We start from the raw sequence: 117,152 nt of genomic DNA, 5'->3' as shown, positions 1-117,152 counted from the left end.
AAGGCTGAGGAGGAGGGGGCTGGGACGCGTGCCCAGCCGCCTCCTCCTCTTCCCGGCTTGGCTTCGCTCGCCGGGAAAGGGCTCAGAGGAGCCCTTTCGCAGCGAATGAAGGAAAGGCGAGGGCCCTTTTGCCAGCCTCTGACGGCCCCAGGAGGGACCCTCAGGGGCCAGAAAAGGCTGGGGGAGGAGCTAGAGGTTCCCTCCCTCTGAAACGGGGGCAGAAGCCCCACCCCCTGGAGGGCGGAAGCCCTGCCCCGGCACCCAGCCCTCATCCTGGGGGTAGAAGCCCCGCCCCCGGCACGCGACTTTAAAAAGGTTCGTCATCACTGCTATATACCCACACTATATATCCTGACTCTTCTATCCAGGAGGAATTCCAAAATATCTTTCTGAGCATGACTAAGAAGCACATTGAGTAACTTGTCATTTGCTGTTCCCCTTCAAGAAATGTCTACTTGGCAGCCTGTCCTCACTGCAAATAGGAGGATAGGATGGGTCCTTCTAAAGCAGGGGTAGGCAACCTGCGGCCCGGCAAGGTCTTGGGACCGGCCCCAGCCCGGTCCTGCCGCTGATTGCCGCCGGGGCCTTTGGCATCTCACGCGAAGGGCATGGTGGGGCAATTGTCTATAGAAGCCTCAGAAACATGCATTTATCTTAACATTTTTTAAAAATCAGCAAATTTTTTCACGTGTCTTCCATTTTTTATTTAAAAAGTGGCCTCCATTTGAAAATTTTGTCCTACATTTCATAGAATCATAGAATCATAGAGTTGGAAGAGACCACTAGGGCCATCCAGTCCAACCCCCTGCCATGCAGGAAATCCAAATCAAAGCATCCCTGACAGATGGCCATCCAGCCTCTGTTTAAAGACCTCCAAGGAAGGAGACTCTATCTCCCTCCGAGGGAGTCCCGGTTTATTTATTTATTTAATTTTTTAAAAATTATTTAATTATTTATTTTTTGGCTTCGGCCCCCCAGTTGTCTGAGGGACAGCAACCCGGGCCCCGGCTCAAAAGGGTTGCCTACCCCTGTTCTAAAGACTTGCTCTCTGAGCTCAGGGCATGTTTGCTTCTTGGAGGAGAAAAGGACAGCAAACATCTGAGGCAATGGGCTGCCTGAGGACACAGTGCAAATGTTGAAAGGGATTTGAGCAAAATGGACAAATAAAAAGAATGAATTAAATATATATTCAATCAATCTAGTAAAGTATAATTTTAATCATTTTTTTTTGTGCTCAGAGTTCTAGAAGTATGTTGCAAGCCAACACAGCCTTTTAACAAAGATAAGTTCATCGGAAAAATACAGTTGAGTACATAATCACTTTGAGTCTGTTTGTACCGAGGATGTGGACAGGATTCTGCAAAGTGTCAGGAAGACGACTTGCTCTCTCGATCCCTGTCCTTCATGGCTGACAGCTCAAGGGGGAACAGTTGTGACTAACATGTTACACCGTATTATTAATACATCTTTCAGGGATGGGCAATTTCCATCTACATTGAAGACGGTCATAGTAAAACCTTTATTAAAAAAGCCCTCCCTTGACCCCCTAATTCGGAATAATTATCAACCTGTCTCGCTGTTGCCATTTTAAGGGAAGGTGATCGAGAGGGCAGTCGCCTTTCAGCTTCAGGGAGTCCTGGATGAAACTGATTATCTGGACCCATTTCAAACCGGGTTCCGGGCGGGCTATGGAGTTGAGACTGCCATGGTTGCCTTAGTTGATGATCTCCGTCTGCACATGGACAGGGGAAGCGTGTCCCTGTTAGTGCTTTTGGACATCTCAGCGGCCTTTGATACCATCGACCATGGTATCCTTCTGGATCGCCTGAGGGAGTTACGTATCGGGGGCTCTGCTTTGCAGTGGTTCCGTTCCTACCTCTCAGGTAGATTCCAGATGGTGGAGCTGGGGGACTGTCATTCCGATAAGAGGGTCCTTACATCTGGGGTCCCTCAAGGAGCGATTTTGTCCCCCATGCTGTTTAACATTTACATGAAGCCGCTGGGAGAGATCATCCGGAGACATGGGGCGCGATGTTATCAGTACGCTGAATCCAGAGAAAACGGAAGTACTGGTGATAGGCTCCCCTGGCCCAGGTAAGGAAATTTTTCCACCTGTCCTGAATGGGGTCACGCTCCCTATGAAGGACTCGGTGCGCAGTTTGGGGGTGCTCCTTGACTCATCGCTTCATCTTACATCCCAGGTGGATGCGACAGTTAGGAGCACCTGTTATCAGCTTCGGATGATACGCCAACTGCGACCCCTCTTGGACCGGGGGGACCTTGAAACCGTTGTACACACTCTGTTAACCTCTCGATTAGATTTCTGTAATGCGCTTTACATGGGGCAACCCTTGTACCAAACTCGGAAGCTACAACTAGTGCAGAATATGGCAGCTAGGTTGTTCACTGGATGTTCCAGGGCCAGCCATATAACACCGGTTTTGAAAGACCTCCATTGGCTGCCTATTCGCTTCCGGGCCGAATACAAGGTGTTGGTTATTACCTATAAAGCCCTAAATGGCTTGGGCCCAGGGTACTTGGAGGACCGCCTCTCCCCATATAATCCGCCCCGCACTCTTAGGTCGGGAGAGAAACATCTCCTAACAGTTCCAGATGTTCGTTATGCTGTTGCGAGGAGGGCATATTCTGTTTCAGCCCCTCAACTCTGGAACTCTCTCCCCAATGAGCTCCACATGTCCAGTTCCCTTGATGTATTAAAGAAAAACTTGAAGACTTGTCTATTCCGCCGGGCTTTCCCCCCATGAACCTTGTTGTCATTCTTCTCCCCTGAAATTGTGATGTATTCCACCTTTTAGCCTTTTGTATAAATGTTGATGTTACGTTTTACTGTGATTGTTGTTGTACATTGTTGTTTTTAACTGGTTTTATTATTGTTGTGAACCACTATGTTCTATGGAATAGCGGTATATAAATAAATTTTATTATTATTAATATTATTATTATTATAAAATACATATGTAATATAGGTGTAAATAAACCATATTGAATGAATTAATATTTATATTAGTGTGTAGTTTTTATTTTGTTATGTTCTACATTTTTCTTGAATGTCTTACATATTGCAGTGTCTTGTCCTTCTTTGCAGTTATGACATCTGATCATCCTGGCTGCTATCCCCATATGGGAGTCAGTGAGGCATATTCATCACGGTAGCTCCACAATTTACCGGTGGTTATGAGCCATTGTTTGAAAGCTCTTCAGTGCCTAGATCTCCAGGATCACATAAGCAGTCTCCACACATCTTTCTTGGTGACAAGGTTTCGGAGAGTATGCTTATGACTGGAGACATGCACATGGTAAGCTGCTCTTGTATATTACATTCCCAGGTATTGAAACTGTTAATGAAAGGGGGGGGGGGGAATCAAGCTTTCCTTCTTTGTGGAATGAGAACCAACTGAGAGGGGATTATGAGGATATTCAGCATGAGTATTCCTGCTGCTGATGCCTGTACATTAACAGATCAGAAGCTGCAAGGAAGTTTTGCACCCAAATCCTGTGCAGAGGTAATTGTGTCTATTGATTTCAATGGCCTTGGGTTGACATATTTCTGCATAGGATCAGAGACTAAAAAGTTACCGTTTCTGGGAGCTGTAGTCCAAAAAAGCAATTTTTCAATACTCTGCATGAAGGGCCAGTGTGATGTAACAACAGAAACAACAGGCCTTTGCCTGCCAAGAAGAAGAGCCCTCCTCCCGACCACCATCTTGAGGGGAGAGAAGCAGAGTCATGATGTGTTATGTATTGTTAATCTGATATTGGAAACCGCTTTGATTGTCCACAGAAAAGCGGTATACAAATAAAGCTTATTATTATTATGTAATGGTCTCAGTATTGGATTAGCATACTGGGAGACCAGGGTTCACATCCCAGCTTGGCCATGGAAACCCACTGGGTGACGTTGGGCAAGTCACTTTCTCTCAGCCTCAGAAGAGTGTAATGGCAACCCCCCTCTGAAGAAACTTGCCAAGAAAACCCTATGATAGTTTGGCCTTAGGGTCGCCATAAATCAGAAACAACTTGAACAACATAGGAACAGTTATAGTTCTAAGATATGCAATGCATTAATGTTCCTAATATTTTTGATATAGTCACAAATAGTAAATTCACAATCCAGAAGAAGGTACAAATTAGACCATGATACATTGCTGTCAACCCTGCTGTGGTATGGAGTGATGACACACCAGCCTCCCCCGCCCTTCTCCCCTTCCTTTTTTAAAAATTATATATAATTTATTTTCTTCTGTGAGGCAAGTTTGACTTTAGACAGAACTGAAAGGAAATTCACCAGTCAAGGAGAAACGCTTTTGCACCCAAATGGGTGCAAAAGGCAGAATGCAATGCTGTGCATGGGGGGGGGGGGGGGGTTTCCCCCTACAAGGGGGGGAGTGTTGACATGGTTTGTTTACCCCTTCTGTCTGCTCTGTTTAGCTTCTCTGCTTTGATCTCACAGAAAGCCATGAAACAAAACGATGATGACGCCTTCTCTGAGCCCAGGGAGGAAGTTTTGGTCAGAAAAGGGGATTTCCAGAACACTGAGCTCTCTGATGTCTATGCAAATTATTGACACAGGTTAATCTGAGTGCAGCAGAACAGGCCATGCATAAGAATGTTCTGTGAAATGATACAAGATGGCCTAGTGTTCCCTGTGAATGACAAAAGAGGCAATGGGGAAAGACAGGTTAAGAGAAGAAGTCTAAAACAGTAGAAGAATGGGGAAGCATATATTGACAAAGAGCAGCTAAAATATTAACAGCAGCATGTGGGAATTAGACAAAAGGGCAAGATTCCATCCCTTACTCACCTTTCCTTGCTACTGAGTTAACTGAGTGCAAACTACTTTAGCACTGTCATCTCCGTTTGCAGTAAATTAAGTAATCTGAGGACAAAACGGGTAAGTGAAAGAAAGAGAGAAACTCGGACATTTAAAGCAGCTGAAAAACTGGGACAACAGAGAATTAATCAGGACTATCCCTACCAAATCAGGACAGTTGGAGAGTGCCATGTTATCTCCAGTGGCATGTCTCCCAATACTTTGTTGTTAACTGACCTATACTAATTCCTGAGAAATACAAGTGTGAAGTTGCTATGTTACTCAAGTCCTGTTGGAGACTCCTAAATTGATTAACCCATTCCTATTTGTCTAGATACTTTGTATAGCCCCTTTTGCCTCTCCATACCATATTGAAACAGTAAGATATGGCGGGGAGATGCAACATAATACTTCCCCAAACCCTTGCCTTATTGGCTGCAAAAATTAGACTTATGGATGAACTCCATTTGATATTTTAATGTTATAATTTGTGTGTGTATGCGTGATACGCGTGATATGCTAAGACAACAATAACAACCTACAGTAATTCTTATCATAAATTCTTGATTGAATTTCTCAGTTACATTTCTTGTTTAAAATGATGTAAAAAAAAACCCCAAAGTTCTTGTTGATTGAATTTCAAATGTTATTTTTTCAGAACAAGGATGGAAGTGTTGATAGATGATAGACAAGCAGGATGTGCCTTGAACTAGATGACAGACAGAGAGGATGTACTTTCAACTAAATTGTTAATGTTCTTCCATGTTTACATGGGGAAACAACTTGAAATGGATATATAAGGTGGGCTTTGAAAATGTCTGGTTGTCTTACATTGGACTTCAAAAAGGGTGGACCTATTTCTGCAGCAGAAATACCCCCCCCCAATACACACACACAACATTTTGCTTGCTTACCCTGCTAATTTGGACCAATCTGCTAGGCATAGCCTTCACTCTTTTGACACATGCATCGGTTCTCTTTTATATAATTTTTAAAAATAAAGTGAATGATAGTGAAAAACTTTCTTGACCAATAAAGTCCCCAAAACAACAATTTAACTTCATTAGCAGTGCAATTCTATACTCTCTGGGATTGTGTCCCAGAGGCCACAGGAAAGAATTCTGCTCTTGCACAAAGGGAGCCCTGATACTGCAGCCATAATAATAATAATTTATTTTTATCCCACATCTCCGGTTTGTTTATTTTAAAGGTTTTTTTCTTTCCTGTTGAAGTTGTCCAGTGTTTATGGATTTCAGTGATTTCCCTGTGCATTCTGACCTGATACCTCAGATGATTTATAATGTCTTCTGCTACTGCTGAACATGAGAGACACTGCGGAGTGTTATCTAGAAAAATCAGTAGTAGCAGAACTGTTATAAACCACCCTGGGCATAAAATGCTATTTGAAAACACTAAAATTCTAGACCAAGCCAACAACTATCAGGGATGCACAGAGAAGCCATTAAATCTATAAACACCTGGACAACTTCAACAGGAAAAAATAAACCTTAAAGTAAACAATGTTTGGCTACCAGTCCTGAAAAACACCAAAATTAAAACCAAGCCTGTGCAAATGAAACCTACCCAGGGTCAGGGAGATTTCTCAACAGACAATGGATCATTAATTAAATGGACATCCTGAGGCCTTGCCATTCAACAGATCAATACAGAGTGTATCATGTAAATTCACTTCCTCTTAACCAAGGGTCACACTGTGTGTGTGTGTGTGTGTGCGCGCACACACACACACACACTCCCATGCCAGCATTCTCTGAAGATTCCAGCCACAGATGCTTGAGAAATGTCAGGAATAAACTCTTCCAGAACATGGCCACATAGCCCCAAAACCCCACAAAAACTATGTACTTGCTATTGCTATTGCTATTGCTATGAACACCCTGTTCTTGCAGAAAGGTCCCAGATTGTGCCCTTTCCAACTTGGGGAATGGGGAAGGGGGGAGGTGTAGTGAGGGGGGATTGATCAGGGAGGCTTTCAGTCTCAAGGATCTAAAGCTTGCCGAGTCCTTCGACATGAGATGTCGAGTCCTTCAACATGAGATAAAAGTTACATTAAGGGGAGCAATGGGCAGGAGGTTGAAACAATCCTAAACACACTTACCTGGAGGCAAGGCCCACTGAACATAGTAGATTTTATTTCTGTGTATTCATGTGTTATATTATGAGATACAATCATGGAATTCTGTAGGCTTCAGATGGTTTTGGACTGCAGGTCCCAATAGCCATAGCCAGCAGCACCAGTGGTGAGTAATGCTGGGAGTAGAGTCCAACAACAGCTAGAGGGTCATATTTTTCCAACCCCTGACCTATCCCTTTTGTTAAGTTTAAGTAAATTTCTTTCAGATAAACCTGGCAACAAAAGGACACTAAGGAGACAAGAAAGAGCCTTGCGTTTCTTTTTCTGTTGTTTCAGTACTTAACAATAAGAAAATCAGTGATAATCAGAAGCCATGCATTGTTTTTTTCTTTTACACTAGATGATGATAATTCCATTATTCTAGATTATTCTGACTAGTCATTTGCAAGATTAATAATATGAGGTGGAAGCAAAAAACAGAAAGCTAATACATTATATTTGGCATAAGCTTTAGTGGACAGCAGCCCATTTTATCAGGCCGGTTTCCATAAAAGCTTAAGCCACGTAAATGGTGTTAGTCTTGAAGGTGCCACGCAAGTTTTATGTTATTTTTACAGCAACAGACAAACATGGCTACTCTTGCTGCCTGCCCCATGAAGTGGCAGCTGGTTCTTTCAAGACCTGTTTTCACGAAGACATGAACAATGGAGCCTTCTGGGCTTAGCAATTAAATTAATTGACCAGAATGCCAAAGTCGGGGTGAACAAGTTCATGGCAGAACCCTGAAGGTAGGTCATGTGCCTTGAATTCCTCTCAGATTAGACACCAGAGAGAAAACTGAAAACTTTTACCTCCAGGATGGATGGAAAACAAGTGACTAATCTAGTAAGATTCCCAAACAATTCATATTACCCAAGAGCCCTTGCCATCCCTCCCCCCAGGATTCCTTTGGTGATGTCTTCTATGTTTTTTTTCTGTGGCTGGAAAGAAGGAAAAAGAAGGAATCGACGTGTTTCAGTTGGTTCTCCAGGCACTGCTGGCTGATGCTGGGCAACTTTAGGGCATCTATTCTAGGTCTATGGTGGTCATATGGTGTTTTAATTAGGGGGTTATTCACATGTTTTGTTTTGCAACGCAACTATGTGAATAATCTCATTCATAAATTCCAGATTTGTTGATCACACTATTTTTTTCTACCTGAACTGCATCTCTGAGAGTTCTGTTGCTCATACGCATCAGCACTGTGAATAAAGATGGGGCCGATGATGCAGATGTATTTGAAACACATTCAAAACATGCAGAATTTTATCCTGGCTTATTAGCATCAGTTATTTGCACAGCCAAGAATGCAAATCTTTGAGGAGAACTCAGAAACAACGATAACAGCAACAGAATCCGAGATCAATTTTCCTGGGTTTTTAATTATCCTGGGTTTTGTGAGGGTTTTGCCAGCCTCCCCAGAACTTAATTGGATGCATTCAAAATTCATGCGAACAACACATATTCAATCCACATTCTACTGGAATTATTTACACAATCTGAATTACCCCTCAGCTTCAACTGGACAGCACTTCAAATAAAGAGTTGTTCTCTCCTTTGTAATGTAGCACACATTGCCATCCATGTCAGTCTCAGCCTGCAGCCCCATTTCACATCATGGTGACCAATTGAAACATTCCTTATCTCCTGTTCTCTCTCTTGAAGGAGTCTAACACAAATAATAGCATTCCTGTAGTGCAGGGACAGTGGGGTTACCAGAGTGAAGACTAGAGAGCTCTCCTGTACCCTTAATGGTTGTGTAGAAGAGGGTAGGTCAGCAGGTTTTGCTTTTTTTACTTGGTTGTGTTACAAGCAACACCTGCTGAAATTCTCTCTTCTGTACAACCACCATAGGTACAGGAGCCACGTCCAGTTTTCACACTGGTATTCCTAAGGAAGAGGAATGTATGATATTCCAGATATTGCCAGACTGCAACACTCATCTCTCTCTTTCTTTTGTTGGCTGAATGGCTCATGTGAAGTGCCATCTATCAACACATGGATAGCCCCATTCTGCCTATCCTGGTCACAGAGGGAAGACCTCTAATAAAGAAAGAACTTGACATAATAGCCTTTCAATTGAAAAAAAGTGAGAGTCAAAAGAATATAGTTAAACCCACTACTCTAAACCAGTGGTTCTTAGACTTTGGTCTCTAGATGTTTTGGACTTTATTTCCCCAAGTCCCTGACCATTAACCATGCTTTCTGAGGCTTCTGGGCATGGAAAGCCAAGACACCTGAAGGACCAAAGGAAATGAGAACAATTGTTATAAAGTGTAAGCAAAAATCTTCCCAGACACAAAATGTGATGGGAAATATTATCATCAGCTGACTCAGAAGGGTATGTTCCAGACATCTGGACATAATGTGCATAAGGCAAATTTCTTTTTAAAATGTTGCAACTCATGAAACAAAATTTTGCTTTTCCTGGAAGCTCGTCTAAGCTGCTCAATTTGTGACAAAATCATGCAAAGCAGCTGTACATGGCTATGGGACTGTAACCTTAGCAATGGTGGCTGTCCTTTGGGAACAATTTTCCCTCATGACTACCCTTTTCCTTGTCTTCTTCATTTTGAAAAAAAACCTGTACTCTCTCCAAATTAAGACATTATTTCTTCCTGTCTTTCCTTGAGACAACACAGCCTTCCCAAAGGCATGAGCTAAGGAAAGGGTGCGGAAGAATGTCAAGAGCCAACACAGGGAAACCAATTCCATGCTATCACAAAATATTAATCTATTTCTCTCCTCACCCCCCTTTCAAATATTCTTTTCACTTTTAAAATTATTATCTATATAAGCAACTTATTTTTACTTGACATGGGCTGCTAAGGGCTCTTTGTATGTTCCTGGATGGCACGTCCCATCAGCTATAGTCAGCATAGCCACAACATCTGGAGGACCACATGCTCCCCAGCCTTGTTGGAAAATTAAAAACTCAGCAAGCAATTCCCCACACATTCTTTTAAACCTTCAATGTGTCTTGTTTGGCCCAAAATATGTATGTAGTACATGGTGTTAGACTAGGACTACAGACCAGAGTTTAAATCCCTGCTCAGCCATGGAAATCCATCGGGTGGCCATGGGCAAGTTGCACACTCTCAGCCTCAGAGACAAGCAATAGCAAACCCCCTCTGGACAAAACCTGCTAGAAAAAACACACAATAGGGTTGCCTTGGGAGCAACGTACGTCAGAATCGACTAGAAGGCAAATGAGTTGAAGGAGCAGCAGCTAGAGGGAACTAGAGCTATTTTTAGAAATTAACCTAACTATCTATAGATGCAGAGCTTGGAGATGTTAAAGATTCTTGGGAACATAACCTTCTGTCAAATAAAGCAACCCTTCCTCATTTTCTGCTCTAACATTGAAAGTCAATTTTTATTCCATAAATCTACAAGATTATATAATAGGAGAGGGTTCTGTAAATTGCATGACATGTAGGATACGGAACTTAACCCCCTGTTGCCTTAGGGTTAGCTTGCTAGTTCCTGAACCACATTTGAGGACATGGATTGGAGTTTACAAAAGCTTACACTGAAATTGATTACTTTTAAAGGTGCCACAAGATGGTTTCAGTATGAAAACATGGCACTCTGAAAATTAAGATAAGAAATCCATTTATTTTCTTAGGGCAGTTTCATTCTGTCTTGGGTGCGTCCTGAAAGAGACGATTGTTTTGTTTTAGAAAGCTGAACTGGAACTTTGTAAGAAAAGCAGCATGGCTTGTGACTTTAGCTCCTTGATTCTAAGACAGGCATGTATGAAAAAACACACTTGACTCTGCAGAAAGAAAAAAGAAAGAAGCCTTCTAGAGCTAGGAAGTGTTTTTAAAAAAGTTTTCATCTTTTCCCTTGAAATTATTTTTAATACCCAAAATAAAACATTCACTTTTCAACTTTAGCACTGAAAGCACCTGTTCGTTTCACTAGCCTCATGCCTGATCTTCCCCAGGTAAACTGAGTCAAATGTACTTTACATGCCTTAGAATCAGCAGAGGAAGTGGCCTTCTCACCTCAAAACCCTCCACAAAGAAGCCTTTCTCCACCATACATTAACATTTATGAAGTGTCACCCTGCTGAAGTCAAAAGCAGAAATACAGGATTTCAAAATATTATGATGCCGTTTGCATTCTTGGAGGATATCTTCACATGCCAAAGCAAAGAAGATGATGTCAGCATGTCAAGTGTATATTCTTTTTGGCAGAAACTGGTAGGTTACATTTTATGTGAGCACTTAATTGGGCCTAAGGCCAGAACAAATGAAAAGCAGTCCACTTTGCCTGGCTGCTCCTAGCATTGCAAACCTCTTGTATGGTTGCCGTTTCCCTGCGTAACCGGAACATCCGTCATGCTTGCCTTACTGTTAAATAAAGAGGTGTGTTCCCGTGAGTACCTGAAGGCATGTCAACATCCCATTACTTGAATAAGCTGGGCTTACCAGGGCAAAAAGATGGCCCAGGGTGCCTTCTGCCACTGTTACTTTCATCTCACTTTTAGGGGGCCAAAAGCTAAAGAATAGTGAACTGCCAAAGCCTTTGTGGGTTCTGGAAAACTGGAACCCAGGTCTCCAAGATTCATGTGCAACATACTGCATGACTCTATTGGCCCGTTCTGGCTCTTGGGATTGCAGCTTTAATAGCTATTAACTTAAAAGGTAATGAGAAGACACATCAAACATTTCAAGAGCCAATTATAAAGACTGGGTTGAAGGAAGAACTTTGTCTCCAAATATTTATGAAGTACAGAACATTTCACATTTGTTCTCCCACTAATGGAAGGCAAGTTAAGTCAATTAATAGGAAGGACCAGTGATTCAAAAGCAACAGGATAGAATTATGTACGATTTATTTCCTTCAAAGTATGTAACAGGTAGGTGAATTTGCATCAGCCTTAGTGTAGCAATTGCAGGTCTTAAGAATTATGTAACTGTACAGCTTTTGCAAAAAAAGCACTTCTGTGTAGAACTGATTGCGCAATTTGCACCCTCTTTTGAAAGATCTTAAGTTTTGTGCAAGCCACGTTGCACATAGCATCTGAATGCCAGTGGTATAGGTGTAGGAGCAAATCCAAGCTGGTGGGCAATTACTCCATTTGTAAACTTGGACTGTATTTGATAGCCAGATGTTTCTTACATCTTAGCCCTTGTGGCTAAATGCCTGCACTGCAGCCATTCACTCACAAACCACAAGGTTGTGAGTTCAATACCAGCCAGGGGCTCAGGGTCGACTCAGCCTGGCATCCTTTCAAGGTCGCTAAAATGAGTACCCAGCTTGTTTCGGGCAATTAGCTTATATATTGTAAATCGCTTAAGGAGTGCTAGAATGTACTTGCTATTGCTTACAGTTACTACTGTCTCTGACCCTCTCTTAAAATGAGGATGCAAGAAAACAGATGGAGAAACTTTGGCCCATCTCCTGTTTTAGCCTCAGCAATAGCAGAGGGTTGTGGGATGTATAGTCCAAACTTCCTGCAAAATCAAATGTTCCTCACCTGATGCAAAAGAACAATGTGATTTTCGTGATGAGTTTCAAAGGCTAACAAAGCCACAGAGACTTTCTCATTGTTTTGGATCTCCCATAAGCTCAGACAGGGAGTAAGATGAGGAACTGTTCTTCCAAAAAGCTAGCAATGAGATTCAACTCTTCTCCCATAACACTGAGCTTTGGAGGCTCTCTAAATTAGAGATGGGATGGTTCTGATTTCAAATTCTCTTGATGTCCGGAGGAGGAAAACCAGCCCCTGTCCATTTCTTATTTACTGCTGGGGCAGACTGTTCCCAAACTGAACAATAGGTGTCTGTCTGTGAAAAACTGCATGGGAAATGTGCAGGGGTGCTTTCAATAAGACTTGTATTAAATACCTCAAGGGGTGTCAGAGACGAGGGTGCGGGCCTGTTCTCTGCTGCCTCAGACAGTAGAACTAGGTCTAACAGTTTAAGTTACAGGACAGTAGATTTCAGTTTAACATAAGAAGGAACTTCTTCACAGTAAGAGCTGTTTGGCAATGAAACCAGTTGCTTAGAGGGGTGATGGGGTCTCCTTATCTGGACATGTTCAAAAAGGAGACTGAACAGCTACCTGCTGGAGATGCTTTAGCTGGAGATCCTGCACTGAACAGGGGATTAGACTAAATAGCCCATGAGGCCTCTTCCAATTCTATGACTCAATATTTAAAATTGGATTCTTTGGTTTCCATATGTTTTTTCTTGGCAAAAAGGAAGAAAGAAAAAGTAGAAACATTCCACAGCCAGCAACATTTAACAATTTATTTCTTTGGTTTAAAATATCCATAACAGTGTTTCTTCATTGGCCGTGTGTACACAAGGCAGTGTCATATTATTTTAGACAATTCCCCCACTGATAGGACTGAGCAACCCCTGTGGTCTTTGCTGCTTTGCAGTGTTAAGCTTTTCTGTGTGATACATTTTCCCCCCAACACAAAGTGAATCTCCTTAGTGGGATCCAAAACATCCCCCAATGCTTCTAAAAGCAACAGTGACATCTAGGCTGCACAAATGTGAGTTACAATGACTTGGACAAGATGACGGGCTTCTACTGCAGTCATCGATTGCTTACTCTTCTTCTCCACAAATGGCCAGCAATGCTTTGCGGTAATCGCCTGAGGTATCCTTCTGTAAAGAGGAACAAAACAGTAAGAAGATGAACATTGGGAATGTCTTCAATTGATCAAGTCAAGCATACAAAAAACATTATTCCTGGCATCTCAGCACGTGCCTCTGGGAGCTATCTGCACCAAGAATACAGAACTCAGGCCCTTCTATATGCTGTTAGACTGCAACTCATATCATTCCTGATCACTGGCCATGCTGGCTGAGGCTGATGAGAGTAGAGTCATTTTAAGATACAGACAAGCTGGAGCAGGTCAGACAAGGGCAACAAGGATGGTAAGAAGTATGGAAAATGAAACACATGAGGAAAGGTTCAAGGAGCTAGGCATGTCCAGCTTAGCTTTTAAAATATAATTGTGTCAGGGAGTCCTTTAGATGGGGTGTGTGCTCTAGTTATGTTTTTAACTTTTGTGTAATTTATGTAATTTGGATGAAAAAGTCAGAGGGAGCTATGAATGTTTGTTAAACGACAATAAGAAGAAAACAACACAGAATGAATTTGATGTTGGTTCATGTTTTCTTTTTGACTTAGAAATTAAGAGGAGTAGCAGAAACTACAAATGTACAACTTTTTGAAAGAATCATCTTACCATTGACATCTTTTCTAGGTACTACAGAAGATATTATAGAAACTCAGATAGACTGAATGTTTAGAATCATCTCAAAAGTAGCAAAAGAAAAGAAACTACTCAGAGACATTGTTATATGCTTTCTCGGGACAAGGATGAGAGACAGTGGTACAGGAGAATTACGAGGAAAAACTAATTACAGACAAGATGATAATAGATATTTTTTAAAATGGTTGATATGTCTTTTAAATCAACCATTAAGGACTATTAAGGAAAAGACAAGAATATAAATGCCTAATTGAACTATTGAACTACAAAGGAACAATATTAACTTCAAAATTCTTAATTTACTGATAATAAGCAATGGAAAATTAAAAAAATTCATCTGGAAAGGAAACAGACTGAGAATCAAATGGGAAACAGTAAAAGATAGCTAAGAAAGAAGGGGATATGTGCTACCTGACTTGAAATTGTATGTGTGGGTTTCTAGTTTTATATAGCTACAAGACTGGAAAAAATTAGACAACAAAAACATCTTGAATCTAGAGGGTTCTGATCTAAGGTATGGCTGGAATACCTATTTATGGTACCATAAAATCTCAGTTAATAAGGATTTTTAACAACCATCCATTTAGGAAAAACTTAATGAAAATATGGCTACAGATAAAGAACAAATTTTACAATAAAACACCTGGGAGGATATCAACTCAAGAGGCTTTCTTTGGAAGACGGAGTGATGTACAAAAATAGGTAACTTACAAAGATTTAGTTAAAAAAGATGAGCAAGGAAACATAAAAATAAAACAAAGACAAGATTTAGAAAGTGAAAATAAAAATCTACATTGGTTTATTTATATAGAAATCTAAAGGAAATTTCTAAAAGACATAAGAAATGAAGCAACAGAAGTACAATGAAATGAATTAGATGAAACATTATGAAAACCAGACAAAGGTAAGATATCTACAATATATAAAATTCTCTTAGAGAGAGAAATGGAAAAGGAAACAATTAAGGTCTGGGCACAAGACATGGTCACACAATTGATTTGGAAAACTGGGGGGAAAGCATGGAAGAAAACACATACTTTCACAGCTTCAGAAGATCTTAAAGATTTATTTTTTTTGAAAATTATTAATAGATGGTACTACTCCCCTCTAAAATTGAAAAAAAATGCACAACTTAAAAGACAAATGTTGGAGAGCTACAGGTTCACTATATCATATGTTGTGGATGTGTACAAAGATAAAAAATATTAGATAAAGGTACACAAGACAATTCAAAAGATGTTCAAAATTCAGTTCCCAATGACACCCGAACTTTACTTACTTAACATGACGTCCATATTGGAAAGTGCAGGGGGAAAAAAATATTGCCATATCTTATTATACACAATTACAGTGGCAAGATTGATAATAGCTATAAACTGGAAAGGTGAAGAAACACCACCAATTGAAAAACGGGTACAAAAAATAAATGAACAGACGGACAGACAGGTTGTCCTATATGATCAGAAAGAAATCTATGACAATATTTTGTCATAGATTGGCTTCCCATTTTAGAGTATTGGAAAGAAATATGGGGGATTAAGAAGGAACTATTAAGGGATTAAAGTGAATATAAAAAGAGTTAAAGGTCTGACTAGGGAAAAGACATTCCATAGAAAACAAAACAAATGAAAGTTGCTTCAAAATTTTGTTTTGTTTTGCTTTACTTTTGCTTTTTTATGGAAACATAGGGTTAGGCTGACTGTTATATTGTCAAAATGCGGAGGGATGTTCAAAATAGACATCACTGTGTTATTTTTAGACAAATATTGAAAAGCTATTGGAAATAATCAACTATAACTTATGTTATAACCATATAGAAGGTGGTGAAAAAGGAAATGGGGGTCGTCAAATATGGAAAGAAAATTTGTGCATTGGAACTTAACATATGGAAGTGTTTAGAGAAGATTAACTCACAAGAAATTATGTTTATATTAGTAAAAACTGAGTTTTATTTTAATGAAATGTTAATTTTTTTTTTAAAAAAAGAAACTAGCATCAAACAGGATATACTTGTAATGGGAGATGCACCTTTTCTTATATCTGCTTAACATTGGCTACTAATGAGCTACTCTGCAGCCAATATTTTCACACTGAGGCCTGATTAAGGACTGCTTTAAAAGTTAGCTTAGTCTGGAAAAGAGAATGATTTGGATAACACTTAAGTGTGCAAGTAAATGGAGCATGCAACCGTGACTTATATTAAGAGTAGCCCTGGTGCTGCAGAGGTTAAATGCCGCACTGCAGCCACTCACTCACAAACCATAAGATTGTGAGTTCAATACCAGCTCAGGGTCAACTCAGCCTGGCATCCTTCTGAAGTAAAAATGCTAAAATGAGTAGCCAGCTTGTTGGGGGCAATTAGCTTACAGATTGTAAACCGCTTAGGGAGTGCTTAAATGCACTGATAAGTGGTATAGAAATGTACTTGCTATTGCTATTGCTATATGCCTGATGATTGCACCTGTGGCAAAACACCCATGCATTTCAAATATTATAGTATGCATTTGTTCATTACAAGAAAATAAAGAGGAACTTCTATGGAGGAACTCTTAATATGTGAAACAGTTTTACTATCACTTGGAGTGTTCAACATTTCTTTGGTTTATTTTTTTTTCTGGTGAGGGGAGGAATTACAGCTCCCATAATCTCTCAGCCAGTAAGGTCAGTGTCATGATGGTGGAGTGATTCTGGGAATCACAATCAAAAAAGGAAAAATCTTCCAAGCACACTGACCTTCTTTTTCAACCTATGCAAGTAGTTTATCTATGCATGATTTGAACACTCACTGCGAGATGCACAACTAGCCAACAGCTAAACAGTGAGACACGTTCTAACAGCCAGTTACTGCAGATATTTGAACACAAATCTGTGTATGCAAAAAGCCACACTCATGGTTACCTCAATCATGTGATACAGTGATTTGTCATAGAGGTCCCAAAAGTCACGCCGGATGTTGAGCAGATCAATCTCACTCCTTGAGACGATGATACGGATGAGAGTTCGGTCGTCTGTGCCAGCACCCTTGTGAGGTTGAAAAATCAATCAGAGAAACAGAGATAGAGATGCAGGAAGTTGTGGGACTTCCCCTCACATTGTTATTAGCAAAATATTATGAAGAGATGGCAACAAGCACCACAACTCAGAGGTTGGGTGCTTCTGTTTACATCAAATCATACTATAAAGATGATTACAGGAGAGCTTTAGATCCTGTTTTGATATTGAAACCTACATTCCATTCAGAGCTGGGTCCAACTCATTTTGAATTTGGGAGGCTAAACCTTTTTATGGTAAAGGTTTCCCCTTGACATGAATGTCTAGTCATAAATGCACTATAGGGGGCAGTGCTCATCTCCATTACTAAGCCGAAGAGCCAGTGTTGTCTGATTCTAGTGGTCATGTGGCCAGCATGACTGTACAGAACGCTGTTACATTCCCACCAAAGTGGCACCTATTTATCTACTTACACTTTCACATGCTTTCAGACTGCTAGATTGGCAGAAGCTGGGACTAATGTCAGGAGTTCACTCTGTCACACAGCACTTGGACCTCCAACTGCTAAACTTCTGACTTTACAATCGTCACAATTGGCATCTTGACCACTAAATCACTATGACCCATATGGTATTGACTATGATACTGATAAAGCATGCAACCCCTAAAGCTGTTTTGTGTCCCAAAGGTCCCTGCATCCAGCCATGGGAGGTAAAAAAGAAAAAGGAATTCTCTTCCCAAAGCCTCTAACTTATGCTATTGGCCACTTTTCTGTACTGAAGAGGGAATATCCTTTTCAAAGGCTAAACAGTCTCTCTTTCTGCATATAGAAAGTGACACTCTAGCTACTTCCTATTTGGTAAAAAATCTGTCTGGATCTGAAACAGAGTTGAAAAGGATTCAAAAAGGCTCCAGAATGCAGGAAAATGGCCTAGTAATTCCTCTCAGAGGCTCTGGGGATGCTACAAACCATTTTGGGGAAATAAATGTTTTTGATCTCTGTCTCCCAATTGGTGTGAGGCCATCCTGGGTGTTATGGGGCCAAGGTAGTCACCTAACACCTGGTAGCCACTCCTGATATTGATTATCCTGTTAAGTATATCTAGTTCCTTTTCCCATTAAGTACAGTATATTTAAGTTTACTGCCACACTCTTGTCTGCAATCTGTGAAATCATATTTTTTAGAGTACAAATTCTGGGGAACACTTAAGGCTGACAAAAAGGGCTGATGGGTGTACATAGCCCAGGTATGTATTTTGCCCATTCCTAATCTACTGTACACCCACACACACTCACATACACCTAGACAAATCCAATGAGCAATAAGCTGTTTTTGGCCTCTTGAAAGCAAGCATGCATGCACCTCTGGGAACCCACAACTTGGTTCATGTTTTTTTAGCTGTAAAAGGTACTTAGATAATTCCTGGGCTGATTTAAAAAAAACAGAACATCAATATATCTAAATATACACTTACCTTCATGGACTTGTACAGCTTTTCAGCAAAGAAAGCTTGCTTGTTCTTAACACTCATCACTTCAAACAAAAGACAAGAAAGAGCAAAGCATGAAAATAGTGCCAGATACAAAATACCCCATTTCAGCAATTCCTCCCACATCCCTGGAAACATTTGAAAGAAGGAACTGGATAAGATCTCCCAGACTAAAGAGATATCAGCATATACTAAAATCTAAATCATCTATGACAGTGGTCCCCAAACTTTGGTCCTATAGGTGTTTTGGACTTCAGCTCCCAGAATTCTTGATCATGGGCCAAACTGACTGGGGCTTCTTGTAACTGGAGTCCGAAACACCTGGAGGACCAAAGTTTGAGGATCACTGAACTATGCCATAGTATTTTTTTATTTCCATGTATGGGTATAAAAGCTGGACAATTAAGAAAGTTGATAGGAAGAAAATCAATGTATTTGAAATGTAGTGCTAGATGAGAGTTCTGTGGATAACCATGGACTGCTAAAAAGACAAATAAATGGATATTAAAGCAAATGGGGCCTGAATACTCACTAGAAGCCAAGACTATTACAATGAGACTGTACGCATCATGAGATGACACGGGTCAATAGAAAATATGGTATTTCTCAGTAAGGTGAAAGGCAGTAGGAAAACCACATCATAAGTCAATTGATTCAATAAAGAAAGCCATGGCCCTGTGTTTGCAACATCTGAGCAGGACGGTTGAGGGTTCTTGGCGCTCTCATTCATAGGGTCACCATAAGTCAAAGTTGCCTTGATGGCAAATAACAAGAACAGATGCCTCAGATGGCAGCACATCAGGAGCAGCAAATTGTCCTCCCCCCCAGGAGTATGGTCTTACTTTCCTCCTCTTTCCATGTTATTGCAACTGCCACTTCACCACAACTTCACAGCTAACACCACTTGCCTGTAGGTATTATTGTGGCATGCCTGCAAGTCATTTCTGACTTATGATGACCCTAAGGTGAACCTATCACAGGGTTTTCTTGGCAAGTTTCTTCAGAAGGAGTTTTCCATTGCCAGACTGAGAGAGCATGACTTGCTCAGGTCCCCCAGTAGTTTTCATGGCTGAGCGGGGATTCAAACCCAGGTCTCCACAGTTGACACTCAAACCACTGTACCTAGGTACTCCCACCTATAAAATTCTGCTCATCTACAAAGAAACACTGTATGCACAAAGCAACCAACACTTCTTGATGAAGACACAGCACCTTAAGTAAAGACGCATGAGTTGCAGCCAGAATTTCTTTGTTAGGGGAAGGGATTCAAGGATTGTAGGTTGAGTAGAGGAAGTGAGGTAGGGGAAGGCAAGGAGAGAAGGAGAGGGAGGGGAGGAAAAGTGGCAGAAAGGCAAGATAGAATGCTAACCACAGCAATGCTTCTCTCCTCACCTCAAGGAGAAGGAGGGCTCAGGCCCCACTGAAAATTAAGCATAAACATGGTCCTTGTATAGGATGATAACTTTCTGGGGCTCTTTCACACCACACAGTTATAGCACTATGATTCCACTTTAACTGCCATGGCAATATCCTATGGAATAGTGGAAATTATAGTTGGGTGTGGAAGTAAAAGGCACTAGATCTCATGTCAGCCCAGGGTCCTGGTTAATACTTGGATGGAAGACCACCAATGAATACCAGGTACTATAGGTTATATTTCAGTGGAAATGGCAAAACCACCTCTAAGTATTCCTTGCCTAAGAAAACCCTATGAAATTCACAGGGTTGCCATAGGTTGACAAGCAATTTGAAGGCAGATAAACAGAGGAGCTCACTGGCTGAGAATTCCAAATGCCCACCCCTTGACTGCAAATTCCAGAATTCCACAAGATGGAACCATGGCAGTTCAAGTGGAAACAAAGTGCTATAATTGTGTATTGTGAAAGAGCCCTAGTTCTCACAGTAGTGTAGGCAAGACCAAAAACATACATGGGATATTTAGGAAAATCTCATCTTGATTGGTAATATGGAGTATGAATAATCCTGCCTATCATCAAACCATCAACAGCAATTAGCTTCGTTCTCACTACCACATAACCTGTTGCCTACATATTTTGTCTCATGTGTGAATATAATTCTACAAAATAGCAAAATGTAATATATTCTAGGGGCTGGGGTTAGTAAATGAAATAAGGCATTCCCAAGTGAGGAGATATCCTCATTATGCTCATGCAAGCGATACTCACCAATGGCTAAAAAGGCATCCTTCACATCACCGGACATCCGTTTCCTGATGGCATGTGCTACATCATGGTTTGTCATCTTAACAAACTCCTGAAAAACTATTAGGATCAGGGGCAAAACATAAGAAATTAGACTCTCTAATGACAATCCGTTAGGACTGATTTAATTACATTCATGCCTAAAATTTCACTGGGATCCAAGCCTGGGGACGGGCAACAACAGGGCCACAGGCTGGCTAAAACCCATGCTCCACTTTTTTGTCATGTTGGGCAAAATCAGGTAAGTTCAAGATGAATTATGTGTTGCCAAAGAGAAATATCAGGACATGGTGTACAAATAGACCATTAACATTTCCAAGGAGAGGTGCAGTGGATGAAAGTAACCTCTTGGTCTTGAATTCTACGGGCCAGAGGAGCTGGTTTTCTTGAGCTAAAGGAAAATTTCCTTTTTCTTGCAGTGAGGTGGTTGCATCAGTAGCCCCTTCTCCTTGAAGGCCCTTGGGGTGGGAGGGCTGATACTAGCCAGCCCTTCCCTAAACAGCAATCTAGCGTGGCCTGAAAATATCAGGCCAATTAGTTTGTACTCTATTTCCCCGTAAATAAGATATACCGATAAAATAAGCCATAGCAAGATTTCTAAGCATTTGCACAATATAAGCCATAGCCCAAAAATAAGACATAGTGATAGGCCCGGTGTGGAACGGAAGGGGGCAGGAAGGGAGTGGAAAGATTGGGGCCAATGGTTCAAAAGGAAATGGAGTCACAAGAAATTCAGGATGGAGAGTTATGACAATGTTCCAGAAGAAGACGACTTAACTATATTTGAATAAAGGTATATTGTTGTACCATACTTAATAAAAATAAGACATCCTCTGAAAATAAGCCATAGTGTGTCTTCTTGAGGGAAAATAAAATTTTGGGGGAAGCATGGTACCTAGCTACAAGATATCTGTCTTACAGACACACACTCTCTCACACACTCACTACCTACCTCTCCTGAGTTGGGGATAACTCTGAGAGCACAAGATACTCAGGAATCGTGTTTCAAGGGATGTTGAGTCATCACTGGAAACATCAGCCAATTTCTACAAAACCAACAAAAAATCAAGGGGTGGGGGTAAAATCAAAGGAAAGAATAGCTTATAAATTCTATAAATCATTTCAATCCTATATGACTCTCAGAATATTCCCTGCATGTCCCTATTTCAATATGAATATAAGAAAGATCCATTCAAGCCTATCAACTTTGTTATAAGTACTTAGGTCCCTAGCTTATACAGCATCAGAAGCCAGACAATATTCTTTGAAGACAAAGGCAGCTTTTCTAAAACAGGCACAGGTTCTGATCTGGATTTGGGCCCTTTATGTGGGATGGTGGAAGGATGGGGGGGGGGGGAAGTGTTGTTAACCTTTCATGCCCTACTGTGGTGCCAATTACAATCAGGGCTTCTATGTCTGTAGTTTACATTGCCAAAACCTGATCCTAATGGCTAGGTATGTCTTTAGAGATGTCTTTAAGGCAGAGACTGGTGCTGGTGTTGTAAAAGGGGCTCAGCAAAGGCTGCCATGCCCACAGAGGAAATTTCTATGATGGTGGATGGTATCTTCTTCCTCAGACCACTTCTGTCATGCTCCTCTATAAGCTTTCACTACTAGTAGCCATTCTAGCAGGCTATGGTAGAGGAAGACAAGATGGGAAGTGGGTCCCCTTTTCCATTACCACCCCCCTTACCTTTTTTGTCAGATATTCTTGCATTTTTAAAAGAAGATAATTTGTGCCCTCCTATTTTTAAGTATTTACATACAGTACCTGTATACATGCTACTTTAGGAATATGTTTGGCTGAGTAGGATAAAAATGCTTTAAAAAGCCATCACCATCTCTCCATAGGAGATGAATGTGTTGCCATTCAAATGAATCGAAACTGATGATCCAATTAGGCTGTTAAAAGTACCTTTGAATACAACTGAGGGAGGAAGGGAGGTAAGGGATGGATGGATGGGCAGACCAACAGATAACCTCTCTATAACAAGAGCAGACAGGAGCCAACCCATAAGTTGTATGTCATCCTGACTGTTTTTTGAGCCCACAGAATCTTTCCTATATGCCCATTTCCTCCATTTACAATAAGAGGAGGAAAACCATGCTGCTGGAAGTTTCCTGGAAGACTGATTTTCCCTTAAAACAGGGCACTTTGATTTCAACATGGGGTCATGAGGATTTCATAACTAACCTTCACTTTAAAAGAACGTTCCCCCAAGTTATCTTACGGTGGAGATCTACAGGAACCCAGGCAGTAAGACAGCCCTACCACCCTGTGAAATTTTAGGTTAATGTTTTTTGGGGGGAAACCCTACAGTTTGGAAAACCTGTTGTGCAAGGTTGTGCGAGAGAGAGAGAGAGAGAGAATCAGCAATAGGAACTAAGGGGAATAATTCCTCCTGAGTTCAAAGAGAATCAAACCCACAAAGGATCAATAGCTCAGTTGGTAGAGCATGTAATTTACATGAATGTTTTAATTCAGGAATTGGGTTAGATTTCCAAAAAATAAGCATTTACATACATATTTAGTAAATAATTTAAAAAAATACCCACTCCTAGTTAACTCAAGCATTGTTCATTTCTGAAGAATAATAGTGCATGTAATGTGGGTGGAGAGGAGATCATTTTGTTGATGCTACTATTAAATAATTCAAAATCAGAGGGTTTGGCTAATTTATGGCAAGTCTCCCAAACACCAGATACTAGGAGATCTAGATTTACCATCTGCCTACCCTTGGAATAGACATCACTTTATGAGAGGCTCATGTGTTCAATATTACTGTCTCCCTCAATAAGCTCCCAATACTGCCTGTGTTCTCCTCAGTATGGACAATGGTTATTTGTGAAAATGACCCAATACCAACAGTGTGGGACTAGGAAACAGGACAAAGCACATCTAAAGCTCCAGGAAGAGCTGGATCCTGAGGAGGTTACATGGCATCTGGTTCCATCTTGCTGCCCAAATCCTTTCCCCAAAACAGACTGTATTCTTAAATGTCAAAGAAAGTGTCAAAGGACAAAAGAGAGCAGGCACTCACCAGAGTTTCAGCAACAACCTAACAACAGAGAGAAAGAGGGAGAGAGAGAGGAAGGCAACAGGGTCAGAGATGGTCCTATAATAGTCTTTCCCTGGATTTCACAAATAAAATGGGTGTCTTAAGCTGACATTGGCATTAGTACAGGCTATTGAATGGTGGCAGCCGGGGGGGGGGACTTAATTTTCCATTTCTGGCTGAAGAGCATGCACTTCAATTGACATTTGTATTGTTCAATTTAGTGGCTAAAGAGAAAACTTTATACTTATTTCAGGAATTATCTATTATTCAAAATCAACAATGGGGCAAGGACAAGAATTATTAAAAATATTTTATAAATGGACTGTTGGCTTTCCCCTCAAATATGTACATCAGTTTATCCATCTCAGCAATATCTGTGTTTATCCTACCCTATCCACTCCTCTTCTGCAGGAGTTATATCAAGATTTTTTGTATAAGAAATTTGAAACATTTACAATAGAGGGATTCTTGGAATAATGACCACATCATTTACTGTACACAGGTGGATGAAGTATATGGCAAATGTGTAATACAAAAAAGACTGAGGAAGAAAAAATTGATTAATGAATTCATTAATTAACGTAACTATGAAAAATATTCTTTTTTTGCTTTTGTTTAAAAAGATACATTAATGATTGATCATTCAAACAGGCTTCTTGGCATTTGGGAAGTTCTCAAAAATTTGTTGTATTATGAGATTGTTCATTTGTAGTTTTGTATTTGTATGTTAACAAATATTGTTTTTTATCTTTTTCTTTTGTGTTTTCACTTGTGTTTGTAATATAAACTATGTGTAAAACTAATTTTAAAAATTACAAAAAAGTAATCATAAAAGGAAACAACTCTGTAAAGAAACTTGACATAGTTTCCTTGAGGCATAGCTGCGATTTGTATATTGTTGATCTCTGACTATATGCATAAATATTGAGTTTTACAAGGATCCTACCACACAAGGACACTTGCTCTGCGAAGCTTCCAGCATGACAAAGAAATGAGCCAAGAATGAACTGGCAAGTGTGGGGAAAGTGTGTAATTAAACAGAGATCAGCAACAGACAAAGACAAACAAAGGTGGAAGATGGTAGAGTCTTGATTTTGTCTGTGTGGGAAAGACAAATCATACTGAATGTAAAAAATTGATGTTGGGAAGTACTTCCTGTTATCAGCCTCAGTAGCCAGATATGCTATTGCTGCTAGAATTAGATGCTGTGAACTTGACATCACATTTATTACACAGGCTAGGAAGGTGTCCAGTACACAATCTGATCAGCATTCATGGAATCAGTTTCAGTTACTGAGGCCTGATGGTGTGGACAAGATGCTTGATGCAATTCAGCCCACACATGTAATCTCAATCCTTTCCTAACTTGGCTGATAAAATATAGTAGATGTGGATTGATGGGTGGCTTGAGGGAGTAGTAAATGCCTTGTAATATCAGGGGGAGGTCTCTGCTGCCTCAGAGGAAGTGATGCTGCACCGTCTCTTAAAAAGGACCTCCTTGGTCCCAGGTATGTGAGAACTGCCACCTGATTGCAAACATCCCCTTTTGGACAGGTGCTTGGGAGTGTAGTGGCAGGGCAACTTCAGGTGTTCTTGGAGGAAATAGATTATCTGGATCCATTTCAGTCTGATTTCAGACCAGGGTATGGCACTACGCTGGCATGAATTATATTTAGAGCAATTAGTTGCTCTACTTGGCAACCTGCTGCAGGCAAAAGACAGGGGGAGTGCTACCCTGTTGACCAGAGTACCATATAATCGCAGGGGCTTTTGATTCTTAAAATAATGCACAGTGCCATTTAGTTGCCCATTTAAAAACTTGGTTGTTCATCAAAGCCTTTGGGATTCATCAACTCATCCCAAATATAGTGTACATAATTTTGTTTTATTTATTTTCGAAATCTTTAAAATCCGTTTTTAACTTATTACAGCACTTTAATACATTTTTAGTTTGTTTAATTATATTATTGTCTTAAATTGTGTAACCTGTTTTAATGCTTTTTGTAAGCCCCCCTGATATCTCTAGTATAGGCAGGGTATAATTTTTTTTTTAAATTAAAATTTAAAAATAAATACATAAAATTTAATAATACAGGTGAGGTGGATTCTGAACATACAAACAGGAGGGTGTTGGGCTTTGCTGCAATCTGCCTAAAAATCCAGTATTTAAGCCACCAGCCTCTGTATCTCTCTCTTTCTCCTGCCTAAGTAGGTGCAATAGTAATCAAGCACAGCTTGTTAAAAATAATAAATACAGCCTATACAAGCATGCAGAAACATCAGCACTCCCCCACATGGAAAGAAAACTAACTGCATCTCTCAGCATCACACAGAGAGCTTGGTGACTGGAAACATAGAAGACAAATCATGCCTTCCTCTGCTCCTCCAATACACATTTGACCCCTCTGTCTTCTTAATATGAGTGTCCCTTGTTACAAAACTGTCACCTATCAGTTATAGCTCCAGTTTTTTTCAACTCCGAATAAGATGAGCAATCTGAATTAATGAGGCTCGTTTAAATGCCCATACTCCAAATTATGGGAGAGTTGCAAGGAAGCATAATGCCCATTCCAAGCACATGCACTACAGTAGCCAGGGCAGGACTGGTCTATTATCAGACAATAAAAGAAAACAGCTGAACTGTGGTGGTAAGTTTCAACTAGGTATTCTTTTTTCCCAGTTCAAGAAAAAGCCAAATATTGTATAATGAGAACTGTTCTAAGCTCCAAACAAAATGCTCCAGAAGTTTTCTTTGTCTAAATGAAGCATATTATTACAGCCAGCCCTATGTTATACACTGGGCTAGTGAGCATACTTCTTCTCCCACAGGCCTTTCCCATTTCCACCCCTTTGCTTTTAAGCTGGGAGGAAACAGTGCTTTGAGTGCAAGACAAAGTTCCTGATGCACACTGGCTTTCTTTTTCCCTAGGTCTAGTCAGCAGGCTTTAGAGTAGGGTTTCCTGTCCTGGTGTCCACCAAACATTGTTGAGCTACAATCCCGCTAATGCCTGACTGCTTATACCTAATGTCTGGTGTTGGCTGGAGCTCATGGGAATGATAGTTGAACCAACCCAGCAGGTAACAAGTTGCCTACTCCCAATGTAGAAGTATAGTCTTATTCAGGGGTTCACGTTGTACATGCAATGAGGGTGAGTGAAGAGAAGAGTGAAAGCTCTGCCTCCACCCACACTATTTTCGCAACTTGGTGAATGACAGCACATGAAAAGGCCCCCAACTGCTGAGATCTGGCCCCAATTTATGGCGAGTGATAAGGACATGGCCAGCAAATTTGTGCCTATTCTCCCTTCTCATGTAAATAACCTGATCAGGGTCATATTGTGCCTACACAGCTTGTATTTGAGATGCAGGAATGGGTAAGAGTCCTGACCCTTTGAAGAAAGCAACTTTGGGAGAGTGAAATTTAAATAGAAGGTGTAAGGTTGTTGGGAAGGGGCTGGCTGCTTTCCCCTACCCAGCACTTCTCCACTCTCCATCAATCATGTGGCTTTCCCTCCTTTTCCTGAAGGTTAATGATTCTCTTTATGATTCTGGGCACCACATTTAGACCTTTGCTCTAGGCCAGGGGTGTGAATTGTGCAGCCCTCCAGATGTTCCCGGCATCCCTCATCATTGGCTATGCTGAATATGGCTCTTTGATTTGCAGTCCAACAATTATCTGGAAGGTCACATCATTTCTTGTTCTAGGCTGAAACACTAAGGAAGTCACTAATGTGGGGGGAAGGGTGTAAAGAATTCCTCTGAGGTGTTTTTATTTTACTTTGAGTATGGTTTTGAAACCAGAGGCATGTGACTTCATAGAGAGTGCAGGAGGATCAGCTGAAGGGAAAACCCAGCTAGTATCAGTTTCAATATTTTCAGCTCCTAGGCAAGGAAGAAAGTTTCTATCTCACCTGGGCATCCGCACGAGCTTTTGCCAAGTCTTCTCCTCCTTCATCGCGGGCTCCCTGTATTTAAATATTGAAAAAAAATCACTCAAAGAACAAAAAGGAATCTGGATCAGGCCAGGGCTCCCTCAAGACATTCTAGTGTTTGTGACAAAGGGCAAAATTTCCCCACCCCAATTCCGTGTACAGAAGAAAACTGGAATGACAGCTGATTCTTACTTCAACATTAGCAACAGAACAGCATTTCCCGTTGTCCCTGAGGGCAGTGAGCCAGTTTGGGGGGGGGGGTATAGGATAGGCCAGGTTGATTCCTACTTTGGTAGAGAGAAGACTATAAGACCCTTCCAACTCTATGGTTCTCTCATTCTATGTGGCACACACTTCTAACAGAGAGGAATAGTCAGGGAATTCAGGAAGAATGTCTGGGTAGCTGCCATGGTCCCTGCTCCTCATTTGAGGGGGCTGCCTGATTATGTAAGACTAATTCAGTATGAGCAAGCTGCAGTAATCACAACAGCAACAACTAGGCCCAGCATTAACACAGCGCAAATCCTTGCCAATACCTCTGACTTGGTCTTCATTTCTGATGTGGTCAGCCTCTATTATAATTCACCAAATGCTCTGTCATGGCTCTCGTGACTGACTGTCATGAGAGCCATGATTAATACCATCTTCCTTGTACACTTTGCCCCACTTCCTTGCCCACATCTACCAGAAATAAATCAGAGGAGAAGGGTAGCCCAAATTATCAACCTATAGGTTACACAAGCTATGGAGAAGAGAAAAATCCTAAATGCTATATAGCACTGGGCCCACTGATTTAAAATAGGCTTAAAAATACTAGAGTCTCACTGTGGTCAAAATCTATACTGTTCGTCTATATTAAATAGATAGATTGCATCTAAAACTCACATATTCTGTTCTAACACATGCATGACACCAACCTCCCTCACCCCAATTGGCACTATCATTTGCTATTTATGCATGTTTGTTTAAATATTTAGAACCCTATTAAAATGTCTGGGGGATTACCCATAACAAAATAATTTAAACAATTTTAAAGCAACTTAAATATTTTAAACACAAATTGAAACAGGGCATATTTTGTATCCGAGGCTAGGCAAGCCATGATCGCCAAATCTTTGATAAAGAACTATGTTTTCATTAAGTGTTGAATTAGGCTCTACTTGCACTATAGTGCTGAGGACTACCATCAATATGAGCATCTGGGGAGCAAAACAGGTTATATTGCATTAGTGAACATTTTCACAATCTTATGGTTGTTGACAATGTATTTTTAATAATTGATTAGTAGTATGACAATATCTAATACAAGTTACAGGGTTTTACAGAAATAAAGGAACAATGAAAAATTCTCAGTTGACAGATTGACAATTTAAGGGGTGTGGTATAGAAGGAGATGGGCCAGCTCATTATAAGTGAGAATCTAAAGAAAGATAAGTCCAAGCAAGTGTGAAAGAAGAAACAACAGATTGTGTGTGTGTGTGTGTGTGTGTGTGTTAGAGAGAGAGAGAGAGAGAGAGAGAGATTGGAAGCAATACATTGAAAAGAGCAGACAAGGTGGAAGGGAAGATTGCAAGATTCGTTTCAAATTCGTATCTTGCATTCCTGTGTATCTACAATAGGAGAGCAGTCACATTATCTGTTGGCTTCATGGGATTAGCACTCACCACAGCAGAGCTCTTTATGTCTTCACTGTTACATTGTTTTATGAGGACTAATGATGCAGCCGTGGCAGTCATCAGTTGAGTGCTGCTTTAATTTTACCCACATTTACCACTATTCAAAACATGGCTAGTAAGCTGCAGTCAACATAGATCAGAATTTTGGATTGTTTCTTTGTTTGTTTTGCCACCTAGTGCTGCTAACAGTTCCCCGCTCCTAAAGGAGCCTGTGGTATTGAAGATAAAGGTAGGGCAGTTTAAAGCAGTCACCGTGTGGCTGCTTTTTTTTCCATCCCGTCAGGGTTTCTGTGTCTTGTGTGTATAAAATAGGCAGAAATCATCACTTGAACTGTTATCCCCCACAACCCACTCCATCTATGCAGCTGTCTGCCACAAAAAAATTAGTTATTGATACATTTATTTTAACTAAGGCTATTGGGGGACGTTTACAGGAGAAAGCACAATCCCAACTAGTGAAGATGGCCAAGGGCCGGTTGAATAGATACTAAGCCAAGTAAGATGGTGAAGCCAAATCCCTCTCAGCACATGGGTTGTGGAAGTTCACTAATGGTCTAACCCTGTTTCAGCATTATGGCTGTGCCTCCAGGTTGGAGGACGTCTGGACAAAGCATAGGGCTGCTCATCCCTTATCTGACCCTTTCTCTGCCTTTTTTGGCTGTTCTTCCCACAACTCTTAGCCAGAATAGCTGTTTGGCTGGCAGATTGCTATGTCTGCAGCTATGTGACATTATCCAGCAGAAGTAGGTTCTGCAGGCAGAAGGGGATTGAACTTGATCCTAACCTCCATACCAGATACTTTGAGTTAGAAGTGCACTGTAGGAATGGAAGAGTTCTTACCAGAGCTAGAGAAATAAGGATCCTTTTGAAATGTCCTGAAGTATCAGAACTCAGTGCATCCTCTAAAGTTGTATGATAGGCTGGAAAAAAAGAGCAAGGGAAAAGGGGGTTGAATTAACTCAAAATACTGGTCCTCATCTTCCCTCCCACATGAACATCTTTTTGTATTTGTTCCATCCACACTCATTGTATCCCATTATATGCATATGAACTAATGTATGTGAACACTGGCTATGCACAAAAATTATCTAATTACCAAAAAAGAGTCTTGTTACACTTTACGGGCTAGCCATTTTATTGTGGCATAAGCTTTCCTGAACTAAAAGATTGCTCCTCTGAAAATTAATATACCAACATACTATATATTACAGTGCGCCTGCGCAATATGCGGATTCCTGCTTACGCGGAAGCCATGCAAAAATACAAACAATGGTGCATGTGCCTGTGGCACATACACCGTGCCGCCGCCACATGCACACGCCCCATTGTTTCCTATGGGGTGCAAGCATATGTGGATTTTCCCTTATGTGGGGGAGGGGGGCGTGGAATGGATCCCCCACGTAAGGGGAGGGCCCACTGTAGTATGAAATGCCAAGGCCTAAACGTCATGTGCAACATATGGAAAAAAACCACCATGATATCATGGTTAGTGCTGAACAGAAATGTGTGTACTTTCAAATTTGCCCTTAGTAGAAAGGTAAAAGTAAAGCTATTCCCCATTGACAAGGCTGTCAAGTTGTGTCCGACCATAGGGCGCGGTGCTCATCTCTGTTACTAAGCCAAAGAGCCAGCATTGTCAGAGACTACTCTGTGATCATGTGACCAGCATGAATGCACAGAATGCTGTTTACCTTCCCACCAAAGTAATACCTATTTATCTACTTGCATTTGCATGCTTTCGAACTGCTAGGTTGACAGAAGCTGGGACTAGTGATGGGAGCACCTGGGCCTCGAAATGCCAATCTTTGGATCTTGCAAGTCAACAGAGTCAGCATCTTAACCACTTGAGCCACCACATCCCTGATGCCCTTAGTAAAGAGGTCACTAATATTGAGTGCAATTGTCTTGGATGATATATAGTGCACGGATGGGAGGGGATCGTGGCAGCACTTTTATTCACGAGACATCAAAAACCTTGAGGGTCTCCACCAAAAAAGAATGTTCAATTACCACTAGCAAAGAGGCAAAATCCACAAAATTATGCCATTCCTTCAAATCAACTGGATTAGCTATTTATGATGAAAAGCTACTGTATATACTTAACTATAAGTTGAGAAATGTGTGCCCATAAATTGACCCCTAAAATACAAGGGTCAATAAGGGGACAGCTGGGCTGAGGTGGATGAGGAAGGGTGAGTTTTGACCCCTCAAGCCTCTTCTCCAACCTGGCTGTCTCCCATGGGGACAGCTGGGCTGAGGAAGAGAAGGAAGAGTAGGTACCCACACATCTAAGCTTCACCCCAACCCAGATGTCTTCCTAGGTTTTACCCTCAATTTATCCACAGGTCATGTCAGAATCCCTAATTTTGGGACCCAAACCTGACCTTGGCATATAAATGAGGTTGACTTACCATAAATACTTGATTATAGGTCAAGAAATGTATGCCCCAAAATTGTGTCGACCTATAGATGGGTCAATAACTAGAACTGCTGAGAGAGGTCCTAAAACACGCAAGCCTGATGCCCCACTGTTGGTGCCTCAAGGCACTGTGTTTTTCTCTCTCTCTCTCTCTCTCTCTCTCTCTCTCTGTGTGTGTGTGTGTGTGTGTGTGTGTGTGTGTGTGAAACAAGTTCCCAGTCCGATTTGCCAGCCTCCTCTTCCTATGGAAAAAACACCTCATTTAACTCTACTTGCTTCCTTCCCCACTCCGATTTGCCAGCCTTCTCTTCCTATGGAAAAACACACCATTTAACACCATTTGCTTCTCTCCCCAGTCCAATTTGCAAGCCTCCTCATCTATGGAAAACACATTTCGTTTAACTCCACTTGCTTCCCTCCCCAGTCCGATTTGCCAGCCTTTTCTTCCCATGGAAGAAACTCCACATTAAACGTTTAATTGCTTCCCTTCTCAATCCAATATTAAAACTCTCCTTCAGCACCTGGGAATCATTGTTAGGTGATCAGGAGAGATACAGAGAAGGCAAAGGAAGGATAGAAGTGGTATCTTCTCCTTTCCATCCTTCCTTATAGCCCCCTAAGTTTCACCCTCAACCTATCCACGGGTCATATCAAAATCCATGATTTTGATCCTGAGACCTTCCCTTGACTTATACATGAGGTCAACTTGTACATGAGTATATACGGTATACAGTACTCAAGTATATATGGTATGTAATTCAGCTTGAAGTTGGGAGCTGCCATGTTCCGTTTCTTGAGCATGAGTACATGCAGCTATATATTCTGAAAAATTCTGGAAAAGCGCATTAAGTGGAAATGCTCTCAGGCATCTTTCCTGTTATTAAGGGGCAGATGTTGTAAGGTGTGAATGTTGCTGTTACAGAAGAGGTATGGGCATTTTGCAGGGCACACACAATCTGTTATTACAATGCTGCAGTAATTCAACACCGACTAGAATCCTGTTGGTTAGTCCCAAACACAGCAGACTCACTGAATCAATGGTTGAATGGTCAACCAGTAGATAAGTCCAGTAAATTACACGGCTCTACTTGGAACTTTACTGTAGTTGGAACTTATAGTAGGATTTCAGTTATTAAGCACTATAGTGTAGGAGATCTCTACCACCAGTATAAGCAACCCGAGAGCAAAGCAGTTGTATTAATGCATCAATGCACATTTTCAATTTTATATTAATTTTGAGCTAAGAAGCCTTAATAGTGTTCTGGAAGTATCACATATCCAGGATTGTTCTTAATTCCTTCAATTTTCTTTGGAAAAAGCTCAATTTTAATAACTGATGTTCCTGTGGAGCAGCTGTAAGCAATTTTCTGGATTTCTTAGTGCTCATGCATTGAACTCTCTCTTTAAAAGGGTCTTGGGACTCAGGAGCACTTTACCTTCTTTATATGCTTCATTAATTGCTTGGATCTCCTCGTTGTTCCGAGTGGCCAAGATTTCAATGAGTACACTTTCATCTGTTCCAGCCCCCTAAAAGGATAAAGGATATTTGATGATTAACTAGTTGATAAAGAAACTTCAGGGTACCCCAAAGGTGTATAATTCTCAATGCAAAGCAATGGGTCATTGGAAGATGTCAACATTTAGAATATAGCAGGCTCCCAAAATGCCCCTTTAATGATGAAACAAAGGTGAGTGCCTCAAAATAGGGCAAGGACTGGAATCAGAAATTTTCTGAGCTAGTTACGCTGCTTGGGACAATTGGGACAAAGAACAATTTGCCTTCCTCTTCCTCCCAAGGGCCCAGAAATTATGATTGAAAACAGAATAGGTGGTTTTCTCACCACTCTTTCTCCTCCCAAGCCTCAGTTATCTGAAACCAGCTTTGGCAGCAAATGTCTTCCATGGAAATGTGTAAGGAAAAGTACCAAAAGGGAAAGCTCAGTGTTTCCTCCTAAATATCCTTGTGCTACTCAGGAACGTAGCTAGGATTTTAGGAAGGGGGGGGTCCAGACTAAGTGCCACCATTATAATGGGGCTTGGGTGCGGTGGCGCAGCAGCACACACCATTCATTTTTCTAATGGAAGGGGGGGCCCGGACCCCAAGAACCCCCCCCCCTCCGTCACTGTGCCACTAGCAAGGACAAAGTTTGGGCACTGGACTCTGGCTTTGGTTGTCCTTGTGCCTGTCTGACTAGGCAATGCTTTGAACCACTAATGTTTTGCAGCAGTTACTCCCAGAGTATAAGAGAAATCATGACACACTGGGATTCTGGTTACCTCTCACATATTTTTTTTGAATCTGTGTTCCAGCTGTACATGTTTGGACAGTTTCAACTTGAACTATTACTCCTGCCACATTATCCCTCTGAACACCAAAGACAGAAAGGAATCACAGAGTTGGAAGGGAGCCTCTAGTTCTAGCCCAATTCCTTGTTTGAAGCAGGAGATTCCTTTCTCCACAGTCTGTTACAAGAATTGGTAAAGTAATTTTTCCTTCACACAGCCTAAATCTAGGAGGTGGAGGAGGAATAAGGCTTTAATGTACCTCACACCTTGTTAGGTAGTTCTAAATTCTAAAAGCTATATAGGACTCTCTCATGATTAGCAAAGCCACTGGGATCTGGTTCCAGGACCGACCCCCACCCACCACGGATACCAAAATCCATGGATGCTCAAGTCCCTTTGAATACAGTGGCATAGTAAAATGGTGTCCCTTATATAAAATGTCAAAATCAAGATTTGCCTTTTGGAATTTATATATTTTAAAAATATTTTCAATCTCTGGATGCTTGAATCCATGGATAAATGAATCTGTGAATATGGAAGGCTGACTTTATTTTTGTTGTTGTTGTTATGTGCTTTCAACTGAATTCCAATTTAGACCAACCATAGCCTAGGATTTTCTTTTCAAGATTTATTCAGAGGAGGTTTGCTATTGCCTTCCTCTGGGCCTAACATCACCGAGTAGCCAAGCAGGGATTTGATTGAAACCTGCTCTCTCAGAGATTTAAACCAATGCTCAAACAAGTACAGCTCAGTGGCTCATTGGTAACTAATAAGTATTACTCCAGTGATTTCAAAATTAAGGTCAGGCAGCCCTACTTCACTGGGGAATGCCTGCTGATTTTGCTGTGTGGACCTCAGCCCCCCAAAGGCTTGCCCTGATCGTACCAATGAAAATACCCTAAAAGGAGATGGAAGAGAGATCTACCCTGTAGTCTCTTAATTTAGTGAACAAAAAATTTGTGATACCTCCACAGCTTTCTTCAGTTGCTTTGCATCATACTGTGCTGGAGTCATCATCAGTCCCAGGATTACCTTCGCCAAGGCCCCTGACAATTCAGACTTCAAATCTGCCATCAGATCCTATTATAGGGGGAAATTCATGAAGAAAAACAAATTTGAAACTATGAAGAGCTACTACAAGTCAGCTGAGACAATATTAAGCTAAGATGGACCAATGCCCTGACTCCATATGCAGCAGTTTCCTGTGTTCCTGAGTAGTTATGCCACCTACTTATTCCTAGCCAATACAGAAAGGCACAAAATAAGACAGAGGAGAGAAATGTTGTTCTCTAGTTTTCTGATGTCTAGAACAGTCTCTACTTATGGGTTGCTCCATCAGCAGATACTGTAATATATTTTCAGAAAACTAGTAACCACTGCTTTGCTAATCATGATCTAAAACTTGATATGTTCCCCATCTTAGAAAGCCTAAGCTTAAAAAAATACCTTGCAAAACATGGAACATTTCACTGAACAGGTTTTTCCTTGGGCATAACTAGACAATATAGTAGAAGATCTATGTTCATTTTATTTTATTTAAAAAGGTACAATCAGCATGTCTAGGGGGAGAGGAACTGAAGGAAGGTTGACTGGATTGGTCCATAACACTGATAAAGGAGGGGAGATAACACTTTACTCCTGTACTATCCCATCCACACTAAATTGTCCCTCCATAGTACAACAGAAGGGGTTTTTTTTGGGGGGGGGGCTTTCAACTGAATCTGTCCCTTTTGATTTCATTTACCTTCATCACCTGCATCCTTTTTTTAAAAAAATAACATACATGCATGCAGAAAGCCACCATACCACCCTCAACACAGCTAATCTCATCTGATTTCAGAAGCTAAGCATAATGCGTTCTGGTTAGGACGTGGATGGAAAATCCCCAGGAATACCAGGTGTTTCTAGGATATAATCCGTCTTGAAACCCTGTAGAGCCACAGTTGCCATTCAGAGTTGACAGTACAAGACCAGACAGACCAATGGTCTGACTTAGTATGTGGCACCTCCCTATGTTCATAAACATCATACTGTTTTGTCTGACTACCCTCTTAATTTATGAAGACAGCCAACAAACAGGCAATATTTAATCTGGCTGTTTAAAAGGACACCTTTCTGACCATTGCAAAGAAGGCACAGTTGATAAGAATTAGAGAAAAAGTGTGAAAAGCAAGCGAGTCAAGGATGGCAGAAGGTGGGAAGAACAACAGACAGAGAAACAGATAGTGCTTATTACCCGTCCATAATGAGACTTGTATGCCTGGATGATTTCTTGTCTCTGAGCATTACTCCTCTGTGTGACAACTTCAATGATAGCATCTTCATCAGTACCTGAAACCCAATATAGAAAAGTTATAACTCACCCAGTTTTAAACAAGTGATAGAACCTGGCTTAAGAATGAATATTTACAGTCAACTCCCACATCTACATGGGAAACCATGCACCAACCCAACGCCAAGATACCAATGGAAAGGAAACTGTTTCAATGGGCACACACTAGACTGAGAGGGAAATTGGCAAGTTCAGTCATTCAGAGAGGAAACATCTTGTTGACCCAGTTCCACTGGTAAAAACCTACGTATGTACCAGGCCTTTTCTTGTCTTCCTGTAAATAAATGAATCTCAGTAATATACCATATGGAATATATCATATTGGTAATTGCACAGACTGCATAACTTTTAAGGAGCCAAATGGACCTCATAAGCTTAAATTCTCTCCCTTTAGGCTAAGGTAAGGAACTTGGGAGGTGAGTTAAAATCAATACTGTGCAGAAGTGGATTTCGCTTCACAGTATCAACACAACACTGTAAGACCTAGCTTGAACCTAGCAGTCGTGTGGTGAAGGTTTACATAGCTCCCAGGGGGCAGGTATCACCATCAAGCAAGCTGTTGATGCGCAGCTAGTTATCAGACAGTTCAGGTGCATAATTTTTTTTGAAAAAAACAACACACACACACACACAAATTTTGGCAGAGACAATTCCTGACCTGAGCACCTGACCTGACCTAGCCATGCTGGCCAGAGGATTCTGGGAGTTACTATCAATTACCCACCCACCCCATTCCTGTTCTTGGAACCAAGCTAGTGGTGGTGAAGAATATAGTATGCTACAGCAGCTTTCTTCTTTCTTGAAGATAACACTTGAGGCAAACTAACAACAAATACTTACAAAAACACTTCAGCAGTTGTTAAACATACTTGTGAAGTGGGACAATTTTTAAAAATATTCTAAACACAAGACGACACAGAAAAATTCACATGGAATAATTTAGTTAGGGAGAAAAATAATTAAAACATGCTTCACAACATGGCAATATTCATGTGGCATGTAGGCAGCAGAAACAGCATATGCCTATCTGTCAAATGGGCAAGTTGGTGGGGAGACTGTGATTTACTCATTAGGAACAACAGCTGAAATAGTAATAAGAATGTGAAATATTGGCTGAAATCCAGTGCAGAGTTAAGCATGCTTTAGCCCACTGAAATAATTGGGCATGCCTAATTTTGGTATGCCCAATGAATTTTTTAAAAATCAATTTATCTCCTACCTTATTTCTAAAAATAGCTGGCCAAATACATTTCTTGTTAAGCAAAATATCATCAAGAACTTATGATTGTAGCTTTCAGAAGTTCTCTTTTATTTTTCCTTTCCTTCTCCTAACCCTTCTGCATTCCCTCCTCCTTCACCCAAGGACAGGACCATTTCTATGACTAAATGTGACAAAGACTCCTTGTAGGCTGTTGCATATCCTTAAGATAGCCCTCTCTGTTATGCACATCTGTTATCTATTGCTCCTTCGCTCTAGCAAACTTATGTTATTCCCTTAGCCTTTGTGACCAATCTCACTTGATTAGTGGTAGCACTCAAAAAACCCAATAGATTTTATATTATTTTCATTTGTAAATAAAATAATATATGCCACAGAGTCAAAAAAGAAAAGATGTTACATTGCATCAAGAAAGTATATGATTGCTTGAGGCCACCCCTAACTGACAGAGTAATTCCCTCCTACTCCAATGGTTACTACCATGCATGTATGTGCCTTCAAGTGACTTTTTGACTTATGATTTATGATGATCTCATGAATTTTTGTAGGGTTTTTAGGCAAGGAATACTCAGAGTCAGTTCACTTCCTCTGAAATATAGCCTACAGCACCCAGTATTCATTCATTGGTGATCCTCATCCAAGAACTAAACAGGGTTGACCCTGCTTAGCTTCCAAGATCGGACAGGATATGGTACGTTTAGGGTATTTAGATGGTTATCATCTATTGGATACTGGAGAAGAAACAGATTTAGAAAGCTCACTGATCACAACAAACCAATGAGAAACAAGATGCAAAGTATCATCACCCCAATTTTGAAATGAAAATAAAAAGCACACTCTCAAAGATGTGAAGTTAAATATTTTTGCTGTAAGAGTGCCATGGCTGTGAAGCACTTTCACCAAGTTTGTTCAATGAAGGAGAACCCCACAGAGCATTACATTTGTTTCATATGAGGTTTTTATCCCAAAATAATCTTGCCTTATCCACTGACTTTTACAGCACTTCCAGATGACTGGGTCCCTCACTCATAATACTTTGTTTTCCCACTGTTTCTTCCATTCCCTCCCTTTCCCCCCCAAGAGCCCTGGTGGCACAGTGGTTAAATGCTTGTACTTTCAGCCACTCATTCATAGCCACAAGGTCGTGAGTTCAATCCCAGCCAGAGGCTCAGGGTTGACTCAGCCTGGCATCCTTCTAAGGTCACTAAAATGAATACCCAGCTTGTTGGGGGCCTTGGCTTACACATTGTAAACTGCTTAGGGAGTGTTTAAGTGCACTGATCTCTGGCTTTACTTCACGAACGAAGATTCAGGAAGGATTCATCCTGCGCTTTCTACAAGCGCGTTGATGACTAAAAAGGCAATCCAAGATAAACAAGTCCAGTTGCAGAAAGTACAGCAGAAAGTCTCCTTGGGTGATATTTCCGGGTTGTGGTTCTTTCTGCGTTGTCATTTCTCTTCAACACTCGTTCGGCGTGAGCTTTCAAAAAAGGCTGCAGAGCAGTATAGAAATGTACTTGCTATTGCAATTGGTTATGGGGGGGGGGGAGTATTTAATAAGAAAAAGGCTGCCACTGTCTTGGTTAGTCACAACTAGAATAGAGTAGTATTGTTGAATGGTGAGTCAATGTGCAAGTAAATTAATGGATCAACAGGCCTACTCTAGTCAGAGGTAAAACAAGATTTAGGCCATTAACAGAAGAGTTTAATGTGCCTTTTAACTGCTGTAGTGTAATATCTTGTCCACTGGTGTATATTAGTGCTTCCCTCTTTTCCCTCAGAGTCCTCTCAGAAATATATGTCATTTTTGTTATTTATACAAGGGAACGCTATGACGGGGCTTCCATGCAGCCCCCCTAGTCATCAGAGGAGGGGCTGTATCCTCCCTGATGGAGTTCCCACAGTTACTTCCTCGGTTGCTCAATTTGGCCAACTAATTTTAGTGGGGTGTTTATTTTCTTCTGTTGTGCTCTCTAAATGCAATGGTTCAGTAAGATACCACAGCTTGGGGGTTCTGGCCATGTAGCCCTAACCCCAAAATTAATTTTAAAAAATATAGCTGTAATTCCAAGACTTGATACCTTTTCTTACAAGTATAAGGATTTGTTGCCAGTAAATTAGAATGCTTCTAGGCCCCAAATGTTATTAAATTAGGTGCTTCCAGCTGGAAGGCTCTACTGAGTAAATGATCTTTATCTCTTTTTAATAGATCTTTTCTGGGTGTTTTTTTTTTAAAGACAGAAGCAGCAGTGACAAAGCACAAGACAGTTACATGTGTAAGATGACATCAGTCTGGACTTCCTGTAAAATTTTATCTTTGAGACAGAATGATTGCACATAAGGTCCTTTTCTGGAAGCACCCTCAGTGTTCCCTTTTGTAAGTCCAGTAAACTAGCCTAAGGATGAAATAATTTGCATCTTTTAAGCACTTGCTTTCAGTAACTGTGCCTCCTGGACACTTCAAAAAGTACCTCAGAGATTGGCTACAATCCTATAGCGCTCAGTATAGCATAATACAGACCTGCACAACTTGGCAGTAGATGGGGCCAAAATTAAAATAGGCAAAACTTCTTCGACCCACAAATAGGTTTTAATTCAATATTAATTAATTATTAATTATTATTAATATTATTAATATTCCATCTTCCTCTGCCCGTACTTTTCCTCAGGATAAAGCCAAGTGACAGAGGAACCTTGAGCCTTGCAGGGCGAATATCTGCCCTTCCTCTTCCACATGGCCCTCTCCTCAGAAGAAGGCCAAGCAGTGGAGGAGCCTTGAAGTCATCCCACATCCCTGCGGGCTTCCCCAAACCCTTTAGCAGGACACATGCAGCCCCCAGGCCATATGTTGTGCAGGCCTGGCCTGTATGTTGTCCACCTAGGCTAAACTGCATTATATATCACACACATACACTTACTGAGCAACTGCTGATCTTCCCCCTGCTTTGTGGGAAACAAGCAGAAGCACCTGGCTACATCCCCATAGCCAGATGCAAAACGATTACAATAGCACTGAGACAGCAGATATCAGCATGGATCTGATCATTTTTATATCTGGCTGTGGAGAGACTCTTGTGATCCTACCCACTCCCCACAAAGCCAAGAATGGCATGTTGGGGGCTAAGTGGGGTGGGGTGGGGTGGCTTTGGGAACTGTAAAGGCCTAAGGAAGAACTAACTTGCACCATTTGAGTAACTTCTTTCAGTAATTATACTTCCCTGGAGACTTTAAAAAATACCTCAGAGACTGGCTATAATCCTTTATGGCTTAGCATAGCACAGTATGTCCACTTATGCTAAGTTAAGTGATATATCACCCCCACACACTTACTGAACAGCCTCTGACACCCACTGACCCACCCATCCTACTTTGTGGGAAGGATGCAGGATCACAGAAACATCTGGCTACATACCCATAACCAGACACAAAATAATTACAGTAGCACTGAGACATGTGGAGGTTCCCAGCAGATATTAGCACTGATGTTATCATTATGTATTTGGCCATGGAAAGACATTTTTGGGTTCTACCCACTCCACACAAGGCAGGAATGGCACTATGGGGGGATTGAGAGGCAGTTAAACTAAGGAGGGGGGCCTTTGGGCACTGCAGTGGGAGGAAAGGAATGCCAACCCCTGTAGTAACCAAAAGAGGATATACATACCCATAAGAGAAACATACACAGCTTTGGTACATAATATTAGAAATATTAGAAAATAATTTTCTAATAATCCTAAGCATTTACTCCAGAGTGTTATAATTTTTGGTACTGTATCCATTTCTTTCCTAAAATATGGGATTCATGTTACTATATATGCTTAATGGTAGCCTGACATATTTACCTCACGTCTGACTAAATATTTATTGATTATACAGAATCTAAACAAATTGTCTGTCCTTCATCCTACTTACTGGCCCTAAGCAGCAAAATCCATCATAGAACGCCAAGTATAAATAATAGGGCATCCGTCTGGTCTCCTAAATCAAGTGGTTGACATGCTGTTATAAATTTAGCTGATGCACAAGGCAAACATTATTTTTCTTGGCATACCTCCCCTCCCTAGTTCTGCACTTGGAGCCTGTGGGCACAAGCAGGGAGAACTGCTTCAAATGGGCACTCCTTTGGGAGTACACATCCTCAGGTGTCAGCACTTTTTTCTGGAACACTCAATACTCCTTCCTTGAGTATTTGTCTAGATATGAGAAATGCTGCATAACAAAATTGAATTCTTACCTTACTAGAACAAAAACTAGAATCTAGGTCCTATCCAGGATAAGCTACAGAACAAACCACACAAGTCCTCAAACTTGAAAATGTACTTTTGTATCCTAGAACTGCCAGGGGCCATACTATCTGGGAAATTTGGGGCAGGATTGTTGTTGTTTTTTTGTTACAAATAAAGTAACCTGCTTTAAGCCCTGGTCCATTGTCATCATGTTCTTGGAAAACTACAGGGTGGAGAACCAAGGTCACAAATGGGGAGGGGAAATTACAAGCTTTAAAATATTTCAGTTAGGAAAGAAACACCTTTCAGTGAAGAAATGTGGACTCTAAACTATTTAAAAATTTCCTTTCTATCCTGCAAGTCTAAATAAATATGATCCCACTCACATACAGAAAAAAAAGACAATTTCCTTATCCAACATAAATGGTAATAGCCTTCATAAAGGCCTTACATACCAAATCCCTTCATAGCTTTCCTCAGCACTTTTGCATCACCATCAGCATTGAAACTGGCAGCTGGACGAATGGTTCCTTTTAGCTACAGACAAAATAAAAGCAGTTTAGATTAAAACTAGATCTGGCAGAGTGGAAGACAGAAATAAAAGTGTGTGTGAGAGAGGAGCATGTTAAGGTGGAAAGCAGCTGTTAAGGATAGAGCAAGCTGGGAAGTTACCAGTGGTGTAGTGGTACATTTTGAAGTACAGGAACTGAACATGTCAGACCCAAAATGCAAATGGCTGCTTTGATCTTTATTGCCAAACCAGTTCTAGCAGTTGTTGTCTCCCCAAAGAGCAGGTCTTTTGTGAATATTGTAGCTTAGCTCAAAGAGAATGGGGTGCAGAATGGCAAATTATGTCACTGTCCCTGCTGATCAAAGTCTACCAGAACTCTAAACTGGTGAGCCCTGGTTCCACTACACCTCTGGAACTGACAATGCCCTTAATTTTGTTAGAAAGGAACAAGGCAGAAAAAAAAGTGACTAAATAATGTCAAAGAAGTCACCTGCTCATTCAACTACTTCATTTAAAAGAAGGGAAAAGGTGAATAAAAACTAAAAGAGAGAGAAAGAGAGAGAGAGTATCCTAATAGAGTCCAGCCCCATGCATCTCCCACTGACATATGGGACGAAGCTGTCCTTGTCTTTCTGTGGCATTTCAGGTCCTCAAATATCTTTTCAGCTATATTCTGAATATTAATTCAGTCTGATGGTTAAATTCTCTATGAACAGACAACATGGCTCTCCTAATGTTTGACAACCACGTGAGCTAGATGAGTTCATACAGGGTGTTCCAGTGATGGCAATTGCCTCAACATCTTATCACTTCTCACCTGATATTTTAATAGTTTTGAACATGAAACAGTTTGTGTACCCTGAACCATCAGAAAGCAAAGATATAACTATCTCAGCCACCCATGTGGACAGTTTTGAATTTTGGAATATTTCAGAGTTTGGAATTCTGGATAAGGGAGACTCAATCTGTATACGGTTCCACTAAATGATATTTGGATCCATAAGCCACACCTCTCCAGCATTACCTGAAACAAATCCTGCACTTGTATGTGGGCATTTAAAATCAAGTCCCCTCACTGGTCTATTTTTCCATCTCACCAGTATGCATTATTCCATGCTAATGTGCACTGGGAAGCAACCAGTATCTTAAAAGATTAGTTGATAAGCAAATACATGTCCAGAAAAAGAAAGAAAAACCCTGTGAAGTCACTACAAAGCCATATGGGTTAAAAAGGCAAGTCTTAAAGGTGTTTCATCATAGTAGTGAGTAGCTCATTTGAAGAAAAAGGATAGCTAGGAGTCCTAGCAGGAAGGGGTCAGCAGCACGCAGGGTTAAAGCAGCTGTGGGTTCAAGCCAGCAAGGCAGAGACTGGGTAGGGAGGATAGGGTTCTGACCTCTACTTTGGCCACTGCACTAAGTTCCCACATCTGATAGGCCACCTGCGCAGCTTCAGGAAAGAACTCACCTGCGGCACTGAAAGGGGAGGGGATAGGAGGACACAAGGGTGAGGAACTTTGTGGAGACATGGGACCACATGGTAACTCAGGTCTTGTCTAAGTCAGCAGTGCCATTCTTACCACTTCCCTCTCCATTGTCAGTAAATTCAGTATCACAAGCCTGCTTCAGGCATAACAAATGTGGGGTGGGTGCGTGGGAGGATAGGCACCCTAGCCCACTCAGTGACTACCTTGAAAGTCATATAGTAAGAATGTAACATTTTGTTTACTTCATTCCCACATCCATGAACTAAAAACAACATACATTTTCTCCCAACGGACAAGATTATAAGGAGTTTTTGTACATTTTAAATAATTTTTCACATTTCACGACTACTTCTAGAAAATCTCAAGAAAGTGTTTCTGTACAAGCACATTTTTTTCTACATGTTTTCCGGGTGGGAGGATCAATGTATTTTGCCCAAAATACAAGGTTTCCTTTGTTTTTTTACATCCCTATTATGTAGGGACAAGCAGTTAGGAAATTGCCATATTTTGACTTCTTCAGACACTCCTTATAAACTTGAATTGGTTGCAAGTGGATGGGGTGCAGCATATATTCCCATTTCTTTCCATACTTACAAGTTTATCACATCTGAAGATGGCTGTAGTCTTACCTTAAAGCAGTCCTATGTTATTAACTGCTTTAATATGGCATGGAGATGCAGAGAACTAAAAAGGTGAACCTGTTCAGTTTCAACACACTGGTGTTGGCTACACAGCCTCTTAACATGCTAAAATGTAACCATCATCATATTAATTTTTTTTATTTAACGCACACATATATATGTGTGTAACCATCATCTATCTGATCACCACAACGTTTTCAAAATACTGTAGTTGTGGCATCATTTCTAGCAATGAATGCACAACAGTATAATATTCTATGTGTCCATGAGCATACTCAATCTTAAAAACCTTTTAAAAATAATAAAACAGTTTGTATGATAAAATTAGAGCTTGGGCAAATTACTTTCTTGGGCTACAGTTCCCAGCACCTCTCAGTCAGTAACTTTTCCATGCTCACACAAAATATGTGTTTAGCTCCTCACACTTTTATCACTGTTATTACAGAAGAGAATGCTCTGAGAAAGCTGAAGTTATGCATCCCAGACATACAGATTCTCCCAGCCTTACCTACACTGAAAGCAGAGCCCTTTGGAGCCCTCCTGCATGATAAAGTATTGGATAGGAAACTTGTCCTAATTTCAGAATACTGCCTTTGGGCACTGTCAGAGGGATGAGTTTTGAAGCTGATTAAAAAGCATTTCTTTTTTAGAATCTTCCAGAAACAAAGTGTGGAAATGACAATTGCACAAGGCCCTTTGGAACACAATGAGTAAATTCGTACTATTTTAAAAACAGAATCTGAACTTCTTTGCATACAACCTACTGTACTCTTGGTCAATCGTTAAGTTCCCCAGTGCCTTGGCAGGCAAACAGTAAGCAATTGTGGTAAGAAATGTTGCCTTGTTTAACCCTCCAGGATTACAATGTTTTACACACCAAAGGACTGCACTCCACTCATAGTGGTTACTGTACAGTTTACAGATTTGTAAAATCATGCATTTTTTAAACAGAACTAGGGCTTACTCATCATCTCCTCCACATAGCTTTAGTAGTGCTTTTTTGTAATCACCGGATGTATCACTCTGAAAAAAAAAGAAAGAAAGAAAATGACAAAAAAGGGGGAGGGGAAAGAGAAATTTAAATTTAGTAGTCAGTTGTTACAGATCAGCCACCAGGAGAAATACTTCTAGATGAGATGTTCACAATTACAGTGATATACATTGTCTGATGCATTATCCATCCTCAAGGCAAGAAAGGGTCAGTGCCCAAAAGCAATAATAGCCCAACATATTGGCCAGCACTGCCACTAGAATGCATATACTGGCCCCAAAATGGAATAATATGTCTCACTCCAATAAATCTACAGACCAGCAGTCTCTGTCTGGGTCTCTCAAGCTATTTTGACCCACAACCCCCATCACCCCAATTCCCTGGCAATGCTAGCTGGCATTGATGGGAACTGAAGGCTATAACATCCTGAGAAATCCTAAGGGTTTTCAGAATCTAAAAGCTAGGTACATTTCCTAGTGGAAAAGATGCACTGCTCTCTCATGAAAGATCATTTGGTCTTTTCAGAAAGTGAAGTTTAACTGCTAGTAAACTTTAACCCAAGCAACTCTCATAAGGTTAGCCAAGCCTCATGCTTGTTACCAAATGTGAGGCAAGCTGAGAGAAAAAGAAAGAGAAGGTGGGGGTGGGTGGGGGAGAGAAGTGGAGCAGGCATTTCACTGTAGCTAAATTGGGCACCTTCTAGAGGACCACTTCTATTCTTCAAATCTCTTGGTTACATCCAACATTTACTCTGCTTGCACACCTCTCCCTAAATTTTGCCAATTACATCCTCCAAGGAACAAAATTCCCCATTTAATTACATTCTGCTCTGAGCCTATTCTATACCCATGGTGTAATAAGGTAGAGGTGAATGAGGAGAGAGTTGGGGGAGGAGAGAGCGATCAGGTGGAGGAAATAAGGGAAAGAAGCCCAGGGGCGGAACCAGAAGAAAGGAAGGAGGAGCCATGGGAAAGTATAAAGAGGCAGGAGCAGCCGTGCGCGAAAGGAGGGTACAGATGCGGAAGAGGTGGGCGCGGTGAGGCGGTCGAGTTAGGGACAGCTAGGGTATTCCATAGCCCTCAGCGGGTTGGGAGACTTGTGTCCCTACAGACTAAACCAAGCCCTAGACCTCCAGGCCCCCATGAGGCTCTGAAGTTAAGAGACCCAAGGGAGGAGGATGGTTGGGGAAAGGCTGATACGAAGGGTTTGGTGAGTGAATGGCGGGACAGTAAAGGCAGACGGTGGGAGCAAGGGCCCGAACCCAAGGATTGGGAGAAAGCGGACCGGGAGCCCCTGGAGAAACATTTGGGCGGAAGAGCCCCAGAATCTAAATTGGACTCACAGGTCTCCAAGACCTAACTTTCTCGGACGGAGGAATTGGACAGAGTCCTTGAGTTATTCGAGACGGAGTTGTTGGTCTGTTAGACCTTGTTTGGTTAACTGTTGCCAATAAAGGCACCATTGTTGCAGCATTTGCCGGTTGGAGAAAGTTTGTTACACACGTGTTTAAGGGCAGTAGGGAACTACAACTCCCATCATGCAACACGCCGCCCCGGCTCCGCCCACACATGGGCATAAATAAGCAGGGAGTCACTTTTTTAAAAAATGTTCTCTCCTCCCTCCCACTCCCACTGGCAAAAACAAGCCAGAGATGAAGTTTTGAAGTGAATCATCATGCCACTTTGGAGAGCTTTTGGAGACAATTTTTCAAGGGAACCAGAGTAGAGGCTGCAAGGGGGCCCATACTGTGCTCGCTCTTGCATTTCAGAGTACAAATAAGAGAAGGTGGTAATGGCAGAAAGAATACTTTTCCTGTCTCTTGCACATCAATACAGTCCCTTAGACATTACCTCAATCATGTGATGTAGAGACTTCTCGTATTTAGTCCGGAATATCTCTCGGATATCCAACATGTCAATCTCACTGCGTGATACCATGATCCGAATCAGCGTGTTGTCCCTTGTCCCCAGGCCCTGCAACAGATCCCCCAAAGAGGGGAGGGAAATCAGGGTTTGCTTGAAGGTGTTACAAGAAAGGAGGAGCAAATACCAGTTGAATATGGAAACTCATGCGAGTATCACCAATACCTAATTTACTCCAAACTGGTTGAAGTTTGCCCATTTGTGTATTTGTGTATATCCAACATGTCAATCTCACTACGTGATACCATGATCCGAATCAGCGTGTTGTCCCTTGTCCCCATTCTGTCTCTGCCTCACTCTACCTTGGCAATCTGTATAAATTTGGGAAACAGTCTCAAAGGTCCTTCTAGTCAACCCAATAAATTGAGCTAATCAAAATTCCCCTAGAGAATTCCTTGGCTACATTAAATACATTTTCTGAATATATTTTTCAAATACAGTTTGTCAGAACTGTTCTCTCAAACAGTGAAATTTTACATACTAAAAAAACCAAGAGTGTTTGAAAAGGGAGATCATATATGTATGTGTCTGTGTATGTTATATGTTTCGTGGACTTTACAGCACCTCCCATGACCAGGCAATTTGAACCCATTACTGATACAAGACAAAAAGCAAGCAGATCAGTTAAATGCAATCACATATTTAATAACATACCTGGTTTAGCCCTCAGAATGTATAGCTGCAATTTACAATAATTGCTTAGATGGTCCCTATTCACTTAGTGGAAAAGAAATTCACATGTGGAATGATACTCACCTTCATGGCTTTAAAGAGTCTGTCAGCAAAATATTCTGATGTACTCCTGACATTCTTCACTATGGAGAGAATAAACAGAGAATAAACTAGAGGCTCAGGCTTCCTGATTGCAGGACAGTGACATGTAATTTCTTCCTAAGCCCTGGAGCCCTTGAAAGCCTGCTATGTATCATGACAGTAAGCAATTCTTTTGAAATACTCAAGAGAACACAAATGGGATCTGCAATAAAATGTTTCAGGATGGTGTGTTGCAACTAAGGATTGTAGCCTGGCAACCATGCCTTCTTTGAGGATACCCAGTTCCATTTTCCCTCCCAAGTTTTCTCTTTTTCCCTCAATGTACACAGGGTATGTGGCTCGTGAGCATGCTTTGTTCTCCCTGGGCCAAAAGCGGGAAAGGTTGCTTCATGAGTTTTACTTATATCTCTGTGTGTGTTTTTGTGTGTGTATTGGGAGAAGGATCTTTATTGATTGATTTATTTATTTATACAGCACCATTAATTACACAGCGCTTTACAACAGAATAAAACATTAATAACTATTTCAATATAAAATACTAAAATACAATACTAAAACACAATAGTAAACTACAATGCAAAAAAAGCTACACACACAACAGAAAAAAAAATCCTACAGAATCTTGGGATCTGTAGTTTTGTGATGTATTAGAGGTCTCTGGCTGAGAACACTGCAGCTTCTAAGATTCCACAGAAGGGAGTCATGGCAGTTAAAGTGGAAACATAGCACTATAATATAATGGTGTGAAAGGATTCTAAGGCAAAGAGCTTTCTATTAACATATGTGAATCTCTCCCCCATCTTTCCCCTCAGAATTCTAACTCCTTCAAACACGCACGCACACACACACACACACTGTTGTGTGGTGTGTTTTAAAGGCACTCACAGCCACCATGTCTACACAGGATGCATACAACCTGTATATAAAGTACCATCTTTTGAAGGAAGTTTTGCACACTGGTGGATTGGGCAATGAAGGGGCATCCTGAGAAACCTGCTTTCTATGGGGATAGAAGGGATCCATGCAGGCCCTTCAAGAGCTTCAATGTACCACATTATGGTCATCATTCCTTCACATAAAATTTTGCACATAAAATTCCACCTTATGCTTGCCCATATATTTTTCATTCGTCGTAGAGACTGGTGTCCTCTTCTTTCCTCAACAACAACCAAAGTCCTGCCAGGATTTACAATATCTCTGATATACGGGAAATGGTTCTTGGGGGACAGCCACCCCAAGAACCATTCCAATGCTGGTGGAGGTAACTGGATGACCCCAGCAGATCTTGGCAGAAGATGTCCTCAACCTGTTTTTTGCTATAGGAACATAGGCAAAAACTTTTCCAGTCCTTCCCACTCCATGCACCAGCTAACGAATCCTCATGGGAGGGTACTATGGTGAATCCTGGGGTAGCCATTGTAGAGTCTCATAAGCAGAACTCCTATGCTATATGTGACAATGTAGGATCTTGCCTGTAACATTGTTACCCTCTATGCATTAAAAAGTATAAAAGCTTTTAAAGTTATTCCTGACGCCTCCAGTTTACCTTTAATCATGACTAGTTTGATGCATGTTATAACAAGTCATGGCTACTCACTGTTCTTGCATTTTAGTTTAAAGAAAGAAATGCCAGTCATGTTTCAGCAGCCAGGTGGTAGTGACAGTTATCAGTTGTAGCCCCAACTAGGATCTTCTAGGAGCTTGGGTAGAAAGCTTGAGTAGAGAGAGCAAACATCCCATTATAATGTCCCCTGTTACTGTTTATTTATGAGCTGTGCAATGTGAGCAAACCAACATGCTGCTCAGAAAGTGTAACATTTATGGCTTAATATATCTTAAATATAAAGTAACACTTCCAGGGCCTGGGCTCCTTATTGGTGCTGTGTCACTTTCAGGATCATATGCGCTAAATCACAACTCTCACCTACAGCTAGCATCAGTTTCTCAAGGTCCCCAGACAGCTCTCCCCGGATGCTTGCCTCAATGGGTTTGCCTGCTATCTTCAGGTATTCATCAAAGACTGAGAAGAAAGCACAACAGAAGAACAATTCAACATATAAATGCCTTTGAATCATTATAGCCCCGAAAGCACGCTGCTTTCTACCCCAAGCAACAAATGATTGATGCTACTCTATTTAATTAGCACAAAGCAATTTGAAGGGAATGTTCAATCCTTCTGCAGTACTGTATTTTATATAAAGAACCCCTAAAGGAACTGAGAGAGCCAATATGTTGTAGTGGTTTGAGCATTGCCTACAACTCTGGAGGCCAGGTTCAGTTCCCTGCTTGGCTATGGAAACTCACTGAGTGCAGTGACCAGAAGTGATAACCATAAAGGAGGACAAGTCACCACAAAATGTAGGACGTTCAAGAAAAAGTAGGACTTCACAAAATAAAAGCAAAAAATGTCAATATCCATATAAATTCACGTTTCTTTGCCATGCTCAAAATGGACAACATTTTGAAATTCCTTCTGGACAGAAGGCTAAAATGTAGAACATGTCCTGGAAAAGGAGGACATCTGGTCATCCTCACTGGGTTGGTCATCCTCACTGTTGCTCCTTGACATTAATTCTCTCCATAAAAAGGCCTTGTTTGTAGCCTTGTTTGTTTTCACTCACTGCTGAAATTCAGACTAAGATCTGCAGTGCAGGAACTAACTTTATTTGTTATTCTATGAAACACTACCAGTATTAACAGCACTACAACATTGTTAATGTATTATATTATGAGAATTAGCAGAGCATAGTGGTTTAAGTGCTGGATTAGAATTCTGGGAGATCAAGGTTGAAATGGAAACCCACTGTGTGCCTTGGGCAAGTCACTCTCTCAGGCTCAGAGGATGGCAAGGGCAAACCCCTTCCGAACAAATCTTGCCATGAAAACCACACAATATGGTCACTTTAGGGTCATTCTAAGTCAGAAACTACTTGCAACACACAACAAAAATTATTAACAATAATCTGGAACTCCATTAACACCATACTCTTCATTTAAAGTTAGTAAGCATAAACAGACTTCTCAAATACTTTCTGACAAGCAGCAAGGATAGTTATTAATCACAGAGCATATGGGTCTCCTTTTTACAGGGTGAAGTGAAATGAACTAGCAAAAAATCATAAACTGAATGTGGAACAGAGACAAAAAATCCAATTTCCCATTCTATGCTCTTTGAGACAGAAGTTGCAATGTCTATACTTTGTAGAAAAAGAAGAAAAATATAGTACAAAATCACAGGTAGGATTTTCACCCAACAGAGGAGTATTCTCAGAACCTATGTGGCATGGTGACCAGGTTCCAGAGAACAGCACATTAATCTCTGTTGTACAACGTCTTAACACTGTGAAGCCTGCCGCTAGATGGCATGTACTTTTCCTGTGCATCATTAAAGCCTTATCAGTAATCATTCCAGAAAGAAACATAAAGCTTTTCTAACAGGAAGCTCAACTCGCAGTTTGAGAACCATATAATCTCTTTGAATGCAAGCTCAAACTCACCCAGCCGAAGATGCTGTTTGCTTCGATTTCCAAGAATGTAGATGAACTGGGCCTCATCTGTGCCCCATTTCAGCTCCCCAGCTTCCAACAGGTCCTTTTGGAAAGAATACAGAGAGAGAGAGAGCTTAAAAGCTGAAGTGTGAGAGGGTATCAGGAGTGCCATGCCAGGGAGAGGGAGAAGAGACCAGGAGAGGTGCTGAACCAGCTTACCCTACAGTCACCAACTGGTCCCCTAACAACCTACATAAAGCTTGTTGGTCTATCTAAGTGCTGAAGGAACTTAAGTTTATTGTTCAGCACTGAAGCAAATATACTGTTTTACTTGCATCTTTTGGCTTGGTACCTCCTGGAGGGTTGATGGAGTCAAAGGCCTATGATGTGCTGCTCCCCATTCAGGGAGAAAGGGCAAGGGAGGGGGAGCCACATAGCAAATGACAGAAAGAATCAACTACTAAGACTACATGTCCTTCCAGAACATCTTGTCATAAAATTCTACAGAAATTTGTTTTAGAACAAATTCATACAACTCAACCTATATTAATGAGTATGCAAAACAAATAAATAAAATGCATCAGACTGATATAATGACCATTTGAGGAAGTAGACTGGTCTACAAAAGCTCATGCTGTCAACTTTTTTCTTTCAGTTAGTCTCAAAGGTGCTACAAGTTCTCTCTATATACTGATTCTACAGACTAACATAGCTATATCTTTGAATTCTCCCAGTAATAACAGTATTTTATCCCTGGGTCTTACTGTTATTAGGACTATTCAGTCTCATAACTAGAGCTTATTCAGTCTTATAAGACTCAGTATGTAACCATAATTCAAGCCTATTCTGAACTGTTGAAGACTTCAGAAACATATTCAAGAAATCACAGTCTTAATTCTTCTCTCCCAAGCCAGCATGGTCTGGTTTTTATCAGATATATAGGAAATGCCATTCTGTGGCTCACGTTGTTAGAGATATTTGTTTGTGCATGTACGTTAACTACCTTCCCAAATTAATTGCCATAAAATTATTTATTTTGAAACAGGCCCTCCACAAATACCTCATACATACTGATCACAATGTGTTGCAATAAAAGAAATTTAAAAGGCTACAGAATCATGCAAACAAAAGCAACATTGTTTCAGGATTTGCAGTTTAATAGTTTAAATTCAATTGCAGCTTGGCTTCCTACTTTATTTCAGATTCACAAACAGTAAATCACTATGCACAGCGGAAGAGAAACCAATTAAAGTGTGATGAACCAAATGTTCCTTTTGTCATTTCCTACTATTTGAAATTATATCTAAACAAGTATATCCCAGACCCCAATAATACATTTCTAGAGACTCCAGTTTGCATTTCTGTGCTTGTTTCAGCCTCTCAGAAATCACCTGGAGAAGGCCAGCTCAAATCCGTCCCACCAGGATGGTCAAGACTGTATTCTTTTCCCCAAGGCTAGAAATACAGACTTGCTCATTTCTGACATTAGGCAATGAATGGAGTTCTCCAACTGACATAGAGAAGCATGAAAACCTTGAGCACATACATCAGAAGCAGAAATGTGTCAGAGGGAAATCATGCAAACTTGCCCTTTTTTTAATAATAGGGGATATTTTCCTAGGAGATTTGTTAAGGTGTCTATACTGCTGGTGCATAGGTTGTGAAGAAACCTGACCAGAACTTGCAAGCTTCACCTTGACAAGACAGTGGCCAAACTCCCAACTCCAACCACTTTCCCTAATTCATGGTACTTTCTGACTCATCATTGGTAGACCAAAGTACCATGTCCATTGTACCTACCTTGGCATCTTGTTCCACTAACTCTTCACTCACAACATCATCTTCTTCTCGGGTGGCCTGCAGTAATGGCAATAAATTAGTCTTGTTCAGCATAACAACAACAACAACAACAACAACAATAAAAGGGGGGGAACTGAAGGGAAGCACAGATATCATACCTGAAGAAGAACAATGATCATCTTTTTGAAGTGTCCTGCCGTGTCAGCAATAACATCTTCCTCCAGGTTCCTTTCATATGCTGTGGAACAAGGAAAAGAGACAGGGGAAGTATCACTTATGGTACCATTTTGGAGGCTAACTTAGGCTCATTGGATGTCTTTTTTAATAATAGGAAGTGAGCAGTAATCAATTCCTGTTCAATTCTAATTACAAAAAGGAAAAAAAAGACCTCTCCTGGGCCTAAATTAGCCTAGGGCAGGGCCAAAAATGCCTCCATGGGCCACACTTTGCCCACCCCTGCTCTAGAAGGCAGGACCCAACCAAATGGATCCAAGGCCTGAAACAGAAAACGCATGCACCCAAAGCAGCCAGAAGCTGAATGGAGAGTACACCTGGCTGGAAAAAAAACAGCCACAATGGAGCAGGGAAAGTGTACTCTTTGCCGCCATCTCGTTTGGGACCACATCAGCAGCCCAAACTGGGACTGGATCATGCAGTTGCTACAATCCTGTGCTGGTCGGTGGGTGACTGGGGCTGGAGCCGGTCTGCATGACCCCCAAGTTTTTAAAAAATAAGATATTCTAAGGAAACTTTACAGAAAAATGACCCTACAGTAAGAGCTGTTCAACAGCAGAGCAGGTTACTTTGGAAACTAGTGAACTCTCCTTCACTGTGATGTTTTAAACAAGGGTTGGACATTTGTCTGTCAGCAATTCTTTAACAATGGATCCCTGCACTGGTATTGGACTAGATGATCTTTGGTGTCTTTTCTAACTCTATAATTCTATGATTAAACTGTACAAGTAGATTCAGGGACTAAGTAAAATTTTGCTCATTATCATTCAGAAAACTGAGCATAAAAGTTTATAGAGCTTTCATAGAATTTATATATTTTTGCATGTCTTTAACATGTTTGATTTTTTAAAACTTTTTTTGTAAAAAAACCTTTAGAATTTTGATTGAAGGGCAGGGTATAGATCCTTTTATTAAAATAAACAGGGCTGACATTATAATCTGGAAAGAATCTAAGATCCCCTATATTTGAGAATAATTACGCAAACCCATCAGTAAGCCATAAAGGGTGGTTCTATTCATTTTTGTTCAAGAGAAAGTCCTGTTGGTCTTAGTAGAATTAGATTAACTGTTTATATCAGTGAGGAGAAACTCTTGCTATTTCAGATGTCTGGACTGAAAACATCCATCAACCCAAGCCAGCAGGGCTGAATGGTAAGGAATTATGGGAGCTGATGTCCAAAACAACAGGAGAGTCAAAGGTTCCTTATGTTTGGGGATACAGAACTGCCATTTTTAACATGCATCTCTCAGTAGTAGCTAGAACCAGCTCAAGACTCAAAGAAAGGACAAATCCCTTGCCCTCTGTAATCACCATCTTTGTAGGCTTCCACCAGAGCACGAATCTGTTGATTGGTCCGTGATGCTAGGATCTCAATCAGGCACTTCTCATCAGTCCCAATGCCCTATGAGTAAGGAAAGTAAATATGAAATGAAGCACTACGAAATCTAAGAAAATGAGATGAGGGACTCCAATGGCTGTTTCTGCAGATTTTCATGGGATGAGCTAAGAGTTCTCAGAATGGTGGAAATAGTAAATTGAATGCTGGTGCTGTCAGGTGTTTCTGAAACAATGACAAACAACAGCCTTTTACCTTTAGAGCATCTTTGATTTCCTTGGCATCAAAGTATTCCAAAGGCCTCATCAGACCCACAATCAGTCGTTCAAATTTCCCAGTTAGTTCATACTTCAGGTCTGCAATCAGGTCCTAATAAAATGGCAGGTGAAGATGGAAGAGAAAATGTAATACTACTTTCTTGGATCACTTTGTGAGGTCACTCATGACGAAATTCATAAGAACTTTGAACCAATGATATATTCAGCAGAGTTCCCGCCAACTTAACTGACTTCCCTACAAGCACTCACCCCTGGTCACCTGGAACTCAGATCTGTGGAGGACTGAGAAATATATCCTTCTTGAGATGTATCCACACGGCAGGATTAAAGCAATTGCACACCACTTCCATTGCCATGACTCTATCCTACAGAATACTGAGATTTGTAGTTTGGCAAGGTATTCAGCCTGCTCTGTCAAAGTGATCTAGTGCCTCACCAGGACAGAATCATGGTAGTTAAAATGGTGTGAAACTGCTTTGATTCCGCAGTGTGGATGTTATTGATCAAGGTTACATTGTACTGTACAACCTGTTGTAACTATAACAGGTATCTGAACACTAATATATCTTAGGAATGGATGAAAGATTCCAAGTCCCATATGCATGATGAACAGGAAAAATAAAATCATGTGTGCCACTCTTATCCTGCCACTTATGTCTATGTTTAGTAAGAAGGATTCAGGATATCAAGAGGAAAAGAACCTGCAGTTCTTAACTCATTAAACAGAGATGGAACTATTGGGTTCAGAGATGGAATTGCAGGAGTGGCCAGTGGTTTCTGTGCCCAGTGGGTGGTAAATCATCTCCAAGTTTTAGACTAAAATTTAGACTATATTTCTCTGCCATTTTGGAGCCCAGGGTTCAGTACCTTAGATATCTCCTTCAAAATTTAGACTTCAGAGCTACCAGCCGCCCCTGCCTAGCATATGTCTTTCATGCCACATTCTACTGCTTGCTTCCTTTGAACACAGAGATTTTAGAATATATGTATCTCATCCAACCTGTTCCTAGTATCTCTTCACCCCAATAATTCCTCCACCCAAAAGGCACTCTTGTGCATTTTACAGTTGAAGATCAATTTGCCTGTGGTAATCTACTTGCACCACAAAGCAATGGAACAGCTCTATCTTTACCTTTCCATAGAGGGCCTTGTATGCGTGGCAGATCTCAATTCTTTGTTTGTTGCTTCTGGATGTTAAGAGATCAATTATGGTATCTTTGTCACTGCCTGCAGGGGAAAAAGTTGTGTTTAATGCTCATAACAGGATCTGTTTTCAAATACTTGTATTAAATTTCTATTTCAGATGCTAAATGAAATTAACAGGAACACGATTTAATCCCAAAGTGAATTCCAAAGAAGAATGAGCTACCTAGTCCTGTCACGGGGGGGGGGGGGGGAAGATAGAAAATCTCACTGTAGAGTGGGATCAGATTTTCTTGTCTCTTACTGTCACAAGCGGAATCAGAAAACCTATTTTTCCAGTTCTGGAGAGTAGTTTAATGGCCCAGCACTTTCCCCTGGGACCCTTTCACACTATTACAGTGCAGTTATTCCACTTTCACCACCATGGTTCCATCCTATAGGAAGGGGAGAGGAACACACAAACAGAGGACTCCACTAGTGCCTCTGACTAAACTACAAACCCCAGGATTCTATAGGATGTTGATATGACAGTTGAGTGGAATCATAGTCCTGTAACTGTGTAGTGTGAAAAGGCCCTGGGTCATCTTACATCACCCGCAAAAAAGAAATCACCTGAAGTTCTTGTCTTGTCTGTTGAGAATTTTAAAACAAAACAAAACTAAAAGAAAATATTTATTGTAAAAACCAACATAATCACAAGTGTTTGCAGTAAACTAACAACCAAAAACAATCACTACAAGAACAGCCTATGTCTTCTCAAAAGAACTGGTCTTTTTTTTTACCAGACGCAAATGGAAAGTTGCTGCCGATTCAATTCAGAGCACAAGAAGGGATGGGTTAATGTACAGGGGGTGCATCATGCCTACCCCTTTGCTCTCTCCCTGCCAGCCAAGCACCAATGTTTTTCTCTCTCTGCACTAAAAGCAGCTCCAGAAATGAAGTGGATTCAAATTCCCCACGCTTTGGAAAGTGGTCTCTTTAAAGAGCAGTCCAGCTTTTTTCCTCTTCTGCCAGTGTCCCCTTATCTGCACTGATGGCTGATTCTCAGAGCTCACCAAAGCCCGGGAGGGGGTTCTCCTTGGAACGTCATTTGACGGTGTACTTTTTTTTTTGTTAAAAAAAATTTGACAGCTCATGCACATCTTTGCTATTGGATGGCCACAGTACACAATAGTTTAAATACTTGCGCCATCAATATGACAAAGGTGGCTATCATTTGATTGGCAGTTAAAAACCCCTGAGAACGACTGAAATGTCAGCTCAATTTTAAACTGATATAAATAGTAATGTGAACATCAACAGGATTAAATTGCTACCGACAGCTTTAATTGTGGCAAATGCAGTGTGAACTTCAATTCAGCATTGCATCGATCATGCAGTCTGACTCTTTTCAGCTCAGAAACGTAGTATTCATTGACAGTCTCCCATTCAAGTACAGTAAATTCCTACTATACGTTAATCAAAGACAGGACAATAACTTCAGGAACCCAACCCAAATCCAGTTAGAAGCAAATACATTCGTGGAAAAGAGCCAGTCTCTACAACCTACCCTTTCCTCCCACTATTCTTGTCTCCTTTGTTCTGGTACAGAAAGAAAGGTAATTAACCAGGACTGCAGCAATGAGATCCTTCTATGCAGAATAGCAATAATCCTTTCTTTGTTTTTTCATAAACAACAGCTGGAAAAATGTAAATAGCCAGAATCATGTTAATGATGCAACATGTTTCAGCCCATGTCCAGAGAGGAGGCAACACATACCAAATCCCTTCATTGCATTATACAATGCCTCAGCATCTTGGTTGGCATCAAAGTTTGGAAAATCCTTCACCGAACCCCTGTATCTTCCAGCCTAAGAACAAAGAAAACGGGAGAGATACATCAGGGTGTTATCTTCCATCGAGTCCATCAAGGTGATGAAGGTATGCAGAGGGGCATTCTCTGTAGTTACACCATACAAATGTAATACCTTCTCCTAAGGGATTTCAGCACCATCAACCATTATACAAGTTTAGGTTGCATTGCCACATCAGTCAGTTTTTGTGACAACAGTATAGATTTATAGATTTATTGGAAAGGTAAAAACAGTCTTTAGATGCAACAGCCTGACCTAGGCTGGCATTTTGGAACTGTGCTATTTCCTTCCAGATCTTGAATCTTTGAATCTGGATTAGATCTGGGTGACATCTATTTTCATATTCTCTTTTTACTAATTGGAAGAAAGACAGATATAGAGACTGGCTCAATGTCATGCCTAAAGTTGCAATTCAAGTCACTGGCAGGAGTACTGCCATAGACATTCTATCAGGTGGAACTGAAAGCAAAGATCACTGAGCTGCTCTCTCACCAGCTGCCAAGACCATCAATGCCACACAACCCATCCTCAACTCTAAAATGTAGAGCAGCTCAGTAAAGACAGAACAATTTGTTTCAGGAATGAACATCATGTTTGCAGTGTTGAGAGAAATGGATTTGAATCAAACACATAAGATTTAATAAGAGTTGGAAACACATGAATAGAGTAGAAATCAGGTAAGACTATATAATCGTATGCTATAATTAGATTATATATATAGATAATATGAAACCACATATATACATGTATACTATTATAATCAATATATCTATTCTAAAAGGATTGAGATAAGGTCAGCTGAGGTCCTTTAACTGAAAGGGAATTTTATAAAAATATATGTTAGTAAAAGAAAGAGTTTTTAGATAAGCTTTTTATAACACTGTTATTTATTAAATATTAAATATATTGTTTTATAAGAATAAAGGGGGGGTTATATCTTTGATAATAAAATACACTTATAAAATATGCTGGACTTAGTTATTTTAAATAGTATTTTTTGTCTCTGTTAAAATTATCAAAATGGCTAAGTGTTCTGTTTAAATAAATAAATAAATAAATAATGAAGTAGACTTGCATTAAAATAGGAATTAAACTAGACAAAAGATGCATCAAAGACTGCACCTGGAAGTCTAGGACAACTTTACAAAGAAGGAGGCAAAACAGTTTTTGGAGCCAACTGATAAGAGAGCTCCATCCTCATTAAATGTCAAGAACACTATTTTTTTGGTTGGGTTACTAAAAGTCAAGAGATATCCCCTTTTGCGCATGCCTAATGGGGGTTATGAATATTAGAACATACCTATGAATCTATAATGACTAATTTAAATGATCATGAGATGTATGGTGAGATGTGTTATGGGTGGAGTTTTTACATACATGAAAAGGTGGTCTTAAAATTGATCACATGTCTAGATCTGGCCAATAAAAAAAATGAGACAGAAATATTTTAACAGAAAATGTCTTATAAATACTGTGTAAAACCTCAGACGGTGTGCCTACTTGCCTGAGACACCACTTCTTGCAAGATTGTAATTAATAAATTGGAAATTGCTGCTTCACTTGTTTTGTCCTGATTAATTTGATTTGGTACTTTGGTACTTAGAAAAAAAATCTGTATCTCACAAGTGTCATCCAACCATACATAATCTCTCACTGCTATCCCACTAGATCTCTTTTAGGGAACCTTTCACATTACACAATTATTGTGCTACAATTCTATGCAATGGTTGCGTTCTACGGAATCCTGGGATTTGCAGTTTAAGGAGGGGCCTTTAGAATCCTCAGCCAGATAACTCCTCTTGTGCCTCTGACCAAACTACAAGCCCTAGGATTCATAGGATGTTGCTATGGCAATTTGAGAGGAATCACATTGTGTAGTGTGAAGAATATTTTCTACAGCATTATTAAGGGCTAAGTACACACAATTACTTTCCTTGCCACATCACCAGCTGTGACCAGCCACATGTATGGCTGGAAATGGAGCAAAGTGGGGGCATGAACTCTGTTGCCTAAAAAATTATAGGTGTTGAACATTTAGCCCTCTATGTGTTTGGAACATCAACTCCCAGAAAGCCCCTAGCCATAGCAAACAATAAAATATGGGACCTGTAGCCCCAGAACAGTTGTGTTCCTCTCCTGAAAAATACAGCTGAGGCTTCCACAACTGCAGTGGTTCTTTCACACACAGCATTCATAGGAATTGCAGCCCTCCATGCAACTCTATGTTATGCTTCGTTTTCTGTACAAGCATGTACAAGATGATTAGACAGTATGTGACCTAATGGTAGTTAGATATAGCGCTATATAAATAAAGCTTGATGATGGTGATGGTGGTGATGAGGATGATGATTGGTGCCCTCTCTCCATTTCAGTGGGGCTGTGAATCTACTCTGGGTTTTAATATGAACTTTAAAGCAGCTATTCACACTGCTGAATCAGTTCACTCCTGCAATGGCATAAGAGCCACTGCTGGTACAAACTGGCCATAGGGAAAGCATAGCTATGATTTTTTTTGAAACCTCAGGGATCTGAACATGTTAATTTGACAGGCCCTTCTTGAAATCTCTCATGTATAATTAACATTCATTCCCTTTCCTCTTTGCCCTTCCCCCAAATCTATGAGTCATCCTGGCTTCCTGACAGAGGACCAGAGCCCTTGAAGTTATAAATAGAGGAGCCAGCCTGCCTAGGATGGCTGCCTTCAATTCATACTTCCAAGTTGCCTCATAGTGCCAGTGCCCTGCCTTCACATTTTTTCCTCCTGAAGTACCTCCACACAAGGAACCCAGCCTCTGACACACAACTCCCTCTCCTTCCACATTACTTTCTGCACTCAGTTCACAGACATTTCCTACATTTACAACATTTTCTGTACTGATATTCAAGTGAGTTCTGATGAGTCACTTTACAAGTATCCAGTCCCCTCTTTCCAGAGAAGGGTAGTAGAATGCTCTCATATAACAAGATGTGAGAACACTGGATGTCATTTCCCCAACATCTTCCACACATGTGCTCTACTGCTCCAGCAAAGGGCAAGTGGGGGCAATCTTTTCCTAAGCAAAATACACCTTGAGAACTGTAACTGTGTAAAAATCACAGGTAACTAAGAAGAGCATCGTCCACACAAAGCCCAGAGTTTCAGGGGGCACATATTTTAAAAAATCTGTGCAAAGTGAATATGCCATGAAATATGAGTGCAGCAGTAGGTAACTGGCAGAATCAGATCTCTTAAGCTGGAAACTTGAAGTTTGCTATCCCTGGTTCAAATGCAAGGCATAATCTTTGGTATCACATTGATTTTTTCCACCATACCCACTTTCTAGACCAGCCACCAGAAGTGAAGTTCACTTCATTTATACCCTCACTTCCCCACTTCTAACCTGAGTTGCTTCCACATCAAAAACAGCATAATCCCTTTGTGTAAATCTTACATGTTCAGCTATTTACATGAGAACTGTATGACTTCTTGCATAAAGTGACTTCTGGAGATGGACACTCAAATAAAAGGACATACAATTCTTTAAGGCACCTCATCATATTTTTATACCAATGAAAGTGGTACTTGCTACTCATATCACATTAACCAAAGTAAAAAGTTAAGCTAGGTGGCAAATGAAGATGTACTATCTGAATGCTCCTCAAAATAAAATGCTTCCTACACAGGAAAGTCTAGCACAGGGATGAGGAACTTTTGGCTCACCAAATAATATTGACTTCAGCTCCTAGAACAGTGGTTCCCAACCTGTGGGTTGGGACCCCTTTGGGGGTCGAATGACCCTTTCACAGGGGTCACTTAAGACCACTGGAAAACACATATTTGCATGTAGCAATGATAATGTTATGGTTGGGGGTCAACACAACATGAGAAACTGTATTAAAGGGTCGCGGCATTAGGAAGGTTGGGAACCACTGTCCTAGAAGCTCAGACCAGAAATGAGACTGGTAAGGAAGTATAGGAACTATAACCCAAAAATCTAGAGGGATAATCTTTCCCTATTTAGTGTGTTAGAGAGAAGCCTTAATATTTTCCCAAGAACGTTAAGCAAAACAGAAAAGCCTCACAAAACAGTCTCAGAGGTGGAAATGTTTTGGACTATGATTCTCACAATTGCCTGCCATTGGCCATGATAGCTGGGGCTTCTGGGAGCTGAAGTCCAAACCATCCAGAGAGACAATGGTCCCCCACCATCCCTGCTCTAAATTAAAGCAAGACACTAAACCACAATTGCACAGGATTGTAACTCTCATCATAAATGCTTTCATAAACATCATCCAGCAGTGTTTGTGTTATGTGCATGCAACACTTCTCACTGCTGCAGATACTTAGGGTGGGGGTGGAACAAGATGGCCATCTGTCGGGGGATGCTTTGATTTGGATTTCCTGCATGGCAGGGGGTTAGACTGGATGGCCCTTGCGGTCTCTTCCAACTCTATTATTCTATGATTCTAAGAGGCACTCTCACAACTTTGTTGTGGAGGATATCTCTATTAACAGGTATACTCCTACTTCAAGGACAGAGATGTGGTAAAAAAATGTGCATCATCAACACATTGTTTACACTATGAATTGGCTGTCTAGGAAACCACTGGAACAAATAAATCCTCATGAAACAGAATCTGCACGACTTCAACAGCCATTTTCATGTCTTGAGAGTTTTGATATTACACCTTCACGCACTTTTAAACATAGAATCATAGAATCATAGAGTTGGAAGAGACCACAAGGGTCATCCAGTCCAACCGCCTGCCATGCAGGAAATCCAATCAAAGCATCCCCAATAGATGGCCATCTAGCCTCTGCTTAAAGACCTCCAAGGAAGGAGACTCCACTACACTCCGAGGGAGTGTGTTCCACTGTCGAACAGCCCTTACTGTCAGGAAGTTCTTCCTAATGTTGAGGTGGAATCTCTTTTGCTGTAGCTTGCATCCATTGTTCTGGGTCCTAGTCTTGGAGCAGCAGAAAACAAGCTTGCTCCTTCCTCAATATGACATCCTTTCAAATATTTAAACAGGGCTATCATATCATCTCTTAACCTTCTCTTCTCCAGGCTAAATATACCCAGCTCCCTGAGTCGTTCCTCATAGGGCAAGGTTTCCAGACCTTTCACCATTTTAGTCGCCCTCCTTTGGACACGCTCCAGTTTCTCAATGTCCTTTTCGAATTGTGGTGCCCAGATCTGGACACAATATTCCAGGTGGGGCCTGACCAGAGCAGAATACAGGGCACTATTACTTTCTCTGATCTAGACACTATACTTTTATTGATGCAGCCTAAAATTGCATTGGCCTTTTAGCTGCCCATCGCACTGTTGACTCATGTTCAACTTGTGGTCTACTTGGACTCCCAGATCCCTTTCACATGTAGTTTCATTCAGCCAGGTGTCCCCATCCTATATCTGTGCATTTCATTTTTCTGCCCTAAGTGCAGTACCTTACATTTCTCTATGTTGAATTTCATTTTGTTAGATTTGGCCCAGCTTTCTAGTCTTATTCTAGATAAGACTCCCCAGTGCACATGTGTTTTTGCACAGAGGATTGGAATTGGCTGATTCTACAACTTGAATACAGAATGCCCTCTTTGTCATTTTTTTTCATACACCTGCCACAGAGACAGTCTTTATTCAGTTCTTAGCAATGATCAGTCTAGTGCTGACAGATTCCTTTTCTTGGACATGAAGTTAGCCCTTTTATTTAACTTGCAAGTTTAGCATCCAGTTCTGTTTGTCTGTATTCTAACTCCACTGTATGCGGATAAGTACAATGAATGTTAATAACACATATCCACAATACAATTCTCCACTTCCAATTAGAAGACCATGCAAAGTGGGAAGGGAAAAAATCTGCAAGACATTTACTTTGAAGAACAATATGGGAACAAACTATAGTTTCAGAGTATTGCACATTTTTCAAATTCAAGCATCAATATTTTTTCAAGCATTTTTCCAATTCAAGCATTTTTCAAGACCATGTTTCAATGTGTAAACTGGATCACAAGCTTCCAAATATACAAATTTATGATCACAAACGGTATTTGGACACAGACATTGTGAAGTGGGAGCCAGCGTGGTGTAGCGGTTTCAGTGATGAACTAGGACTCTGGAAACCAGGGTCCAAATCTCCATTCAGCCATGGAAACCCATTGGGTGTCCTTGGTTAAGTCACACTCTCTCAGCCTCAGAGAAAAGCATAGGCAAATGCCATCAGAACAAATCTTGCCAAGTAAACCCCCAGGTTTGTCTTAGGGTCACCATAAATCAGAAATGACTTGAAGGCACACAACAACAATTGTGAAGTGGGTAAACTTAATCAATTTTAAATGATGTTTTCAGTTATACAGCTGGCCCTCTATAGCCACAGATTCTTCATCCACAGATTCAACCATCCACGGCTTGAAAATATTTTTAAAACTTTTAAAAAGCAAAGTTTAATTTTGCCATTTTATATAAGGGACACCATTTTGAAACCCCACTTTACAGTATATAAAGGGACTTGAGCATCTACAGATTAAGGTAGCCACAGGGGATCCAGGAACCAAAATCCAGCACATACTAGGGGCCACTGTATTTAGAAATTCAATTATTTTCTCACCCTTATTTATTTATTTATTTATTTATTTATTTATTTATTTATTTATTTATTATCCAGCCAGTTTTCCTTGCACAGGACCATATGGGGCCTATATATGCAATGCAGGTGGCATAGAATTGGAATACAGAATTGAGATGATCATTTGAATACACACCAAATTCTTTTAAAAACCTCCACATAAAGAGGCCTTTAAAATGAATAGTGCAATATGCAAAGTCATAGTACAAAAAACCCTCTTCTCAAAGGTTTTGGCTGGCAACCATACATGAACATACATGCCTACTGAATGAATCCAGTACTCTCTTGCACACTGCCATTCAGAGTGCTGTAGTTTACTATCCCCATCATTACACCACTGTAAATTACTCACCCCTCAACATTTTGACCACTAAATAAGGATGGAATACTATTAGTCTCATTTCTACAGACAGAAAAGTCAAACACAGAGCATGTGAAATGAGTATTCTCAGTACTAGACAAATGAAAATGAGAATATTACCCACATCTCTGTTTGATCCACAGTCCATAACCTTTTATTTATTAACCATCCTTTTTGAAATGGTTACTTTTGAAAGGTCGCTTCCTTTAAACTCTTCTACATATATCTTTTGCTTCCATCTTTGGCAAGAGAGTGAAGCACCAGCAACAGCCACGCCTATGATCCTGGCTACAGGAAAGACTCTCAGTGACAAGAACTCTCCTCCAGCAGCAGCTGTAGCAACAGCTGTTTGAGAACTATACTGACACCAGATCCAGGGGATTTCCGCGAAAAGCTCCCTGAAATATTTATCAGGGTCCCTGTGTTAATGGAAGTGCCAGACAGCAAAGGGGGATCCTTTGTGTTTTGTGGCCTGTAGAGAGTTCTCTTGCAGAGCAAGATGCTTCTAGGTTGCAAGCAGATGAAGTAGTGGGGTGCACATTTGCAGCTTGTCAGCTAATATTACAAACAGGTCTTTCTCTGGGACAGGCTATGATACATGACACCAGTCCAGAGATGAGAGTGGGTAGGAAGGAACTAGCACACAGTTCCTGAGTTCCAGTAACTCCTTGCTGCATTCATGATTAAGCTTAGGCTAGGGAGCGTTCTCAGAAAGAGAGATAAAAGAAATTATTTGCCCAGTGCTATCTAGTGTGTGGTCTCATTCTACTTTCATCCCTGAGAAACAGGTTTTGCATCATTTTGAGTGATGCCACATTCTCAACCATTTCAACGTTCACAGGACACCTACACAGTGACAGATGCATCTAGAAACTGGACTAGGTGTGATCTATTCTAAAGCAGAGCAAGATTTGTGAGCCAAACGCCCTGAATTAATCTAAGATTTACTTTATCTTTGACTGTCCCTTTCCCCAAATCCCTTCATATTTGACTGTGACCTGGAATGTGGTTGGAAGACAAATTATGGTTACAGTATTATTTTGTTCCACCATCCCACTAAAATAGCAAATGACAGTTTGCTGCAAACTAGAGGTGGAAGAGTCTAATATCCTCCACTTACCTGTGGGAAGAATCTGCAGGAGCTACAAACTCATCCATTTTCATAATGAAAAACTATGGTTTGTCTTTCATTTGATGAGTTATGCAGCAAACAATGAGCTTATTCACTTCAGGTTAACCTTTGTGATTTCTTAGAAATTAAAAATGAAATATAGTCTTGGCAGGATGATTAATTTGCCTCAGAACAGAAATCTGAGCAAGATCAGGAAACCCTCTGACAATCAAGTTCACTATAGTACCCATATAAGACAATTAAAGGTAATTCCCTCTCTTTCCCCCACTCTCTCACACACAGAAACGTATCACTATTCCTTAGTATTATAAATATTAGTCTACCATTATCTAATAATGTTCTCAATGTAATCTACAGTAAAAATTCTGTAATTATCATTTAGTTTAAATATTTATAATTTAATAATTAGATGGGCAAAATGCAAGCTGCACAAATGCTACTGATAAAAGACGTAAAAGATTGGGAAAATAAAAATGGTAACTCCCTGGCAGTTAAATTGTAGCAAAGTATAGGCTAGTCATCTTTCTGGGGAGGACATTTCCTAACAAGGACTGAAAAGGCATCTGTGTTAGTTATTTGGAAGGGTAACTTGTAGAGGTACAAGATGTATACAAGGAATACCCTTTAAGTATTCTGACACTAACTTATTAAGGGCTTTAAAGAGAAAAGCCAGCACTTTCAACTGGTCCTAAAAAGAGGCTAAAAATCAATGCAAGTGGCCTAGCAGAGATGTTAATCTGATTCAGATACTGTCATATTTATCTAGTAGCTGCCTCATTCTAAGCTAACTGCATTGTCCAAACTCTCCTCAAAGGCAGCCCAACCCGGAGCACATAAGAGTAATTTCTTTTCTTCCCATAACTCTGAAGACCCTAATATGTGTGATAACTTCTATTGAAAATATTTTGCTTTTGTATCATGGCAAAGAATACCAAATCTGGAAATGTTCTGAGTGAGGGCATGCATGCATAAACCCATCCTATACTTGCAAGCAATATGGCCTTTCTTGCCCTCTATTTTATCAACCTCTTTGTCTCTCAGTTTTGTTTATGCTGACATCACATTATTTGCCAGTGTTACACTGCAACTGCATTTCTATACAACATGCTTTGCAGTGGTTATTCTGATCACTCTTCAAATCTGACAGATAACCCTTTCCCCTACAGTTCTAATACTAATAAGCCACTAATACTGTTAAAGCTCAAGGTGGTTTTCAACCAGACCAGAGGGCTGCAGCAGGCACTAGTAAATAATTTATGCATTATGTCATGATAAGGCTTGTATGCACAGCTGTGTGCTCAGATATCGTTTAGTAGTAATCATCTGGAAGAAGAGGCAATATTATTATTGGTATTATACTAGAAGTGGGGGAAAGCACCCTCTTGGATTACATGCTTCAAGAATACCAGAAGTGCTATTCCTTTATTAACTTTTTAAAGCATCTTTCTTGGGTATACACCTACACATTCGTATGCCTTTAGAAGAGAAGTAAGCAATATTCAGCCTCAAGTTTGTAAGTGGCCCCACCCATACCCTTTTGGTACTATCAGAACCACAGCATCAAAAAAGTGTCTTTCTGGTCTTCCCTGCCTATATTAGACCAAGTTGTTTCATTCATCTGGTTCTGATAGCAACACCTCTCCATTGTAGTACAGGCCTTCCCTTGACTTATCCACAGGTGTAGGTATCACATCTGGAAGCATGCCAGCCCCAAGAGAGAATTTATACAGCCGAGCAATGACTTCTCATGTAGAGACATCCAGGGTGCCTCAGAAAGAAAAATCAAATGATGTCCCCACTCAGGTCAGTAACATAGTTCCACTTCCTCACAGAGGAATACACAATACTGTATATACTCAACTATATGTTGACCTCATGTATATGTCGAGGGCAGATTTTGAGACCAAAATTATGGCTTTTGATATGACCTGTGGATAAGTCAAGGGTAAAACTTAGGGGCACGTAACAAAGGATGTAAAGGCAAAGCAAAGGAAAATGATGCCAAACAATTTACAAAATCCCAGCAAGCATAACTGTTTGGGCTCACACTAAAGGCTGGATGGATAAGAGAGTAGAGGGAGGTCAGTGCTTCCAGGACAGATTACACTCTTACCTTTCACCAGTGGAAGGTTCCTTTTCAATAAGAGTTACAGTACTTACATTGATTCATGTATAAGTTGACTCAGGTTTTAGGGGGCAATATGGATTAAAATTTCTAGACTTATACATGAGCATATACAGTACTTCTGAGGTGGCAAAGTTGGAATGGTGCTTGAGCCATCCATAGGTACTCAGGTCCCTACTAAACCATGAAACTCACCACATGACCTTTGGTCAGTCAATCGCTCTCAAAATTCTTCTGAAGATAAAGTGGGGAAGAGGGGAGCCATGTACACTATCTTATACTCTTTGGAGGAAAGCCAGGACATAAATATACATCATAAACATTAAACTAATTTAATAAGCTATTATAGTGAATTACATTACACATTCAAAACCAATTGCTCAATGTGAAAAGTGCTCATTACTTTGCATGTTGCTAGAGTAACGTTTAGTTGACCCCAATGTGTGTAAACTCATCAACTGCCAACTTTTCCAGGAGGCACATTACTAGGAGAATGCCACCTGGAGTACCCCCCTCGCCCCCCCCCCCCATATACCATTAAATGCCCATGTCCTTCAGATAAAATTAAAAGAAGGAAAGTCAGAAACACAGGCACTATTTTATATTAACATCCTCAGATCAGAAAAATGTTGAGTGCTTATCTACAGTTTAGGTTCAGAACCAAAAACTGCTGAGAGTTTGGAAAATGGGAATGGTAACAAAAAAAAAAAAGAGTAATAACAATACAAAAAAGGACTACACACTAGCCAGATCAAGATCCTGTGTCAGCATATCCCTGTATATAGTCATGAAGAGTCAGTTTGCTTTAAAACAGCATGCAGTTCAGTCTGGTTTCAAACAGACCAAGTTGGCACATGATTCTAGACTTGGGAACTCTATCAAATGTTACCCGAATCATACAGGTTTGGGTGTTCTGGAAGCAGGAGTCATGTTGCTAGAGTAACATTTAATTGACCTTACTGTGTGTAACCTCATCACAGAACAGAGACATTCATTCCTGTGACCAGGTCATTTATTCATTATCTCAGCCATACAGGGGCCATGCCCAGAAAAGCAGCTCTCACATGTCTAAGGTAATGTTTGATGTAAGATTTTGTTTCAGACCGGTCACCATCCCTCCTCCTTATTCTAGATTTCCCCCCCCAAAAAAGTCCAAAATATGTTTAAAAGGGACCCCAAATTCAAACTGGTTTCATATAAAACCTAAATAAGTACTGAGGGTGAGGTTGTATCTCAATTGCCTAGTTCCTCATTCAACAATGAGCGCAAAATGAGCTGAAGCTGGGCCCACAATTCCCCATAAAGATTTTCATGGAAATTCAAGGGGCTGGAGAGGGATAGCTAATATATCTTTGGGGGAGGGAGAACAATTTCAGAATTTTTAGAGGAACAGAATACTTTATCTGAAAAACAGCAGATGGATTTTCTCTTCCCAATTTTCTTTTTAAGAAATTTTGGGCCCATACAAACAGGCCAAAATAAAGCTGTTTCGGGTCACTTTGGAAGCCACTTCAACTGCCATGGCTCAATGCTATGGAATTCTGGGATTTGTAGTTTTGTGAGCCATTTTGGAAGTTATTCTCTGTCAGAGAGCAGTGGTGCCACAACAAACTACAGACCCCAGGATTCCATAGCATTGATTCATGGCAGTTAAAGTGGTGTCAAAAGTGCATTATTTCTGTAGTGCAGCTGCAGCCATAGTGTTGCTAGTTGTCAAAACCAAGAGGGTCTACCACATCTTTCCCTTATCAATGTATCTGGAATGACACAACATCACAAATCTTATTCAATCATTATATCAATTATGAAAATATACCCATAAAGAGGAAAGCATGCTAATTCCTCTACCACCCTCTCCACATCCCTTCTGTCCTCACCAAATGTTTCAAGTAGTGCAGAAGTCTTTCCCTCACCATATAAGCTCCCTACATAAATAATAATAATAAAAATTTTATTTATATACCGCCCTTCTATGAAACCAGGGCGGTGTACAACATTCATAAAATACATAGATTACCATATACATAAAAACAAAATACATTAAAAACATTCCAGCCAGCTTGCCACTGCTGACGTGGAGGGAGGGAGAAGTTAGTCAGGGCTTGCATCAGGGAATGCTAGTTTAAATAAAAAGGTCTTCAGCCCCTTTTTGAACTGGGCCAGGGAGGTGGCCGAGCGGAGCTCAATGGGCAGGGAATTCCAAAGGGTAGGGGCCGAGATGGTGAAAGTCCTCTTAGAAGTAGAGGCTAGTCTGGCCCCTGAAACCCTCAATAGCTGCTGCCCAGATGTTCTGAGAGTGCGGGGCGGATTGTATGGAGAGAGGTGGTCCTCGAGGTATCCTGGGCCCAAGCCATTTAGGGCTTTATAGGTAATAACCAACACCTTGTATTGCGCCTGGAAGCAAATAGGCAGCCAGTGCAGATCTTTAAGCACTGGTGTTATATGACTGGCTCTGGGTATGCCAGTAACCAGTCTGGCTGCCATATTCTGCACTAATTGTAGCTTCCGGGTATGGTACAAGGGTTGCCCCATGTAGAGCACATTGCAGAAATCCAAACAAGAGGTTACCAGAGCATGTACTACCGTTTCAAGGTCCCTCTGGCCCAGGTAGGGATGCAGCTGGCGTATCAGCCGAAGCTGATAACTGGTGCTCCTGACCGTCGCATCCACCTGTGATGTAAGGTGGAGTGACGAATCAAGGAGCACCCCCAGATTGCGTACCGAGTCCTTCACAGGAAGCGTGATCCCATTCAGGACAGGTGGAACCACCGCCATCCCCGGGCCAGGAGAACCTATCACGAGCACCTCCGTTTTCTCTGGATTCAGGCTGAGTCTGTTTTCCCTCATCCAGCCCATTACCGACTCCAGACAGGCCACGAGAGGAGAGATGCCATCCCCAGTCACTGCATCAGTCGGAGACATAGAGAAGACTATTTGGGTGTTATCAGCGTACTGATAACCCCGCGCCCCATGTCTCCGGATGATCTCTCCCAGCGGTTTCATGTAAATGTTGAAAAGTATGGGAGACAGAATGGCTCCTTGAGGGACCCCAGTAAGGGCCCTCTTATCGGAGCACACGTCTCCCAGCTGCACCATCTGGAACCTCCCAGAGAGGTAGGATCGGAACCACTGGAGTGCAGTGCCCCCGATTCCCACCTCCGCTAGGCGCTCCAGAAGGATACTATGGTCTATGGTATCGAAAGCCGCTGAGATGTCCAAGAGCACCAACAGGGACACGCTTCCCCTGTCAATGCCCAGACGGAAATCATCGACCAAGGCGACCATGGCAGTCTCAACCCTGTAGCCCGCCCGAAAGCCGGTTTGAAATGGGTCCAGATAATCCGTTTCATCCAAGATCGATTGAAGCTGGATTGCAACCACCCTCTCGATCACCATTCCCAAAAATGGCAATAGCGAAACTGGCCGATAATTATTATGCATCAGGGGGTCGAGGCAGGGCTTTTTAAGCAACGGTTTTACAGTGGATCCTTGTTATACGCTGGGGTTTGGTTCCAAGATCCCCCGTGTATAACAAAATCCGTGTATGCTCAAGTCCCATTAAATATAATGACATAGCAAAATGGTGTCCCTAATAAAAAATGGATCATCAAGGTAAATTTATACTTTTTTGGAACATTTTCAAACCGTGTATGCTTAAATCCATGTATAAAAAATCCGTGTATAAGAAGGACCGACTGTACTATGGCCAATTTTAAGCTTGATGGAAATTGCCCGTCCCTCAAGGATGTATTTATGATCCGGTGTAACAATGTAGTTACCACCGGTCCCCTCTGAGCCGCTAGCCATGAGGGACAGGGATTGAGAGAGCAGGTTGTCTTCCGAACACTTCCAAGGATCTTGTCCACATCATCGGTACTAACGGACTCAAACTGATCCAGTTTAATAGAGTCCACGGAGGCTCTGGATACCTCTACTCTAGGTTCTGCCCTAATGCCGGCGTTAAGACCTTCGCTTATCCGAGAGGTTTTATCCGCGAAGAAGTTGTTAAATTGGTCACAGCAGGCCTTAGAAGGTTCAAGGATCTGGTTCGGGGCAGGAGGGAGCTGAGTTAGCTCCCTGACCACCCTGAACAACTCTGCTGGATGCGACTCCGCGGACGCAACACGAGCACCATAGAACGAATTTTTGGCTGCTCGTATCGCCTCTCCGTAGTCCTCCAAAAGGCGGTCTAGGAGAGCCTTGTCGACTAAGCGTAGGTGTTTCCGCCAGCGATGCTCTAGCCGTCACAGGACCCGCTTCCTCGCCCGGAGATCTTCCGTGTACCAGGGCTTTCGTTTGGAAGCAGGCCTGAGAGGGCGCTTGGGAGCAGTACTGTGTTTAGCCCTAGAAAGACCGGTATCCCAGATACCAGTCAGGGCGTCAACAGAGTCGCCATCATTTCCAACCATGTGCCCCTCTAAGGCTTCCTGGAACCTTTTGGGTTCCATCAGCCTTCGAGGGTGGACCATTTTAATAGGTCCACCACCCCCGGGGGGGATCTGGGTAGAAGCCTTGATTTTCGCCTCCACCAGGAAATGATCCGTCCATGGCAGGGCGGAAATATTAGTTATTTCTGCCCACGGATTTTCCGCATCCGTACAAAAGACCAGATCGAGTGTATTACCCGCAGAATGCGTCGGACTCAAGACCAATTGGGACAGGCCCATGGCTGCCATGAATTCCCGAGCCGCACCGGGTGGAATATAGTTGGCCAGGAAGGGGATGTTGAAGTCACCCAGGATAAGTAGCCTGGGTGTTTCCAGCATCAGCTCCGAGACCAACTGTGTCAGCTCGTTAAGGGAGTCTGTTAGCGCACAGGGTGGCCGGTACACCAACAAAATCCCTAGATTGTCCCTGGCCTTCAGGGTCAAGTAAATACACTCAATGAGGGAAGTTTGACGGATGTGGTTCCTGGTGAGAGACAAGGTGTTCTTATGTACCAAGGCAACACCCCCCCCCCGCCCACCTAACCTGGGCTGGTCCTTCACTGAAAACCCGGCCGGGAGGGCCTGAGCCCACACAGCATCCCCCTCAGGCCCAAGCCAGGTTTCAGTAATGCAAGCCAGGTCACAATTGCTATCTGCAAGCAGATCATGGACGATGTGGCTTTTGTTGTTAATGGACCTGGCATTGCACAGGAGCAGAGACAGGGTTTGTGGCACGGTTGGAATGACCCTCAGGTTCTTTTGGTTAGGAGGGGGACAGGAAGGAGAGATAGATATTAAGCATCGATCTCGCCTTCCTCTGACCCAGAATTCTGGAAAATAAGTATTCCTGTTTGTGTAAAGTATCTCAAAGGAGGGATGAACTTTCTTTCTTTAAAAAAGTCAATTTTCATGTGAGGAGAATAACATTAAAGAGGACAAGGCTAGCATGTTCCCTTTCTCATGGGTTCATTCTATAATGATGAAATACAGCTTCAATTTAAACCTATCAGGTGAGACATTCTGAGGAAGGCATGGCCACCAGGCACTGATGAAGATTACTACAGGTGTGATGTCTGCTGTTGGAATCCAATCTTACATGAATCCACACAGAGTCCAGTCTTCAAGTAAGAGCAGTAAGTTTATTCACCCATGAGCTACTGAGCACAGCCAGCCCCAGGAGAGTGAGATGAGGAAGAGAGAACAATCAATCCCTCGCCAACCCTCTTAATAGTATATATAGACTACAGCTGATATCACTAAGAGCTGTGTCTTAAAGGTACCTTACATCACAACAGGGGAAAAATATAGAGGAGAAAAGCAGCAGCTAGAACTATTTTCATGAAAACCCTCTGATGATGATCCAAAAATGGAAACCGTCTTTGAGTCCCATTAGTGGAAATAAGGCAGGATACCAATCATTTATATAAAACCAGCAGGAAATGACTGTATCCAGCTGCATAGCCTACATTCAAGCCTACAAAAGTGAGCAAATATTTCTAGCACAGCAGGTCTGAATATGAAACTCTGTTCTCCATGCTACAGCTGTCCCTCCCTGTCCTCCTTCCCCATGTCCCTCTCCCATTCCTTGCCTTAGCACTCCACTGTTTAATACCCCAGTAACAACCAAACATTATTTAAACAAAGTCCACAAAAAACTTATCAGAGCTTCTGAACTATCTCCCCCAAAAACCCAATTTTGGAAGAAAAGAAAATCACACACACTTTAAAAGTGATGGCAACACAAAGGATACCTTTCTAATGCACTTGGATTCTTGTGCCCAGCAAAATGGGATGAGACTTAAGGGAACAAGACAGAGTGTTATGGAAGATTCTTTGGCCCAGAAAATGTAAGCCAGTCTTCCCCATGTGGAAATCTGCAAATGGCCAATACTACAATTCCCATCATCCAAGCCAGAGTGGGGATGATGGGGATTTTAGTGCAACAAAACTGCAAGGCACCAGGTAGAGGGAGACTAACCTAGGCTTTCAAGGGAGAAGTCAGATGGTCATAGAACAAGGCTCCAACTCTATCCTGAATATCCTGCTATATTTGCTATGAAAGCTTCTGGAAAGATGAAACACATCTGCTATAAGAACAGAAAAAAACAGAGCTTCTCTCTTTGCTTTTCCCCTTCTACTCCTCCCTTTTCATCTGTTCATTTCAGTCTTTAGATTCCACGCAATAAAGGCCTCATTCTAGTCTCTCTAATATACATCTGTTCTGTATTTAGACCAAATGATTCCTGCAGGAGGTAAGAATGTAAACTCAGCTTGGGAAGTTATTTCAAAAAAAAGAAAAGAAAGAAAATTAAAAGAAAAGGAAAGGAAAGGGGAAAAAAAAGAAAAGGCAAGGAAGGAAAGGAAAGGAAGGGGGGAAGGCTACAGCTGTTGGGGGGGGGGGACTTGCATCAGAAGGGAAAAACAGATGAAAGCAGGATGCATAGTAAGCATGATAACGTTTTCCTTCATTAAGTTACCAGATTCTTGTATTAAATGAGCAAATGCCTGGAATAGTAGCAACTGCAGGGGCAGAAAAGCATCTTACCTTTCCTTTGCTTGACATGGCTTCTGGACAGGTATTAACTGAAGAGGTGAAGAATGCTGTCAAAGAGAAATTAAATAAAATTAACAAAGTTATCCTTTATTTATTGCTCTAAAAGCCTCAAGTTTAAAAATGTACCTCAATGCTTAATTTGCAAGGGGGCTATACCCCCATCAACAAAAGCCTACTATGCCGCCTCAGTGTTGAGAAAGTCGCCTGAGGTATACTCAGGAGAAGCTGTCTCCAGCTTTCTTACAGAAACATAGAGACATGATCTTCAAAAAACAGCCCTCCAGGGTCAGGATAAAGCACCAAGAAAGAAGCCCAGATTTTTAAAAAAGAAGGGTCCTGAAGTGGATTCAGTTTTCCTGCCTTACGCCCTACACCCATAAGTGTCCAGTGAAATTTGACACACAAGACTAGCCATCTAACAAAAACACTAGTCCAGGATTGATGAATTGGTGTGTACAGGTTAGAAACTGACACCTGGGTTTTATTATCTGATGCACTCATTTCTCCCACACTTTGGAATAAATGCTAAATGCTTCCAAAGCATTTCCTTCCCATAACAAGGAGAGATGGGATAATTAAATGAATATATCTTGGGAATATTAATGAAATTCCATGCTGCCCTACAGACACTAGTATAATAATTTCAGTCCATTACAATAAAACATCAACATTTGTTGACATTTACTAGTCAATCTTAAGATTTTAGATTTTGAGCAGAAAATGTTAGATCTGTTTGTCCTGAAGTATTTTTAAATAAATGTCCCATATGGTATAACCTAATTTTTGAGGAAGGAAAAATACAGGTTTGAACCAAAATTTGAAAACAAAAGTTAATGTTTGGATTATAGCTTCTAGAATCAGCACAGTCAATGTAAAACACATCTACTGAGATTATTTTTTTAAAATCCATCTTGCTATTGAAATACATTTGCACTTAAAAGCAAATCAAATCAAAGGACTGATACACAAAAATTCAAAACTAAGGGAAGAAGGGCAGCATCTGCTTCTTAAGTAAAGACAAATATCTTCTTCTCACTTCATAGGGCTGACTGTTTTCCCTTCAGAGCTCTTGGACACTGGAGGCTGGTATTCAAGAAGAAGAAAGGAGGGAAGATCCACATAGTAAAGACTGCAAGAACAGTCCAGATGTCTAATGAGGAAGCCTTTCCAGCCAATGAAAATGTACAGCATTGCCTTGCAGGCAGCTCATCATCACTGCACTGCGGTTTGTCTGTTGGGCTGAAATCCAACTAGAAACTAACCCTTCAGTCTTCAGCGATGAGGCTACACAGAATAGCTAGAGAGACAAAAAGGACCACACCTTTCTAAGGACTGCATCTCTATCAGTCAGAACATTTCTACTCATACCCATAAACATTTCTACTCATACCCATGCAAAAAAGTACCATATTTTTACACACCAAGTGGTCCAGAAGTGGTCACAGATCCCAAACAAATATAAAGTAATGAGTAATCATTCCAACTTGTAGTGCAGTGATGGGGTGGCCTCCCAGCTGTTGCAAGGCACTCCTGGCTACTCTAGCAAGGGCTGATGGGAAATGCAATCCCCAACCATAGTGTTAGTGTCTCATATGTGTTTAGCTGTATTCCATGAATGGACTTGTGCTGATGCAGCTCATCCATGGATGCCTCTTTGTATGGCCACAATTACATCAGGAAATACTCTGATGTTTCCCATCTCCCACTACCAAACTTCTGCAACTCCAGAAGCTATGAGTAGTGAAGAGCCACACGAACTCTAGAAGCACAAGACCAAGGATACCCACCTATGAGGACTGGCAAGTTCATGAATTGAATTGCAGTTATGAGTGTCATTTACATAAAGTAGCAGTGGTTCCCAAACTTGGGTCCCTAAACTACATGGCTGTGCTGTCTGGGACATTTGGGAATCCAATGCCCAACAAAGTTTGCCACTCTAAGTCTGGGAATGATAGACAGAAAACGAAGATGAGCAATTGTGGTAGGCTGAAAGAAGGACAAACAAACAAAAAATAATCCAAAGTGACTAGTATTCAAAATTGTGATTTTTTTTTTAATGTTAAACAGTATAGTGGAGCCGTGCCACCTATCTAAAAGGCCAACTGAGATAGATGGAGGCTTCTCAGTCCTAGAGTCTCCTTCCTTAGAGGTCTTTAAACAGAGGCTGGATGGCCATCTGTTGGGGATGCTTTGATTTAGATTTCCTGCATGGCAGGGGGTTGGACTGGATGGCCCTTGTGATCTCTTCCAACTCTATGATTCTATGACTGGTCTGGAGATTCTGAGATGTTGGGGGGAGGGCACAAGAAACAAAAAAACATGTCACTCCAGGGTTGTATTTTGTCCACCCATTGTATAACAGATGGTGTCTCAAAGAAGAGTCTCCCTTTATGGGTTGCCTAATACAAAAAAAACTTGCAATAACCTATGTGCTAAAAGAGAAAAATAATAAGGGAGTGCAGTACAGACAAGTTGGATATTCTAGAGTAAAGCATTTTGACTATAAAGAGAAGTTTTAGGGAAGAAGGCTTCATAGAAGTCCTCTGCTCATCTTTCATAACTGCCTTCTTATGGTTCTGGTGGTCATAATAACCCACCAGTGCCTGATGCCATTCTCCCTTGTTCCTCTTTGGCTCTGCCATGTTGAAGACAGGAAATTTCCCCTGAAATATACTGAAGGAAATTTTTTTATTAACAGAACATATACAGTGGCCCCTTCCTATACATAGGGGATCCGTTACAGACCCCCTCCCTCATGTTTGGGAAAAAACACATAAAATTAAATCCCTTTATTTTCTATGGCGGCACACATTTTGTCCATCATGGCTTGCCATACATGTAAGCTCAAATCTGCGTAAGGCAAGCCCGCGTATGGCACGGGCACACTGTACAATAAGATACACATGCAAAACACACGCATACACTTGTAATCTATTGTAGAAAAGTAAATCTGAGGAGCAGCATCTCTGGAATGCTAAGGACTTGAGACTTGATAAGCAGAAGACAGGTGAGAGAAAAGGAAGTACAAAGGATGCACAGCAAAAGCTTTAACTCTAGGACCTCTGTTGCTTACTAGAAAGGTCTCTGTTACTCTGGCAATGTGTGGTTCTCCAAATGTTACTGAATTGCCCCTCCCATCAACCCTAGTCAATGGCAAGGGATGATGTGTGCTTGAGTCTAATACTGTGTGAAGGTCATAAACTGCCCATCCCTAATCTAGACTAATGAAGCACATGGTCAGGGTCTTTTGTATAGTGGGCCCTTGGTATCTGCTGCTTGTTGGCTCCAGAACCCCACATGGATACCAAAATCCATGTATGGTCATGGCCCATTATATGCAATGGTGTAGTAAAATGATGTCCCTTATATAAAATGGCAAAATCAAGGTTTGCTTTTTGGAATCCCCCCCCCCCAATATTTTCAGAATCGGTGGATGTGGAAGGCCAACTGTACTATACCCAGCAGTGCTAGTGAGGAAGAAAGAAGCCTTGTATCTTGTAGATGGCATAGGTTTAACAGGGCTTGCACACTGATCATGAGAGAGTGTGGCTCCAATGCTTTGACCAGAATGTCACCACTTGGTGAGGAAGTGATACTCAGTGTGATGTACATGCTGGCTGCTTTGCTTCCTGTCCCAACCCCACCAAGAACTTGCATTTTGATGATCTCAGGTTTTGTACATGGCATATGAGTGTCCCATATTGAAAGCTCCCTTTGGCCTTGGTTTGAAATGGGTTTTTTTTTGTGGCGGCGGGGAGAAGATGTATGTCATCTCAGCACCCACATTCAGAGAAAAAAGGCCAACTGAATGAGTACATGGTTCACGGTCTAGAAAATATTGTACTTACCAAAAGCAGAGGCCATAAAAGTATTATTAATCTGGGTTCAATTATGCAGTCAAATAGATAAAACTGAACTAGGGACAAGGTCTACAGACTTTAGTCCATCTCAGTCCTCCATAGATGCTCTTGTAGTTACTGAATTTAACAATTCTTTGTTCCTAGCAGGACTGGATTAACAAACATCCGACTCCCAATTTTAGGCAATGCTAGATTCCCGAGGCTCTATAGTTTATCCCTTCGCTGATAAAGGAACCAGAATCTACATTTTGTCCATGACCATAGCTTTTGAAGAACAAAGGGACAAAAGAATTTACAACCTTCAGTCACCCAGAGGCAAACACTGGAAGCAAAGGTGATGAAACCAAGCACAATGGGCAGCAAAGGAGAAGTAGGCTCTACAGCACATAACTGCATTGTGGAGGGAATTCCATTCACACAGATAAGCACAATAACTGTCCCTTAAAACTGCAAACTGCTGTCTCTCATTGCAATCCAGGTAACAATCTTGACAACTCCCACCCAAGATTTGGACAGATCTCTGCGATTTTTACAGGAACATGAGGAAGTGGTTCCCATTAGTGAATATCTGGTCTCAATTATTTTGGAGGAGCTAAGAGGGCAATTCTGGAAGGATCCTGATAAATTATTCCCCAGAATGAATATAATGGGGTTGCTTCCAGATCCTGAATTGAAAGGATGATGGGCAAATAGCCCAGAAATGACAGGTTAGCTTGCCTACTCTCTTCTTCAAATCTTCCTGAGACCTGCCTTGACTTTGCCCCCTTGTGATGATTGCCAAGGAACAATTTGGGCACAGCAGGATAGTTTACTCCTGTTCTCAATCCTTCCTTGGCCAGACCAGAGATGATCATCTTAAAATATAGAATCCAGCTGCTTGGACTCAAACTAGCATAGTCTGGCAGAGCATAAACTGAGAGTTATTTTTAAGCACTTTAGGAGATGTGCTATGAAGGCAGTGATTCAGCTCAAACGTGGAAATCTGCAGCCTCAGAAAGTTTTTATTATCAATTTTTACAAGCCAGTGTGTGATCTTGTGTACGCCTCCTCAGAAGTAAGTACCACTGAGCTAGCTGAGGATTACTTCCAAGTAAATAGATGCTGGCCTGCAGCAGCCTCATAGTCAATCCTGGAACAGTATGGCGCATGCAGACGCCACCCAGTCTAAGGAACTGCCTAAGGCATTAACAAGGCTGGATAGACATAAGGCAACAGATGTCACACAAAGTCATACAAATATCAGTGTCTTTTTCTGAAGCACCCAATTAGTCGCATGCAGAAAATATAAGCATTTTCCTCCCCAATCATTCCTGTACCTATTTACTTGAAAATAAGCTCCACTGTCTTCATGAGTGTTTCGCTTCCTAGTGAATCAAGTGGGTAAGTTGTACTCAAGCCTTGAAATCAAGGCTAAGCAAAATATTTGAAATGCCAGTTTGTTCACATGATTCTTTCTCTCTTTGGAAGCACAGCTTGTGACTTTTTAGTGCATACAATCTACAATATTCTCTTTGCTCTTGAGCGGATGGAATCAAATTTAGCAAAACTTAAGGTCCTCAACCAGAAAAGGAACAGTCTCTCCCTGAAAAGGCCCCAGTCATTTCAGTGTGCTTGGCACTGGCCCTGCCTGGCAAGGCTAGGAAACGCAGGGGAAGTTCATTCTGAATTCAGCCTTTATAGCAGAAGCACATGGCATAGTGGTTTCAGCACTGCACTGGGACTGGGACTTTGGAGACAAGGGTTTGATTCTCATCTCAGCCATGTAAACCTACTGGGCGACCTTGGCCAAATCACACTCTCTCAGCCTCAGGAGAAGGCAAACCTCCTCTGAACAAATCTTGCCAAGAAAATCCCAAAATAGGTTTGCTTTAGGGTTGCCGTAGGTTGGAAAGGACTTGAAAACAACAAAACAGCAACTTTACATTTAAAACAGGGATCCTGTAGGAAGCTTGGAAGCAAGCATGCCCTCTTAAGTTCAGGCATAATAATAATAATAATATCCGATCTTTCCCCCCAGTTTCAGACTCAACGAGGCTTTGTTTTTATAAAACAACAACAACAACAACAACAACATAGTTACACATTCACAAAACACAAAATATCCCCCAAAGGGCTGCATTCTAGAAAGCCAGAGAGAGAAAACTGCCCCCTCCAAATGGGAATGTGGTAACACTGTGGAGAAAAATGCCCTACCAATTGTCTTTTCAAAACCTTATTTTGGCCTTTTGCTTGGGTAAAGGCGGGGGGTGGGGGTAGGCTAACAATATTGGGGGGATGGAGGAACTCCTGAACCCTCCTCTCTCCCCCTCTGGACTCACACAGCTAAAAATCCCCAGAGACTCTCTCTGTTAATAGTGGTCTTAGGCCCTCTTTAGACTCCTCCTCCTCCTCCGGAGGGAGCACCTTTGGGGCAGCAGCCAGTGGGCAACCCTCCCCTTGCAAGCCCCGAGGACCCTTGACTCTCGGCCAGGACCACCCCCACCACCGGCTCCTAGGACAGACAGACCCGGGCTGCACCCACACTGGAGAAATAACCAGGCTCAAAGCTATGGAGTTCTGGGCCCCACCACCAACTCCAACTCCCAGAATTCCACAGCCTTGAGCCAGGGCAGTTAAAGCGGTGCCAAACTGGGGTTATTTCTCCAGTGTGGGCGCAGCCCCAATGGCTTCTTCCTGCAGACTCTAGTCTAGGAATGCCCCTGAAAAGGGAAGAAGGGCCCAGGGGGACTCCTCAAACTTCTGGCTTATCCTTAGACTCCCCTGCCTTGCAAAGCAAGCGATTCAATAGAAAGGGAACAACTAAAGTACCACCCCCACCCTCATTTTGCAAGAGAAGCCCAGCCTCTTGAGGAAAGGAGGCGACATCCTCCCCTCCCCTCAGTCCTTCAGTCGGTCCCCATCTGCGGATCCCAACTTACCTTCCAAGAGGCCCGGAGCTATAGGTTGGCGTTGGCTGTGCAGCAAAGGAGCCGGCACTGACCTGGAGGCAATGCAGCAGCTGCTCAGGCTGCCTCGCCCCTCTCTCAGTCTCTAGAGCACCAGCAGCAGCAACGTCATCGGCTCCAGAGCCCTCCAATCCTGGCTGGTCCTGGGTCCCTCCCCGGGTGGGAGGGGGCTGCAGAGCAGGGCGGGGGGGGGGAGGGCGGGGGCGGGGGGGAGCTTAAAAAGGGGGGGGGGGGGCACTACTTTTCAGAGGATCCTAGAGTTGGAAGGGACCTCAAGGGCCATCTAGTCTAACCCCCTGCCATGCAGGAACTCTCACCATCAAATGGCCATCCAGCCTCTGTTTTAAAGACCCCCAAAGCAAACACCCCAAGGCAGCATATTCCACAATTTATGACAACCCTATTATGAGATTTTCTTAGCAAGATTTGTTCAGAGCAGCAGAGGTTGCCATTGCCTTCCTCTGAGGCCAAGAGAGTGTGACTTGGCCAAGGATCACCCAATGGGTTTTCATGGACAAGTGTGGATTCAGTCCCTGATCTTCCCAAATCTGGGGGCATGAACAGACAAGTAGGATACCATGGGCGAAGCTTCTTGTTCCAACTCAGATCAATCCCTGAACTGGCATGGCAATGGGTGAGGGTTTACATCCTTACCCACCACCATGCCATGGAGCTGCTTCCACCCCGTGCCCCTTACCCGCCGCCACTGTTGCAGCCTGTAAGGGTGGAAATGGGGTGCCTGGCTCCACCCATGTGGCCAGGTGTCTCCATCTGGTGTCATTACTAAGGACATCATCATGGGGACCTTCAGGAAAGACACAGTGTTGGTAGCAGGTAAGGGTTGCACCATGTGGTGCACTGCGTGGTGTACCAGCTGTCACCATGACATTTTCAAGAAATTTGACTGCAAAGAGCCAGACATTTTGCCCCACACTAAGGCCCCTTTTGGTCAGGATCCATGTGGGACAGGCCAATGATGTGAGGCAGGGGGGACACAAGCCTTGGGGCCCATGCATACAAACCCTGGGTTCAACACTCAATTGAACAATGTTAATCAGTTACCATTTTTGTTTGAAGCCAAAGAAAGTAGTTCATTACAGTTATTACAGCAATGTTGGTTTCTTCCCTTTTTCCTGGAAATTTGTGATTACTGTATATGCTGCCCAGGGTTATCATGACTGTATATGAAGGTTCATATTCATGGGTAAGTCAGCCATTTTCTGAAATTAAAAAGATTGTGATGTTTTTTAAAAACAAATCTATACCAACAAATTTCTCAAAAATAACTGGCATAGATACTTTGAGTTGCTTTCTAATTATACAGTATATGTGAATGCTACAAGGTGTTGGTTTGTTGTACAGAAGATTTTCTCCTCCCGGCTAGCTTATTCTTACCTTAACACAGCAGGAAGAAGCAGCACAAGGCATCATAGGAGTCCACATTTGAACTAAGTGATGTTTTCCTCCACCACTGAATGAAATCACAGCCTTGCCATTGTGAAAGTAACACAAATGTTATGGCATTACCACCAAAAGACTGAAGAAGATACCCATATCAAGTTATAATTCTAAAACAATTTAGTTATACAGTGGGCCCTTGGAATCCTCTGGGTTTGGGTTCCAGAACTCCCCATGGATACTAAAATCTGTGGATGCTCAAGTCCCATGATATACAATGACATAGTAAAATGGTGCCCATTATATAAAATGGCAAAATCAAGGTTTGTTGTTTGGATTTATTTTTTAAAAATATTTTCAAGTTGTGGATGGTTGAATCCATGAATACAGAATCTGTGGATATGGAGAGCCAACTGTATCTTCATTACTGGAGAAAGGAATTAATTGGACGTCACTAGTTACTTCTCAGCTCTGCTCTCATATAACAACAGTCGGGATCACTGTGGAAAACTAAAATGGTGACTGGAGCCAGCAGCCTGATACAGCATTGATTACTGGTACCACTGCCCATCACTGCCATGCCTGTCTGCCATATGACAAAGAATAAAGAGGCTGTGTCCAACCACCAGTTTGTTTTCACATATTGATATGAAAACAGAGCTTGGAAGTAACTGATGGCTTCCAGTTAGTTCCTTTCCCCAACATGAAGGTATAACTAAGGGCTTATCTACACCACCAGAATGCCTACCATACTCATCCTGTATCTGCCTTGTTAATATGTATGACCATTTCCAGAGTGAAACTGCTTCTTTAGTGTTTTAATCCACATTACAAAAACTTGCAGGTTGCTCTAGAGTTTCTGGAAAACCAAATTATTTGACATGTGGACATTTGGATTGGTCTGGATTTGGGGGAGAGGAGCAGTTGGGATACACCCTCATTGCTGATCACATCACTGATCATTTTGACCTCAGAACAAGCAATGTTGCCAACGGGCCTCTACTGGGGAGGTACATGTCATGGCTGGTGGCAGCCCTGAAGAGAAGGGGACAACAAAACGGTGCTGATTCACATTCACACTGGGGACATGTGTGGACATCAATTTGGCTTCAGATCACTTTATTACCAGCATGTGTGGTACTAATAGGCTGAATCTGGGGCAGCTGGGGGCAAAATACTCTGATTAGGACCTAGATTATCTTTGCTAGTGTAGACAAGTGGCAAATTGCATTGCAAATGGCAAAGAAGGGGGCCCACTAGAGTATTTTCCTGAGACCCTCTTTGAATTTGATCATATTAATCCTGCCCCTAATAAAGTCACAAATGAAATAGCTATTAAAGGACCAAAGGAGTACTCCTGTCAAGAACAGTCTTCATAAAATATAATTCTCAAGTCATATATAGTTCGCATAAATATTTACCGGTACTTTTTTTCTAAAAATAAAGAAAAAACTAGTTCAGTCGGAATGGCTTCTCTTCCTCCCTACTCAGTGAGATACAATCATCACTTAATAATTTTCCCAAGAAGCTTTTACCAGCTAAAGGGAAGGGGGGAGGAAAGGAGAAAGAGAGAACTTTTAATTTTGTTGCTGTGCCATGTGTGGTTTGTTTCTGCTTTTGTTTTCTGGGCTCTGCAAACTTGGATACACACTCTCAGGGCCTGAGGCAACTATTTCATTCTTATAATAACAACAGCAGCTTAAGCCTTGGATAGGCACTTTAAGTTTGACTTTTGTTAAACCAGTTAGATGTCAGCACTGACACAGGTAAAAGGATGATGAAATCTCATTCATCAACATGAGTTACTAACTCCATCATCAACCAAAGTCTGAAAAAGAATATTCTAGCAATCCTCATACCCACCTTCATTATTATTCTGAGAAATTTCTTTAAATGTCTGATTATTTTCCCTTTCTTTCATTGATGCTTGCTTTATTTCCCATTTCTTAGGAGCCTATCTATTTTGTAACACAGGTAGCAAGTCTTATTTTGAGTTGGGGATATGTATTAGCAATTATGGGATTGGGGCAGGGGTGGGAAGGAAAATAGGTGTATGTGCAGACACTACATAGAATCATAGAATCGTAGAGTTGGAAGAGACCACAAGGGCCATCCAGTCCAAGCCCCTGCCATGCAGGAAATCCAAATCAAAGCATCCCCGACAAATGGCCATCCAGCCTCTGCTTAAAGACCTCCAAGGAAGGAGACTCCACTACACTCCAAAGAAGGAGTGTGTTCAACTGTTGAACAGCCCTTACTGTCAGGAAGTTCCTCCTAATGTTGAGGTGGAATCTCTTTTCCTGCAGCTTGGATCCATTGTTCCTGGTCCTGTTCTCTGGAGCAGCAGAAAACAAGCTTGTTCCCTCCTCAGTGTGACACCCCTTCAAATATTTAAACAGGGCTATCATATCACCTCTTAATCTTCTCTTCTTCAGGCTAAACATCCCCAGCTCCCTAAGTCTTTCCTCATAGGACATGTTTTCCAGACCCTTCACCATTTTAGTCACCCTCCTTTGGACACACTCCAGTTTCTCAGTGTCCTTTTTGAATTGTGGGGCCCAGAACTGGACACAATATTCCTGGTGGGGCCTGACCAAAGCAGAGTACAGTGGCACTATTACTTCTCTTGATCTGGACACTATACTTTTATTGATGCAGCCTAAAATTGCTGCTAGATTTATCTTTTTTTCAGCTGGTTTAAAATGTCCCAGTTTCTCTTTCTTCTTCCCACTTTTCTCCTTTGTTTTCAGCTTACTCCAGTTACTGAAAAATTAACAGTAGTTTGCAGTCAATTACAACAGTGGGGAAAGAGAAAAGGATGTCCCAATAGTCTTGGGCAAAAGCAAACCGCTATAGCCTCTCTTAGCTTGTTTGTTCCTCCTTGTTAATAATTTTTGCCGTCTTGACTACACTCAGATGTTGCTTGGCCATATATGACCTGGTTTTCATCTCTGCAGTGTTGGAAGGTATGATGTAGCAAAGATCTTCAAGCTAACAGGCCAAAACAAAAGCCATTTCCAAGTCAATACCCAAGCAGGTGTTTTTCAAGTATTTGCCTTACGTAATCAGCGACAAAATCAACTTTATTGTACATGCAACTTTATTGTACATGCAAACTATGAAATTTAAAAGGGCATGTTAACTGGTAACAGCTGGTGTAGGCCCCTTACACTAATAGTAGATCAGACTATTTGTCAAACTACCCCAAACTATTTGTCTCTTCTTATTGTAAAAACCTTTGACATAGGGTTTTCAAGGTAAAAGGAATTCTGAAGTGGTTTACCAGTGCCACTTTCTGTACAGTACTAACAAAAGTTAAAGTGTTGCTACCATTGCCTCTGAGAGATCGTCTTCCAATGTCACCCCCACCACCCCACTACTGCTGCTGCCCAGTTGCTTCCCTTCTGGAGTTTCTCTGCCCTCCTCACTATTGCAACTAGCACTTCTTTTCTGCCATTTCTCCCTTAATAGGATGGATGTGCTTTAGTGTACCATTTCCATTGTGAGCATCCCAGTTTGGGAGATTCTACTAGGAACTTCCTAGTAAGTCACAAGTTTAGCAGGTAAAAAAGCCAATGTGGTGGTGGTGGTGGTGATGATGATGATGATGATGATTTATATTTTCCTGCCTCTCCCAGGTGGATCGAGGTGGGATTACAACCCAATAATAACAATAAGATACAAGAATAAAACATGTAATTTTCAAGCATTAAAACAGTTAAAAACAGTACAGTCAAACAATTATAAGATATAATATTCTGATTCTGAATAGAAGAGTGAATGATGTCTTTACAGAAGATTGGGCGGATAGGGTTGCCAGAAGAGATCCGTCTTAACTGCCCTCTTGAAACCCTCCAAGGTGGTAATAAGACGGATCTCTTTCAGGAGGTTTTTCCATAGTTTAGGAGCTACTGAAGTAAAGGTTCTTTGAGAAGTTGAAACCAGTCTGGTTGGATGTACTTCCAACAGATTTTCCCCAGAAGTTCTGAGAGTGCGGGCAGATTATACAGGGAGAGGCATTCCTTTAAGTAACTTGGGCCCAAGCCATACAGGGATTTATAGGTAATAACCAATACCTTGTATTGCGCCCAGAAGCTAATAGGTAGCCAATGAAGATCTTCCAAAATAGGTGTTATATAGTCATATTTCGAAGAACCAGTGACCAATCTGGCTGCCGCGTTTTGTACTAATTGAAGCTTCCGAACTCGGTACAAGAGTAGCCCCATTACAGAAATCAAGGCGAGAGATTACCAGTGTATGTACCACTGCTTCAAGATCCTTTTGGTCCAGGTAGGGATATATTTGGCATATCAACCGAAGTTGGTACCAAGCACTCCTGGCTGTTGATTATAGGCTGCATCAACAGAAGTATAATGTCTAGATCAAAGGATGTAATAGTACCACTCTATTCTGCTTTGGTTAGGCCTGACCTGGAATACTGTGTCCAGTTCTGGGTACCACAATTCAAAAAGGATATTGACAAGCTGGAGCAAATCCAGAGGAGGGCAACCAAAATAGTGAAAGGAAATGGTGTACCTGGCAGCCTGTCCTCACTGCAAATAAGGGAATACGATGGATCATTCCAAAGTTCTATTTTCTTAGGAGCAGCTCAGAAAAGACTTTCCCCCAGAACTCAAGGCACATTTGCTTCTCAGTGGGGAAAAGGACAGCAAATGTGCTAGGCTGCTTGAGGAAACAATGAAAATGTTGAAAGGGTTTCCCCCTTAATTTCAGCACAATATAGAAATGCAAGTAATAATTGAAATGTAGATTCAGTCAAGGATTTGTTGCTAGTAAAGTACCATTTAAGCACTATTTGTCTCTTCTTATTGTCTTGTTCAGAGTTCTATAAGTATATTGCATGCCAACAAGGCATTTTAACAAAGATAAGTTCATCAGAGAAATATGACTGAATACATAATAAAATACACTACAGTCATCCCGCCTGATTCATGGGCGATCCATTCCAGATATCCCCCCCACAAATCCAGAAAAATGTGAATATTCGAATCATGGACCAAGTCCATGAATGGGGAGGGATGAGCTTATATATAATATAGCTGTAAATAAACCATACAAAATGAATTAATGTTTATACTAGTATTTTTAACTTTTGTTGTGTCCTCCATTTTTCTTAAATGCCCTACATTTTGCAGTGTCTTGTCCTCCTTTGTTGAATGAAACAACTAACCCCTCTTGTTCTCAGTCATTCTGCTCAGGCGCTGCAGGACCTTTGATTCTTTTGCATCCGGATGATTTTAAGCCAAACATGGGTTTTGTTTGAATATTGGTTTCTTTTATGGTTACCTGGGTGTTTTTTTAAAGCTCTCATTAGCTTTTCTGTTGCTCAATGTTTATTTTTATTTATTCCATTTGCAACTCTGCAGCCTGTGGGTTCAAAAGGGAACAGCAACTGACTGAAGTTTTCTGAAGAGGAGGAAGATGAAAGAGAAGAAATAACTGATATTGTTTGGGAGCATCTGAGGCTGCTTTAACTGTGATGTTTGTGTCTGTCCTTCAGGATCCATTCTGCAAACCCATCCTAATTGTCACTTACAAAGTGAATACACTTTCAATGAACTGAAAAAATTGCATGCACTTACATGGATTCTAAAGAGGAGGAAGAAAAAAGAAAATGTGACAGCACATTTAAGACTTTTTATTTTGCATGAGCTTTCATGAATATAAATAATCTCCTTCAGATGCAGTACACATTCAGAGAGTAAGACAATATTTTATTACAAATAGTCTACCTACTACAAGACAGAAGTATAGCCATATGTGGTTTCAATTGTATCTGTTTTTATTATATTTATAAATTATACATTCTGTAAGCTGTTTTGGTCTCTGTGTTGCTTTCTGGCAATGTTTTTTTTTTCTTTTGCATATTTTTTTCCAGGACTAGTAAGCATTTAGTAAATGATAGCATACATATGTTTTCAAAACTTTTGTATATACTGGCAAGTGAAAAAAGGCTGCAATTCACATTAAGGTGATTTTCTCTTCTCTTCTCTGTCAGAAACAATAGATTGAAAACCAGAACTGTGAACTGAAGCCACGAACATAATAAAAGTATGCAGACATACACTTTCAATAGACAAATAGAAAGAGAAAATTAAACATGGATGACAGAGAAAATGCTACAAGCTGTAAAGGAAAGAAGAGAAGAAAAATAAAAGGGAGATAGGAACAAACCAGGAACTATGAGTGCAACAGTACAATGGCTAGTGCAGTGAGATAAAGATACTGCAATGACCAGTGCAGAGAAAGAGAAGACAACAACAAAAAAGGAAGAACTGGAGACCTCTTCAACAAAATTTGGGAAATCAAAAGAAAGTTCAAACCAAGGACTGAGATGCTTTATGACAATAAAAATAACATAATTCAAGATCAGGAAGGAATAAAAAAGACGTTGGATGCAGTACGCAGAAGAGTTATATGAAAGAGATGATAAAATGAATGATGGAATGAAGACCCATATGAGGATGAACCTCAAATTCTAAAAAACGAAGTGGAAGCTGCAATAAGAGAAATGGCAAAAAAAAAAAAAAAAAAAACCCAACCCAAATAATCAGCTTCTGCAATCCACATTGACAGAATAAATTCTAGTGCTAACCAACATATGTCAACAGATATGGAAAACAAAGAGATGGGCAACAGATTGGAAACTATCAATATACACTTGGCCCTCCACATTTGTGGCTTTGACACTTGTGTTTTTGATTATTCATGAGATCAAGGCTGCTGTGTATATACACTCCTCCTCCTCCTTCCTCCTGGGCTTTTCCCGAGGGGGGGGGGGAAGCCCAGGAAGGAGAAGCCGGGAAGAGTGAGTGCGCCAATCCCTCCCCTTTCTCAGTTGGATTGTTGCCTGGGGAAAGGGCTGGGAGGTGGAAAGGATCCATCCCTCTCATCCCCTTTCCCAGCAGGATGACAGCCTGCCTTGGCCAGGCAACCATCCCCCCAGGAAAGAGGCTGAGATGGACAGATTGCCCCCCCCCCAGCCCTCATCCCAGGCACTGATCTGCCTGGGAAAGGAGTGGGAGCCAGTTAAAGGGACGAGAGGGCAGGGGGAAAAAGTGTGCATGCCTGCTCCTCTTCCCCCACTCATTGCTCCCTTTAACTGGTTTTCATGCAAGGGGCAGAGGGAGTTAGTCATGATTTTTCCACATCTGCGAGGGTCTTGCGACCCTAACGCCCAAGAACATGGAGGGCCAAGTGTACATCCCCATCCACAAAAAAGGAGTCACAAAACTGCAGGAACTATAGGACTAGGGTTGCCATATCCCGGTTTTGGCCGTGGGAACACATTTTTCTTTTCTTTTTTTTTAAAAAAATCACAAAAACGGTTGAATGGTTCAGCAGCAACTTGCCATTGCAAGCAGTTGCTTTGCAAATCTATCAATTATGCAATTTATTTTATCTCTTTGCATAGAGGAAGTAGACTATGCTAAAGATGCAAACTTTTAAGGACTGAGACATTTTTTAACAAATTCTTTAAATATTTTTATATCACCTTTTAACTATAACAAGTCATTCTTTTCCCTCTGTGTGAGCAGTCACATGAACAAGCATGCATTAACTAGAAAGCTATGGATAGCACTAGGGATAGTGACTTACTGGACATTTGAAGACACACAAATATGTGGAGGAAGTGCACTGAAATCCACAAAGGCTCATGCTAAAATAAAGTACTGATAGATTCCACCTCCCTTTCCTTTTCAAGGCCCCTTTCACACTGGTGCATTTATCCTGGATAGATCCGGGCAGATCCAGTAATCCCCATGCTGAATCTGTCCGGAAAGCTGTGCCCACTGCTTTACCCTGATTGAACCTCCCTGGTGAAATTTACCCCGCTGATGTTCACATTTGCCTCCTTCTTGTTGTCAGTCAAATGATTTGCATAATGGCTTCTGCTTTTGCAGTGGTGATGTGCCATACAGCCATTTGCCAATGGCATGAGTGCTTTCCCCTCTCCTTTAAAAAAAATACATATAGCAGGAATGTATGCATATTGTGTCATTTTGACAGATTATGCGAATGCTACAAGCTCCAGGGAGATAATTCCCTCAGCTCCCTCTCTAGATCCCCGGCTGTTACCCGTCCTTGACAGCCTCACCGGCAGGGAGCCTACACACACCAGTTCTGGACTCTCACCTGCCTCCTCCTCCTCCTCCTCCCTCTGGCTGAGAGAGTGTACTTGGCCAGAGAGTGTGCCTTGAACCAGCAGCAATCAATTTCCCTCTCCTCATCCTTCCCTCCCCCACTGGCTCCCTCCTCTGCCTCCTCCTCCCTCCAGCTGAGAGAGTGTGACTTGCCCAGAGAGTGTGCCGGCGCTCCTCTTTTCTCCTCTTCCTGCCAGCTCTCTTCCAGAGCAAGGAGGCCTGGGGCCTCCTTGCTCTGGCCCCGCTTCAGCACCGGGGGGGGAGGGAGGGAGGGAGGGGGAGAGAAGGAGCTAGGAAGAGAGCTCTTCTCAATCCCTCCCCGCTGCCTCCTTCCTTGCTGCCTCCAGGCCTGGGTAAGAGAAGACAGCTATCTGGGGAAACAGGAAACCCAGTGCCAGTGGAAACAACCCACTTTTAAATCAGGTTCAAAATTGGGGTATATGGTAGTGTGAATGGCCCCCAAGTTAAAACTACTTTGAAAACTACATGGAGGCAATACCTTGCTCTGTGATCATGCCGTGAGCGTTGTTTTTACAGGAAACTATGTCTTTAGTGAAGCAGAAACTCAAATGCTTATAGGTCATTCTTGACCCTGGCTAATCTAGGCTGCCTTGGTTCCCTTTCTGTGAGAAATGCAGCACAGAAATGAAATGAAATAAACAAATAATAAACCTGCCCCATTGGTTGATACCACTGGTGGTTCCTCCCTCAGCTGTGAGGGGAGGGCTGCACAAGTGGTGACAATAGCAATAAAGTGAGTGTGATAGGTAAGGTCCAACACATATAAAATTCACTCAGTAGTATTCTGGCAGCCAGCATGGTGTAGTAGTTTGAGCATTGGACTAGGACTTTGGAGACCAAGGCTCAGTTCCCAGCTCGGCCATGAAACTCACTGGGTGACCTTGGGCAAGTGACACTCTCTCAGCCTCAGGAGAAGGCAATGGCAAACCTCCTCTGAACAAATCTTGCCAAGTAAGCCCCATGATAGCTTCACCTTAGGGTGGCCATAAGTAGGAAATGACTTCAAGGCACACAACAGGTATTCTAGATTCTGAAGTAGAGGATAGAAAACACCCTTGAGAGGCTGCTGAACTATAATTCCCCGGCTATGCTGGTTAACGCTGATGAGAGTTATAGTCCAACAACATCTGAAGGTCCACCGTTACTCCCTCTTGACTTGAAGGCACATTTCACTATGCAGTTACACTGCTTCTGTATTATGTGTGTCTTTAACTTCATAAGCCATTCTCCAACATCTTCTCTCCCTCCTCTCTTTTGTTGCCAGTTGTGTTTTTTATTATAATGAAGTTGGCTGGAGCGACACTCATACTTGTTGACATAATCTGCTGTGTTGGGAAAAACATAGTTCATGTGAGATGAATGTAGAAGACAATCAATGCTTTGTGAATAATTGTACACAAATCAGACTGCCCCCTCCATCTCCTTGAAGGAAAACAAAACAAAATATTTGCCCCAAAGCCATGCCTTATTAACAGCTTTATAACATAAGTTGACCACCAAACACAGATTTTCAACCCATGAATAGTAGCTATTATTCACCAGAATGTGATTTAAAAATCTGAGGGCTTGAAAAAGCACAATGTTAGGGGCAAAGTACTTTTCTGATCCATAAGTCATAACTGCATTCATATTTACTAATCATATTTACCAATCATATGGGGAGACAGACATCCTAAACCAGAACGAGACTTTGCATGTGTTAAGTCTATCCAGGTCAAGTGGAACCATCATATGAGAATTAAAGAACAGGGTGTTGCTTAGCCAAGGCTTGGAAAAGTTCCTTTTTTTTTTACTGCAGTTCCCCAAATCCCCCCAGCCAGTATAGACTGTGGCATTCAAGCTTTGCTCTGAACACATTTTAAGCCTAGGCATTTGTTTTTAATATCAGAAATGAATAAAGCTCAAAGGCCTTTAATGTGAAAGTCAATTTCCAGTTTGTATTCTTCTTCTTAGAAGCTTAATTTAGGTGGGAAAAGTCATTTTGGGTTTGCTACTGCACATAACAAAGAATCATCTTGGCTTCCAGGCAGAGATCTGGCTTTATTTGACTTCTTGACTGTCCACAGTATCTTTAGCACTCTTCTCTGGCATCACATCTCAAAAGATTTTATTTGCCTTCTGTTGGCTTTCTTCACTGTTATGCTCCCACATACATACATGATAATGGGGAAGTCAATGGCTTAGACAATTATAGCTTTAGTGTTCAACTGTATATTTTTACACTTTAGGATTTTGTCTAGTTCTTCCAGTTCCTAATCTTCTTTTGATTTCTTGACTACAGTCTCCGTTCTGATCTATGCTTGATCCAAGATATGGGAACTCTGACTATTTTGATTTTCTCATTATCTAGGATGAATTCTTGTAGATCTTTTGTTGTCATTATTTTTCTTTTTTTAAATGTTCAACATTAAGCCTGTCATGGAGCTTTCCTTGACCTTCTTCAGTAGTTGCTCTAGGTCTTTGTTTGGCAGGGTACAGACCGCCCAGAAGAGGTACCTACTCAGCGCCTCTCTCTGCTGCACAGCTGTGCCATAGCATACAAATTGTGCGGTGCAGCCACACAGCAGAAAAGGAAGTAAAAAAAGCAGCTCCTTTTTGCTGTGCCGCAAAGCGCCAAAGACTGCACAAATATGTCGCAGCTGTATGGAAGCTGCGCAGCTGCAATGTAACGGTTACGCGCGCCGTGTGTAAGGCGCTGCGTAAGGGTAGCGCATGCACAACGTGCTAGGGTTGCGGGGCATGTGCATGCACCGCCCCAAGGCAACCCTAGCATGTCATGGACGTGCCGAAAGGGGCCCGTCTGGAGAGGGCCTTTGTTTCTGCTAATAGTATTGTGTCCACTGTAGATCATCGGTTGCTAATGTTCATTCTTGTGATCATCACTCTTCCTTCCTCTAAGCCTGCACTATTTTCTGGATACAGGTTGAATAGCAGCATCTTGTCTATAATTTCTGTGAGAGCATTCCATAGCTTTTTGTGATCTATACCGTCAAAGACTTTGCTCTAGTCAATGAAGCACATGCTTTCACTTCACTTTCCAAGATCTAGGGTTCATCTTTGTAAGTATTTTCTTCCAAACAAAGCATACTTCAAAGGTATTGATAAAATATATTTAATTGTGTGGTCCCCAAAACTCTTCTAGACATGTAGAATTTTTTTATTCTGCAATACCCTATAATTTCTTTATAGTGAGAATTCTGTGCTCCCAAAAGCTCTTCCAGACATGCAGAAATGTACCCTGCAACACCCTATAACAGTGACAGTGAACCTTTTAGAGACCAAGTGCCCAAACTCAGTGGCATTTCTGCACCAGGTGTCACCACATGCCAGGGGCGGGACTTCCTGGGGTAAGACTTCCAGGGTGGGATTTCTGGGGGTGGGACTTCCAGGGGCAGAACCACAGCTAAAGTCAAAGGTTCAAAATACCTTGCGTAAATAATCCAGTCTGAGACCACTTTAACTGCCCTGACTCAGTGCTAGGGAATCCTGGGAATTGTCATTTATTGTGGCACCAGAGCTCTCTGGCTAAATATCTCACCAACCTATAAATCCCAGGATGCCATAGCAATTAAAGCAGTGCCAAACTGGATTATTTCTGAAGTGCAGATGCAGCTCTAACACCAGTGGCAGACCATCACTATTTTGTGGATTTTTGATGTTACTATATTTTGCTATATGGCCAACAAGAGCCAGCATGGTGTAGTGGTTTGAATGTTGGACTATGACTCAGGAGACCAGGGTTCAATTCCCTGCTCAGGAAATAATGCACTGGATGACTTTAGGCAAGTCACACTCTCTCAGCCTCAGGGGATGTCAATGGCAACCCCCTCTGAACAAATCTTGCTAAGAAAATCCTGTAACAGGTTTGTTGTGTTTAGGACACCTGTGTGGTATAGCGGTTTGAGTGTTGGACTAGTCCTCTGGGAGATCAGGGTTCAATTCCCCATCAAGCCACAGAAGTCCATCAGGAAACCTTGGGCAAATGACACTCTCTCAACCTCAGGAAAAAAGGCAATGGCAAAAGCCTCTCTGAAGAAACCTTGCCAAGGAAACCACAGGATAGGGTCCTCCTAAGTCAGAAAAGGTTTGAAGGCACACAACAAAAACAATCCTGGGTAGGTCACATTCTCTCAGCCTCAGAGAAAACGGCAATGGAAAAAGCTTCTCTGAATAAACCTTGCCAAGGAAACCCCAGGATAGGGTCCCACTAAGTCAGAAAAGACTTGAAGGCACACAACAACCTCAAGGTGCCGCTCACCTGAGAGGCCACCTGGATCTGGGGTAAACTTTCACACTGGAAGCTAAAATGCTGTTAGCCAAGTGGTCGAGTTCCCTGCAAAAGTGTGGGGCTTCTGGGTGGAAGAGGAAGAGCTTTGATTCCTTGCAAAAAAGCAGAATATAAATAAATTGTATTATTATTATTATTATTATTATTATTATTATTATTTTGGGTTCAGGGGGTGGGGCTTCCAAGCAGAAGGACCATCCACTGCCCCTCCAGGCTGCAGCAAGGAGCTGGGCTGGCCATGTGTGCCTCCCCACCCCTGGCCTCCATGGTTGTGTATTCACTCCGATGGCTTCATGTGCCAGAGTGGGCACATATGCAATGGGTTTGCCAACATAATTTCCTTGTAGTGAGAATTTAAAAAAAAAATGTCTGCATTACAGTTAAAGAAATGTACAAATATTGGGCAGCAAATTGTCAATGGTTTAGTTGCTTGGTTTATTATAATTTTTTAAAATGTGTGTCTATGGGTGCATCCAGACTGATTAAAAAGACCAGAAAGTCCCAATTTTTGTCCCTGTTCATTCTGATGTTATTTTGGAGATTCATACACATTTTGTTTATTCTAGGATTTTTTCTGTGAGCTCCTCCCAGTAGAATCAGAGCCTTTTCATACCAGCTGCACAGGTCAGTTTATTTTAACCAAGTAAAAAATCAGAAAAAGAAGGAAAAAATGTGGGACTTTTCAATCAGTGTGTGTATGTTTGTATGCCATGAGCATTCCAGTTGAATTTTGTGACTCATTCATACTAAAATGACCTGCATGCTCTCTGAGAAGGCTCCATTGATATCACTCATTCTTGGAGGTTATTCAGATAGTGAAAATAATCCTGGTAGAATGTGGATTGAATCTTTGCTGTTCACATGCATTTCGAATAAATCTAATTAAGTTTGGGGGGCAATGGCCAAAACCCCCCACTTAATGTGGGATAATCAATCTTAGGAGTTTTCCTGAGTTATTTTAAAAGATTCACATTGTTGGCTATGTGAATAACTGATGTGAATAGATCCAGGATAAACCAGGATAAAACTCTGCATGCCTTGAACATGTTTTAAATACATCCACATCATCGACTCCATCTTTATTTGTACTGCTGACATGTGTGAACAACAGAACTCGTTGAGATGTGCAGAGATGTGGTTCCAATTCCAAAATTCCAAAACAATTCTAATTCCAATTCCAGTTCCAAAACAACAAAAACAGAATGTGTAATGAGATTATTCACATAGTTGTGATAACAAAAACATCTGAATAACCCCTCAGATGTGCATGGTGGGTTTTCTTTCCCAGTCACACAGCATGGCTCACCACACCCTGCCATGTAGTCTATCAACTTTTCCATCTTTGTACTCTGGTGCTCTAGAACTCCACTGGTGCCTGACTCTCCACATTCATTTGTGTCCTCCTGCATCCCCTTCCCGTTCCTTCTTTGTGTTTGTTTGTCCTGCCAAATGCTACTATTCACTTTCTTAAAGATTTGATACTTTTGATGCCTAGGGAATATAGACAGAAAGAAAAGGAGGAGGACAGGAGGACTATGAGCAAAAGAGATGGGAGCCCTTATGTACTGCCAGCCCAGGCAATTCTGAAATGTTAATTCAAGCTTTCCAATAAGGCACTGAGCTGCTTAGCATTTGTGTTCTGTGGGTAAGATTTGGGGGAGGGGGGAGAAAAAATTTCTGCATAGCTTTTCCCATGAACAAAAGTGGCTAGGGAAAGGCAGAGGTAGGTGGGCAGAGGAACAGAGGGATGGGCTACACACAGCTTATGAAATATATTTAAATTAGAGGGAAGCAAAATACCCACTGGCTCTATATCTGACTCCATTCTCTTCATTACTTTCTGTGTGGAGCTGGCACAATTTCCTTGAAAGAATACAAAAGTAAGTAGATCATTTTGTAGGCAGGGATGGAGGGAGCAGGAGGCAAGTCACACTTGAAGTTCAATTTTGCTGCAGGGCATTTTGCCAAAGTGTGGCAAATGTGCAAAAAGTAACTTTAAAGGGCAACAAATACGAAGAATTAAAATGGGGGATGTAGAAAATAGATGAAGGGCAAAGGCAGGAGCAGGAGCTCCTGTTGAGACCCAAAGTGAGCACCAATAAGCAGAATTCAGAATAGTTACTTTTTAAAATACAAGTCCCAGGAATCTCCCCACTCCTCAGCCAATATGGCCAGTTAAGAGTTGTCATTACAATACACACACACACACACACACACACACACACACACGCTATCCAAAACATGATGGTTAGAATTCTGGGAATTATAGTCATTTTTCTCAAAAAAAATTATCAAGCTGTGCAGTGCATAGTCAAAGATCAGACTTTAATCAGGGGAATGCTGAGAATAAATTAATAATCCTATTGCCTGTTCATTATTATTTGTATTACAAGCTAGAGTGAAAATGTTTTCTTGTCATCTTGTTTTCAGAGACAAAGTTCATGTTTGCCTTGCAGGTTTTCAAAAGACACCTGTCTCTGAATAATAATATCCTCCAAAGCAAAAACCAGCATAAGCTGAAATTTATAGGCAACTGCATGTGTTAATTCAGGAATTAATTTTAAATTAACTTGGAGCTTTTCCAAGTTAAAATAGAAACCACTGACAGAATAGAATGTGGGTATTCCCAGCCAACTGATACAGCAATATAAAATGGATCAGGGACACACACTGCAACATTAAAGCAGTTTGACACCACTTTGCCATTACTCTAGTCAACAGAATCCTGGGATTTGTAGTTTGTTGAGGTATTCCACCAAGTCTGTCAGAGCTCTGGTGCCTCACCAAACTACAAATCCCAGGATTCTGTAGACTAAAGTCATGGCAGTTAAAGTGGTGTTAAACTGCTTTAATTCTGTGGTGTTCAATAATGGTCATATTCTAGCTTTTATTCTATAATGGTTTCATATTCTAGCTTTTATTGATTTTATGTTAAATTTAAAAACCACTATGATGCAATAATGAAAAGTGTTCTATCAATAATCCTTAATAAGCATGCACTAGTATGTATATAAAAGTGGAAAAATAGAGGGGAATGGAGATATATAAAACTAGTAGGAGTATTACCTGATTCACTAATTTCCAAGGGCACATGTGACTCCACCACTGACAGTATTTGATTTCTCCAGGTCAGTGAATCAGATCTCCACTTAAAATAACCTGTTCATGGACCCAAACCCAAATTATCAGGTCTAGTCAACTGTCCTGGCCATTTCTAATTGTAATTCCTTAGTGCTTTAATACTTTTCTAACTTTCTCAGTTGGGTTGTCATCATTTCCCTTCCATATCATATTGTATGTGGATTTCTAATCCTTAGATAGTGTGATTATAATATATCTACACAGCCTCAGGAATTTCAATTTAGGATCAGAGATGTGTGTTGGCAGTAGTAGTAGTGCACATCCAAAGAAGACAGCCTTTGCCTATGAGACCCAAGATGGCAGAGAGGTTCAAGAAGTAGCAAGAACAAGAAAGGAATGTGACACCTTCTTTACAGCTGTGAAGCCTAGCATGAGAAACCTAGCATGTTTCAAGGAGTCTGCTACAGGTCAAAGGGTTGCAGACAGAGTTTCAAATGGAAACCCATAGCCAGGGATATCAAGGAGAACAGAAATATTTTGATACTATTGTGAACCTGCTTATCAAGAATTAGTACCATTGGATGTAATGAACTTTGCATATGTAGTCTTACCCTACCACATACTTCTTTCCCAGTATGTTGGAAGGCAGTACCCATCTTTCCTTTTAGAATGGCTGAGTGTGCTGGTTGGGGATGAAAACTGAGACATGTGTGGCCAAGCAATATCAGGTGTGGTCAAGAAGCAAAGCTATTGATGAGGAAGAACACACAGATGGGTTATAGACCGTCGAAAAGCGGCGGTCTGGCTCCGCCGCCGCTTGCAGCATCCGGGAGATGCAGCCTTTAAATGGCATGGCTCCCGGACGCTGCAGAGAAGGAGCGCGGAAATCGCGCTCCTTCTCGGGCCCTGGAAGAGGCGCCGCAAGTGCCAAAGGGCGCACTTGCGGCGTCACTTTTGGTGCGCCACGTGCGGACGCAGAGCGTCCATTACGTCAATATGGCGGCCCCCGTGTGGAAGGGGCACTGCCATATTGTACGTATTCCATACGTACTAGGGTTAGGGGGGTGCTGAAGCATCGCCCCTTCCTAACCCTAATACGTATGGAATACGTATTTTTTGGCGGTGTGTAACCCGCCACTAGCTAGAAGAAGATACAGCATTTTGCTTTCACCTGAGTTTATTGGAAAGGGCAAGATTCTTCCCCTCCTCTTCTCTTCTCCCTGTTGGGCTAACTGAGTGCAAACTACTTTTGTACTTTGAAATCAGTTTGCACCAAGGGAAATAAGATGGGGACAACTGGGGAAAGTGGGAGGAAGAGAAAGAGGTTGGGACATTTTGAAAGCAACTGAAAGACAGGATGACAGAGGATTAGGTAAGACTATCCTTGCAGTTGTAGGGATTTTGTTATCTATTCTTATTTAGGCAGTACTTTGTTGGGAATGACTACCCTACAGAGTAGTGCTGCTTCACAGATGAAAATCAGACTAGAAACAAGCAGAGCTGATGTCACCACAGTTTTATAGGTAGCCTTCTTCCCCTTTCCATCATAACGTGTCATCTTTCACTTACCTAATGCATGTAATATGTGGTGACTCAGTGGTTAAGATTCTGACTCTGATGATTGCAAGACTGGGAGTTTGGCAGTTTGAGGCCCAAACACAGAGTGACAGAGAGTGTTCCTGTCACTAGTCCCAGCTTTTCCAACCCAGCAGATTGAAAGCATGTAAAAGTGCAAGTAGATAAATAGGTACCACTTCAGTTTGAAGGTAACAGTGTTTCATGTAGCCATGCTGGCCACATGACCATGGAGTTGTCTTCAGACAATGTTGGCTCCCTCGGTTTAGTAATGGAGATGAGCACCGCTCCCTAAAGTCAGAAACAACTAGACAAACTTGTCAAGGGAAAACCTTTACCTTTAATGCATGTATATGGTAGTTTGTGAACAATGCAGTACCTCCACATATCACAAATCCAAACCAATTTTTCTTTACTTTTGAACTGTATTTTAGCTATTGAGCATTATGGGAAAGCAGCCTCAACTGAACACTGCTGTGCTGTGTCTCTGATGATAGTGTTTCAGAAATTAAAGATGGTTAGATTTCAGATTATTCTGCTTTGGTCAGACCTCACCTGGAATACTGTGTCCAGTTCTGAGCACCACAATTTAAGAAGGATATTGACAAGCTGGAGCATGTCCAGAAGACAGTGACCAAAATGGTGAAAAGTCTGGAAACCATGCTCTATGATGGGTGACTTAGCATGGAGAAGAGAAGGTTGAGAGATGACAAGACAACCATATTTAAATATTTGAACGGTTGTCATAGTGAAGATGGAACAAACTTGTTTCTGCTGCTCCAGAGACTGACAGGTGAAACAGATGGCTCCTTTGTGGCGGCTTCCCAGTGATTTGGGGGCGTGTTGTTTAGACGATGTATGCCCCCCCGCCGTGAAGCTGCCCACCCATCCACACAGGGGGCAGCTTTTTGGCACTCCGCCGGTGTAGTACTTAGATGTCGCTTGCCGCAGGAGCATCGAAAAGCCACCACAGTGGCAGAAAAGCCAGTGTAGTGCCAGCTCAAAAAGGAGCAGCTTTCTACCACTGCTTTTTGTGCTGGCAGATTCAAACAGGAAAAGAGATTCCACCTAAACATTAGGAAAATTTTTTTGCTAAGAGCTGTTCGAGAATGGAACACCGTATCTCTGAAAGTGGCGGAATCTCCTTCTTTGGTGGTCTTTACATAGAGGCTGAATGGCCATTTGTTGGGAGTGTTTTGATTATATCTTCTAGCATGGCAAGGGGCTGGACTGGATGGCCTTTCCCAGCTCCATGATTCTATAAGAATATGCTTGCTGGATCTCTATCCTGTTTGCTACTTATGTGACTTTAGAACATCCTTCTCTTACCAGTGGCCCTCCAACCATGTTGTATTGCAATTTGCATCTCCAGCAAGACATGCTGCACTCTATAGCAACAATGGATGTTGTAGTCCAATGCATCAAAAAGACACTTGTTTGGGGAAAGCTGCTTTAAATTGTCAGATGGATTATATTGTTTCTGCATTAGTGTTGATACACTCTCTGGCATCTTTCTCTTTCAGATGTCAGCCTGGCATGATGTGCTCTCCCTCTTTCAGATGGTTTCCCGTAGGAAAGTAGTAACAAGCACTGGCTGCAGAGAATCGAACTTGCGCCGCTGCCTTTCCACCACGGATTTAGTGGCTTTGGGTGTGGGCAGTACACTGGGGGCTGGGGTTTATGTCCTAGCAGGAGAAGTAGCCAAGACCACCTCTGGCCCTAGTATCATCATTTCCTTTTTTATTGCTGCCCTAGTATCCATCTTGGCAGGATTGTGTTATGCTGAATTTGGAGTGCGAGTGCCTCTGACTGGATCAGCTTATCTCTACAGTTACATAACAGTTGGAGAGCTGTGGGCATTCATCACTGGGTGGAACCTGCTGCTTTCTTACATCATTGGTACAAATATACCTTGACCATTTTGAATTTTGATGTCATCATGTGGTTTTGCTGATACCAGAGGTTTGGGCCAAACAAAGAGCAACCAAGCAGGCAGGCAGAACTGGGGGAAATGTTCTACCTCTGCTTTATTTTGCTGGGTTTTTTAAATTATTTTTTTTAATTTGGTAGATTCACACAAGCTAAAAATATAGCAAGTATGTCACCGAGTAATCCATGAAGATATGTCATAAGATGATGAAAATGTAATTTGTGCATTAGTAGAAAAGCCTGACACTTCTTGGCCTATGTGTTCTCTTATGGCCCTTTTTGTGGGGCTTCTTTGAAACTTCAGAGGTTTCTGAATTGATAACTTTTGAAGTATTTCCTGGGCCAATTCCATCGCCATGGAAACATGGCTCCCTCTTAGCATCCCTGAATCATTCCTGGGAAGCAGAATTTCTCTGAACGCAAAGTTTGCATTCATAGGAAATCTGCTCCCTGTGAAATGATTCAGGGATGCTTGAGGGAGCCATGTTTCCATGGCGATTCAAGAAATGTGTCTGGCTTTCAGACACAGGCACTTCCTTCCCCTTTTAGAGACGTTTGGAGCATGTTTTAGCAGCCATGCAGCCAGGTATGAAAATCTTCTCTGTGTATAATCCAACTATCTGGGTCATATGGCAACTCTACTTTAAGAGCACACATAGGCTATAGTGTAATGGTGTTTTCTATTAATATACAGACCAGCTTTTGAGCATCTTTAGACATGTCGCTCGCTCCTTGCATGGATTCCACTGGAGGATCCCCAGGTTTTGCTAATTCTTTTAGTGGCAGAGCATATGCTTTGCATTTAGAAAATTCCAGGTTCCAGGAACATTTTGGGGAGGGGGGCTTGTGGTCCAAATTCCAATTTGGGAAGACCCTCAGGGACACATTTAAAAGTGAGGAGGGCTGAAGGCAAGGGACATCCTGGGTTTGATGGACCAATGGTCTGACTTTACCTGGTCCAGAATCCATGAAGGACACCTTGGAAATATTGCTGTTCCACAAAAGTTCACATTAGAAGGCCTTTAAACCTTGTAAAAAGCTAAATACATGTTCATGACATAGCTCTAGAATATTCCCAGAATTTGGAAAAGACACATTTTTGGACTTCAACTGCCAGCTGGATCTCCCAGGCAGCATGGCAACTTTTCCAAGTTCTGAATATCCCTCATTCTTAAAATCGGATGGATTTTACCTGTCATTTTACAAGGTCATTTTGTTTACTAACTGATTGTCTGCAGGTACTTCCAGTGTAGCCAGAGCCTGGAGTGCTACTTTTGATCAGCTCTTAGGGAAACAAATGGAAACCTTTTTCAGCAAGCATATGGCCATGAGTTCTCCAGGACTGGCTGAACACCCTGATATCTTTGCTGTTTGTCTCATTATCATCCTAGCAGGTATGTTTGTAGGACATTCATCTTTGTCTTTATGGAGAGACCTAGATATGATTCTCCCTACAATTTTTGGGTTTTCTTTAAAATTATTACCCTATTTTTGTTGCACTCCTAAATTGATTGGCACACAGCTTTTGGTCATCAAAATGTCCAAGCTTTTCATATTGAAAGTAAAATGGTTTTCATGTTTTAGGAGCCAGAGCTGGCAACAAAACAGTTTATTTGTTTATTTTATGCGATCCATATCCTCCCTTCTTTTCCATGCTGAGATTCAATGTGGCTCACAAGATTAACTTCAAAAGGCAAGATAAAACTACCAAAAACAAAACAACAAACAGTTAAACAAGTTATAATGTTAAAATACAATTGAATTAAAGGTAATTTAAAACCACATCAATAAAGAAAGTACAGTCCCCACCTTCTGAAACTCCTTTCTCAGCAGCTTCACCTGCTGAGAAAACAGCCCTACCTTCTTTGGCAACTTCCTTATAAGAGGGAAATGTTATTCTTCTTCTAGCTCCTCTGTGGAGAACAAGATATTTAAACATGGTCACCCCTCACAGACAAGCGAACCATTCCTGACAAATTCCAGAAGAAAGAGGGCTTTTCCTCCCTAACGCTTCTTGGAATTAGTGGTATGAGCCATAAAACTCTATTTGCAGTATCAAATAAGGGAGGATTGCCTGTGTTTAACTTTACAATGAAATTCCCTCTCCTCCTTACAGATGAGAGGAATAATTCAAATTGCCTTGACTGGGACTCATACAATTAAATTAATGACTGAAGCAATGCTACTTTTATTACCTAAATAAACCAACCATCTTGAACATCAATTTTCTCACTGAAGGGCCTGCCCCTGGTGAACCAGTGGATCTCAAGAGGCTGCTGAGTTACAGAGCAAGATGGACTAACAGCCACACTCATCCAACAGAGCTGAGCATGGACAAAACAACAACAAAAACAACCCTAATATTTAATGAATAGCAATGAGCTTTTGTCACATCCCTACTTCCTTATACATGTTTTAGATCAGATGTAGGAATCAAAGAATCTTAGGAGTTTGTCACATGGGGGGATGGGAATTTAAACAATGATTAACCCGTGAAAATTGAGCAATTGACATTAAAACATGCTTAAAATGACATTAACACAAATGCCATTATCCCATGAAGAACCAGGGAATAACCAGGCAAGAAACAGCAAAAAGTCATTCACAGGAAAATCCTGTGACTAAGTTACTGTTGTTTCTTGCTTGGTTAGTCACGGGATAATGGCATTTTAATCATGTTTTTTCTCAACATCGTGTGAAAACCATTTGCGCAATTGTGCACAAGTGGGGGTTAATGGGTTATTCACGGGACAATAGTGCTTTGCACATGAAATCATGTAAAAACCATTAGCGCAATTGCGGGTTAATCATGGGTTAATCACAGTTTATACTTCCAGTTCCCCCATGTGATAAACTCCTTAGAGCTGGCAGATGCCACAATAGTAATCTAGTCCATCCCCCTTAGGTTTTTGATATTCCTTCCTCCTATGTTCACTCCTCCTCCTCCTGAGTCTAATTCTGCTTTTCTTATGAAGTTTTCAGCATATACATTGAACAATCAGGGTGATAGGATGCAGCGTTGCCTGAGCCCTTTAACTATTGGGAACCACTCTGTTTCTCCAAATTCAGTTCTGACAGTGACCTCCTGTCCTTGATACAGATTTCTCATCAGGATTATCAAATGTAGGGGCATCCCCATGTCCTTGAGTGTATTCCATAGCATTTCATGATCTATATAGTCAAATGCTGCTATAGTCTATAAAATATATGGTCACTCCCCCCCCTCCAGAATTCTTTGGTGTACTCCATTAACCATTTTACATTTACAATGTGGTCTCTGGTGCCTCTTCCTTTCCTGAATCTTGTCTGCACCTCTGGAATTTTGCTCTCTATTTATAGTGCTACAGTGCAGCAGAAAAATCATACTTTTGCACTATAAGAATTAAAAAAAACAGGGGAGGAAAAGTGCCCTTCAGACCACCTCAGCAAACCACATCCCTGTTTGTTTGTTTTTAAACTTTGGAAGTCATCACTACAAACAACCTTGTAAGAATGGAATAAGTGGACATGGGAGTAACAATAACCAGCAAAACAAAAGGTGTTGTATGGTGATAACATATGCTTCTTAAGATGATACTGAAAGAGTCTTGTGTTTCATTTCCATGCAGTATAAGCAATTACACATGCTCTGCTTTGCAAAGGGCAGTTTCTCAAGCATCTGTCCCCAGCAACTGTTCTTATCTTACAGTTTCAAACTGAGTCAACTGCAGTCCATGCAGCTTCAGAGTTTCACTCAGTTGTGGCACTTTCTCTTAGAGGAGGTCAAGTTGGTGCCACCATTTTTGAGCTTCTGTTGGGTAGTCAAAATAATATTGAAAAGACTTTGGTATAAAACTACAGTAGTTTTAGACTTAGCCTTTAAAACAGTTTTTAATCTTTTTTAAGGGAGTGTCCTAAATCTATTTTATCATATGTCACTTTGAGAGCCACAGTGGGCAGAAAAATGATAGATATTTTCATGAATGAATTGATACTTTCAGCCATGAAGTCTTACTTCTCATGTTCCTGTCTCCATAGGCCTCCTCTCCATTGGGGTAAAAGAATCCACCACAGTCAATAAAATATTCACAGCTATTAATATACTTGTTCTCCTATTCATAATAATCAGTGGATTCATCAAAGGAGACCTGAAAAACTGGAGAATGAATGAGACTGATTTAAGAAATACTACCAACAGAACTAGGTAAGAGAACAGCTACAGTAGTATCCAGGCTAGTCAACAAATTATCTGCAACAAATTTGCAGTGTACAAATAATTGATTTTCCATCCATAATCTTTGTATAGTTATCTTTCTACAGATTTAATCAGCTATAAGAAAAGTGAATGCCATTCCCAAGCTACTAAAGCCATGCCTTTCTTGTTAACTTTCAACAAAGTGCAGCCCAAATGGCCTATAATTAATTTTTATTTATGATATTTTGTTATGATTTTGCAAGGAATGGTCATGCTGGTGAAATCCACCACAGAATCTCCCCTTTTCCAAAGGGACAGCATCTTCATGATGCCAGACTGCCCTACCTCAGTGAAATCTGTTGCCAAACAGGAAGGTTCCACTGACCTTGAAATTTACAGATACTGTATATTGATGTATGTGGCTATGTAAAATATAGGATTCATTTTCTAAGTGATGGATAATGATGAAAGAGAGACCCTAGGGCAGGGAATAACAACAACAAAAACAACATTTTAAAATTTATTACCCACCTCTTCCCAAGCTCGAAGTTGGGTAAAACATAGATTGAAATACAATATATACTGTATATATTCGACTATAAGTTGACCTCATGTATAAGTCGAGGGCAAGTTTTGGGCCAGAATTATGGATTTTGACATGACCCTTAGGTAGGCTGAAGGTAAAACTTGGAGGCTCCTTCTGTGTGTGTATGCAAGCGGCAAGAGGGAAGCAGCAATCAATATGAAGCTTCAGAGTTGCAGCATTCATTCCATATAATGGCTTAAATCAAGGGCGGGATACAAACTGCCATATAGTACGTATTGTATACGTACTAGGGTTAGGAAGGGGCCGTGCTTCCGCACCCCCCTAACCCTAGTACGTATACAATACGTACAAGATGGCGGCGCCCCTTCCACATGGGCGCCGCCATCTTTACGTACTGGACGCATAGCGTCCAGACATGTCGCGGCGCCTATGACGTCACGAATGCACCAGCGGCACCTCGACGTCATCAGTGCGCCGCGGAAAGAAGTCCGAAATGGAGCTTCTTTTTTGCTCCGCACGGGAGCCGCGCGGTTTGGCTGCTGCGGCCCACGTGAGCATGGCGCCGGCGGGGGACCGCCGCAAAGCGGCGGTTTGTATCCCGCCAAGGTTTGCTTTTGGAAATTTATATATATATTAAAATATTTTCAAACAATGAGTGCTTGAATCCATGGATAAACAATCTGTGGATACAGAGAGCTGATTGTAATAAATGAAGGGCAAAGAAGCAAATTTTTGCTTAAATAAATGCCTATATAGGCATGTCTATTATCTCCCATCCAAAATCCACTAATGTGAAAAATAAATTCAGAAAGCGCTTCCTTCCTTCCTTCCTTCCTCCCCCCCCCCCCCCCCCCCCCGGTCCCTCCCTTGATTCCTGTTCGTTCAGGCTGGTGTCCACTACTAATTTCTCTTATCCATCCCATATGGTAGTTAACTTAGAACAGCATGCAGTCAGATCCTTCTCATACTGACTTACTTTATGTCACTTTCCTTCAAAGCAATCAATCTGTGGCTGTCAATGGCACTTTGGAGTTTGGGGCTGGAGGGTTCATGCCCTTTGGCTTCAGTGGAACCCTGGCTGGAGCTGCTACGTGCTTCTATGGTTTTGTTGGGTTTGACTGCATTGCCACTACAGGTAAGAAAGAGAAGGGACAAGGATACATTTTTGATTACCACCTCTGACAGCTCATAAAGAAAAAGGAATGCTGATGTTGCCTTGTAGAGAGAGCTAGTTGTTTTTAAAAGTGTCCTGTGCTCACTTCTCTTCCTGAGAGAAAGAGCAGAAAAATAATAATTAATAATAATAATAATAATAATTTGTTTTATTTATATACCGCTATTCCAAAGATCATAGCAGTGAACAGCAAGTAAGCTAATTAGCAAGTAAGCTACTTTGCCCCCAACAGTCTGGGTACTCATTTTAGCGACCTCGGAAGGATGCAAGCCTGAGTCGAGCTTGGGCCCATTTTGCTGGTCTTGAACTTGCAACCTTGTGGTTTTGAGTGAATGGTTGCAGTACAGGCATTTAACCACTACGCCACCAGGGCTCCATACTTATGTGTTTGTTGCTGTAAAGGAAATCCTGAGGCATTCTTTTGGATGGACCCAAAGTACCACATTGTTGCTCCATTGCTAGTGTGATAGGAGGACAAATATGCTCTGATCCAAAAAACAAAATGCATATTTCAGAATAATAATGTGGGTATTCATGTCTTCTTTGTACCAGGAGAAGAAGTGAAGAATCCCCAAAAATCTATCCCAGTTGGAATTGTCCTCTCTCTGCTCATCTGCTTCCTGGCCTACTTTGGTGTTTCAGCTGCCTTGACCTTGATGATGCCCTATCACCTTTTGGACATGATGAGTCCTTTGCCAACAGCTTTTGAATACATTGGATGGAGCATGGCCAAGTATGCTGTAGCTGTGGGGTCACTCTGTGCTCTGACCACCAGGTAAGTAGTCTTGCAGGAAGAGGTATATGTGTCCATCTAGGTGTCCATCTAGTGTCCTTTCACTCCCCCCAGTAGTAATCATCTAGATGCCTCTAGGATGTGTCCATAAGCAGAGTGTGAAGGCAACATACCACCCATCCTTACTGCTTCCTACCCAGAAAATGCTGTGCAGTCCATTTGGTCCATGCGTGTAGTGGCCCTTGTGTTTAATTCTCCTCTAAGGTTGTCATCTCACCTTAGTGTTCAAGGTCTAAAGAAGTTTGTCATTTTCAAAGTAGCAACTTATTCAAAGCAGCCATCCTCAACCTTCTTCTGTGCAGTTGTGTTGGGCTACAACCTCTATAATTCCCATCAACATGGCCGTTTGTTGATAGTTATGATGAGAGCTGCAGTCCATCCCATCTTAAGGGGCAGACTGGAAAAAAGCTGAATTAAACAGTTATTTCTGTTTTAAAACTAGGAAAATGTTGAGAGATTTTTCTCTATGCTTATTGATCTTTCTCTTTCTTCCTCTGTAGCTTATTGGGCTCTATGTTCCCAATGCCACGGATTTTATTTGCCATGGCCAGAGATGGACTCCTCTTCCAACCTTTGGCCAAAGTGAGCAGTCGACAAAGCCCTATGGTTGCAACTCTTGTGTCTGGAGCAGTAGCAGGTAAGTTTGTAAAAAGACCTAATGTTGAACACACATTAGGCCAGTAGACAATGGACTAAGAACCTTATCACACGAGGCACTCGCCACTGCCAAAACATTTTCCAAACGTTGCAAAAGCACCGGAGGTGGGATCGTCTGTCAGACTTCTCCTACGTAATTGAGGCTTCCCGCTTTCCTTCTGTCGCTGAAGCGTTAATGGGGAAGCCTCAGAGAAGCCATTTTTTATAACGGAAGATCCAGTTATTTTTAAAAATGGCTTCTCGGAGGCTTTCTCATGAACATTTCAGTGCCAGGAGAGAAGTGGGAAGCCTCAATTACACAGGAGAAACATGACAGATGATCCCACCTCCATTGCTTCTGCAACGTTTGGGCAATGTTTTGACAGTGGTAAGTGCTCGTGTGATAAGGTCCTAAGACTTGGATGATGAACCTAGTTCCATTTTTAATGGAACATAAGAAAGACACAAACTTATTTCTTGAGAACCCTGTTTCTCACAGTGGCCGAGTAGATGCTTCTGAAAACCTGCTAAGACTTAAGTCTGCTCTTATGCCACAGCAACTGATATCCAGACACATGTAGCCATTGATATGTAGTACAGTAATGCCTCCAGGCAAGATGTAAAGCGTTTGATGCCAGTGACTGGAAAGGTTTTCTTAATTTTTTTTTTTAAATTAGCATTACCAGTTGAGCTAGCATTCAAAATCCAAAATGTTTCAAGCACCGATACTCCAGAAGTGGTTCAATGTATAAAAATCACTAAAAATATTGTATAAATTTACTTTCAGGTTATTTGTATTAGGTGTATATGAAACATAAATGAATTTCACGTATTAACTTGGGTCCCATCTCCAAGATTATGTATATGCAAATATTCCAAACCAAAAAAATTCAAAATCTGAAACACCTCTGGTCCCAAGCATTTCAGAAAAGAAATATTCAGCCTGTATATAGTGCTTTTTGCTTATAATACTTTTTAAAAAACAACAACAAACAACATCCTGAAATACAGAGGTGCTTATCACACTAGTCTGTTGTCTTTGGACCATTCAAATGAAAATTACTTCTCCCATACTTGGAAGGATAGCAGAATGGCAGTGCATATCCCTGCACTGTGTTTGCTTTCTGATACTTGAAATGCAACAATACCATTTACAAACATCTTGTTTGCTCCAACTCCTGCTCCATGATTAGTGTTTTTTAAAAACAACAACATAATTGCACAATGGTGCAATTATAATTCCTTATCCAGATCAGAAGGATGATGTGCACACCATGCTATTTCTACCATTTTTTCTGTGCTTTCTCCCGCAAACCAACATGCGTACATTTCTACTTTTGAATATTACCCTTTCAACTTTTATATATTTACTCTTTATTTACCTTTTGCTGAACTTAATGGTTTGCACATTAACCCTTATATTATTGAACTGTCTTATTTTAAATACATATATAATTTAAAATAATGTAGAGAAGGTTAAGAGGTGATATGATAGCCCTGTTTAAATATTTGAAGGGATGTCATATTGAGGAGGAAGCAAGCTTGTTTTCTGCTGCTCTAGAGAACAGGACCTGGAACAGTGGGTGCAAAAGAGATTCCACCTCAACATTAGGAGGAACTTCCTGACAGTAAGGGCTATTTGACAGTGGAACACACATCCTCACAGTGTAGTGGAGTCTCCCTCCTTGGGGGTCTTTAAACAGAGGATGGATGGCCATCTGTCAGGGGTGCTTTGATTGAGAATTCCTGCATGGCCTGGGGTTGGACTGGATGGCCCTTGTGATCTCTTCCAGCTCTACGATTCTATGATTCTAGAAATCCTGTTAGCGAATGGAGAACAAATGCACAATGGTTCCCTTGGGAACTCCTGAGAATCCTAGTATCATCCCATCCCAACCAATAGAAGTAGTCTGGCATCTCCCTGCTGGAAACCCCCAGGGCATCTCCAAGGGACTAACACTGAAACCACACCCTCACCACACTCACTATGCTTCCAATATCACAACGAAGCAGAATGAGACATTCTCACTCAAAGTGGTTACTAAACCATAGGAGGATGGGGCAGAGAGTGGCAATCATTTCCAGAGTGTCTCCAGTAGCAAAAGAATAAATTTCCTAATGAGCCAACAGTGGTATAGCACTGGGAGAGCCATACTGTAGTGCAATAAACTCCAGGCATAGTGTAATAGCAGAATAATAGTGTTGTGTGATAAGTTTTTGAATTTCAATATACTGTAGTAGATAAGATAAAATTAGAAAGTAGGAGATAATAGAAAAATATTTGTTTACTTGCATTTGCAATAGGCCTCCTTTCTGTCTCTACAGCTGTGATGGCTTTTCTTTTTGACTTGAAGGCCTTGATTGACATGATGTCCATTGGAACCCTGTTGGCCTACACTCTAGTAGCCATCTGTATTCTTCTCCTCAGGTAATGAAACTGTTCATGTTGTATTTCTCACCGATGGGGTGGGGCAGGGGGAGTGCCTATATCCATAAAGAAAATATATTGCCTTGACATAATATTGTTGGAAAAATTTTGCGTTCTCTTTCCCCCTCTTTAGATAAATAGGGATTTCCTGCATGCAAAGTCTCTTTTCTCTTTCAAACTAACCATGTGATTTAGATTTGGGATTAACAGATCTCCCTCTCTCAAGATCTTCAACTGAACTGTTAGTCTTCCATCTTTCTCCTCTTTCAACTTTCTTCTGAGAGAGGGTGAAACCAGAACTATTCACTAGCTAGATTAGTATATAGCTTCTATGTAAATATAGATTAAAACCATTACAGGGCTCCCCCGGGTTACGAATTTAATTCGTTCCGCGGCGCCATTCGTAACCCGAAAAGCATTCGCAAGCCGAAGCCCCATAGGCGCTAATAGCGAAAGCCGCGATTTGGTGCAAAAAAGCGCCGAAAAGCACCAAAATTTTTTTCGTAACCCGAAATAACCTTCGTAACCCGGAACAGTTTTTTTTAATGGATTTTTTTCGTAACCCGGAAATTTCGTAACGCGGCGCATTCGTATCCCGGGGTACCAGTGTAGTAAATTTTTGTTTGAACTGCAAGCTACTATTTGTGTTGTTTTTGGAGTTAATCTCAGTTCTTAGAGAAACATTGTTAGGCAAGTAGACATTTATGCTACTCTGCTAATTTAAAGCTAGACCCTAACAGACATGGCTTTGACATTTTTTGATATTTAAATATTTTTGGTTTTTTATCCAAGGCTGAAGCCTTAGGAAACTTAAATTACCCTGCAAATATTTCCTCCACATAACATATCAGTCTCCTCTATTGCACTTGCATCATTTATAAATATGCTGTAGAACTAAGGAAACAGCAAAGGTATATGGAATTGCTGATATTTTTGCAGCAGCATATGCACTGTGGATCTCGGATCGAGAAGATCTAAGAATTAAGCCCACTTAGAATTTAAATTAATGCTATTAATGACAACAAGGGCTAAATTACTTAATCAGTTAAACTTATTTATTTAAAAACTTTTAAATTATATCCCTAAACTCAGAAATAAATACTGTATCATATCCTTGATAAGTACGTATACAATTACAGCTTTAATCTATTTAATCATCTCTGCTTTCTCTCATCATTCTTTTTGCCATCTAGTTATCAGCTTCACTCAGAAGCCTAACTTGGAAAAGTTACTCTTTTGGACTACAATTATGGCCATAAGAGTAACTTTTCCAAGTTAGGCTTCTCTTGAGTGATGGACATCCAGGGCTGCTTGTGTAATCTGCTAGGAATGCAACTCCCAACAAGCAACTTTGATGGAAATAAAACAGTACCAGCTTATGGTTTTTACAGTAAATGAATATGCTTTTCAGATACCAACCTGATCCCAGTTCTCCAGACCTGTCAGAAATGAAGAATTCTGGCAAAATTCTCTGGGCAGAACTCCTTCTTCATCCTCCTATGATCCCATCCCAGTATTCCTCAAACCTAGTATCCTATACTTTATTTATAACCAGTGAGTATTAGATCAGCAACCTCATTTTAGTCTGTCTCTTATGCTGGCCTTCACCAGCCCAGTGTTTTTAACCAACTGTTTTTTGTGGTGGGAGTTGTCAGTCAAAACCTCTGGAGCAGGGGTAGGCAACCTTTTTGAGCCGGGGGCCAGGTTGCTGTCCGTCAGACAACTGGGGGGGCTGAAGCCGGGGGAGTGGAGCTTCCACCCTACAGGGGCGGGGCCGCATGCCGGGGCGGAGTTTCCACCCTCTGGGGGTGGGGGCAGCACTGGAGGCCTCCCCCTCTTTGCCGGCCCCTGCCAGGGCCCCAGGCCCCATCAGAGGCTGGCAAAAGAGCTGTCGGGGGCCGCCAGCGCTGGAGGCCTCTCCCTCTTTGCGAGCCCCTGCCAGGGCCCCCGGCCCCATCAGAGGCTGGCAAAAGAGCTGGTGGGGGCCGCCAGCGCTGGAGGCCTCCTCTGGCAAAAAAGCCGGCGGCGGCTGCCAGCACTGGAGGCCTCCTCCTCTTTGCTGGCCCCTAACGGGGCCCCAGGCCCTGTCAGAGGCTGGCAAAAAAGTCCTAGAGGCCTGCTGCTGCTGCTGGAGCCCTGTTGGAGGGCCCCAACAACGGCAACAGACCTCCTAGAGGTCTGCCACTGCCGCCAGAGCCCTGTTGGAGGGCCCCAGCGACGGCAACAGGCCTCCCAGAGGCCTGCTGCCGCCATCAGAGCCCTGTAGCAGGGCCCCGGCCACCGCAATGGGCCTCCTAGAGGCCGCCACCATTTTGTTTCTCAATATGGCGGCGAAGTCTCGAAAAGCCACAATCGGTGGTGGCGGCAGGAGTGTGCAGGGACCGGCTGAAAGACCTCAGCGGGCCGCATCCGGCCTGCGGGCCAGAGGTTGCCGACCCCTGCTCTGGAGGCTTTCATATCATGTAAGACTGGGCTATTCAGTTATTGTTGGTAAATGGGAAACAAACAGGGAAACTATTAGTGTAAAACTATTGCTGAATGAACAGGACTCACCTGAAGCAAACAGAAATAACCACTTCACAAAATTTTCTGCAATGTCTGTACAGCCTCCAACTGACCCAGGTTGGCAGGAACAAGTCCGGTTTGCCGTCTCTCATCCCAGTTTTTCATCTGCTTTCAAAATGTCCCAGTTACTCTCTTCTTTTCTGACTTTCTCCTTTTGTCCTCAGTTTACTTCAGTTTACTGAATTCAAAGTAATTGATACTCAGTTAACTTAGTGGGAAGAAGGAGAGGAGATGAAGGAATCCTGCCCCTTCCAGTAGACTCAACAAACTGCTACAACTTCTCCTAGTTTATGTGTTGTTCCTCATTAATCACTTTTGCCATCTTAACTACACTTTGATATTACTTACCAACCAGTGTTCTGGTGTAAATCTGTGAAATGTTGGAGAGTATGGTCTTGTCTTTTCTGATAAGTGCTTTTTGTAAGGGATGGTCTTGCCTGAGGTGTATATATTCTGGCTCCACCATACTTTCATAGGCTTTTTTCTGTCCAGCTGTTCTAGTCTGCATCGTGAGTGTGCTGGCCACAACAGGACTGTCATGTTTGCTGTCTGGAAGTGCCTGGTGCATTGCCTGTCTTTTCCTTCTCTTCCTGGCTATTCTACTGGCCTCCTTAATCATCTGGAGGCAGCCTCAGAGCCCAAAGGAAGCAGATTTCATGGTAAGCTAAAAAGACCTCCCTACTGGTACTGTTCTGTAAATTCATGTCCAGATGAGGTGCAATGAATTTAACAATAGCTGAGGGCTGAATCCAGAAACACCTATAAACAGGAATAGGCAAGGGACAGTCTTTGTGAAGCAGTTATATTTCCTACCAACTTTGCTTCTAGTTAAAGGACATACCTACAGTCTGTGATCTAATGGTTCATTACCTTTTCTTTGTTCTTCTCCACATGCTTCTTCATGTAGCCTTCTTGCGTTGTGTGTGTGTGTGTGTGTTGTGTTGTGTTGTGTTTCAAAAGCTGGTGGCATTTTACCTACTTAAACAAGTGTTTAGTGATTCAAGATGGTACTTGGGAAAATGATAATTTGGACTACAGTGCCCAAAATTCCCAGGTAGTAGGGCCACTAGGTCTTCTGGTCAGAGGATTCTGGGACTTGCAGTCCAAAACAGAACATTTTAGACACACACACCCTCCCCCAGATATCTGTATTTACAGAACTACTCAAAGAAGGGAAGTAGTGTTCTGAATGCTGGGAGGACCACCCAGTCAGCACTGGACATTGGAAAAAATTCCAATCCTGAAATTGGAAAGAATAGACTACCACACGCGATTTCGGGCAATGAGAAGTCAGTCCGAACGCAATCATGGGGTTTCACATTATTGCATGAGAGGTGATCACATGCAATTTCGGGCAATGGCAAGCTGTTTTCAGGCAATGAGAAGTCAGTTCAAATGCAATTCGAATTCATGTAAATTCGCTGAATGAGTTCTGACCCCACTTTTTTTTTCATTCGAAATTAAGAGAAATTCCTCCTATGTGATAAACTCCTCAGTTCCATGTAGAGCTTGCTGCGTGAGCTACCAGAGCTATGGCACAAAGCATCTTTCAAGGCAGTGAAGTCTTTGCAGATCTTGGACTAGTATTGCCCACCCAGGCCAGCTTGGACCCTCAAGCTGAAGTAGTTACTGTGTTTTTTGGCTCAGGCTTATAGCTCTCTCTGGTACAACTCCTTGGCAACTACATCTGGCTAAGGCCCAGGTCTCAATCAAGATATGCCAAGCCTTAAAAAGTACACAAAGTTTGAGAGGTGCTGTAGCATTATCAACAAAATTATAAGGAAAGGAGAAATTGTGGTGTTGTAGTGAGGCTTCCCATGATCTATTATTATTATTATTATTATTATTATTA

At 41.6% G+C, this 117,152-nt stretch overlaps 2 protein-coding genes across 4 annotated transcripts in view; one reads left to right on the top strand and one right to left on the bottom strand.

Moving 5' to 3' along the window:
• Positions 1 to 13,214: 13,214 nt before the first annotated feature.
• Positions 13,215 to 82,631, bottom strand: ANXA6 (annexin A6). Of its 3 annotated transcripts, none has more exons than XM_042451296.1 (26): positions 82,500 to 82,631; positions 75,713 to 75,768; positions 58,423 to 58,513; positions 56,653 to 56,747; positions 55,498 to 55,611; positions 55,218 to 55,308; positions 53,830 to 53,909; positions 53,672 to 53,728; positions 51,881 to 51,974; positions 50,308 to 50,403; positions 48,366 to 48,424; positions 47,538 to 47,660; positions 45,661 to 45,719; positions 43,966 to 44,044; positions 42,516 to 42,597; positions 36,520 to 36,614; positions 35,250 to 35,363; positions 33,434 to 33,524; positions 30,419 to 30,498; positions 27,882 to 27,935; positions 23,953 to 23,970; positions 21,864 to 21,957; positions 20,876 to 20,971; positions 18,675 to 18,733; positions 17,107 to 17,229; positions 13,215 to 13,594 (listed from the first exon to the last, which is right to left on the bottom strand). In XM_042451296.1, the coding sequence occupies exons 2-26, from the start codon at positions 75,728 to 75,730 to the stop codon at positions 13,535 to 13,537; spliced, it is 2,022 nt and encodes a 673-aa protein (XP_042307230.1). In that variant the 5' UTR covers positions 75,731 to 75,768; positions 82,500 to 82,631; the 3' UTR covers positions 13,215 to 13,534. The 3 variants fall into 3 exon arrangements, with proteins under 3 accessions (XP_042307230.1, XP_042307231.1, XP_042307232.1); XM_042451297.1 differs by lacking the exon at positions 82,500 to 82,631 and adding an exon at positions 80,898 to 80,918; XM_042451298.1 differs by lacking the exon at positions 23,953 to 23,970.
• Positions 82,632 to 102,591: 19,960 nt separating this feature from the next.
• The window catches only part of LOC121922194 (cationic amino acid transporter 2-like), a 19,479-nt gene continuing 4,918 nt past the window's right edge, over positions 102,592 to 117,152 (top strand). Inside the window, exons 1-9 of the mRNA XM_042451299.1 lie at positions 102,592 to 102,953; positions 104,222 to 104,377; positions 107,001 to 107,166; positions 108,703 to 108,839; positions 109,431 to 109,653; positions 110,172 to 110,308; positions 112,633 to 112,735; positions 114,147 to 114,289; positions 115,793 to 115,959. Coding sequence (XP_042307233.1) covers positions 102,614 to 102,953; positions 104,222 to 104,377; positions 107,001 to 107,166; positions 108,703 to 108,839; positions 109,431 to 109,653; positions 110,172 to 110,308; positions 112,633 to 112,735; positions 114,147 to 114,289; positions 115,793 to 115,959 — 1,572 coding nt within the window. The 5' untranslated portion in view covers positions 102,592 to 102,613. The remainder of the gene's footprint in view (positions 102,954 to 104,221; positions 104,378 to 107,000; positions 107,167 to 108,702; positions 108,840 to 109,430; positions 109,654 to 110,171; positions 110,309 to 112,632; positions 112,736 to 114,146; positions 114,290 to 115,792; positions 115,960 to 117,152) is intronic.

The sequence above is a fragment of the Sceloporus undulatus genome, chromosome 2 (assembly GCF_019175285.1).
Source record: "Sceloporus undulatus isolate JIND9_A2432 ecotype Alabama chromosome 2, SceUnd_v1.1, whole genome shotgun sequence".
Taxonomy (NCBI): Eukaryota; Metazoa; Chordata; class Lepidosauria; order Squamata; family Phrynosomatidae; genus Sceloporus; species Sceloporus undulatus.
This window is presented reverse-complemented; position numbering and strand designations above follow the sequence as displayed.

Excerpts from the sequence above, each read along its gene's own strand:
- ANXA6 (XM_042451296.1), bottom strand. Across the intron at positions 53,729-53,829 it reads TGATCATTGTTCTTCTTCAG|GCCACCCGAGAAGAAGATGA; the intron begins GTATGATATCTG and ends CCATTACTGCAG. Across the intron at positions 35,364-36,519 it reads ACAAGTCTCATTATGGACGG|GATCTGATGGCAGATTTGAA; the intron begins GTAATAAGCACT and ends CCCCTATAATAG.